Source organism: Opisthocomus hoazin, chromosome 5 (genome assembly GCF_030867145.1).
Source record: "Opisthocomus hoazin isolate bOpiHoa1 chromosome 5, bOpiHoa1.hap1, whole genome shotgun sequence".
Taxonomy (NCBI): Eukaryota; Metazoa; Chordata; class Aves; order Opisthocomiformes; family Opisthocomidae; genus Opisthocomus; species Opisthocomus hoazin.
The window spans coordinates 65,683,215-65,814,508 of record NC_134418.1 but is presented as its reverse complement, the minus strand read 5'-3'; the positions used below and the strand labels follow the sequence as shown (position 1 = coordinate 65,814,508).

Sequence of the window (131,294 nt, the reverse complement as noted above, 5' to 3'; positions counted from 1 at the left end):
ACAGTGCACACCACGAAAATGCAAGTTTCCCAGTTCACAAAAGGTACAGCTCCAACTGCATCAAATCAGGCAAAGCAGAAAGAAATTATGAAACTCCTCTTTACAAATGCGATTTGTGGATTCAATCCCTATCCCTTTCTTGCTGGAAAGATAAGGTGCTTTGGAGGATCACTCTGGAGGCCTGTTTATCCGCCCATTCTCTCTCCTGCTCTGCATCTTTCAGATGACTTTGTACAGTGGCTAAAAGAGAGGATATGAACAGATGGCTGTTTGCTCTGATAACTGTATCTACTCCTAGTCAGATTAATTGGTTACAACCCAGTTAAAGATTACAGTCTGGTAAAATGATACACACAGTCCTTCAGTTACTCTTCACAGTCCACGTGAAGAGACTAAAATACATTCCTAAGAATGAAAATGGAGTTTCAATCCATGCCAGAGATTGTGCAAAACACTTTGCTGTAGAGTACAGCATTTGTCCTTCCAGGCCAGTTAAAGAGTACAAAATTTACAGGAATATGAAGGTCAAATATAGGTTTAGAAACACAAGGCATTCATGAGGATCAACAAACCCTAGGGTATTTGACAGAATAGTATCAGTGTCATGACTACCTTTTGTTTATCCTGGCCTTGGGCATCAAGCTGCTTATGACACTTAGGGGCTGCAGCAGTATCTAATTTCACACCTCTTCTGATTATGCTGAGAAGAGATTCCCCGTCAAAAAACTGGGAACATGCCAGAAGACTGGAGCGTTGTACTGATACTCACTGAAGAGGAGAATGAGTTGACTTCAGTAATTATAACTCTCAGTGCAAGGTAAGATAATGGCAAAAGCCATGCAATGCAATCAATAAAGAATGAAACAATGGGAATAGAAGTAGGGCTGGTCTACCCGATTATATAGAAAATAGACACTGACTCACAAACCTGATTGCATTCTCTGAGACTGCAGGATTGATTGCTAATAATAATCATGAAAGTCTAACAACTTTAGTAGAGTACTTGACATAGTGCTGTAGGGTACTCCGCTTAAAAAGGTGGCTCTTATCCTACACCAATGAAAGCACAATAAATGCAATAAAATCAGCTAACTGGCAAACTCACATAGATAGTGGGGAAACATGATCAGCTGAGGAAGCTTCTGGTGTTCTGCAGGGTTTCATTCTCTTTACATAGCCCATAGAGTTGGGGTTTTTCCTCCCTCTTCCATGAAAAGAGTTATGTACATTACATGTGTATATGTTTGTATGTGTGACACATGCCCATGTATGCTTATCATGCTGAGACTGGCAAAGGGTAAATGGACTTGACCACAAGTAAATTCAGCCCAGTAACACACAGCGCTCAAGCAAACGCAATGCAATATATGTAAGAATAGCAAGCACAGGTCTCACAGAATGAGAATGTATTATAGAAAACAACTTGAAAAGAAGTTGGGTTTACACAAAATTAAGTTATTACAGACACATCTGAGGAAGAAAACTGAGCGAGTACAATCCTTGTGCTTGTACTGTGCTGCGGGGGGGGAGCAGCAGCAATAGAGGAGCTCGTTTCTCAGGTCTTTGATTTACGAACTGGGGAGGAGGCACAAAGAAGTGAGAGCTCAAGAAAATGCTTTGCAGGAAAGGCCTATGGAGCTCTAGCTGTTCAAGATATCAAAAAGAAGACAAAAAGATGACTTGGTTACAGTATATAAATCCTTCACAAGGATAAAATGAGTATTAGAGAGCTCTTTCACATAGCAGATACACACACACAAAACCGCAGTGGTTCAAGCCAAGAAAATTAATTCATGAAATCAAACAAAGTTGTAATCTACAAGGTGATTAACCAAAGGAGCAAAGTACCCGGGGGAAGATTTTTCATCTTTGCTTGATGTTTCCAAACCAAGACTGGATGTCTTCATGGAGAACAGAAGCTCTAGTATGACTCTTCAGATCAAGGGGAAAACAAAACTGAAACTCTGCCAAAAGCACCAGTCTTCACCCTGTAGTGCTTGCCCATAGTTTACTTCAGAGGTTGCATGATCCCTCTCACTACGCTGAGATCCAAGTCTTTTTCTCAGTCCCCTACCCTCAGCTAAGATGCATCTTCTCCCACTACCAAGCCTCAGGTTCCTTTATACATAATCCACATATCTTTAAGCAGGCTCATGAGCAGGCATGACCATTTCTGAAAGAAAAAGTAACATTTTCAAGTAGATATCTAAAAACTCAGGTGAACACACATCACCCACATCCACATAATGAATAGCTATAACACATTCCTAACATGGACTTTGAACTGCTCTGAATCCTGACCTCATCTCTTCCTTTGCTACTAGAAGATGCACGGCTTGTGCCAGGCCAATACACGTGTTCCACACTCCCTGCCTCTCAAATCAAATCAGTGAAACAGATGACTTCATTTTTTCTTTTTTTAATCCGAAAAGAAATCCCAAGATCACACTAAAATGAGGTTTTTTTATTAGATCACATCCTCCTCTGTAACTTGGACTCCACCCCTGCCCCAGAGGGCAAGCAAGCCGTCGGAAACACACCCCGCAAACCCCGCAGCTAGAGACTGCCTTGTCCCTGCTCGGACACCGAAGGTCAGGCCGTGCCTCACGACACACGCCCTCAGCGCGTTGCAGAAACACGCAGCGTCCTCCCGCCGACCTTCACCCTACGCGAAACAGCTGCAGGATTAAACTGCCATTCATGGATACCACCCCCCCCCACACACACACACAACCGGCAGAGTGACACGGCGACTGGGCGTCCCCTCCCGCCTCCGAGGCCGGACACCCGCAGCGCGCCGCACCGCACGGCCGCGGCCAGAAAATGGCGGCCGGCCCCCCAGGGAGCGTTGGCGCGGGGCGCGGCCCGCCCGCCGCCGGGCCTCTGGCGCCACCCAGCGGGCGCCGCAGGCCGCCGGCCCCGGCCGTGAGGGGGGGGCCGCGGGAAGGGCCCTGCGCGGAGAGCATGGAAGGCCCTTGGGGAGGGTCAAACCTGCACCTCCTCCCCGAGACCCTGAGCATAAGAGGAAGCCGGCGTTCCTGTCAGAAGAACCGCTGGCCCCCAATAAACAGCGTTTTCCGCGCAGAGCAGTACCTCCCCAAGGAGCAGAGTGGGTCTCATCTGTGGGATTTATACCACAAGAGCGAAGCCCCGCTCCCTGGGGTGGACCTGAGCTGGAGCCTTGCAGACTGCTGCCGCCCACACCCTTCGTTAATGAAACCTTGGCCAGGCTCTCCTCTCCCATTAATGAGCGGGAGGAGAAAAAGCTCTCAGGTGCTCTCCAAAGAGCTCCATCAATGCCATCTGCTAATGGGAAGCGGTGCAAAATGGCTGCCTCTGGTGGCTTTTCGTGACCTTTCTCATTGCCGGGGCTACAGTCATCGATCACGGGCTCTTCGGGGCATCGGTGCAAGTACAGCAATTAGCACGGCTGCGTCCAGGGCCTCCCCACGCTGCCACAGCCCCAAACACCAGCAATAACAGCACGCATTTCTACTGCTGATTAATGCTCTGGTCCATCGGGACGGAGCTCCTGTGCAGAGCCCACAGCTGCGTCGGGCTGGAGGTCCTTCCTAGCTTCCAGGGACCTGTGCAGAGAAGGAGCAAATAATGACGGATATGCATGGGGCACATTTTTATACAGTTTTGGACTTTACAGGGTTTCTCTTTTTTTCAGAAGCAAAGCTATTTGTGTTTATTCTGGGTTGTATTTGTGAAGGATGCAAGCTTCACAGTTTGCCCCTTGCTAAGCACAGAGCAGCCAAAGTGAGTTTTCCCAGATTTCCCACTTCCATAAAATCAAGGCACAGAGTAAAAATCCATTTAGGGCAAACATTTGTAGTTCTTGCACCCAGCTTTGACAAAAATGTGGAAGGCAGCCCCTCCTCTGCCCCCAGCTCTGAGATCCGGCCCTGTAAATTCACAATGTAATTAAAATAATGCAATTTTATTCTAAGAATTGCTGCCAAAGCTTAGTGGTAGGACCACGCTGCAGTGGGTGCAACAAAGAGATACAATAGTATCTTCAGATGTCCTTGGTGCATTGCCTCCTTCAACCACCTAACTGCTATCATGAGCTAAAGGAAAGCACGTGGGTTTTTATGTCACACAGATGCTGCTTACAGTAGGTGAACTAACTGAATTTTCAGTGTAACGTCTCAACTCCTTATCTTGACTCTCAACATCTGTAGCAACTAAGCTGTAAAATCTAATGACGGCTAACTGGCAGACTTCAAACTTGGTCTGAATCAGCTCCTGTTGTCTGTTTTTTCCACCCAAAGGCACCCCTTCCCCTGCCTCTTCCCGGAGTACCCTCAGTCCTCATCCTGCTTCCCCACCTGCTGCACCAGCAAGCCAAGCCCTTCCTTCCTCCCCTTCTTTCTCCCCACCGCTGTATACTTCTGTCTTCTTATGCTACAGGATCTTTTTGGCGTAGCTTTGTTTATGTCTTGGTTTGATAGCAATGAACTGATCATTATCCACAGGGAAGACAGCGTCTCATTGTTTCCCAGCTGTTTTGTTTCATGCATCCTGTAAATTTTATGATGACAGGGATTTTTTTTCAGTTACCTGCAAAGTGATCTGATAATCTAATTGTATTCTTGGTTTCCCTGGGCCTTCTCAAAGCCTTTTGCTTTTTATAATCCTCTTTCCAAATCCTGAAAATGTCCTTTTTCTTAGCATTGCTGTTTAATACTTCTCTTTTGAAGTCTGCAAGCATCTTCCCTCTGAAGAGGGGAATGCAAATACACATTCCGGAACAGCCTGCCCTTCTCCATCTGCAGGGGCACCACCTGGGGTATCTAAGAAGCACTTTTTAAAAAGCTGTTTTTCTATTGGCTTATAGTGTCAGTAACCCAGCAGCAGCTGGCAAAGGAGCTGTTGCCAGGTCTCTCCCTTGCAAATTGCTGTTAATGGGCGCACATACCTTATACCCACACAGAACCATGCTTGGTGGGCTGTGTGGGTGGACCTAGGCTTGCATTCCTACAAATACTTGTGGGCACAACCTAGTCACATCCTTACACTTAAGAGTTGTCTTAAGGTATGCTTAAGATAAGTATACACTTCAGATAATTTTTTGTCTCAATTTTACACCCCTTAAAGGATATGGACCCTCTTGTCATCTCTGCTTGTTCAGTGCTTGCCATTTTGGTGTCACAGGCTGCTGGAAGGTGTGCCAGATACTCTGCCAATACACTGAGGTGTGGAAACCTCACCGGTGAGGTTTCTCTGGAGGTGGGACACAAAATATTGTATGTCCTACATACATAAGAGAAGGGGGGAAAACAAAGGTGGGTTTAGGTTTTATACATGTCTGATTTTCAGAATTGCTAAGCCCCCCAGTAGCCGGAGGCAGCTGAGACTCCGACAGATCTGCAAACCTGTCTGCAAGAGGAGCAGTAGCGCTGTATTCCAGCACTGAACTTCTTGTTCTTAGCACTGGTTTAGAGATGGAGGTCGGGACCTTGATTTCACTTAATACATGGCTGACAGTGCCATTTTAACAGCAAAATCCTCCATCCACATGCTTTTAAGGAATGAGGAGCCAGAGCCTGTCAGGTGGATTAGCCATATGTCAACTCCCCAGTGCACTACAGCAGATCCATCGTTAATCTGAAAACTTGATCACAAGCCAAAGGGAACAATTATATAACCTAGAAATGTGAAAGGCGAATAGTACAAAAACAAACAAGAAAGAACAATCATCCTTACTTACACATGTGCACATTTTACTACAATAATTAGGCAATCAAGATTGTCATATAATTGGCTTTTTTAAAATTACACAAATGATGGAAGGGTTGCAGTAATTAAAAAGTGCAGGCAAGATGTTGAAAGATGATAAATTACATACAGGAAAAGTGCAAATGAAGCAAAATCGTTACAAGTATTTATTTCCGTCTCCTTAAGTTAGAGAATGTGCAAATTTGCTGTTTGTCTGTTCCTGACTGCCATGGACAAGCCAGTGTCAAACTGGTCAGAGGCACAGATAGCCATCAGAGAGAACTGAGTCAGCAGAGTGGAAGATGACTTTTAAAAAATGGTGTTGAGCCCCAGAAAAGGTACAAGTCGTAGGAGTGGGACTCTTCACCATGACAGATTGCATGGGCAAGTTCTGTGGCACCTGCCTGAATTGCTGTGAGCGTCCAAAGCAAACTCTGGAAAACTGAAAACAGAAGAAAAAGGTCCAATAGCGTTATTCCTCACACATGGTTAAAGGAAGCCATCGCACAATTAACTCAGCTTATTTATTAGGACAGTGCCTAGGGCCCCTCGAGGTGGGGCTTTATTATGTTAGGCACGTAAAAGCAGAACAAGTCTCTGCCCCCAAAAGACTTACATGCTCCTTGTCTGAAGTAGAAGAGGAGAGGATAAGATATAAGCCGAATGAACTAGCTGTGGAAGTGAGGTTAAGATATGACTCTAAAACACACTGGAAATTATTCAAAGAAGAAAGTGTCTACCTGGGTAGTTTGAAAAGCCAGCCTTTCTTTACTGCCCAAGAGCCATCCCCCAGTGATCTGATACAGAACGAGAAGCCAGTGTCAAATACCACAGGAAGGTCACCAGTCGGTGGTAAACTCCTAGCACCTGCCTGATCCTCATGGCTGATGTTCCACAGCACGACTCTCAGGAAGCGAATGGTCCCCCTGCTTCAAGGGTCCTGGTAGCAAGTCTCCAAACCTGGCGTGCAGTTTAATACCCGATATCTAGACATATGCTCTTGTACCTATTGTCTCCTCAGATATTATTTGCAACACATGGGTTGCAACATATTTCATGCTGTTTGCAGTTTCCTTGGGGTTTCTTTCCTTCCCCCCCCCCCCCCCCCCCCCCCCATTTCCCCAAAGATGCCCCAGGTTGCACAGCCCTCTAGCACTTTACAGGCGTATTTTTGAATTTACTGTGGCTACGGGGCACTGGTCTTCACTGGCATGGGCAAATTCTTTATGCTAAGTAGTGCTAGTAATAATAACATTTGTTATTTTTCTGTCTCTTGTCTCTTCAAAGCATTGAACAAATTAACTAAGCTGCTAGAAAAGCTATTCTAGCAGCATTTCAGACTTAACAAAACCATCCATTTGCTCTGTGCCCAAGCTTTCAAGACACTGCAGTGCAGGTACAACGGCAATCCGTAGCAGATACATGTCAGACCTGACATAATCTCTAATTCAGCACTTGTGTATGTATACACAACCCTGTACGTTACATGCGTGGGTCGTCCAGCTGAGGTCACAGATGGTGGGCACTGTAACTGAGGTTTTTTTTTTACTTATGATGTGTAAAGAGTGATTTCAATGAGAATAACCCTTAGTTTAGATTAAGGAACCAGAAGAAAACAACCCAAGCGAAAGACTAGTGAGAGGGTGTCGGGTACAGTTTTGTCTGTATTAGCCTGTTCTGAGCTGGAGACAAAATGGCTGGCAGGCTTTCTTGGCAACTGCGACGGAGGCAGGGAAGCCAAGGGGTTGTGTGCCAGCCCCGCGCTCAGAAAGCCCACGCCCCACAAGCTGCCAGCTGAGTGACACAAGGCGTACACCACCTCTCCATGGCCCTCTCTCCTTTCCCACCCATTGCTACTTTTGTAGATCATGAACTCATCCGGAGAGATGTTTTCTTATTCCATCTATGCATGGCAGAGCCCCGAGCTCCGCTGGGCCTCTGGGCACCAGGTTAATGTATATAATAATAGTGTGGGACAAAAAAACAAAGGCATAACAGTTTCATGACGGAACCCATCTCGGATGAGTTAATGTGTGCAAAACACTTTGAAGTTTGAAAGGTTCTGCAGCATGTAAAAGCTGAGCATTACTGTCATATGGATTTGTTGATCTTGAGGACTCGCGAAGCCACTCAAAACACACCTTTACTCAGCGAAGTGTGGAGTGCAAATCCCTACCATGCACTCCAATCTCCAGATGGAATAGTATCTCCAAGAAATTCCTATTTGAGGATGTCATTAATAAAACTCATGTCATTATAAGCAAATATCCTTACTTTTAGCACCTCTCTATATTAAAAATGAGCATCCCTGGGAAAAAATGCAAATAGGCTTTTCACAATCCTGCTGATTTTGGCATTATCTCTTCTCCATTGCTTTGAGTCACTCTCATTCTCTGGTTCTCCTATGTTAACTTGCCATGGGAAATACAAAAATTCAGAGAAAAAGTGTTACAGCCTGCCAACAGGTTGACATGAATCTTCTCCATTCTGGCTCCTGGAGCTGAACTGACTTTCCAAAGTTCACTGAAGCCCACTGATCCCCAGCCAGGAATAAAGAGCATTTTGTGACTCCATATCCAGGCTTGTTGCCCAGGTCCTTTCCGGGGCCAGAGCTGACACCCAGCCCATATGCTCCCTGGACAGATTCCAGACCCAAACTACTATGTAGGATCAGGCTCGCTTTAGTTGCTCTTGCACCTCACCACCTCTTTTGGCTTATTATTTACTGTATTTCAGGAGCAGGAGGCACCCTAGCTCAGGACTGAGGACCTGTCTCACAAAGTGCCGCCCAGGTACACCCAGTCGTGGTCCTGGAGCTCATCTTCTGGCTGAGACAAGATGCAGCAACTGAGCAAAATATTCCCCCAATTAAAGCACAGGGGCTACAGGAGAGCAAGCGGCTACAGAGAGCAGCTTTGTGCCTAATTTTGGCAGTTCTGCATCATTTTGACACTTCTGTGCCATTTTGTGTCCGTACAGTACACGGAGCTCTGCACCAATACGCACGCTTACGCGGGCATCAGTCCAAAAGGAGCAAAGCTATAATTAAATACGCCGGAGGGACACCCACGGTCCCCACGGGCCGCGTACCCGCCCGCGGGCACACCCGTCCTTCCGAAGCCGGTGCCACAAGGTGGAGCTGAGCAGCAAAATTCCTGCCAGGCCATGGGCACAGCTACAGCATCAGCCTGTAAGTCACAGGCTTAAACATGTTTCTTGCTTACCGGGCACTAATGACGCTTCCCTGGCCAGTTGATACAGCGACAAGCTGTGGCGAATTGTCATTAGGAGATTGCAAAACCCTACTCCCCAACCACGCTGATTCACCCTTAGCGGAGGATGATGTCAGTCCACGTAGATTTGGCAGCCAGAAATGAGTTTGGGAAGCGAAAGGGAAGGGCTTCTGCATGGCTTATGGGGTGGAAAATCCTCCTCTGTAATAGCTTCTTTTGGTTATCTAGGGAACAGGGGGTCTGGCAGCTCTTAGCCCTGAAGTGAAATACTTCTGCTCATCAACAGCCTCCCGAGAGCCAGGGAGAAAGGCAGGAAGCGTCTCTGCTTCCCCGTGTTTGCCTCTCCAGCCTCCTCACTGTGGCTGCCTGAGGAGGACACACCTGGATTTCAAAGGGTCTGGTGCTCCAGACAGAGAAGAAAGTTCAGGGGAGCAATCAAAATGCAGGCACATGTGGTAGCAAAATGACTGTCACTCTCATCTTGCATGGAGAACTGGCGCTGGGGAAGCACGCAGCCCTGGGATGCCCCACCCCAGAGAAGTGACATTGCCAGGTCCTGTTCACCCAGAGCGCTGGCAGGAATCCGTCTCCTTCTCCTGGGAGGCAGGCAGTGTTAAGGGTGCTCAGCTCCCCACAGCGGAAGGGATTATCCCACCGTAAAGGTGGTTAAAACCATCCTGTTTATTTTGTAAACTAGTTTACCTGCAAACGCTTCCCTAGCCAAACAAGTATGGTGGCGGGAAAGCTGCTTATAGCTTCTTAAAGATGGTATAAACAGAAGAGATAAACGAATGTGCAAACGAAAGGGGGAAAAGGTAAAAATAAAAGATGTTAGCAAATCAGGTAATGGCAACATCTAAACATTTTTTAGGATACAGATTGTCAGGCTAAATTGGAATTGTATCTATTGGCAACTGCAGCGAGCTGGGAGCAGAATGCAAACACAACCACAGCTTGTAACATTTAACATTATTTAGGTTACTTGTTGAAATTGGAACAGGGATTAGCTAAATCTGCACTACAGCGGGTCCAGTATAAACTTTGGAGAAACTAGTGTGAAAAAAAATCTTAAACTTTGCAATGCACTTTTACAAATTACATGTTCATGTGAGAAAAAAAAGTTATTTTTAAATCATTGGATGAATCGGCAAATACAGTTTTTCTGTAGAAGCTTCAACGTATTATACAAAATAAGCCCATTTTTGTATTTACCTGATCAAGCAGATGTATCTACAGAGATACAGTATGTCATCTCTCACTGTCTATTCCATGCGTGTGTCGTATTGTGGTAACCTCAGTTTTAGGTTATTACAAAATGAATGCTTTCTGCATCCCAGCTCTTGAAGTGGCAAATGTCTGCGGGCAGACACCGTTAAGATGTTTTAAAGGTGCACTATGCAAGCAGGTCGTACAGTAGTAGGCTTCTATAATGGTAGCCAAGTGGCTGACCTGTCAGAGGACCACTTTCCTCAAGCTGACAACACTCGATGCTTCTCAGTCGAGCTGTGTTAAAGCCTGCAGGAAAGGGTGTGGTATGCTCACAGAAGTGTGTCTGTGGCCAAGGTGTTCCCGTGGGGTGAGCCACCGGTGTCACATTGCTTAGCTGCCTGTGACAGGTGACATTTGGTAGCTGCATTATTACCAGCCAGAAGTATGAGCAAGCCTTGCCACATGCAGGCACTGAAGCGTGACGTGACCATCCCGTGCCTTGCAGAAAGCTCCAAGGAGCACAGCTGAATCGATTTACAGGACTGAAGCTGTAGGATTACAGCCAGAGATAAACTGGGCTGCCTGATGAACAATTTTGAGGAGATCGATAACTTTCAAGGTTCTGGCTGCATACTGCACCACTGTAACAAACAGAAATAGCTTTTTAACAATTTTTGATCCAGTTTGTTCACTGACTCTGTCTCCAGGAAGCAAATCCATACCTACTGTGGCTTAAATTTGATGTTGGAAAGATGGAAAATTTAATTTTTTTTTTTTTTTACCTAATTGGGCTTTAGGAAAAATTAGATAGCACCCTTATCCAAAGGTAATTCAGCCTTTGACTTCAGCCGTGCTACCTGACTCAGGCAGACGGAAGGCCTGATGTGGTGCTGCCACGTTAAAGCCCTCTCGCACGTGCAGAGGTGCTCTGCTCCCCAGGTCCCGCATCGCACCGTGCCCGCGCCACCGAGGAGGCTTGCCTCCAGACCTGCCGAGACTCGCTGGCCACCCAGCGAGCTCGCACACCAGCCACCGGCCAGGACTTCCCGCTCCCCTGGGGCACCCTTTGGAGAGGGACAACCCGGGCATCCTTGTGCAAGCCCAGCCCCTCAGGTCTGCGGCACAGGGGGAGCTGGACACGGGTGGCAGCGAGACCCCGCACCCTGGCCCGGCATCCCAGGTGACTCTGCCAGAGCGTGCAGGTCGCAGGGCTGAGTGCACGGGAGCCTGTCCCGAGCACAGACAGGGCGCAAGGGTGTTCTGCCTTGTAAGAAACACACGCTGGACTCATGCTCCTGGGGGTCATCTCCGGCCCTACGAGCCCAAATTTTACAGGGGCTCAGAGCATTCAGCACATGGAGCCTCGCTGCCCAAAAGCTCGTTTCGACCTCGGTTCATGGTGCATGGGAAGAAGATCCTCCCTCTTCCTCGCCGGCGTGAGGGCATGGTGACAGCATGGTGCTGACCCAGAGGAAGAGCCATGTGAGTGTCCTGCCCAGGGGATCCCCAGCTCCTGGCCCCCCAAGCCTGCCGTTACCTCCTTCACATCCACGCTGCAGCAGTGATGATGACCGCTTTTGGCTGCTGCCGGCCTGCCTGCTTGCCAGCACCACGGACCCCATGCCTTTTGACATAAATCTGAGCTGAATATAGCCTCAGGCTTCAACTCGCGTTAATCTTGCTACAAGTTCATACAGCGTGGTGCAGCCAAGGAGCTCGGTGCAAGAAATGGAAGAACGGGGAGAGAGAAAGAAAGGGAACAGGGAGGCTTTGACACCTGCACTAGGGACACAGCAGGGAGCAATTGCAGGATTTCTGACAGTCAGTTTCAGATCACCTCTCATTTAAAAGGCAAACTTGCGTATGAGCTGCAACACCTTACCGTGACTTTGAATAAAAAAGCAAGCATAAATCAGTTTTGCTGTCCAGGGTTTTGTCTTGCACCCCTGGTGGGGAATGAAAGAGGGGAGCTGGTGAGTGGCAGCATGGTGGGAGAGGTGCAAGGGGAGCCTCTGTCACCACCCGGAGACCCTCACTGACACAGCACAGCTGGGTGCAGGACAGGGCCCCGGCTACACTAAGCAGAATGAAGGCTACTTTTTTCAGTGAAAGGCAGTGGTTTTTACTAGGAGCAGGAGGAGGAGAGGCTCTTTCAGCAGGGGGAGGACTTCTAATCCTGCCAAATCTCCATCATGTAGGCACAGTTCTCAGCACCTGCCAGTTAGCTGGGGAATTGGGCAAACCACTCTTCCTTGCTAAAAGGCATGCTGAATTTGCCCGCTGGCTGATGTGAGGGGAGGAGGGACTAATAAATACCTTGTCCTCTGACAGGTTTACACTGGTCCCAACTGATGCCTGGACTCAGGCAGCGTCTCTCAAGGGTCCACGTGCTGATGGGGATAACTGGGGCACAGTGACCATATAACCACCGCCTACGCGCAGCTCCCTGCCTCCCAGCACAGGCGGATGGATAGGGAGCTGTCAGAGCGGCCTCTGCCCCACGGTAGTCGCTTGCTAGTTTTTCCTCCCTTCCTCCTCTTCTCTGCTTTGTAACCCCCAGGACTGGTTCCTGCACTTACAAAGGCACTGTCTGTCCTCTCAGGACAGATGAGAGATTGTTTTTAAGTCCAGCATCTGTTATTGTTTACAGCAAAAGCTTCAGCTTTGAGCTGAGGTCAACGCAGTTAGTTGCTCTTATGTTTTGGAGAAAGTGTTCAATTATCACAAATCTTTCTGTCATTTGTTCATGTCCGTCTGCCATGCACTCCGGCTACAGGCCACAAGCTCCAGCAAAGCCTCCAGAGCCAGGCTGCACAGGGAGACATGAAAGACTCACACACACACCCTGCCACACACCCAGTTATGCCAAGCTGCTAAAATGAAAGCTGGTCAGAGTGGTGTGAAACACCCCGCAGGCAGCTGGACGGTGCCTTTTTCCTAGGACCTTTTCGCTGGGTAACGGTGAAAGCACACCAACTGCCAGGGAAGCCTCCTGCTGTCCTGCCTTCACATGCAAAAGCCGTATTTGCTTTGCCAAAGCAAAGCTGGTGCCTCCCGACAGCAGAATTGCTCGTGCCTAGAAGCGGCCCGTCTTGCCTCTCCCGAGGTGTCTGTTGTGGCCACATCCCAGGACCCCAGATCGAGATCAGAGCGGGGATGTGGTAAATGCTGCGCAGCGATACGCCGGTGCGGGCAGTCCCACTCCCTGCCACAAACAGTTTCCACCCCGGTGTGGAACAGGCCAGGGGAGCCTACAGCCGGCTGTGGCCAAGGTCATGGCCAATGGGAATCCAATCAGCCTGGAGAGCATGTTCTGGGAACAACCTAGTCCTTCAAAATCACTCGTAAAGGAAACCAAACAAACCCTTCTACAAATACAGGCAGTTAAATGTATCGCAGCCAGCTCTCGGCGATCCCGAGGGGCTGACACAGCCCGCCGTCGCAGCCCAGGGTGGCACAGACCCCTCCGAGCGGCCGGCAGGGCTGAGGAGAGGGGAGCCAGCGGAGCCAGCGGCACTGCGGCACTGCCCTGTCGCCTGCCGCAGAGCCCGGCCGCACCCGCTGCCACTGCCCGGGGGGCTCCGGGTGACAGCCACGGCCCCTGATGCTCTCCGTAATGCCACCCCTGTCAAAACCGGGCGGGGGGTGCCCAGCCCCACGCAGCTGGGAGGCAGCTACAGTGGGAACGCAGATTAAAGGCACCCATTTATGTAAACTACCTCAAAGTGCTGAATACAAAAACAGATGCGCAGAAACAGAATTGCAATACCAGTTTCAGGCAGGATTCACCGGAGCACAAGATGAATTATATACATATAGGATTTCAAAGGGGATCGTTAGGAGAGGCTGAGTTCTACCCACGTCTTAATGACCTGAATAGATTAGCCTCTCCCTCCTCGCTGCCTCGTGCTATCTGGCTGGGAAATGGAAACTGCAGAGCTTTTCTCTTCGCTTTAGGCCCTAAAGAGCCGCTTCAGCTTTAGGGACAGGGGGGTGATGATGTGGTGCTGCATCCCAACGAGCTCCCAACGCCCTGCCGGGTGCCTTGTTTGAGGAGACAAACCCTGGGGCCGCGCCAGAAAAAGTGGAAAACAGGCAAAGGGGAAGGAGAGGGAGCCTGGCTGAGTGCGCTCAGAGTGAGCAAGGAAGGACAACAGGGAAGAGACTGCTGAAATGAGGAAAAAAAGAGAAAAAAGAAAATAAACCGAGGAAAACTTCCAGTACCTGAAGGGGGCCTAGAGGAAGGATGGAGAGGGACTTTTCACAAGGGTGTGTAGCGATAGGACAAGGGGGGATGGCTGTAAACTAAAAGAGGGCAGGTGTGGATTAGGTATTAGGAAGAAATTCTTCACCATGAGGGTGGTGAGACACTGGAACAGGTTGCCCAGAGAAGATGTGGCTGCCCCCTCCCTGGCAGTGTTAAAGGCCAGGTTGGATGGAGCTCTGAGCAACCTGGTCTAGTGGAAGATGTCCCTGCTTATGGCAGGGGGGTTGGAACCAGATGATCTTTAAGGTCCCTTCCAACCCTCACCATTCTATGATTCTATGAAAGAAATAATGCAGTAAGAAGTATGATATTAACTGGATGGAGAGTTTAAACCAAAAAAGCCCAAGAGATGAATGAAGGGCAGAGGAGATGCACCTGCACCTTGCAGATCCTTCCAATCTTTCCTCACAACAGTTTCTTTCAGTTCAGCGAAGTCAGAGCCTGTTGACCGGCGGTGGAGCGGCTGAGCGCGGCCTCCCCGCAGCCTGGCGGGGTGTCCCCGCACGGCACACACTGCCTACCCCTGCGTGGAGCAGCTGTGCCCCGCCGCAGCGCCGGGAGACGATCCCGCGCTTGCACACCTTGGGGCGAGTACATTTTTCCTGGGTGAATACGGATTTTCCAAGCAATCGAGATAGGATAACCAGGAGTAACAGGCCAGATGATAGCGCAGGGCTCATGAATTTCCATGGAGATGCAGGAATGCTGTGTCGCAGGTAAGCACTGCTGTCACCAAGACCAATTTCCAAAGGTAATTTTTGGTTCGCAACAAACAGCTTTGGAGTCATTCTGGAGTTATTCCCTGCAGATCACATCCACTGACTGTCCCCTTATCAGGGCAGCTGGACCCCAAGCCTACAGCCCCTGAGAGATGCCCGCTGCAGCTACAGCGAACACCCCCTCAGGTTTCCCATGCCCTACATGCAGCGCGGTGGGTCTGGATGGCCACATACATAAGCCCACCCCAAAACTGACTCCTTGCAAAGCACCAGGAGACCTTGGGGCAGGGCAGACCTAGGGCCAGCGTTAGCATCGCTTTAACCCCGGGCAGGTGCAGAAGAGGAGACTTCACACAATCCACGTCCTACGTCTCTCTTTGCCAGGTGAAAAATGCTGCTTCTTGTGTTCCCATGCCACTTATTTTATGCCCTTTTATCCTAAAGCTCTGGCCGCGTTCTTTAATATAATAAACAAATCACAGGTCTTGTTTTACATATCTCTGCACATGAAATCTCTTTCCGGCACTTTGTCTTCATGCTTGTGTAAGAAGTGCCTAGCAAACTGCTGCATTAGACAAAAATGAAGTCGAGCTTGGGGCTCCCGTACCCAGAGCCCTGGGGTTTTACAGAGCTTTCTTTGTGCAGCTTCTATTTCTGTCTGATTAAGCTATCTAATTCTCAAAGATTAAGCTATCTAAACTGACTGAGTACTGAAGTATTTAAAATGTAAACGCACTGAGCTTTAATCACAGCCTGCAGACTACCCTTCTCTCTCTCAATCTGCAGATATGTGGGGGCTGTTTCCTCGCAATTTCTTGGTGTTACACCTGCATCTCGCGGCACTTTCACATCCCACAGGTAAACGGAGCGTGCCAGAGTGAAGGACAAGGCGTCCAGGTGTACGGATGGGAGGCTGGGGGTGCAGCCAGAGCAGCTAACATGGTCCTGCCTCCCACCTCTGCCCTGCTGCACCCGCAGCCTTGCACGCCCCGAGGTGGCTCCCGCACCGTCTGCTTTCCCGGGGGCTTGGCTTGCCCTTGGTCAGCCAGTGCTGCTGCCTGCGTGGAGCCAGGGACGGGGAGGAAGGCAAAAACACAGCTCCCCAAACGGGGCCAATTTATACTCCCACCGCGACGGACCTCTGAGTACCTCGGTATGATATTCAGAAGTCATTTAACTTTTTTACACGTGAGAAAAATCCTTAGAGAGGAGCATTTCCAGTGTGGCGTGGCGAGCCCCGGGAGGAGGAGACACGCTACAGCCATCCTGCAGCTCCGGGCCATGAGGGCTGCGGGGCACAGAGCGGGGCGAGCCTGGCGCAACCCTGCAAGCCCCAGTGCTCGGTGGCCCGGGGGATTCCCCAGCCACAGACTGCATCTGCAGCAGCAGCGCTAACAGGCCTCCAGAGACTGCTGTCCCATTAATTTGCCTAATTGCTTTTTGAACTGATGTATAGTTTTGGTACCTGAAGCATCCTGTGGCAATGAGTTCCACCAATTAATTGTGGTTGTGTGAAAAAAGACTTCCTCCTCTATGCCTCAAAAAAAATCTGCCTGATGATTTCATTTAACATCCCCCGGCTCTTGTCTTATGAGCAACTGCTGCCATTCCTCCTCCTATTTGTCACATTGCAGGCCTCTGCCATAGCCCAGAGTCCTCTGCCTTCTAGGCTGAAGTTGATTCAGTCTCATCTCACACAGAATCATACAATAACAGAATCATTAAGGTTGGAAAAGACCTGTCAGATCATCAAGTCCAACCGTCAGCCCAACACCACCAGGCCTGCTAAACCATGTCCTGAAGTGCCATATCCACAAGTTTTTTGAACACCTCCAGGGATGGTGACTCCACCACCTCCCTGGGCAGCCTGTTCCACTGCCTGACCACTCTTTCAGTGAAGAAATTTTTCCTAATACCCAATCTGAACCTCCCCTGACGCAACTCGAGGCCGTTCACATCAGATAGCCTTGCACACCTCTGAGCGTTGCTGTCAGGTGTCTGTCTGCCTTTTCCCACTCGGGTACAGCCTGAGCGTCGGGAGTGCCGCGCACCCACAGCCCTGAGGCTGCTCAGTAGGCACTGCAGGCGCTGGGCATTGTGACCGTCAAAAATTCAGAATTTGCTGCTGTGGGGTGTGCACCAAAACTGACTCCAGCTGTCTCAGCAGACGTCCCGGAGGTGTTCGGTGCTAACCCTGCCTTTGGTGGGGGGTGGTGGCACCCAGGGCCCCCGCAGGCATTGGCTCTGAAGGGCCACCCGTGGCGAGCTCCACTCCGGCACGTGTTTGTTGGCACCTCCGTCGCTAAGCCCACAAACAATAGGTGACTGCCACAACATTTGTATGTGAGATCACGGGGACAATAGAGGTAGTATGTTCATTGAGCAATTGCGTTACCACAATTAAATAATTGTAGGCGCTTGCAATGGAAATATTGCAGATAGGGAAAGAAATGACCTCAGACAGGATCAAATACGCAAAGCTAACTGTGGCTGCGGACTTCTCCCACAAGATAAACAAGCGGCTCAGCCCTCGACAGGAATAGCAGGAAAGGGGAATCCCAGAGAGCCATTCCCGTGCCAGGTTTTTTTGCAGGGCTTTATCAGGAGCGGTGGCGGGAGCCCAGGCATGCCCCGGTCCGTGCTGCCCGCAGCAGCCCAGCCGGCAGGGCCATCCTGCCAGAGCCCCGAGCCCAAACCCCCAGCTCCGCACACTGCGGGGGCAGCAGGCTTCTGCCCACCCCGTGTCAACAGCTGCTTTGAAACAGAGCAGGAGAAAACTGTCAGCACAGATTTTGAAAGGAGGAGAGGAATATTTACAAAGGCTGGGTGCGTAAGGTGACTTTCTCTTGCCCTTGAGATGCAGAGGTGATCCCAGCTTTCCACCCGCTCTGGGACAGCCACAAGGAAGAGAGACGAAATGTGGGGCAGAGACAAGGCTGTGGTTCAAAGCACTCTGTGTCCACCTCCCCATGTCCCTCAGCTGCAGGACAACAACCTGTCAGCCACTTCTCCCCGTGCCACGTAACCCGGGGGGCTGTGGCGTGCCAGCTCAGAGACTATCTTTATCATCTCTGGCGCTTTTCTGGCTCAGCATATAATCCATCTTTCTTCAAGTACTCTGTTTTTCTTAAACAACGTTGCCATTCCCTTCAAAACACGGCTCTGTTTATTGAAAACAAGCAAGGGTTGGCATCGCCCCACGCCAGACGGCAGCGGTGTTGCTGCTGGGTGGCGCGTGACAGCGCTGAGCTGCCGGTGACAGCTCCTCTTCCCAGTAGGTGAAACAGGCAAGTGCCGGCAAGGATATGCCCATAATAAACTACCGCTTATCTGTTGGGGCAGAGACTTTTCCTCTGGTTGCCAACCTGGATTACAGGCCAAATCTTCCCTTTCTTTAGCAAAAAGCGTTTACAGACATTTCCACCATTCCTTCCGTCAGCTCATTCTGCAAAAGAAGAGCAAAGCAATGAAATTATTGGCTTAGCAGGAGTGAGACAGCTCTTCTTTTAAGCAGAGGATTTGGATCGTGCCCTGTTATTTCATCTCTTTAGAATATTCGCTAGACAAAGTAATTTTCCTGTCTCTGAGCAGTGCTAAGCTGTCAGGCTCCTTTTCTCTGAGCAAAAGGTAGTGCTGCATCTTCCCCCCACACAAGTGCTTTTTTTGGAAAATAAAAAAGAAAATGAAATAATAGAAAAAAAAACACCCCCACCACCAATGGTCATTTAGGGGCTTACTGGTTTCCAGAGGGGGCAAGAAGAAGAAAACTGCTTCTGTTTATGTAAAAACCCAGTGCCCAGGAATTGCTCCTGCCAGGATTGCCACCCCGAGAGAGTCGGCCCCACCTGGCAGCGTAACATCAGGAGGCTCATTCAGCAGCTAAAATAACCCACCCTGCAAATATCCTCCCATTGAGTTTTTAAACAGCAGCAGGGCCGAAATTCAGCCTCAGACAGGATGCTGGGGGGGTGAAGGGTGGGGGCAGGGCAAAAGGAGATTACCCAGAGCCCTCCCTTGCAACCAGCGCAGACACTGCCCGTGTTGTTTCTTTAACCGGGGAAACAATGCGCTCTTTCAGGGGCTGCAGGTGGCTCGGGCCATGGCAGAAAAGGGACATTATGGCTTGCCATGATAGCGTGGTTGAAAGGTTTGGAGCCCTACGTACAAAAACGCCTTTGCTGAGGGTACTGCTGCTGCACCAAGTATCAATGAAAGCTGCATATCTGCTGTTCTGAATCCGATCGCCGCAGAAAATGAATGGGAAGCATTAAGAGTAGCAAAACAGTATTTCAAGCTGCAGTGAACAGCACCCAATTCATCAGTGAACAGCAGGCCCGGGTCAGTGAAATAATAGCTCTGTTTGAAAGAAATATGGAAGAGCCTTGAGCAGTCTGCAGGAGCAGATGTGCCAAAGAAGCAGCCACAAGCACAGGCGCTTCTGCAGTCTGACGCGGAGCCAGCTTCGAGCAAGGCAGCCTGGCTGGGCGCAGGGTCTGCAGCTCCCCGCCGGAACCCGTTCATGGGGCCTTTAACAGCACGGCGCTCTCCTGTCTTTGGAAACCAGTTTCTCTGAAGAAGAAAAGCAACCTGTCTGTGCAATGGCTCTGCAGCCCAGCAGTTTGCCTCCAGATGTCACGGTCAACCCTTCAGAAACCAAACTGGCATGATAAACATGAAGGCGTTATCAGCATTTTTACAGGTAGGGAAAGTAAGGGTGTGTAATAAAGCCAGAAGCAGAGCTTGGGTGACCTAACTTCCCATCCCTAACCCTGACCCCACTCCTCCACCAGCCCCTGTTCCTCTGATTTCTGGGATGCTGCAGCGATGAGAGCTGCAAAATCCAAAAGCAAGCCCAGCTCATGGCGCGGCTGCAGCAGCACAGCCCGGACTCGGGTTGCTGCCGGTGGGTGCTGGGGACCACGTGCAGGACCAAACACCTGCCTGCCTGCAGCCTCAGCCCATCTTGCCCCTTGCCCACTGGCCAGGGCTCGGCGGGCTCTGCAAGGGTTTTTTCCTAGGTGTGTGGGATCCACGGGATGTTGGCGAGACCCTGCTGATGGCACCCTGCCCACTCGTACCGCAGACTAAAGGGAGGACAAGGAGGCCCCATGGGGCTGGCCGGGAGTCAGCTGGGGCTCGGGTTCTCAGCCCCACGGCTGCTAGTCCCTGGGCTGCTGTGGGTGCCATGGTCCAGCCGAGGATGTGGCCCTCCCGTTCTGCGCTGCATCAGGCTGCACGCTGGGCGTTCGCCCCGAGAGTTCTCTGCCTGACCTCTCCCTGACAGATGCTGTCTTCAAGGGGCTGTGACGCAGGAATAGCAAGACAGCTGATAAGGTTTGATGGCTCTTTACTTAGGGGAAATCCTCCTGACTATTGCCCTGGGCAAATAAGACTCAGAGGCCTGAATTCCCAGAAGAGGCATCGAAGCACCAGATCAAAGTCTGCTCCCCAGCCATCACCACAGAGGCATTACCTCCAGCCATAACAGGAGGTTATAAAAACAAGGTCTCTTCCTGACACATCCCAGGCTGCACAAAGAAACCGGCTCCCAAGAAGGGGAGGCCAGAGAGACCTGGCTGCAAGTGCGCTGTGGAATGTGGTTCCGAGCGGCAGGCTCCCAGAAACACTGCGGGACGGTGGCCCCAGCCCTGGGGATATGCCGGAGCCATGCGGGAGCTGGGGCTGGGGACCACGAATTGCTTGGCTCTGCCTATTTCTGTCAGCACAGATCCCCCAAGCCGGTGCCAGGAGCAGCCGGCAGCTCCACGTAAAGCTCGCCTGGTGCAGAAGAGGCCAAAGAGTTGATCTGTGTTAGTTGATGTTGCTTTGATAATTTATATCACATTTTATGGCTGTTGATGTTACAACTCCTTCAAGGTACTTCAACATGAAAGACGGCAAGGTCCCTGCCTTGGAGAGCTTACAGTCTAGTACAGACAGGTAAACATAACAAGTAGAAACATTAAACCTTAGGTAGGGAGTGGGGACAGGTTGAGGGAGTATGCAGAGAAATTATCTTTGGCACATCAAAGAGCTGGAAGAAGTCCATCAGAGGAACCTTTAGGCTATTTATGTATTTCAGGTAGCAAGATAAAATCATGAATAATGAGTTCCTGCAACCTCTTTGCAGAACCAGGGCTGAAGCAATGCTTACAGAGGCGCTTCTCTGCTAACATACGTCCTTCAGATGGGGAACGCTGAATCCTCCCCAGATTTAGATCACTTTTAACCAGTAACGAAAAAAGAAATAACAAGCAGCACAAGCACAGCCAGCACCCTTCCAGGTTTTGGTCCCTGTCCGTGGCTACCCGATCACAGCGTCTATCTGCCCAGCACCATCCTCAGCATCTCCTTCTTTGCTTCTTCTTTCTTTTCACCACAGACTGCTTCTTCTGAACTCCCAAGCTACCTCTCCCTCTCAAAACATCTATTTTGAAGCCAAAGTTCCCAAAACTTCACCTTGCTCTCCCTTGCCATACCCAATCCATGCCATCTTCAGTGACTCTCAGCATTGCTGAGCGAGGAAAATCGCACACCAAAGAGAGGAACGACCAGACCCAGCTTCAGAAGAGCTCGCTGTGGCCTCGGCTCCTGCGGCCAGAGAGCCAGTGCGCACTGAGGAGCAGCACAGGGGCCGTCCCACCAGCGCCTGCCTGCACAGCTTCTGAGGACGGGGGGCAAACGACTCGGGCCCATCTCGTAGAGGCTTTCAAACCCTTTTGCTGCAGAACCCGGGATTCGACCAGGGAAACAGAAAGGCAGATAACCCACCGTGCTACGCTGTCGGGCAGTGGGAGGCTGAGGCTCGCAAGCACCGGAGACAGCTCGGGCACAGAGCAGGGCGTGTTTCTGGGTTTATTCTTCTCATTTGTGAGGGCTCCCTCGAGCAGACTGACACGGGACATGAACTCTTTCTGGTACGATGCAAAAACAGATCACCCCCAAAATGTACATGGCGGTACCATTCGCCTTTTCACGGCCAAACAGCAAGGCGAAAACATCAGACGGACCAAATCCCAAAGGGGCCCTGTGCCTCCAGAGGCTGGAGAGCCTTTACGCCAGGCTGGTGCGGTGACTGCCAGCCTCGGCCACGGCAGTGCCGGCGTGGAGTGAAGCAGAACTGCTGCAGAGAAACGGCAGCTCCCGCCCAGCCCTGCTGCCCCCCTCTCCCGCCCCGTCAGCCCCAGCACTGCTGCAAAGACCTGGGTGAAAAAAATGATCCAGCTGAAAAACAACCTGTCGGAAAGCCTTATTTCTTAGCCACATAAATTCCGCAACCCAGTTCATCCTGTAGCAGCACCTGTGGGCTGCATCAAGTTAAAAGCTAGTCAGGTTCCACCCTTAGCAACTGAGTTATGTGGCAAATAACTGCAAGAGGTTGCCATTCTTACGTTGTCATTTTCTTCTGTTGCTGTTTCAGCCCCCGTTTGCTGGTGGCCGTCTCTCTTGCGGTTGCGGGCAGACCAAGGAGCTTGGTGCCATTATGGTATTTGCAACTGGAGAATCACAGAATCATAGGTTGGAAAAAACCTGTAAGATCATCAAGTCCAACCGTCAACCCAACACCACCATGCCTACTAAACCATATCCTGAAGTGCCACATCTACACATTTTTTTGAACACCTCCAGGAATGGGGTCTCATCCACCTCCCTGGACAGCCTGTTCCAATGCCTGACCACTCCTTCAGTAAAGAAATTTTTCCTAATATCCAATCTGAACCTCTCCTGACACAACCTGGGGCCATTGCCTCTCATCCTATCGCTAGTTACCTGGGAGGAGAGACCAACACCTGCCTCACTACAGCCTCCTTTCAGGCAGTTGTAGAGAGCAATAAGGTCCCCCTCAGCCTCCTCTTCTCCAGACTAAACAGCCCCAGCTCCCTCAGCCGCTCCTAGTAAGACTTGTTCTCCAGACCCCTCTCCAGCCTTGTTGCCCTTCTCTGGACACGCTCCAGAGCAGGCTCTCCCCAGACAACTTGCAGTGCGTCCCTGCAGCCTGGCCTCAGGACACGGGGAGAAACCAAGTCAAAACCACGCAACGTGACAGTAGCGGCAGCCAGGGTACGGCTCGGGTGGTGGAGGGGCTGGCAGGCCCTCCCACATCAGCCTGGGGGACCTCCCTGTTCTCGCAGCTCTCCACACGCCTTAGCCACCCACCGGTTGCGCAAGGCGGGATACACCTCCCTCCCCATCCCTTCCCCTCACCTACAGCACACACCCCATGCTTCCCATCTGTTTTGACGACCCTGTGGAACCGCTGTGGAAAAGCGGAGGCAGATCTCCAACTCCTCGTCCTCAGGCTGGTGGGTGAACAGAGGCACAGCGGCAGGGAGGGGGCACAGCCTCCCCCAGCCCCTGCGGGCAACCGCGTATCTCCAGAGGGCACACAGATTTCAAGACCCATAGTACTCCACCATGTATCGCATGAGGAGTCACAAAAGGCTTTTATGTCTCCAAACGTCCCCTTTCCCACTGATTTGGCAGCAGACACTGTCAATCCATGGTAAGCCGTAGGCTGCAGCTCACTGACAATGGGGTCATCTGCTCGCCCTGCTGGGCACCGAGCCCAGCGCCTCGCACACAGCCATGCCCAGCCCTTCCGGGCTCCACCAATATGAAATAAAAATTGAAAAAAAAAAAAGGACCACGTATGTCAGCAGAGTTACCAAACACTTAAAGGCAAAGTAAACAATCAGAGAGGGAAGGAAAAAAAAAGTTTGTAACTGGGTTGGCTTAATCTATGCCAAGAGAAAAGGATGTTTGTTGCACAAATAAAGCCAGCGGGAGCAAGACTTTCCTGCCTGGCTGGTGGAAAGGTCCGTAAATCAAGACTGGAACTCCTTGCCACGTATGAATCAATTAAAGCACTTGATGAATCATTTATTTTCAACATAGGCAATCAGCAACAATGGTTTGATGTTCAATTGATTTCTCATTTGTCCCGCTCCCCTGAGTAATGACAAACAGCTCACCGCTTACACGGTGCGTGCCTCAACCCGACTGCTCCTGGTGCAACTTCTTCTGCAAGGCATCACGCCGGGCACCTGCTGACACTTCACACCTCTTGGTCACTGCCCGCCAATGCCGTCGGCTCTGCTTGTCTCGCCCATCTCACGCCCCGGGCTCTTCCCCCCGAGTTCCTCCTCCTTTCTTTCTTTAAAATAATTAAACAAATACATCGCAAAGCTTCATTTTCAATGTGTGGCAGTAAAGCCAGATTCCTCACTAGAAAGTATCAGCATCCTACTTCTCAAAAGCTCTGAATATCAAACATTGCCAGAGAAGCAGCAGAGCTCTGTGTACAGCAGATGACGTAAAGCACACTAAAGCAAGGAGGGAGCCTTTAGAATATCTTGCCTTCGACACCATGCCCATACCGCACACTTCCTTCATCCAGAGTGCCTTGTGAAGTGCTTTGTGTGGAACTCGCATTCACATCTTGCGTGCCTCATGGTACATTTCCCTAGTTAAACCTGGGCACCTACCAAAAGGAAGCCCTCGGCTCAGACGCTGGGCTACGCTGGAGTCGCAGCAATGAAGGCATCACGCCGACAGCAAGGAGTCCTGCAGTCACACAGTTAACTTGAGGGTGTGCGATTCGCGCAGCCTCAGATATCTGTCCTGAAAGAAGGCTGGGCTGTGGCTGTTGGTTGTTCCCAGCAGATAGAAGGCACCTCTGGGATCGGGCCAAGATGAACGTTAACGTAATCCTATTATGACAAATAAACTGATAAAAGATGAGGGAGGAAAAAAAAATATGTATATTGGGGCACGCTGAGCTTTCCCATTCACGAAAACAAGGTGCCTGCGCCCGGCTCGCAGGGCTGAGCACTGACTGGGGGCACAGGGGATGAGTTTGCTGGGGGTCCGAGGCCCCCCCCACTCACCCGCCCTCTGTGGAGAGCCAAGATGGGAGCTACGGGACCGTGGTCCCACCTTGGTCACCACTGACACACCAGTGTCCGGCAGCACAACAGGCACCACAGAGGCTACGGGTGAAACTCAGGCGTCAGTGAAGGACTAAGAGCAGGCTCCTTTGGCTGTATTATGGTGCATATCAGGGACACATGATCTGTCCTTCACCTCTGGCTGCCTACGGGCCCCCAAGGAGCATCCCCTCCCCAGAGCGTCCCCTCCCCAGCACGAGGTCCCCGGGGCTCCTTTTCCCCTCCAGCGAGCAGGGCAACCAACCAACAGATGTCCTTGCTTCTTTGTCCTTCCCCATCACTATGTAGCTCTTCAAAAATCATCTTTGGCCATATTTGTGCATAAAGTGGGCCTGAGAGAGCTGCAGGATGATAAACAACTTCTTTCCTCTGTGCTCAGATCGTTTCCAAACTCTTCCGCTTTTTTAGCCACTTCACTGGAGAACATCTCAAAACCCCTCTTCCATTTATAGCCATGACTCAAAGATTTTAGCTCCTTCACCCACCTCCTCGTCTCTGCAGCCTTCAGAGAGCAAGGGCCACCTCAGGGAACCAGCTGCAGGTGCCATGCTCCCAGCTCCCGTGGGAGTGAGACGTGGAGAGCAGCGACCGCCCTGCGCCCCTTCCCATGCACACAGGCTCCGACATCTTCAAACCTGTGCCAGAGGAAAGCATCAGTATCTCCAGGATTACCCAACACGGCCGCACTGAAAGCTGCTGAGACACCTCTCTGGGAGAGCAAGCCTGGTGTCGTTTGCTGCATTTGGGCAGCACCGCGCACGCTGCGGTTATGACTCAAAAGCGCGAGCGCAGCGGCTGAGGAAAGTCCTTTCAAAAGGCTCCACGTTCACCTCCGAGGAGCGGGCACGTTTGGAGTTCACCGAGCCCAAACTCGGCGTTAGCTGCCTGATGTCATTGCGATTGCAGCTCACTTCCTTAAAGCCCTGCAAGCCAGAACAGAGCTGGTGTTCACGGAGGCCGTGCAAGAAGCGAGTGCCCTTGGTGCTCTGGCTCTGGCTTGGGCCATGCTCAGATCCACACTCATGCTAAAAAAGTAACTGGAAAAGGCAAAGAGGCTTTTATCTGATGGTTTCCATCTTACCTGCAAAATCGTTAGAGAGCTTCCCAGGTCACACAGCGCATCCCGCAGGTGCAGAGCGATCCTTTGCCCCAGCTCCGCAGCCCGTCCCTTTTACCAGGGCAGTAATTGGGCTGCCCCAAGATGGACAAATGTTAAAACCAGACTGGGAAGCTGAACGGGAGGAGGAAAACATACCGGGCCAATTCTCACAAGTACTTCAGATGTGGGCTTGATACCTTCGGACTGCTGAGAACCCCCACATTCATCCTCAGCTGAGATTTTCATGAGGCTTTTCCATGACGCATGCCAGCGTCGGGCCTGGGGAAGGGAAAATTAACGGACACGAGCAGGGGTGGGCTTGGTGGTACGGTCTGATGGTCTGCGGTGAGGAAGTCCCATCTGCGTTCGGTTTCTTCAGCCCTATCGGCGCTTAGCCCAACAGTTTCATTATCTAACCCATGCTGTTACATGTGGTTAGCCACCAACATACACCTAACAGAGTCAAGGAATGGAAAGCAGCTGACAAAATATTACTTTGGAGATCGTCAACGCTATCCAATTAGTACCGATGCGAGGGGATGCCTTGCTGGGAAGAGGGGCGATGGCCATCACGCTCACGGCTCAGGGAGCTGATCCCCACAGATGGCTCCTCACTGCGGCCCGGGCACATGCCTCGGAGCCAGCAGATGCGGCACCTTGAAACCCTGGGGATCTCTGGGCTGAAGTTTCCTCCTCTTTCTCCTGAGGTCTGAGCTCCAGCTGCCAGCAACAGAGGCAAGGAGCAACTTCGAGCTTCTTCGCTGTCGCAGATACAAATTCCAGCTTCATCAAATCCACTCCACCAGCCCTTCTTGACAAAACATGAGCTGATTTTTCATTTCTGTAAAATTCTCAGTCTTGCACAATTTCAAGTTGATTTAAAAAAACTACCAGTTTTTTTAACTGGTAGTCAAGACTACCAGTCTTGATTTTACAAGACCACACATTTTAAACAAATAACTAGCACTTTCTACAGCATTTCAAGATTTGTCTTAGGAGAAGGAGCACAGGGTTATTATTTTTTATATTTGAAATTATAAAAGAACACTTGATGCTTGCTCAGAAATCAGCAACCTCTTTGAAATAATGACAAATCCAATGGAAATGGAAAACTGCCCTGAAATAATTTTTCTGGAGAGGCAAAAGCGCTTGATTTCAGCTGGAGTTAAATGTGAGTAAATCCTTCAGCTGGGTTTGGCAAATGAGTTTGAACCAGTATCGCAGTAACTCAGCTCCACAGCAGGACGTGGTGCGCAAAGATTACATCATCAGATTTCAAATTGTGATCACCCAGGATAGGCAATGCCACTTGGAGAATCATACAAGTAAAAGAAAACAGATGATGCAAAGAGAAATATGTAAAATTAAGTCCGTTGTGGACCCTGTGCCATATCATTCCTCCTTGCCTTACAGGTTTTGTTATGAAAGCCACCTCAGACTATTTGTAGACATCTTGCAGTTTCTTCCTTCCTTCCCTGCAAGAAGGATCTTTGCCCTATTTGGTCCCATAACACTGAATCACACGTCCGATTACATCACCCGCAAACTCTTTGCTGGGATGCCATTTGCCCCGGCTCCGAGAGCAGAGGTCCACGTGACTGTATCCTTACTCCCCTCAGCAGGCAGTGAGATCATCCTTCTGGTGGCCCCGGGATCGCTGCGAGTCTTCTCAGGCTGCAGTGATTCACAGGGAAGCTGCAGGAGGTGGCTTTGGTGGAGCATGGCACTGTGACTCACCACCGCGCAGGATCAACGCCCGCGGCGCCGGCCGAGCTGCGGCTCCCGGAGCAGGGCTGCTCCCAAACAGCAGCTTCAGAGCCCTTCCTCCCTCCGCCCCGCTCCACCTCCAGAAAGTACAACTCCTTCGGTTGCCATAGCACAGGGCTCCGCAATAACATCAATAAAGAAAAATGACCCAGGATGAGGCCATCTGTTTTATTGTCCCCTCGAGGCGCTGCGGCAAAGGTGTTGCGCTCGGCTGGGAGACGTTTTGCTTCCGTGGCACAGCAAACAGGAGCGGTCGGGGAGCAGCACGGCTCGTGTAGGCTCCAGAAAGGAAAAAGATTGGGAAAAAAGGGAAAATCGATAAAAAAAAGTCCCTTCTTTCTTAAAGGCAGCCTTAAAATAGAGAAAATGGTCAACACAGTTGAAAAACAGCCAATTGAGAAGCAGGCGGCATAGCTGCCATTTTGTCTGCAGAACAGCTCCAGGCTCCTCGTCAGCCTTAGCGTAAGGCAGGCGGGAGAAGAGGGGACAGAGTCAGAGCTCTCTTTTGAAAGGACATCAGTAAATGAATCATTAGATGTTATCACTGTCTGGAGACAGTGAATTACGGACCACTCAACACAGTCCTAAGGGTGGAGGGAGAGAGGTTTACTAAAAAACGCATATTCCTAGCTTAAGGGACAGCAGGAGGCCAAAGAGCTGCAGGCCAGCTGCAGAAGACCACAAAGGGGCGAGTCCACAGAGCTTGTCAGCGTCCACATTGTCCCCATCAGGCAGAAAGGAACAGCGAGTAGAACAGGTCTCACCAAAGACAGCCCTGATGGTTTCCAGCAGCACTCAGGCTCCGTAGTTGGCCAGACAGTGGATGCTGAGTTAAAAATAAGCATTTAAATGCAACCATCCTGTAGTTCTGAAACAAGTCCCTTTTGTTAGCCACGTTTTAAATGTGACAGAGACTAAATGTGGGTTACCAAGAATGGTTTTGGGGAACCACTACAGCAAACACAGGTCCGACCTTCCAGAGCTTCCACCCCGTGTCCAAACGCGTAGCCGTGTGGGGGACCGACCAGAAGCCGGGAGCCAGCGCCTGCGAGCAGCAAAACGGCCCCCGATGCCAAAAGCCACCACGCCGTGCTGCAGACAAGGTCCCTTCCACCTCAGCCCGGCAGCAGGAGCCTGCTGGGACACCCGCTCCCACGCGTCTCCGCACCATCCCTGGAGCACGGGCTGGCCCCCGAGCCGCTGCGGGTCTTCGCCAGGGGAAATCACAGCTCCTTTCCTGCAAAGGCTTAACCCGAGAAGCAGAAATTCGATAATAAGAGCTTGCCAGTGTGGCACACAGCATTGTAACAGATCCAGTTACCAGCAATTAGACACTCCACCCCAATTAATTTGTGCTAGAAATACTATGACAGTTTTAAACAGAGAGCTTGATTATCTGTTCAAACTATTTACCAAGGGTTGGGGTGCCTCCTCTGTCATTTAAAATGCTGTATATTAAGGCTGGACATTTTGTTCAGAGATATTTACTGTAGTTTAAACGAGACTTATTCAGAGAAGTATTCTCACTACAAGAGGTTAGACGTGATCGTACAATGGACCTCTGTGATTAGTCACGGACCCACTTTGCCAGTTTGTGCTGAATTTTCAAGCTACACATTCTTGCAAATCTCTGCCTTACAAGTCTTTTATAATACTGTCGGTCGCTTCTACAATTGCAAAATGTCTCTTGCTGTATTTCCACATGCCTTTCTCCCATGGGTTGCCTGTGCCACATTTCACATGATTTCAGACACCGTCTTTGTGCGGGCTGGGGACCCAGCGGCTGCTGGGACCCCGGGGGCGCGGGGCTGTGCCCGGTGGCCTCGCTCCCCCACCTCGCTGCACAGATGACGAGCAGCCCGTGATTTCAGGGATACTTCTCACAATAGCTTAAAGAGCTCCCCCTGCTAACACCCCACTCCCGGCCACTCATCCCTGCCTCTGTGCTGCGTCTGCAGCTGGAAACACATCTGCAAATTGTCTTGCAAGGGTCTGGTTTTGGCTGGTTGTTTTGCTTAGGTCCAGGTGGTCAGTGAGAACTGGTTATGCTCCTGCTGCAGGGTACACATGGGGAGGGCAGGGGTTAAGACTGGGCTTAAGCATTCGTGTTTTCCCCACAGGCATCTCCTTGCTGTCTGACTCAGTATCAGGTCCTTCAGAGCACGAGCTCTGACCTGGGACCATCTCCACCGGGTTACGAACCGGTCTCACGCATTGCAGAGGCCTGCAAAAGCACCAGCAGGAGCTGCCACGTGATCCAGCCCACGCTCCATCCAGTTGAGTTACAAGTCTCTGGCAACAGATTGCATCGAATCCTTCAGAGCAACGCAGAGAGGGTTCTGCTGCAATCAAAAAAATATTTGCTAGATTTCTAGGCTTACCAGTTAGCTGCTGCTTTACCCACTCAACATGAGCATTTGCACTACTTGAGATGACCACAGTGGCTCCACTGTAAGCGTGGGGGTGAGTAAAGTTAGTAAAGCCACGCTGCAAGAAAGGACACGCCTCAGAAGGATCATGTTTATCAGGAGACTTGTTGCTTAGCTGTATATGCACAAACAGGCATCCCATCCTGCAGGACACAGCTAGTCATGGGGGAGGCTTACTGTAAGTTACTGTTTTATTTGGCCCTTAATTCCCTTCAGAAGAGGGTAAGCAAACATCCGCCAGGAAGGGCTGAGCTGCTGCGCTCGCGAGGGTCATTCCCCGGTTTCCCATGGACCGGCTACGGCGCTGCCAGCAGCTGCCCACCTTCACCTGCCCTCAGGTTAACGGTGCTGGACCGATTCACGGCCTGGCTACTCCACATCTCTCACCTCTCCTCTCACTTCATCCAAACTGCAGATGTCCACCCTTTCTCACAAGCCGATGCAACTTCCAGTGGATTTTTTCCTGTTTTCTCTTAAGCCACAAACTTCTTTCTTCCTTGCACCCAGTGGGTAGCCTTCTGTGTTTGAGGTTTCTCTCAGATTTCTTTCCCAACTCCCACCTTTGCTTGCTTTTCTGACTTCACGTCACCATCAGACACCTAAGGCAGACTAGTGTTAAAAATAGCAATATATTCCTTGGACTAGGTGGCAAACATTTTTCAAGCCATGGCCTACAGAAGACTAGCATTTTCTTTAGTGTTTTCCCATCTTCAGTATCCTTATTTCAGTAGTGAAATCACACGCCTCCCTCTTATAACCATCTTGTGCTAAGAAAAACACCCTGTGGCCCTCAGCACAGCAACCTACTTGTGAAGCGAGCCTTTCCTGGAGCAGGAAGCTGGGCTGGGTGACCTCCAGAGGTGCCTTCTCAGCTTGACTACTCAATGGCTTAACCTATAACCTCCTGGGAGGAAAGACTGTCTTAAACAGGATTCAGTTCTTTTTAGACAGAACACGTGTGAATACCAAGTACTCGCTGCAATAAGCAGTGCATACCCTATATAAACACACTACGCAGGCGTTCCAAGTGCTCTCCATTTTATACAGTCATAAGTCACTTGCAGCAGAAGCAAAATTGAGTCCATACTCCCCAAGAGCCATCTTTGGGCTTCCGAGCGCTATCTCTTGTCGTAAAAAGGTTTTGGTCCTTACCCTATGAGAGAACCCCAAAATCTACTGGAGCTTTAATCCATACCATGGAAAGCTACGTGCTAGTTGAAGAAACAATAACACAATTGTTTGCTCTGATGCACGGGGAAACAGCATTGAACTGACTGCACAAACCTATTCGCTTGTGGTACCAAGATCACGGGCGGGGTTAGGAATCACTTTGCCAAAGAGCTTTCTAAGCTGTCGTCGGCAGTCTTTCATTAGGGCTTTTTAGACTCAAACCGCAAAGCTAAATTACTCACACCTTTATTTGAACAGATTTTCCTCACCCACCTCTGCAAAATCACGCTATGCGCTCAGCTCCGCTGCTCCCCCACCTGCCTCCCCGTAGGCTGCTCGGCGCAGGGGCTGAGCGACGTTCACAGAGAAAAGACGCAAAGATGCCCTTCTGCTCGGCAACAGCCTCCTCCAGCTACTGGCTCGCAGTGACAAGGCAAAGTTGCAAAATACAGACACGTAAACCTTCAAAATTAGGTCCATTTTGTTGCTCTATTCCCACATCTTACTGGAAGCTGGCAGCAAAAAGTCTCAGCTTGCAGATTTCGCAGACAGAGGTTTGGGGAACGACTCATGTTGGCAGTAAGAAGAAAGGAAGCGACAGAGCAAAATGGCCACTGGAGTCGGGAAACTGAGAGAAAGAAGGATGAAGCGAACGGAAGAGCACGGAAAGGCTGCCAGGTGAAAAGAAGATAAAGAAGAGGGATGAGCTATTAGTGGAGGTTGGAAAATTTAATACAGGATGATGCGAAATTGTATGAGAGGAAATAGGAGTGGGAGGAAGCGGTCATGGGACATAAAGGGCCAAATACAGCTGTAAAAGGGTGGGGAAAAATCAAAACCACATTTACACCCATTTTTCATCCTAAAAAAGGAGATTAAAGATTTGCATAGGGAATACGTCTGAATCAGTTTAAAATGCTGCGTGAGAAACACCAGAAACCACAACACGAAGTTAGCAACGTCTCACATTTTCAGGCCCCAAACGCAAGCGACTCCACCAGTTCTCAGCCCAACGCTTTCCGCAGTGATCCAGGGGAGCGAGGCACAGGGGCGTCCCAGTTTCTCCCAGAGACCGTGGTTTAAACCTGAACTTGCCAGAAACAGCAGACACTCAGGGAAGCACGAGGATGCTAATGACAGAGAGAAAAGGACCCATACGGTTCTCGCCTCCAGTGGTGCCCACCTGTTTGTCATCACCACGTTTTCCCCTATGCACGTTTCCCAGATTTCCATAGGCAGCACAGCAGTTACCGGGCTTCAGTAACTCCCAACACCTACTGCGCGCGCATCCGTCTTAGAAACATATCCAGTTCCTTCCCAGACATGTGCTAGCCCATCGGAAAGATGTAAAATCTTCCTGATTTTTAAGAAACTATCAAACATGCACACAGGCAGTCAGTTCATTTGTTTCCCTAACCCTACAGCAAGGGACCGTGAGGAGTAAGCACCAGGGAAGCGGTACAGCTGCGGGTGGTGGGTTTGCACCCGCCAGCCCTGCTGTAGCTGCTCTCTGTGCAAGGTAGCTTTTTTACTTTTAACGACAATGCAACAGAAGAGTAATGGGAAATAAAATTCATTGTAAACATTTATTTAGAAGTGGAATCAAATATTTTCTAGCCAGCTCCTTTCAGGTGCCCAGATGCACATTGCCTGTGTTCAGTTGCTAGGATCTCTGTTTCAGAGTGAAGAGGAAACAGCCACTTAGATCTGCTCTGGAGCTGAACAGAGGTCTTGCTTTTCTGCTTATTTTGCTGCCAAATCACTGAGGCCACTGCAAATATCTGGTGCCCCTGTGCAGCTGAGGGTTATTTGAAGCTACCAGCTCTATTTATCAGTCTAAGTCCTATTGTTTAAAAAAAAAAAAAAGTAGGTAGAGTTCACATCTTTCCGCCACTTGACCCAAGAGGAGGCATCAAAGCTTTTTGCCTTTTTTTCTCCCCCCTCTCCTTTTCCCAGTAAATAAGGATGGAAGAGGATAGAAAAGAAGCTGTTGTTCAGACCTGATCAAAAGCAAAAGAGACAGATCTCTGTTCAAAGGGAGCCTGTCCAGAGTCGCTGCTTCAGATGGGGTGAATGGTCTCAGAAGGGCGTGTAACCCTCTCCCCTCCGTGCAAACAAGGCCACCCTTGGTGAGCATTTGCTGGGCCACTGCAAACCTCACCCCAAACACCACCTCTAAGGTCGGGGTGCTAATGTCCCCTCTGTGCTCCCCCGTGGCTCAGTGCTAAAAGGAGGGGCATCAGCTGCAGCCTCAGCCTTCAGCCTTTTCAGACACAGAAACCAACTCTAGGGCAAGGAACAACCGCTGGCTGAAGCCATTTTCTCCACATGCAAGTAGCTGATGCCAGTGATTGCACTCTGGGAAGAGAAACGTGCTTTCTTGCAACAAGAACCTTCACATGTCCTTCGCCTCAATGTCACTTTCTTTCACAGTTGCAAGGATATTTGCTCAGCCGCCAGCTTTAACAGCGTGTGAGATTTCCAGAATTCATCTTTCAGCCAGGAGAACAAGACAGATTTTTTAATACCGGCTTACGAGTAATGAAAAAGTAATGTATTTCTGGCTATTTAGATAGTGACGTGGCTAAAACAAACGCCTTTGTTTCCAGCAGCTGCTGACAATACCTGTAGGGAGCTGTTCCCAAGGCAGCTATCTCTGGCACCGGCGGCGGGAGGATGTAAACAGAGTGCATCGAGTTAATGGAAAACACCGAGCAGCCAGACCTGAAAGGAGCTGTGCTTAGCCGAGCCTCTCTTGCAGGGATTACGTTCTCACGTGTAGCAGCAGCAGCACCAGCTTTCGGAGGGCAGGTCTTCACAGGGACGGACAGCCGGGGCTCTGCTGCAGCAGCGTCGCCCTGCCGAGGGTACGCGCGAGCTCAGGGGTCAGCGCCGAGCCGACACGCCGTACGCCCGGAGCTGGCTTGGGTCCGGTTAGGTCGGAGCTGACGTGTGGCTGTCTGTGTCCGTCCACACAGACAGACCCTGAGATCAGAAAGATGCTGGTGGGTTATTTTGAATGACATAGTCCTGACTTGCACACTGTGGGAGGCGTGATGGGAACTCTTTCTGTCTTTCTTGATAATTTAATGAGCTGTTGTAATGAGGGATGCACTGAGCCCCTCATTTGTATGCAGTTCCCACATGAGATGTGAATATTAAATTCCTCCAAGTATGAATCAGCACCTCTTACTCCCACAGCTCTTTCTTGTATCTCTCCATCTCCACCAGCTCCACAGCTCCAGGTCCCCCCACAGTCCCCTGGGCTCCCCCACCTCACTGCCACCTTTGCAGCCACCCGTGGAGAGAGACACGGCCCCAGTCACCATCAGAAGCATCGGCCATTCGGCAGAACGAAGCTGGAGAAAAGGTTTCGGCTCTCTTTTGAGAACTGACTGCAACCGGGATAGCCCCGTGGCCCGCTAGCGTTGGGAAAATTGCATGACATGGGAAATTAAACCTACAGGGCATCGCTGTCTCTGACAGCTGGTAGTTTAAATAATGAATTGGTAACCATAAACCCTTTTGAAATAAAAATGAAGTTTAAAAAACCATAAACTTCTGAGACACACCTTTTGACGGTGAAGGGCTTTCCCACGTAGATTCCACCAGCAGCCATCACTCAGCACTGGCAGACAGCAGGTGCCTGCCACTCCACATGGGGAGAGACACACTCACCAAACGAGAAAAGTCAGGGGCTCAACAAGTTTGCAAATAGCAGCAATTCCAGTCCAAAAATCATTTCCATAGCAGAGGGGAGGAAGCGCTCCCTGAGGACAAGGAGGCTGGCTGGCTCTCGCATTTTTTCTGCTGAATAGATGTTTTTTTGTATGCAGTGAAGAAGGAAAAATAAAGGGAGAATGGGACGAAATGTAAAAATTCAGAATTACAGTGTAAAAGTCACCACCTGCTCCTGCAAAACAGGCTAGTCTTTATTTCCAAAGTCCTGGGAGTTGTAAACCAGGATTTCTCAATAAAGTGTGCTAAGCTAAAAGGCATGGAGATAGCGACAGATCCAGACTTGTTAGTGCCACGAACATTTGTCTTGGCCACAACATACACTGCGTACACAAAGTGCTGCGTCTACCGTCTAATGCCTTCCACGTTCTACCCAAACCTGTGCACAAAGTCCCGCCTCAGAAGTGTTCAGAAACTGAAGTCAGATTGCGTGTCTTAGCATAAAAACAAGCCCAGCATTTTCCGCGCCAGGATTTCTGCTGTAAAGTCCTCCCTTTTGGGACCTTCCCACAGTCATCTCACCCGGACTCCAGTTGCTCGAGATCTCCAGGACCAAAGCCAAGAGTACCACAGGAAGGAGAAAGTACAAACCTCACACCCAGTAAACGGGAACTTTATTAAACTACCGAGTTACTCCGAAATGTATAAATGTTCCATTAAATACATTCAGTTTTCTTTTACACAGATTTATAGAAATTTATTTACATATTCCAAACACATTTAAATTATTTTTCAAGCCTGCTACCGATAAAATTTTTTGTTGGTTTTTTTTTTTTAAAAAAAAGGAAAAGAGCCAATCATCTGCTCTTGCAGATGTGCATACATACACACAGATAGAAACAAGAAGGGAGATGCTTTTGTATCTATCCCACAAGGGAGGCAGTACCCAAAAAGCTTACAGGGTTTCAAGCAAAAAATTCACCCTTGCCAAAAAGTGGGCTGTATAAATTCTCCCTGTGGGACAGACTCAAACAAGAGGCCCTATGCAATACTTTATGGTGTTTAGGTATGATGTCTGCATCAAGATTTGCTGGTATGTGGGAAGAGCTAAAGGCCCCTTGCTAAATTCAAAACACAAAGCTGGCTGTCCCTGATACTAGCCCATGAGAAAGAAGCACGTGAGCAATTAAACGGCTCATTCTCATTGAATTACGCTCTCCCGGCACCGAGGGATAGAGCAGACAGTTTTACCGCTAGTAAGTCAATGCTGCTTGTCCAAAGAGGTTTTCCTTTTATTTCTTATTTTATTCTTAAACGAGGCTTTATTCATAAGTGAATAAAAAGGCAACTCTTTAAATAATGTCCCTGGGAGAACAGCGATCAGTTTCCCCACCTACATACGCGTCTCTTGGGAAGACGCAAGGCATGCTGAACAAGTTTTCCCCTACTCTCTGTACCTTAGTCTGACAGGAGTTAAAATTTGTATCTGTAGGAAAAAAGAGGTCTCTATTTTCTAAAAAGCTTATCAAATACTATAATTCATCCTTTAGAGTCTTTAAACATTAAAAACCACATTTGAAGCAACCAAGGAAGTCTGCAAAAACATTGTCATGCGTAAGCTCTGTGTCTCATGCTAAATATTTATGTTGACAAGGAGAGGGAGAGGAGGAGGCAGGGAAACTAATGGCTCAGTCAGAGCCATTGCAACATTAAAGTAATTTGGTAGTAGATAAACCAGTGGAAACATGGAATGGTAAGAAAGTGCTCAGCACTACATCGCAGCCTTCAAGAGCTGAACTGCAAACAACCTTGATATGTATCATAAATATATGGCACTTCCGTATGACCAAAAGCTGGCAAGTTTGCTTGCCACCGAAACAAGTCAGGAGTAGTCATCGTCACCATGGCCACTGACGGCCCTTCCAACAGGCACGGCCTCCAGCCGTGCTACTCGATGCAGCACCAGCCATATCTACTTGCGCATGCAAGACAACGCTGCCGCATTCTTGGCGAAGAAGCCTCCTGCCCAGCAGAAAGCCTCCTCCAGACACACACACACACATTCATAAAACATGCTATAAATTCTTCAGTGAGGTTAAAGACAGCCACAAACGGCAAATGTCTTGGTTTACTGTTTTTTGGCCAGCAGTTCCCAGTCTGTCCAATTGCCAGCAACGGACTTTGCAAGAGGCAAAAAGAGTTCCTGAATCCAAGGCATTGAAAGCAATGGAAAGCACAATCACCTAAGTTCGTTTTCAGTTCCACAGGATTCACTGTGACATCGAATAAGGAACCAACCAGCACAAAGGCTTGAGGCTTAGGAGGAGTACACAAAAACTGGCCTTTATCCATGTTTTCTGTCACAAAGCGTTTCATCTCGTAGTTTAACTTCTTAAAGCTTTTTGGCTTTTGGTGACCTTCTGTATGACAAATACGTAAAGTTTTGCTGTTACGCTTGCATTCCACCACAGTAGCTTCAAATACATTCAAATTCGTAAAAAAGGATTTAGACCAGAACACAACTACTTGCCCTTTTCCAACGGTGTGCCGTAATTTAACGAGCACATGATGTTGCTTATCGGCAGTGTTACTGTTTTAAGGAATTTCACGACACAGACATCCAGTGCTTGAACAAGCATTCATGTTCCAAGATTCTAAAAAATCTCTCTCTTATTTCAGTAACGGCTTCAGTATTTTACCAATTGTGGTCCGGTTTGCATCTTTCAGTTTGAGAGAGGCCTTTTCCACTGTTCCCTGCTCCTTTGGTGCAGGCTCCGCCTTAGTGCTGACAGCTTCTCCCTGCAGGATGCTTCTTCCAACCACTCTGGCACTATTTGCTCTCTTTAAGGTACTCACACTGTTCTCCTTTGGACTCGGATCATCAGAGGTCGCTGCTGGCTTCGCTCTAGGCAGCCTCTGGGACACAGACCTTGTGATGGTTGGAGGTCTGGATGAGCTGGATAGATCCACTTTTGCACGCTTTGAAGAAGAAGCCACTGTATTCCTCGCAAAGTTTGGGACAGTGGATGGTGTTTTGGGAACGCTGACTGTGGCAACCTTGGTGTCATCTGTAGGGGTCTGGGGTTTTACACTGGAGCGACACATCTTCGTTTCGTCTAGCTTTGATTTGACATTACTCCTAACAGGTTTAGAGCTTGGCTTCTTGAGAGAGACTCTGTCCCTCTCGAAGTGAGCGCTGCTCGAGGTGACAGTGCCCCTTTGTAACCTTGGCTCTTCTACCGACATGCTGTGCCTGTAAGGACTTCTCGGCAGCGTGTCTGTCGTGCCTCGGACAGAGCTGCGACGGGACAGCCGACTTTCCACTGTAGTAGGTTCACGAAGTGCCGGCTTGGCTTCCGGCTTTTTCACACTGCTCGGCGCTCTGTTTGACCGAGAAATAGGCACCACTTTCCTCATACTTTCATTCTCAGAGGCATTCAAAGTTCTTACAGGTCTGGAAGACGGTGTGTGGCTAGGGCGAGTGCCACTGGATTTTGAGGAGCTTGGAGATCTATCCTTTAGAGAGTTTCTCTTTGATCCTGCTGGGTCTTTATTTTTTATGGCCTTTTCTTTAGGAAGGGCGTGCTTGCTATTGGCATCATCCTTATCGTTTGTGGAAGTGTGAAGAGACAGATCCTTGGCAGAAGCAGAATTCAGGTTTGAGAAGAATGTTCTAGCCCTGTACGGAGCTTCATTCCCAAAAGAGTGTGCTTTGGCAACCTCACTTCTTACCACATTGCCTGCTGATTTAAAATCATTTCCCTCTTCAGAGTCCAATGTCAAAGAACAATCAGTCGTCGTATCTGACATGTAGAACATTGGCCCATCTTCCCTACTTCCCGAAACACTTGTATCCATAGACACGGGGCTGCTGCTGCTGGGCTCCGAAGCTTCGCTCTTGCAACCCACTGCCTTGGCTTTACGGTCCTGGGGCTCTATGGAACTTCTGCAAGCTGGAGGCAGGTCGTCATCGGCAGTGCTAAGGGAATGAAAGCTCAGATCATCTAGAGTCTCCAGGTCTGCTCCACCAGCATCTTCTAAATATATCAAAGGTGTATCCTCTGCAGGCTTTGCTCCTTGAATATCAAACTTACGCAATCCTTTAACAAGTTCACGCTCCTCAATTGCAAGGGCCAGAGCATTTATGTCTGTAGACTCCTCGCAGGGCACATTGGAAGTGTGCATGTTGTAGTCGGTGCCTCTCTGTGAGTAACGGGCACCAGGACCGGTTGTGCCACTGAAGTGACTGGGCTGAGCTGGAGGCACCTGCAGTAGGCCACCGCTTCTCACTTTGGTTTCAGACTGTTGGTGTAAGTGCAAGGTATTTAAGTTGAGATCTCTTGTTTCTTTGGATTCAGTCCAGGCAACGTTTGGTCTTGCTTGTCGGGTGTTTGCACGGGGAAGGCTGTTAAACTTGTTTGGATCCTCGTCTTTTGAGATTTCCAGGAAACTCTGCAACTCCCTGTCTGCAGTAATCCCCAAAGAAAGCCGAGAGCGTCTGGAATTGGGGTTTCTGTATGAAGGACTTTGAGGTCTCTGCTGCAAGAAGGGAAGAAATTCTTCAAGTCCTTTCTTGGCCAACATCTCCACATCATTTTCACTGCTGCTCCGCCCAAAGCTCCCAAGCTCTCCAGCTGCCCAGGATCGACGCTTCTCCTCCAGCTCCTTTCGCCTTTGCAGACTATGAAGTTCCTGGATCTCTCGTTCCCTGTTTTCCTGATGAGGAAAAGCATAAACACATGGCTCAGAGGACAGTGTCCTATGCATGAGAGCATGAGAACAAGTCACACTCCTTTACCTTCCCCTTCATTTCTTCCCATCGAAGTTTGCTCCTACTGCTATCACCCTCCCCCAGCCCCTAAAACATACACACAGTAAATCACCATGGCAACCACAGCCTGCAACCATTAACCGTATGGAGAGCAGTCCCCTGCATAACCAATGCTGGCGATGCATCAGTCTTGTCCACGTAAGAAAAAAATTCACAAGTCCCTGCAGAGACCAAGAATGTGACCTATCAAACTCAAGTAGATGTCAAGTCCAGCCAAAGAGTTCCTGCTATAAGATGGACAGCTTCAAGTCCCCACCAAGTTTAAAGCTGGCAGTTTTATCAGGTGAATAAACCTCTAGTGATCATCACATTTGTATTTTAAGATGAACTTGTCAGACGAGCACACAGCCAATGTGTTTCTTCTATCCTCCCTTACTACAGTTGTGACTGTTCCTCAGCAAGTGTGCTACCTCTGACTTGAACATTACCGATTGGAAATTTTGTTAAAAGACATTACTTAATTTCATATGAAAGCAAATAGAAAAGTTTACACAATGCTTCACGATCATTATTCAGACATCAGCTGACACCACTCAAGGACCATTAATCAATGTTGCATTCCAGTTTTGGATCTTGTATTCACTGTTGGCTTAAAAAACTGGCAACTATTGTACAGAACTTGCCCAGGGCAGGCTGGAGATTTTGAGAGCTAGGCTGAGGGGTTTTGGTTCAGAAAGCCATAGAAAGAGGTAGGTTTTTTACTAAAATCGTTAGCAGTGGATTACTGCAAATATCAATGTTTTAACTGTACCTCTAGGCTTCAGATTTAATCTAGCTGAAACTTCGGCTGAACTTTCCAGGTTATTTTCTGAAATGCAGAACCTGGTTTTCTACAGCCAGCACAGCTATAGCAAAAGACAGAAGGGGGAGGCGAGTCTTTACAGAGGATTTACAATTACACAGTTTTCCAGCACGTTGTTAAATCTGTTCTGAGCAGTGACACACTGTTTTAAAAAAAACACACCTATATTTGTCTGAGGCACTGTCTAGTTTGATCTTCCCATTGTTGTGACAACAGAAGAGCTGCACAACTAGAAAAAGTCACCTAAAAGCTTTCAGTAAACAAAAGCCTAATGCTGAGGCTCTTTTTGATGAATGGGTTGATCTACACCTCTTAAAGTGGATTTGAGACTACACTGGGCTCTGAAAGATAAGATGCATTAGAGACCTAAGAAACCTGAACAGCTAAGAAAGGAAAAAGAAAAAAACTTGCATGTCAGGAAAAAGGTCTGTGGCAGGGAGCTTTCTTTCACAGGTATGGAATTACAGAATGCATTCTTGCCAAATGCTAAAGCTCAACTTTAAATATCCCATTGTAAAGACAAATGGTTAAAAATAGTTGTAGATATTATTATTATATTCTATATGAGACAAAGAACATTTTAACCTCACCCAAAACATGTTTCAGGAGATTTTATTCAAGTGAAAAATCTATTTTAAGCACATGTAGATATGTTAAAGAATTGCAAAAAAATGTTTACACATTTGAAATATGTGCACGTGGCCATTATGGCATAAGCCATCTTTTTTAGACTGCTGGCTGTGCTGTCCACACATCACACTCATTTGTCAGAACTGCAATCTTTATTCTGAATGGTTCTGTTAATTTTGTAGGGACAGAGGTTAGTCCCCACAAAATACCTAGTTAGCAAATCTCCTCAATGTTTGCGAATCAGAGACTAATTTGTTGGTTTTAGAGTGTAACTACAGAGAGAGGAAGGAAGATCGCCATTGGACCCTGAAGTAACTGCTATCCAACAACCACTTGCAATGTTCGACTATGAATTAAATGCCCCATCCCAAATAATTGAATGTGTATGCATGAAGTCACCTCTCATTAAAATGTCTGCAACAGTTACCACCATTTGGTTTTACATATTTGTATAATGTTCACACATGTGCATAACTACATGCTATCTTGGGTGGTAAAGGGTAGGCAAACTAATGGTACAACAGGCATGTCAGCTGAACATCCTGTCGGCTTGCTATAAATCAAGATTGTTCTCTCTCTGAACTAACACCCTTATACAAAGTGCTGTCCAATGCAGATTGCATAAGGCAGAAAAAGAAAGAAATGTGTGGATCCGTCTCATTCATGCTATTTATAAAGGCATAAAAACCATCTGTAACAACAGGCAGACTTTGCTGAACCAAAACTGTAACCTGTGCTGATACCACTCCTTCATCTTGGTATACTTCTTGAATTATTTGGGACCAATTTAGGGTACTCAGCAAATGAATGGTCAACACTGGGGATGAGGTATCTTTGTACCATAGGCCTGTTTAATTTCTTGAGTTTTCACCCACAAAAAGCATTTGAAAGAACAAAGTAGAAGACACAGTCCTTACTTTACTTGGTGAAGTGTGTCTAGTCATGTAAAGGAGGGCAGTGGAGAGCCTGAGCTAGTGCTGATTCAGGTGAGTACGTCCATGCAACAGGGTGCCACATCTCAAGGCCTTTCCAGTGATCTAACATTACCAGTCCAGGGCCTGAATAGTGAGCACCAGTCAGGAAGTCTGTGCAATCTGTTTCACCGCTCAGCTTAGCAATCACCAACCTCCTCACGAAAAGAGAAGGAAGGAGTCCCCTTACAAGTAGCCCTGTAGGCTACCCTGAGGTATATCATCTCAATGGTCGAGTCAGCCTGAAGCAGAAGTAACGGTTTTAAACTAAGGGAGGGTAGATTTAGACTGGATATAAGGAAAAAATTTTTAACAAGGGTGGTGAAACACTGGAACAGGTTGCCCAGAGACGTGGTCGATGCCCCATCCCTGGGAACATTCAAGGTCAGGTTGGATGGGGCTCTGAGCAACCTGATCTAGTGGTAGATGTCCCTGCTCACTGTGGGGGGTTGGGCTGGATGACCTCTAAAGGTCCTTTCCAACCCAAAGCATTCTATGATTCTATGCAGAGCAACGCGACTGCACACGGGGCTGGGCAGAATGATCATTTCCCACCTGCCTTCTGGCAAGGAATGCCTACAAGAGGGCAGTCTGTTGTAGCCATTCAAGCAAATATATCAAATACCACAAGGTATAAAATGTCCCCTGTGCAGAAAAAAAAACTTAATTCATGAGAGCCAACATCTATTTCAAATGCATGAGAATCTCATTCATTGCTCTTACCTTAACAGCCTTGTTGAATCTTACACAGAATTCCTTAAATATCTGGAAACATTCATCCAACTTCATAGTTTCTTTATCTTCACAGAAAAAGTCAATGAGAGCATTTCCCTCCTTTTGTAATTCTTTTTTCTGGTGTTCAAGCTCCTTTAGATGTCTTACAGCAAACTGTAGCAAAAAACATACATGGCATGAACCAGACAGAAAAATCAAAGTCACAACAGGTCATGTATATGTTAGGAACTTTTGAAATTTATGTTCCAACCTCGGAGCTGTTATATAGCCCAGGACAGTGACCACTTCGGAGCCCCTTGAAAGCATCACAAGTGTGATTTTCCCATTTTCCCTGCCACTTTCAACTAAACATAAATGGATTAATACTTGCTCCCTACTTTTCCCCCAAAAACGTGGATAAAATCATGGATATACATCACAGAATCAACTCCTTCCTAAGATGTCCCTAAACCACAATAAAAAAGGTTGACATGCCAGAAAGGTAAGGAACCGCTGGAAATATGTGTATTTTAAGACATCCACAAAACATCCCCCTAAAGTACCACTTTGAATCATAAGTGTAGAGCTATACAGACAGGGTTGGAGTGGATTAGTGGACTTCTCATGAGGAAGAGAATAAGGCTATGGTTAGACTTCGAGCAGCAGAACTCCTTGAAACACTTTCAGCAGCTGCCTCTCTGTCTCCCATCTGCCATTCACTTCCACCCTTGCACAATCCCAAATCTGAGGTCACATGTGACTCAAAGTAACCTGGGGAGAAAAGTTAATTTTCAGACAAATCTGTCCTCTGACACTGTCCAACTCATGATGACCTAAATACTTTTGATACTGCAGCAGTAGTGTGGGAATAGGCAGCTGGAGGCACTGGTAACCGTTTAAGCCAGCCCTGCTGCACAAAGTTACTTGGCAAATGATGCCAGTAGGGTAGGAATAAATCTTACTTGTTAGTCTTTTAAAAAAACAAAAGCACCCAATAAAAAGCTGGACTGAAGATAAACTGGACAATTGATAAAAGCATACGCAGAAAATTAGTTCCTCCCACATATTTCAGTAATTTATTCATGAGGATTAGATAATGAAAGCTGACTTTTAAATCAGCTTGGTTATCACCTGTAATTTAGAAACAAATACCGGAAGTATTTATGTAAGGCATGCATTTGTAAAATGATTTTTTCCCCAACATTTCTTTTGGAATGTGGCCTACACAAGGTTGTAGTGTTACATAAAATCAGCTATTAAATTAAGAAAAATCCCAAACATGTTAGAACATAACATTAAAGAGTCTGGGTGCAATGGATAAAAGCCAATAATGCAGAGTGAATGAGGACAGGTATTTCAATCTTAACCCGCCCCTTTCTTCATCAACTTCTCATCTGCCGAAAAACTTCAGGGACTATTAACTACATTTGCAAGTTGAAAATCAGGGCGGGTTAAGTTCTAGATCAACACCTGCTTTCTTAATTTTAATAATTATCTACAGCGTGAAACAGAAAAATCATTTTATTGAACTATAATACATATTTCTCCAGGCATCACCACATACTCGGAAAATACCAAGAACTCTGCTTCAAAGGTAAGTGCTTTGCACATTCATGTCGTTAAAGTCACAGCAGTACTAAAAAAGAAAAGGAGAATCCACCCAGAAGTAATGGTACAGCTCAGAATTATACATTCTGTGCTAAGGGTAAACTAGTACAGAGAACAGTCTCTTAACCTTCCAGTTTCTAACAAGATCTCTTCAGTCACCCAGCAATCAGGATTCATACACATAGCATGCCTCAGCTAAAACTGACATGCTCCAGTATAACATAACATGCAGATACTATATTTTGGGCAGCTGTGAAGTACTAAACCAGAGACCAATCCAAATTGTCTTATATTTTAACTAGTGATCTTCATCAGTCATTTCACAGGCATTAAACACGCTTGCCTAACAAGCCTCAGGCAATGTACACTCAATATCCCTCCCTGTAAAAACACAGTCCTTCCAACACTCTCGCCTGACAAACAGCATGTAGCTGGAGCACCTCTGTACCACTGATAGGGTAGACATATAAAAACAACGCTTCTGTTTATTAACGTGTCCACACAAATTACACTTAGCTAAGGAATGGTGCTGTATTCAGGCGACAACAACACATTAACATGGATATCCTACAAACCTGGAGAAAGTTTTCCATCTGCTGAAAGAGTTTTGGGTCTCGTCGAATGCTGTCTTTAACAGATCTTGCCTTGAAAGACAGTGAGTGGAGCTCTGCTTCTACATTTTCAATGGATAACCTAAAAACAGCATATACAGAGTATGTTTATTAAGGGGGAAAGGAGTTGCGCGCAGGTTAGCCACAATACGCTTCAAAAATAGATGTTTAACATGAGGTGCAACCTGGCTATCAAACAAGACCTGCCTGTTCAGGAGATTTTTCAGAGCAGACACTGAAAGTTAGGAGAGCAATAAGCACACTTCTTCTTATTTGCAACCTGAAAAGATTCCCATGGGGTATGGTTTCACGAGTAACTCCAGCCAGTCCTACCCAACCTTACCATGAGAAAGGGTAGTGCTGCCCTGCCTCTGACCAGGTGTTCCTTTTCTTTCTCCGGTGCCTGTGCTAGCACTCATTTTCTAGATGGCCAGCCATATCTGCGTGCTGAAAACTAACCTAGGAAAAGGACAAACCAATTTGCTTCCTGATGGATCATTTGCTTGGTACAGCTGATTACATGACTGGGTCACAAGGGATTATCAGCCAGGACTACCCATTTTGACAGTAGTATTTGGCATCACGAAACTGCACGTTACGTTCTTCTAAGCAGTCACAGCAATGCAGCCTACACAGTCTCAACTCAGCAGTTACAACATGTCATCCTTCTACCACGTACCAGCAGCAGAGCTACTCCTGTGGAGAAGTAACTCAGAAATCAAAGACCACAGGAAAGAGCTCTGATCTGACGTAATCTAAGCGTTATCCTGGGAGATCCACGTTCCATACAATGGGAGCTCCCACCTAAATCTCTGTCACTTTGAGGGTAAACGCTTCTAAATATATGGCATTTCCTTCACAAGAGAACTGAGCTTTGCCTAGGAACTGAAGCACTACAGTTTCCAAAATGATAAAAATTAACAACTGTACACATGCTCCTAACTAAGGTCATTTCACCAGCAGCATGACTTTAAAACAACAAAGCTGACAAATTTGTGGCAGACTGACTGAAGTGCACATGGCAGTGGATGGTGACAGCATGCATAAGTTTTCCAGTGCACGCACAAATTAATGTAATGCATGCTGTTTTTTCTCTGCTTATTACTTCATCTGCAAAGGTTAGTTCCCTGTTCTGGGCAGATCATGGGAGGTTTTGCAAATAAGAAAAGTAGTAGAAGATACAGGCTTTATTTTTCTGCCTGTGAAGGAGGAAGAGGATGGCCGACATGTGAAGAAGGCAAGACAATAAAAAAATAAAGAACACAACGGTAGTTGTTTTAACATGCTCTAATTGGGAGGATTTATGAGCAACCTGTACATGACAGTTGTCTCTAATAAAGATCTTCCTCGTGCCCAATGGTGAGACAGGTATTTCGTTCTGTTTCATTTTCCTGTACAGAGTGCATTCCCTGAACAGATTCCAGCATGAGTTGCAACAGAAGATTTTCAGCAGCAATGAATGTGATCAAAGAACAAAACAGTCAGAAAAAACATCACCAGATTCGGGATTCTGCCTGTTCCCCTGCTGTTTGCCAGGGGGCTTGGATGCTGAGGGAAGCTACATTCCCCAGCAGGCCACGTGGCAGACTGCCAAAGCGGTGTGTGGGTTGGATGGCAGAAAGCCACACAGGTGGTCCCTCAAAAATTTTCTGATTAACTCCATGGCCACTCCTTTCCTCAGAAGATTTCAGAGTCCTCTGCAGACATTACTTAACCCTGCATCAGATCTAAGAGATTGGATCCATTTTACAGCTGGGAAAAAAATGTAAATAGATTGCCCAAAGCTCAAGAGTAAGGAAGTAGCAAAATTGGGAGCAGAACTCCAGCACTGCTAGCTTCCAGTTTGGGGCTTTAGAACACACTGTCTCACAAAAGCAAGGACAGTTATCGAGGTACAAATCAGGTTCAATTTAAAATTATGCAGATAGAGACTTTAAGATGAAAGTAATACAAAGCCCCAAACCCTTCAGATATTCCATTCACGACAGAAATGGAGAAGCAAACAAAACATCAAAAAGCATCTAACAGCAGCGAGGGCCAGTACCTGTACCTGGTACCAGATTGGAAAAAGTATTGTAGCTCAGAGAAAGATGAAAACCGGTTTACGGAAAAACAGTAACATGCTTTAGTTCAATCTCCTAAAAATAATATACACGCACATGTGTTTGACAGACACAAATCTACCAAAAACCTGTGGAGATCATGTCATAAAAAGCCGCGTACCTGAAGGCACATTGCAGGCATACTTCTGCTAGCAAATGGAAATGAAGCCCTCAAAGCTATAGCGAACATTTGTAAAGATCTCAGTTTTTGTGCCAAGACATCTCTGAATAAGCCTCATTGCTTCACAAATAAGAAAATTCCAAGCCACAGTCTAAGCGTAAGTTCTCTGTTTTCTTTTGACTTACCTGGCGGCATCATGAACAGCCCTAATTTTTTCTGAGAAGTTGAGAAGAGCAGCATCTTTCTTTTGGGCTTCCTGAAACAAACAGAACAAAACCAAAACACACACAATCCATTAACATTCCACCATCACGCCAAAATCCCTAAGTCCAGCAGTTCTAAAGCCTCTGGGAGGGCACTTCAAGGTTTCTCTCCCACACTGTTTTCCTTCCCGTTCAATCCTAACACAATTGAGCACTGGACATCCCTTAACCAAACACAGGGATCAGAACTAGAAACTTTAAACAACAGCTTCGGTTTTGCAGTGCACAATAATAGCTGCTTCTGCCAGTGAACACAAGCCACATGTATTAATAGGGAATGTCAGGGAAAGAACAATTTACTGATGCCCATTGTTTAAGCAGATACACTGTTTCCTGCACAAACATCAATTAATACTCCATTGTTAGCTGACTAGAAATCTGTTAAGCCGGTTTGTACACAGATAACCAAATCCACATATGGAAGCACTGAAATTCTCTCCCTTCTAAAATCAATAAGTTTGAAAGGAAGGAAAAATAACTTGAAAAAAGTCTGCAGCAGCTTTAAAAATACACGTCAGTCACTGAGGGAGGAAAAAAACCCCACCCTACCAAAAACTCTACTCAAAAGATTCAAGGGAATGAGTTTTTATCAAAATAAGCCACCACCCCAGTGTAAGAATTCAGGACCATAAGATAAAAGCTACAATGGGGAAGTCAGATGAAGACAAGCTTTTACATGATATAAAAAAACTCAAGTTTTCCATGGGTTTCTGGATAGATGACCAGACATAAGTAAACTGGTGACTTCTGTGGCAGCAGAAGAAAGGTGAGGATTAGCTGTAGAAAAGCTACTTTTTCTGACGCACATGGCCCCTTCTACATCTACGGCTCTACATCTGTAGCAGTTGCTTACACCAGCAAAATAGTTTTTCTGTACCAGAGCAACAAAATGCAGCAGACTCATCCCAGGTTTGTTTGCCTTTGTGTCCGCCAGCTTGAGCAGTGATGACAGTTTAAATCCAACAGCATTGCCAGCATAACCTCCCTAAAAAGAAATGAGCAAACAGCTGAGGCATGACATCAATGGACTGCAATACTAACAAGGAAGTTTGGTCAATCAGCCATCTCCATTTTGGTTGTCGCTTACCGCATTCATAATATTCCCAGCCTGAAGGACCAAGTGCAATATGGAATGCAGCTCCTCACAAGTCATTAATTCTGTAAGGAACAAGAAAATTGCTGTCTAACAACTCTTTGTTTAGAAATATACATGGTCAGTTACCAAACTCCTCTTCACCTCAAGCTTTTAAAGGTGAAAAATTTTATTTTAACAGGAAACTACAACAAACTGAAAAGGTTGTGGGGAAAAAAACTGGTACCACATAATTCAAAGTCACAAGCACAACTGACAAACCTCAAGTATATGTTCAGACCTCAGCTTTGCAAGTGTAGTATTTCCAAGGCAACTCCCAGTAGCTCACAAAAATATTTGAGGTCTAATCCTGCAGTGTGCAAGGTGTTTCATGCAAGTGGTTAAGTATCCTCACCACCTACTAATTTCAGTGTGAGGCAAGTGTTCTGCACCTTGCAGGATCCATCTGCCAGGATTGGGCTTTTGAACAATTATTCTTTTTCTGGGAGACTTAGCCACCATGCCTGAAAAGATAACAGGCAATGTTTAAATTTTCCTTGCTTTTCCCACCCCCACTATGAATCATTCTTTTACTTCTGTATGATCACCAACTCAGAGTAGCATTTATTTTACTTCAGTCACATCAAAGATGATTTACAACAGTTATATTCAGTGTGATGCAAAGAGTCAAATGGAGTAAAACCGCCTTTTAAAGCTTTTCAATCACAGAAACCCATTTTGTATCTATTTCATTTTTTTGCAAAATGCACAGTAGCGCTCTGTCTGAATTCATACACCTTTTCATCCAGTCACATATAAACACAAAACAATACACACGCTTAAAAGTCACCAGGAGGGAGTGCCTTAGAAATAAGGTACAGAAATTCAGAACTGTGAAGACTTAATATATTAGCATTACACAAGTGGCACCACAAACCAAGTAACTCCAAATTTGCAAGTTCCCATATGGCAAGAAAAATAACATGAACTGGTTTTAATGTAAGGTACTGTATCTTACACCGATTAACATAATAGTAAAAGGTGGAGCATAAATAATTTAGAAAACTATTTTGCTTCGAAGTTCACATTCTATAATCTACTCTGCATTTAACTGCTCAACACAATACACTAATCTATCATTCTGGAAGCAGAGAGCCCTTGTATCTTTGGATTTCACTCTTGGCAGCCTAAAGACATAGAACTAATTAAATAACCTTTGATCTAACAAACTATAGGTAAGGAAGAAAGAGGAGAGAACAAAAAAGGAGAATACCAAATTTAATAAGGCCAAGAGGAGAAGTCAACATCTAAAGACTTTGCATAGTAAGAGCCTGCTCAGCATCACTATGAGATACATCCATTTGCAGGCTAGATAAGAACCCATCAGGCTATTTAGACCATCCTAACCCTTAGTAATTATCAGCATTAGAATTAAGCAAATATTCTCTCAGCTTAATTACAAGGAAAGAAACATAGGAGATGGGAACAGAAAAGTAGACATAATGCCCAAACAACTTCGGGCTATCAACAAACCCTGAAGTGAAAAGACCAAATGGTGGAGAGCACGTGACACAAGTGGACTGCAAGGAGGGAAGCTCCGTCAGTCTGATCTGCATGACTAGCTTGATGCAGGAGCCAGGGACCAAAGCGTCTCCTCTGGAGGGAATGAATTCAGCAGTTCACAGATGTCCTGGGTGAAGGACATGAGGGACAACAGGGCGTGGCTGCTTTTATGTATAACATATTCCCTCACACGTCTGTTGCTCAAAACACAAAGAACAATCATTTGAAAGAGTTCCCAACACAAGGCCAAACTCAAACCTCAGCCTAAGCTAAGGCACATTTTTCTGAGTCAAGAAGGACCAGTTCAGTCCCCGCTAGTGTGAAAAACACACCAAGCTTTTCTCCTTTTACTTTCACTAAAAACGACTCTCCTAAGCACTCGGTGCTCATAGTTGAATATTTTTACTACTGTGCCTTTTTATACCACTAGCAGCTGTCTGAACAGTGCTCTAGTAGCCTGTCAAAAGAACTGCCAGCATGAAATGGGAATTTCATATTGAGGAACAGAACAAATAGGCAATCAAGGCATTTGAAAGGTCAGCATTAACGTTTAAATGAAACCAGGAAATGAACTATTATCCTGCAGAGTAGAAGACACCAGATTACCTTACAAATAACCAGATGCAGCATTTCAAAACTTGTGAAATGTAGAAAACATGCAGAGTACAAAAGAGAAATACACAGAACAAAAGCAGAAAACAAAGGAATAGCAATAGTATAAAGTCTCCACAATAAAAGATTTTAGCCCACCAATACTGCCACCTCAAAAAGGCAACAGTATACAGGGAAAATTGGAAACCATACAGTGATTTTCCCTATGGATCTCTGAAAGAGTGAGCAGAAAGGTGTAACAGCCACATTCAATCAGAGAGACAGCGACACATGAATGAGCAAACTGCACTCCAAAGACAGTTTATCCTAATTTGGCCACAGACACCTTTGCTTCTCTCTGTTTTGGATAAACAGCTTGTAGGCTTTGGTCACGAACTCATTGCTAGTGCGCCCAAAGTCTCCAGATTTTTGATTCTGGAAGCAAAGATTCGCCAGGCACACCCTGACGGCATTTGTCAGAGGGGAGTTAGCTTCCATTTAATAGCTAAGGTACCTGAAATTCAAGCTCTAGTCTTCATAATGCAGACTAATTAACATGCTGACAAAAACAAGAGTATTATGCATGTCCCAACATGCTTAATTACCTTTTGTGGCCCGTCTTATAATTTTCATGTCATCCTGCAGAGAAGCACAGGAGGGTGAGAATTCCCTCTCTAACACCATGGCTTCAATCCTAAGAGCATAGCTGGAGCACACAAACAAACAGGTTTAGAGCTGACAGCCAAAAAAGAACATTTATCATGTACAGAATAAACCTAGTATCTCCTTACTTTGGCACCTGGATTAGTAAATACATGAAGGAATCAGCTTGAGACAGTTTTGATACATCTCCATCAAAGGCTTTTAATTTCTTTACCTAGAAAAGAGAAAAAAACACTAGCAAAGAATTTTATCAAAGATCAAGATTAACTTGACTTTGGAAGGAGACACCTTGAAAAGCAGTAAGTTTAACAGGAGTCATTACAGAGTCCACTCAGTGACTGACTGAATGGCTTCAGTGTCCAAGCTCCTGTAATTTGCACACACCCCAACCATAAAAAAATAAAACCAGTAACATCACTCTTGTCCCAAAAACCTAGCTACAGAGTCCAGCAGAAAAAGTATGATGCCATTGTTCTGACTGACGATTATGATTTCTGATCAATGATTTCTGATTTCTGATTCATCGTTCTGATTTCTGATCAACGATGGCTTTCATCACTATGTTTAGGACATTGCTGTTCCAGTTTCCCCAGCAGAAGTGGCTCTTTTCTTTCTGACTGGTCCATTTGCTGTTGTCTAGCTGTTCACCCAGGAAATAGCTGCTTAAGTGATGAGCTGAAAAATGATCCTCAACTCTTCAACAACTGTGATAGACACTTGGGCATAGCTTAAAGTTAACTCTGTTCAGCATTTCCAGCATAAGACTGCCTAGATCTCTTTGGCACAATGCAGCTAAGGTCTAAATTATGGGTTTTTTCCAAGATACTTGCTTCAACCATTTCCTCCAAAACTCTCTTTATGGGGTAAACTTCACACTCTTAAGTTTGTACTTTTTCTTCTTTTATACAAAATATTTTAAAGATAAATGCAATCTTGCATTTTAAGTTACTTAGTGTCAGTACTTTGAGAACACTATTTACATGCAAAGGAAATATCACTGCATTAATTTTGTTGGTCTTCCCTCCCAGCTCCACCAAAATCCCTATATTTGCATGATCTGGAAGCCACTGATCTGCCCACATACTTACTATGTGTTTATATAGAAGAATTGGAAAACATATGCACATATGCTTAAGTGTAACTGGAATTTCTTCCACATCTCCCAACACAGCAACTGTGTCCAAAAGCAGAGCTCACTCTCAATTACACTATTTCTTCATCCAACCAACAAGTTCACACCCAGTATCAGTTGTATGTTTCCACTGATTTACACACCAGCCCATCATCCTTCCTTTTTATAACATTACACTTATAGCCCATTCACAATCACACTTAGACAGATGGTCTTCAGTTTTAGAAAGCATATTAAACTATCCCGGAGAGAGGCACACTACATCAGGGCATCAACAGTTATCAGGTTGCCATGATTTAGCAAGATATCCACAGGTTTTTTTTTAAGGCATCAGGCTCCAAATTCATCACTTCAGCTATTTTTCTGCTTTCACAGTAAAAAAGTGACTGATTTGTAGTGGAAGACAACAATCAGGGATTTAAAATAAATTCTGCACTAGGAGAAGAAAAGGATTTTTTGAACAGCTTTGTTCTGCTTTATTCCCATTCTTTTTCCACATCATAAAAAATGAAAATATCGAGAGCACATTAAGAAAGAGAAAACAAAAATTACAAATTAAACCCAGAAAATGCTTCCTTTTCAAGCAAAAAAAACCCCACAAACCACCAACCAACCAATAAAAATTTAAGACTGAGAAAGAACTAACCAAAGAGTAATTTTTATTCAGGCTAACTCCATTTCCTAACACCCCCCCCCCCCGCCTCATTTAACTCAAGACACTCAGACAAAAGCTCCTTCTAAAGATAAACCGCATACTCATTTTTCTGAGGGCTGAGAAAACTCCTAATTTACAGAGTCATTCAAGAAGTCTGCCAACAAAAAACAGGAAAGACCAGACTTGACATTCCTGATATTTCTAAGGTGTTAAACGAGCAAGAAACAAAATGAAAATAAACACTTTTTCCTGCATCATGAAGTGGGGAGTGGGAGCCATCTACTATCTCAGTCTTTGCAGGTGTTCTTTAACATAGCTTCCAAAAAATAGGGGTCTGCAACCTGAACAACAAAAATTGCAAATTTATTATGTTGCAGATATCAAACTTTACCTTAAAGGATACAGGCATTCAGATTTGGGGTTGGAGGCGGGGGAGAAAAAAAGAAAAGCAGCCCACTAAAAAACCCACCCCAAATCACCAAAATCAAGATCATATAAACCACAAGCAATTACAGGAAGATGCAATTCTAGGATTCAAATGCACAAAAAGTGAACAACAAGAGATCCTGAGATACTCACAGGAATATTAACTTCTTCATGCTACCTGTGCTATATTTAAATATACTTTGGACAGTAAGTAGCAATCGATGTTATCTATGTGGAACGTTGGTTCTACAGGCACGGGATGAAATCCTCTTTTTTCTACCCTATTGTATTAGAAAAAATGACTGGAATGGTACAAGGGAGTACTAACTCCTCATATTCATCCAGAGGAGGAACTTTCCTATACAGGCACACCAGAAGACATCGACGAGACTGCCTTCTGATGGGTAAGACGGGGGTGTGAATGTCACAATGCAAAAAGCTTTGGGAAGTAGTCAACCCAAAAAATAGTCTTCAGCCTTAAAAAAAAGATGCGCTCACGGCTTGGTTAAACTTTTTCCAGCCCACATCAGCCATCTTAACCCCCACTGTCTTTGCCTTAGATGTCAAAAACTACCTTTATAAAAAGCAGAGAAGCTCCTTGCCCGACAAGCCCAAAAACCCAAGCAAGGTGGAGGATAGTGACCCATTCCACAGACAGACAAAACAGAAACATGAAAGAGTTACATCCTGGAATTCAGCACAGCATAGCCTGGTTATCCATACCTGTTTAAGTTTTTGACACAGAAGACTAAATCCTCTGTTAACTTGGCCTTAAAACAGTAAATAGTCTGGAGTATAGCTAAGGTACAGTTAGGACAACAATGTATTTTGTATTCCCTTTTTATTACAAATTTTGTAACTGACAAAGACCAGTTATCTCACCACGAAGCAGGAAAAAAAATGTTATTTGACTTAATTGACACTACCTATAAACTAAAAGAATAGATTCTGAACCCCAAAGCTAAAAACTACTGAAACACATTTTGGATGGCTGCCCCTACATGTTCCAAAGGAGGCTTCTCAAAAACCCATGGGATTGGCCTCTTCTCTCTGCAGCCAAGCTGTCCACATCTTCCCAAAGAGAACTGAGATTCTCTGATGGCTCCTAGAAGTTGGGGGTCAAATTCAAATACCAAATGCAGCCAGGAACTGCAAAGAAACTACGAGGACTGACAATGTTCGCTATTAATCATGTTAACAGACACAGCAAATAGGTTTATAATTAGTCTGAGAACCCAAGATTACTAAAAAACTTGGTTTATTTTAAAATCACAATGAATAACTCCATCAGTTCTGGCCTTGTCCTCCACTCTTCAACCACAACAAAATGTTTTCCACAACACTGTGCAGCCATGTACCACGATACAGCAGTGTAACGTATAGATGCAAGTGAGCATAATTACACTGTGTGCTCAGTTCTGTATTACTTAAATTGGGTGCAGAGCTACTAATTTAATTTTTCATTATATTTGTATATGGAATACGCATTTGCACTGTCCATGCACGCCCATGCACACTAAATCAGATTTTAGATACAGAAGGTTCTCACATGGGTAATTTGCCTCATTTTAAAAACAGTTATGAAACAGAGAAAGCCTGATTTTCGATCTGATTTGTGAACAATTGGAGTAGGTATGCCTATTGCAAGTATCTCATTATTCCTCATAGACAGGAAAGCTACTGCATTCCTCCCACTCAAGTTTTCAGTTGTTTTTGAGCTACCGGTAGTACTTATTTACAACTAGTGGGATTTTACTTTATGGCATAAAACAGGTATGTGGCACTCCTAAGAAGGATCTTTGAAGACGAGTATAAATCAGTACACTACTCATTCTCATATATGCTTGTAACTGAGTAGTTCCCTGCATTATGGTCAAATAAGGCAAATATTCTTTACATTACAAATAAATAAGTAAAGCCAAGTGCAATAGTCCAGAGGAGTAAACATTTTCTCTGTTTTTTTTTGTAACATTTCCGTAACATTGCAAACATTCGGGACACTAAAGGAAAATAAGAGTTAAAAAATACCAAAACCCCAAAAGGCATCACACTGCAATCCAACTGCAAGGGCACGTGGGAAAAGTCTAACGTGTTAGGTGGAGAGGTACCATGGGGCACGTGTCCAAGCAGTGGCAAGCCTCTATCAGCAAACGATAAAAAAAGGAGAAAAACCTACAGCTATCATAAGGGGTGAAAAAGGAAGCAGGAGATGAAAGCAATGAAGGACGGGCAGCCATACACAGCACAGGCTCAGGAAAGGAGGGGGCAGTTAACTACTCAAACATGGTTTGAAAAGGGTAGAGCTGACAGACAGAAACAATTCCAGTGAAGCAGGTGACAGATGACTAGTGTTTTAAAATGGGGTATACGAGCAAAGGACAGGCTTGAGACATTATAAAGGAAGTTAAGACACTGTGCTGATAACCTGGGCGTGCATGTGTGTGGGTGAGCTGATTAGCAGTACGATATGCTCTCTTTTGTATATATTTAAAGTACAAATTCTGACTATTCTAGCTCGTTAAATACTGGACTCTCTCAACTCTTACCAGTCTGGGCCTGCTGAAGAGTGCAATGATACACACATAAAACCAGCTAAAAGCTTCTCCTCTGCTTTGGTCAGGATGCCTGCAAATGACAGCTGCCAGCCATTTTAACAGGGTCTCGCTAAGAAACAGCTAGGAATCTGTTTAGAAGTGATATGGCAGAGAAGGCCATTGCTTCAGTCAAGACAAAGGCTCCCTGCAAAAAGACATGAGCTGCAAAAGGGATGAAGCAGAGGAGATTCCAAACAGGCATTTCTTCCTCTTACAAAACTGCTAACCAAGTAGGGTACAAACAGCAGGACTTCTAACAAGGCTTACACAGAATCAGTGATCTTATGTTACTTGCTAATGTATTGAGAATTTTTTTGTCTTTTCTTGATCCTCTTTTTTTAACCACTGTATGATGGCTAGGCTGGTGCCACACCCATAGCCCTGAACAAAACATTGAGTAGAACCTTGCACCAAGCTCCAGGCTTGCCAGCTTCAAGTTTTTCAAATTAAGCATTTGAAAATACCCAAATGTTTTCATTTTGATAAGAGACTTCACAGCAGTGCCAATACTTCAATAATGGTCTTATTCAGTTTGACAAAAACATCTAGCATAGTCAGTATTTGCCATTTATACGCAAAAATCCCAACAGCTATAGAAGATGTTGGGATTTTTCATAGAAATCAGCTAGAGAATTATTAGTACTGGCACCTACTTCTGGATGTAAACAGATGCCACATTACAACACTGCAAAAAGAAAGAATAATTTTAAAGACAACAGATGTTAAATGTATTTGTTAGCCCGAGTACTCAGCCTCCACTGTCAAAAAGCTGTTTCATCTCAAAAACACTAGAACATCCATCAGGTGCCTGAGATAATATGGACTGAAATGATGTAAAGTATGTCACATATGTCAAACTGGTGACCAGGGGAACATTCAGGTCATGTGACTATACATCACAACACTTCTAGATAAGGTAAGATAAGGTATAAAGCCAGTGTTTATTCACACCAGATAAACTGTAAAGGTTGTTAGTAAAAAACAAGAAATGTGACCGTCCAGAGCTGCCCTTTCTATAGCTATGACCAGGAATGGTGTTCCCCTCTCCCTCTTTTCACTTCTACAGACTAAGAATTTATGGTACTGTATAAAATAAAAAGTAGAAGACATCTCCAAACACAGTTACTGGGGTGGAGCACATGCCTGGCAGGGGGTACTCGGCTCTCATTCCAGCCTGCAAGACAACTATGCTACTGGGAAACGTGACCATAAATACCTGAGCTGCTGAAAAGAAGGGTATACAAAGCAGAACTGCAGAAGCCCACCCATGGTTACATCGAGACAGTTAGCACTGGTAACTGAGTAACAACTAACCTTTTAGGATATGACTGCTTAAGTCTTTGCTGAGAGTAATTATCAACGCCTACAACAACAAAGCAGGTCTTGAGGAGAACGGGAAGTATCTAAGAGTCCCTTGCTGAGGACGGGTGCAGCACTCTGCAGGGACAAGCCAATGTGATGACACCTTGCCAAAGCTATCTCATGTGACAACCAGATCGAAAAGAAATTAGGGACTATTAAACAGAATAGGGAACAGCAGAACAAATAACACCATGTGATATCTCTATTTATGCTGGATTATTTGTATGTGGACAGTGACTATACAGTTCTGATGGCTTCCCCTTAGCAAACGGTGAATCACTACTCCAGGAGACAGGTATTCAGACTAGGAGGCAGATAACAAACTAACAAAAAAGAAGGGGACATACAAGGAGAACAATGAACATACATTTACGGAAAAAAATGCTGAGAAAGATGAACAACAAAAGTTCTGAGGCTCCTAAAGAGAAGGCATTTTTTAACTGACTACACTAAAAATTTTGAAGCCACAGCAGTAAACGAGTTATTGGACCAACTTCTTTGAACACTTGAAGCATGAGGACATGAATGCACTGAAACATCTTTCCATACCAGCAGAATCATCAGTCCCTCACACTCAGGATCTTATCCCTGTTCTGCTCCCCCACCCCAGCTCTCCCAGGGAAAACTTCCAAGAAGTTAAACAATTATGGGGAGAATAACAATGGGAAAGGGAGTCTTTCCTTTTACTGATGGTGAGCAATGAGATCTCTGAAGCATGGAACTAATTAAATACATAAAAATACCTGCGCACCAGGAACAAGCCTCTTTCCAGCCTTTCCTTGGGAACAGCAACAAATCTAACATCTAATGCCCCTTAATTTCTAATACTCCTCTGCACCATAAAATCTCTTCTATTATTTTTTCAAGCACCTCCTTAAAAGCACTCTTCAAGTGCTCTGATCTCACTATCTTGAGGGGCAGGCCTGTTGTCAAATCATCTACAAGGAAATAAATATACCTTTTCACTCTTAGCAGCACCTACTGGATATCTAAGCAGTCTAGCTGAGTATTGCAGACAAAATACTGACAAAATTTGACAACTTACATTACAATTCTAGCTGAATTACAACATTTATATCACATAGGAATACGTTATTTGAAAGATTTTCCACTTGTCAAATAACAACAGAGATCTAAGCAAGAAATAGGAATTTCTTTCAGTTTAATTTGCTGAATATACACAAAGTTAACTAGGAGTCACTGTCTTTTAAGTTAGTACTCCACTGTTCTCCTCTGTCTGACTCTTTCAGAGGAAGGTTGATAAATTCTGTTTAAACACAGGAACACGTACTGAAATTCAAACAAAGAGGGAATAGTTTTGAGCTCCCAGAACTACTGTCACCTCTTTATTCCAGATTAATTACATTTCAACTTGTTGATATCCCCTAACTCTAAAAAAAGATATTCATCAAATACAATAACATAACACAGTGTTCACAAGAGTCCCTGCAAAAGCAGCCCAATTTAGGGTTATATATTTGACAGCGAAACAGTGCAACATGTTTTGCTGTTGACTGGATCTGTGATTTGCTGCTGCACAGAGGAAACAGAGTGCTTTGACAGTATGACTTTGAAGTGGCAAAGCATGCGAGTTGAAGCTGATCTGTATGTGGACCTTAACTAGCAATTTTCCAGGCTTCAGCCATCGCTTTGATGTGAAGCACTCAAGCAATTCTAATGCTAATTTTGTCGAGTTTGTGCTATACATTTCTCTCAAGTACATACAAATGGGTCAGTGCAAATACACGAGCAGACAAGGAACTGTGCCTCATTAAGCAGGCCTCCCAGGTCAGTCGATGAAGCTTCACCTCTTTAATAGTGTGAATGGACTTGAAGGTTGGGAATGGAGGGGAGAAAGCAGCCCTTGCATGTTGGTCATATGGTGAGCATGGGGACCCTGCAGAAGGTGCTGCTGGTAATTCTGTGCCGTCTAACATGTCTCCTTGGAGCACTAAGCCATGTTAGCAAATTGTATGGGTACTGCACAGCAGAGCAGCCTTTCTAGTAGGCACAACGGTGATGGGTTGATGGTTAGACTTGATCTTAGAGGTCTTTTCCAACCTTAATGATTCTATTATTCTGCCCCGTGGGAACCCAATGACCCAGGACCAGGAGCAGGCAGATCCCAGATGCACTGAGCAGGGAGCAAACCAGAAGGGAGAAAGCACACTAACATTGGGCTATCGATATTCAACTCACAGGCACTGCAATGGGAAAGCACGAGGTAGGTGGCAAAGAAGTGAAACGTCATTTGTTTGCATTAGGATATACTTTGATTATGAGTTTTCTGAGTGCCCCAGAGCAGAGTTATCCGCACACAAGAGAGTTCTAGGTCTTGCTAAAATGTTTATGGGACAAAAGGGACATCATAAGGGACATTCAAAAATACCTTATCACTACTTTCATTAAGAAGCACCTTAAAAGTAGGTGAAATGAACTTGATGCGAAGGGAATGACTACACTGCAACCTCAATACCACATGTCAAATGAAGGTTAAACCTTCGCACTCAGTGGTTTCCTAACCCCTGGCCTCAGGAAAGCTTTGGGATTCCTCTTTTACAGACCTTTATGTTGGAATCCCAGGCAGTAGAACTCTACAAAAAAATAAGTTCCATGTAAAGCCATTATTTACCTCCTCTGCTTCTGGTAATAATTTAAGAAATTCATGCAGCAGTTCAGAATCATAGGGCTCACTTCTTCCATGATAAATATCTTCAATGATGGATTCAGCAGACCTTGAAAAAACAATTGAGCATACACATTTCTAACACTTCCAGGGTGAATAATATCACAAATTGAAAAAAAGCATGCCTGGGCTACTCAGAGGAATTATAATGAGGTTAGGTATCAGTGTCCACAGCAGCACTGTTCTAACACCACTTTCAGTGATGCCTGTACTAAAGGGCAACATTATCAGTGAATACAGATAGCACTGAGACAGCATGCTCTTCAAAAAAAAGTTCTCACCTCACCCATTTCTATTAATTCTTTATAAAGAAAGTAAGCCAATGAAAAGCAGCTCTCATGCAGTATCACATGAGATATAAAGGCTTTCCTTAACTGTATCTGAAAACTCAATTCACCTGGTTAACAGTAGCGAACTCTAAACGTTTGGTGCTAACTCATAATGGCACTCAAAACTAAACATATTAGAAAACAAATTATGAAATGTAGTTACTTATGACAAACCTGTATAGAACTGTACATTCCACAAGGAACAGAGCACAATATACAGTACATCTGATAAGAACTACAAAGAATTTCACACATCTGTAGCTTGCACTAGCTGCACGGAAAAATCAAATCTTACTTTTTGAATTGTTTGAGAAATATCCCAACGTTCATACTTCTTTTTGCATCCAGAATGGAAACCTGAGAGAGAAAACAAGAGCGATTAATCCATCAATACCTAAGAAAATACCATATAATGTAGACAAAATGTCTTAAATTGCTACAGATAATTGTTTGCAGTTGCTACCAAATCACAGGCCAAATGAATAGAGTCACTTCTTATCAACAAAGATCATATATTACAGAACTAGTTCTTACCAGAGACATACGCAGCACACCCACAACATCTTTTTCCAAGTGAAGCAAAAAAACCATAGCAACACTTATAGAAGGAAGAAATCAAGATAAGTTCTGCTTCATTACAAAGTAAAAACATTCTTCTTACTTGTTTCATAGCGCTGCAAAGTGTTGCTTAGCAAGTAGTATGTCGTATTGCACTCAAAGGCCCCACAGTTAGTGAGCACTACATTTCAAAACCCACGTATTTCAGAAGTTTTGTAATAAGTGTGGGGATGGGCTTCCTAAGCAGAGGTCAGTATGCACTAGTGATTTCATTCACGCAAACTACCAGCCATGCTGATCCACAGCAAGATAAGTAAGTTGATCTTGAATCAAAACCTGAGACCGAAAATGCTCAAATCTGTTCGCTTTATCTAGAACCAAACAGAAACCCATAATAAAATAACAGTCTCTCACCACTTTAGATTTTAAAGTTGGTTTGCTATATCATCTTCTGTGTACAATTCTGGAGATTAAGCAGAGACAAAAAAAATTACTTTTTCCCTAATTAATTTTTTAAAATTTTTAAAAGTGTTAATTTTTTTATAGTAGTTTTTCACAGCATACAAGTTCAAACCTAAGATGTTTGCCCTGTTTTAGCAAATCATGTCCTTAACATCAAAATTTCACCACAGCTATTCTGACGGTAACAGCTACAAAAGCCGTGAGATTTACAAGGACAAGAGAATTGTTTCATTTTAACAGTGCCACTCGACTGCTACAATAAAAAAATCATAGTACATACAGATGTTTAAGACTGCTGTTGGACTCATAGGATGTTTGAGGTTTTGACAACTGGAAAGGTGTCTTGACCTCTGTGTCAGTGCATGAATTCGAAATACATATATAAATGAAATGTTGGCATCATCATGAAATTGAATTAGCCTGCAGTCAGCTGGTGACAGTGAAAACACAGGTATGATTACCGTGCTATCCTTAACATACACCCAGGAGACAGCCTCCTCATCTGCTGAAAAGAATCGAATTTAAAAGTTCTCTGAGATTTTGGAATTTCCTCTCTTCTGAAACTAGCAAAGACTTAAAAACACAGGAAATATCAGCGTATTTGTTTTAATTAATGATTGCTAGCCTGAAGCACTTCAGTTTTAGCATAAACAAAGATAAGAGGACAGATTGTGGTTTATTCTCCTGTTATCTTAGAAGTTGAGAGATCCCCAACAGATCATTAAGGGACAGCCCCTTAACACAGGACAGGTTCAGCTATCTCTCCCCTTGCTGTATCTAATCTTTTTCAAATGTTTTACTGCAGGGACCTCTCACTGACCTCTGAAACTGCAGCTCCAGTCTCCAATTGCTCTGGTCACTCCTAATTCTCCCATTTCTCTGTACGAGTTAAAGCCTATAAGCTTTGCCGTCATGATTTGGTTTTTGGTTTGTTGGGGTTTTTTAAAGCATATTCACAGTTAACCTTCTGTACGTGTCATTTTCAGTCACAATCGGTAACTGTTACAATAAGACTGACCAGCCTTCCAGTACATGAAGGAGACCTACACGAAAGCTGTAGAAGGACTTCTGACAAGGGCATGTACTGATGGGACAAGGGGTAATGGCTTTAAACTAAACGAGGGCAGATTTAGATCAGATATAAGAAAGAAATTCTTTACTCTGAGGGTGGTGAGGCACTGGCACAGGTTGCCCAGAGAGCTGCGGACGCCGCCTCCCTGGAAGTGTTCAAGGCCAGGTTGGATGGGACTTTGAGCAACCTGGTCTAGTGGAAGATGTCCCCGCCCACGGCAGGGGGGTTGGAACCAGATGATCTTTAAGGTCCGTTCCAACCCAAACCATTCTATGATTCTACAACCATCAGATGGGTAAACCTTTGGCACAACTCGGATTACAATGCAACCTCAAACAAAACTAGAGAATTGAACATCTTCCCTTGAAGAGAAACAACATATACAGGTGCATTTGTCTTCTCAGCACAATGTAAAAATGTCATAGTTGTTCTTAAGTACAAGGATCTTCTACAAGTTTCTTGCTCTGTATATGACTGTACTCCATTTTTTTTCTCTGATTTCTTGTTCAAGCACACAATTAAAACACACGGCTCAGTTTTGGGTCACTCTTGCTTGTTGTCCACTTCCAGATTATCAAAAGTGTTTGAAAAAGCTGTCATTACTTAACTACCTTCGAGTTTCCAGATGGGAGTGTGAGGAGGAGAAAAGGGAGACCTGGCAGATACTCCATAAATAGAAGTTTCTACTCCTTGTGCACAAATATGGTATCTTCCATCTCACATTCAGCTGCATATTAGATTCATAATCTTAGCTTTAACAACTGCTCATAATGTCTACTCTTCTTCCCCTACGAGCTTTCATTAGATTTTGTCCTTGCAGAAAGCTGTCTGCATATGATTTCCTACCAAGCTGTTGCTTTTTAACCTTTAAACATTACCCCAGCTTTTTATAAATTCTGCTCAGTCTGCTCCTACCTTCTGTTCATGCACACCTTCAGCACTGGCACCAGCACAGCATGTTCCAAATCTCTGTTCACCACCTAAAGAGATTTTGAAGTGCTGTGCATCGGTAACACTCCTGGGCTTCTTGAGTCAAAAAGTTACACTGGACTGTAATTCAGAATTGAGAACAGACTTTCCTAGAATTCTCTACACCAAAAGAAAATTCTCAGACGGTTTCTTATTATCTACTTCAGATAAATCCAAGAGACCTTTCTCCATTCTTGATGTCTTCAACCCTCCTGCCAGAGAAAACTATTAAATTTTTGTGTATCCTACTCTAGAAATACTACAGTTTTCTCAGGTACTTCAACACCTGCACTTTGCCAGCCAATGCAAGTGTCACTGCCTCACACGCTTGCCACCTCTCCTTCGTAAACAGTGCAATCTTCAAAGCAAGGACGGCTGATTCACTCATGAATCTGTTTCTCATCACCATAGCATTCAACTCAGCGTATTTCTGAAATCTGCAGCAGGCACAGATCATGTGGGGTAGTAACAGCATCAGTTTGTCAAATGTTAATCCACCACTGAAATATTCACTGTTTTAGATGTATTAAGGGAAGGTGAAAATTAGCTTGAGTTCCATGGTGAAGTTATGATGATGGTAAGAGGGAATCTGCTTCTGAACTCTGACACAAATTTGCAATCAAGAGACACAAAAACCCCCACATCAATACTAATTTGTAGTGACAGCAGAAATGCAATAGGAGTTTCTTGCCATGAGATCAATGTCAATTAGGAACAGGAACATGGTGAAGTGGATTTATGACAGATTAGCGAAAGCAAGACATTATATATATTCTTTGGATAAGAACATTGGGGTTTCACATGGTGGGGTAGAGTTTACAAATTACAGCAAGCATGGAACAGCCTGGTGGCGCAGGCTTGGTGCTGGAGGTTAGGAAGGATATAAACAAATTCCTGCCTCAGCTTCCACTTCACCTTACAACACACTAACCATCACTGTGGAGTTTAATATTTCGGCCTCTATTCCCTGAGCCACACGCACTGCCTGGAGTGGTAGAAAGGTGCACTTCCGCGGCGCCGCAGCGTGAACCTAGCAGCTTACTACAGCGCTGTCCGGCTCCATGTCACCCTCCCTTGTCATGTTCCTAGCCTGCTCTTTCCCTTAGGCAGGCACTGGCACCCATCTCTTTGGGTTTTGGCTGCGTTAGTCCTCCGCTGGGTTAACAGGTTGAATCAGCTCTGAAAAAAAGTGGAATGAGCATCAGAGCCAGCACAGGGAAAACAGAGAGAGGGCATGGCTAGGAGAGGGGAGAAGTGACCTCCTGTTCATCCCTTCCATCTTCCCCCTCCTCTCTCTAGCCCCTTGCACAGGCTTTGGAATTCACTGCACCCTTTTGCAAGCCATCAAAACTCACTAAAATATCAGAGAACTACCCCAGTAGAAAACAAACAAAAAACCCCAACAGCGTTCTGCTGAGCTACTGACTTAAATCTGTTTACAGCGGGTCCAACACGTGGCGGAGACAGCGCACAGATGCAGGGAGCTGAGGAACAGGAGCAGAGAGAGAGTTTGAGGGAGAAAGCAAGGCCAGCTCCCTTGGCTGGCAACAAGCTGTTCCACCCGCTCCGCTGCCAGGCTAGCTATAGCCCGGGTGAGCACATGCTGTGCCACACTGTGACACCTCTAAACAATGGGGAAAGTAAATTGGTGTATAAACTTAACTCTACACCCCCTATTTTTCAGAGGCTCAAATTACATGAAACCATAGGGCAAATTAAGCCTTTAGTCAAGAAACATGTTAATTAATCTCCTAAGGGTTTGGCGAGGGATTGTTTACAAAAAGGAAAGCATTTGCTGTAGGAGTTTGACTCAAATCTCAAAAGGGACTTCTGTTATAATGATGTTTACTGCTAAACCTCCAGAATTGGGATTCAACAACCTGAGCTGGGCATCCAAACTCCCTGCATAAACCACTGGTGAGTGAGAAATTAAAAAGACACGAAGTACGGTAAGCTCCTACATGAAGAGAGAGCTTTTTCCAAAACTGCTCATGATTTCATAACCGACAGTTATCTCTGGAGAAGGTATGAAACCCCTATCTCCACCGCGGTCTCTGGGGGAGTGCCCTCAACACGGGCTGAAGAGTCACTCTCCACCACTTCCACTGAAGCTACGCCACTGCACTGGGACGAACCCCAACGAGCGAAAAGAACAGACTCTCGGGCTACGTGCTTTTGTACAGCACTTTGGACGCATGCTGGTTTTTTTGGATTTGGATCTGAGCGATACTTGAATTTACGCTCCTGCAGTTATCTTGAAAACTCGTTGTTGACATACTATGCCAACTAGACTAATTCCACTGTTTAAACTCCAAGAACTTTTTTCACTGCTAGACCATAAAGCACTTTCTAAACTCAATTGTGTTTCACAGAAAAGGAACAGAGCTACCAAAACACAAAATGCCTTGTCCACCTTCCTCTGCCAGGCTAGTGTCACAGGCCAGGAACAGAACTACAGCTTCGTCAGCCCCACGTCGCTAACGAGCTCTCTGCAAGGTCACACGGATGCCGTGTACCTCAGCCTGCCCCCAACTGCTTTCAACCTCCGTAGGCTGTACTACAGTGAACTGAGGATAACCATCACATGTTAAAGTAGGTGAGCAGCAGCTGACAGCACCGATGATGGAAATCACAAGCATTGCCTGTGCCTCAAACCTCCATACGCTCGCTGAATGATGCCTGTAGTAACGTCGAGCATGTGAGCTGTTGTGTGTCTGTGCTTCCGCACTTCCAATAACACGTAGCTCTTCAGGATTATCTCCTTCCCTCCTTGCTAAGCAGCTAGTACTGCAAAGTCCATTAACACCCAAGAAATTGCTCATCGCTGTCTGACAAACTGCTGTGGCATGCTTGGCAAAGCGTAGCAACGGAGTTGAACGTTTTGTCACTTAAGTAGCATAACTCAGAGGCAAGTCCTGTTGCCTCATTGCCTGCCATGTGCAAAGGCACCGTGGGAGCTCTGAACCAGCGTGGACAGGCAGCAAGCAGTAGAGATGTACTGGACCACCATATCAGCTCCAGACGGATCCACAAAACCAGTAACTTGTAGCAAGGCAGGTTTATGTTTCCAAGGCACTGCATCCTGGAGAAACCCTTGTTTTGCAGGCCTGTAATTTTAATCTCTAACACTGCTCTTAACCTCCCCAGGATGCCCTGAGTTTCACACTGTACCTGGAAACGTGCGAGTTCTGGAGCACGCTGGGGTTTTCTCTGCCGCAGCTACTGTGCGGTAGGGGCCACATTCAGTTTATGAAACTTATCATCATTTTTACTATAACTAGATCTTTCACCACACGGCAGTCCTGAAAGGGGAGCTTCTGAGGAAAGACACGGGGCCGGAGCTGTGAATACCACATATGAATGCGGTACAGGAAGCCTACTCACTCCAACCATGATTCGAAGATGGACATAGCCCGAGAACAGCGCAGAGGCTAATGACTACCTCTGACGATGGCCCCAATTACTCCTTCCCGGTGTCAGGGTTTCAGAGTCTGCAATACACACGCCCGTATTAAACCCTGTATTTTAGTCTTACGTACAACACGCACACTATCAGCACATTGGTTTCTCACCTTGTCCCTGCTGATCTTATTTTGACACCTCTTGAATCCTGCAAGACAGTATCAAGTCCCTATCTTCTCACTCAAAACTGATACATTGTCACATCTCTTAACTGCGTGTTCTCTGTATTTGGTTTACAAGCCGACATGTATGTACACACACACACCAGTAATTACATCTGTATTTCAACCCTCCAACTACTTCACAGAAAGATCGCTTGAGACAATTCAATTCAGGCTTCAAGCAGAGGCTGTCTATAATCCGGGATTTAAGAACTAAGAAAGCTACTTATCAGTTCATCGGAGAGTGTCTGAACCTGAAAGTGCTTGGTATAAACATCCTCACCACCAGAACAGAAACCAGTAGCAATCTTCACACCTTCTGCAAAGGTTATTTCAGTGTCCAGAAAAAGCAAGGCAGATGAAATAAAGTTTTCACTAGCAGGAAAGCAATGTTTATGAAAGTTGAAACTTTAAAATGATCTCAAGTAAATAACAAGTTCCCTTAATCATTATACTATATTTCCTCACTGACAAACTGGTACTTCCCGATGTCTTTCGGACATCAAGGGTATGTACAGCATGAACCCTTGCAATAGGATTCTCTTCCCTCCTGCCTGATGCACGTTCGCATGTAGAACATGTGGTTTGCACAACAGACATAGTGGAAGAGCTGAAAAGTTAAAATACACCTACGTTTCATACTGACAACTCAAGGGCTATCCAACATGAGTAAACACAAGATGTCTTCAGCTCCCTCCACCTATTTATATTTATTTTAACAGTTGATCAAATCACAGCACTTACCAAGCCAAAATAACAAAACACTGTTAGGTCTTTGAAAAACAAATGCACGCCACTAAGAACAAAGAGTTTACCCTCCCCATCGTTCCCCTCTCCTTCAAACCAAGATAAATTTGCTGTAAGGATGAAACATGACAGAGAAAGAGACAAAGGTGAGTCAGAATTCACACCAGTTCCTACAGCATGAAGTAAAAGAGAGGCGTTACTTCAATTCTTACCTCCTCTTTAGTCTCTTTAAATGAAGACTTTAAAGACCGGTTTCGGGCGTCCTGGGGCTTGGTTTCTTCCTGCTGCCCAAAAAGTTCCTCGATTGTCTTTGTATCAATCTGATACTGTGGTCTTGCAGCAATCGTCCAGATATTGTTTTTACCGCGGACTTGTTCTTCAGGAATAGTTTTCCAGAAAAAGCTCCGCATTCGTTTTTTTTTGCCATGGTTGTCATGCCCATTTGTCAGCTGTGGAGGCAGAGGTACGCTTGGCCCAGGCAGCGGAGGAGGAGGGGGTGGTGGGGGCGGCACCCCCGGGGGGAGCGGAGGGGCTGGGGGTGCCCCGGTGAGGGGACATGGCGGCGGGGGCGGCAGTGCTGCAGGCTGAGAAAGTTGAGATGCTGTCGTCGTATCCTCCTCGCTCATTAATCCCGTTGCAACTGGAACAGCCCCATTTTCTTTCTCATTGACCAAGGAGAGACAATTCATAACATGCATTTTATGGCCTCTCCGACGAGGAGAGCATTACTTCCCTGGACCGGTTTGGAGCATTGAACAGCGAGTGCAGCAGCAACTGGTGTCACGCGCTCTCAAACTCTAGTCTGCCAGCGGCAGCAGCGCAAGAGGGGACTGTACCATCTTCGCAACCTGTGACAAAGGACAACAGGGAGACTCAGATCAGAGGTGGGATATTGTCCCTCGCACTGAAAAGACACTAAAATTAAGGTGTAACAGCTACCCAGTTTTTAATCCAGAAGGGAAACGCAGTGAATCGAAAGTCCTTCCCAGGGCTTGGGAATTGTATAAAATTTATCCACACCAAGATTTCAAGTAGTTCTGGGCACCTAGATTTCAACATGTATAAAAATAAGAATATCTCTTAACTCAACCACAATAGATAACAAATCCATCTATTAATCTCAGTTCAGTGCAATTTCATAAGAGAATATATTTAGCCCAAATTATTAAGACAAAACAAATATTCTTCCACTTCTCATTTTACCTTTTTTTTTAAAACAATGATTATACAGTTAGAAAATATAAGTATTAACCACAATACTAGATTAACTGAATCAAATAGACCCCATTCGAATCCTTTCATTCAGTCTAAATCCAAGCTGCATTAAAAGAATGAACAATATAAGAGATGATTTAACCATCTAGCCTAATCTACCGCTTTTTTGCCTTTGTATTTCTCAAGCAATTGTCAATAAGGAGAAAACAGCATGCAGCCCATAAACTCTCTACGTTCACTGAGCATCAAGTATTTGCATTTTGCCATTACTGGTCTGGCTACACCACCTACCAAAACACACTAAGAGAAGGCAGACCGCAGTTTAAGCTGCCCCTTACAATTTACTTCAGTATCGAGGTTAACATAGCCAGTTCAGTTAGCAGGGAGGGAGAGAAAAAGGACAGAGGAGCAGACAGGAACACTAACCTACACATCCTAAGCCCTGTACATATGCAAACCTTTAAATATTAAGGAAAGCTTTTACATCTAGGTGACCTCACGAAGCAATTTAACAGGAATCACAATAATTTTGAGCAATTTTTCTTACACTGTCACCTACTAAATGAAGGCGCTGTTATTGACAATAAACCTTTAAGTAACAGTTTGTCTTCTGCAAAAAGCACAATTTTGACAAGCCAAATCTATTAAAACAGATCCACTTCATAAGCCTCAGAGAAAACAAATTAAAGTGTTTCAAATACAGACCAATGAAGAATTCCATGGTTTTATGGAAATTTGTAAGTTATCTCAAAAAAAAAAAAAATTGGGGAATTAACAACAATAAAAAAAAAAAAACCAAAGATACCACACAGAACAAATTTAGAAAGAAGAAACATAGCCCCTGAGCAAAAAAATCAGTTGCAGGAAAGCTCAATAGAAAAATCTGAAGTAATGCACTGGCACAAGAACAATATCAAATCAGAAATTTGGCACTGATTTAGTTGTATGCCTCTTCAGCAGGGTTCACATGGAGCTAGCAGCAATCCAGATCAATTTGACATTGTATAATAATGACGAAAAACCTTTACTCTTTTTGCCAGAGATCCATCATTAGAGTACACACGAACAAACAGACCCAAGTCACAGAAACAAGCCTTAGGGCAAATTCTCCCTTGGTCTGCCACTCACAGCTTTACTGAAGTCAACGGAAACCGACACAAAACGACCCACTGTACCTTTCCTTCTCAAAGGCTTGTGCAGGTAGCAATGAACTCCTCTTTCCTGCTTCAGTTTTTCTAACCTTATACCTTACATTATCAAGGTATTCATATGAATAGAAAACATACATAAAAATCTGTGTGAGGTTTAAGTCATAGGAATGATGGAAAATATTTTAATGGCAGGGTAGAAAGGGGAAGAGCTACAAAGAAAGTGGATCAGGATAGAAGGTTTCAAATTTAAATCAGCATTAATACCCAGTTGCTATTACAGAGCTCTGTATGCTCACGCCTCTCCTCCTAAGTTCATGATCACAGAAGCAGAGAGGCATAAAAAAGCAGGTGCAAGGTGGTGGAAAGAGATTAACCACTCAAAGCAATTAAGTGTTGCATTAATTTAAAGAAATACTCAACTAGGAAAAAATCTTTTCCTCCCTACCACTTATTTAAAAATGAAAAATGTATTAGCTACTCTTCCACCATCACAAAGCAGTATTCAACAGTTCTTATTTTCTAACTTGGGTTCCCACAGATACAAAAAAAAGGACAGACAGACCGACCGACCGTGCCCCTGGGCAATGTGCAAGAACCTCGTTTTGAAACTTCCAATAAATCCAGATGCTTTAAGGAAAATGGGATCAAATCCTAATGAAACAAAGTTGTAGGCAATGAATCATCAGAGTCTCCGTGCTAACACACAAGAGCAGAAAACGACTGATCTCAGACCTGAGTGCTTCTGAGGTAGACAAGAGGCGCTCCTAGTGAAAGGAGTGGAGGAAAACATCCCAACCTAGATGTAAAGATAGATCGATAGAACAGGAAAAACTGTTCTCCCGCCAGCGAGCCCTGTACTGCTTCAGCTGAGGCAACCGTCACCCAGAACCAGGAAAGGGAAGAACCAGCATTGGGAAGGAAGGCGTGAAAGGAAACGCACAGCACAAAGGCTGGCATTCAGCTTTGTCTTCTGACAGATAAGCACGATGCAGGTGACAGAGGTCACCTGCTTGTGAGCGGACAGCGGTCTCGAGTTACCAGATACCAAGAGGCCGGCCAAAATTCCCTTCTCCCGCTGCCTCTCGGAAGAGCGGCTCAAAGACGTTCCCAGCACCCTCACCATGACGGTGGGTGGGTGAGCAGAGCAGTGGACGGCCAGGACAGGCTCTGGGCCGCTTGTCGGTATCAGCAGGTGCCTCCGCGCAGGAAGTGCATCCAGAGGAGCTGGGGAACAACGCGGCGGCCGTTCCGCTTGCGAGCCGCAGATTGCCGGGACCGGGATGCGCAATAAAACCCAAGGAAAACTTCAACTCCTAAGGAGCCTCTCCGCCCCTCTGCTGTGGGCGATTTAAGAGGCATTCCTTCTCAAAGGATTAAAGGGAGGAAGAAAAAGAAAGGGACCCAAGAACAAACGTTGAAGATGTCTCAATTACACTTCATTATTGCATGTTTGTTATCCAAAACAGCCCAAGAAGTGCAAGAGCTCTACAGTAACATCTTTACCACATGGTTTAATTGTGCCCATATTTGGCATAAAAGAAATATTGTACTTCTTTGTCTCATTCATTGTTGTAGCCAACCTAATCTAACTTGGAAATGTATTTCAGAGTTAGAGGGCGGGGACAACTTTCTCCTGAGGTAAAAAGACAAACGCTCTGAAGTAATTTGTTTCTTGCAAAAAAAAGGCAGCTGCCCCCGAGACGGATCTACGTTATATTTGCGTACACAAATTAACAGGTGAAATGCACCATGCGCCAAAGGGCATCTCATAATTCACGCCGCAAGACATCGCTCCCTTTAACTGACGCCTTATGCTCTCTGCTGCCCACGGTTCCGTCTCGGGCGTCCTCCAAATTCTCACGAGAACGAAGCCGATTTTGACCCCAAAGCCCGACCACGCTGTTTGGACGTCTGGGTCTCAACAACCGCCCTACAACAAGGCAAACGGAGCCACCGGTTGCAAGCTGCAGGTAAAGAAACGGCGAACACTGCCCGGTGTAACTGGCCGCCGGCCTCGCCAGAAAGCCGGGCTCACAGGGAAGGCGCAGCTCGCGTTATCGCCGGCGACTCGGCACTTAACCACGTCGTGCAGCCAGTGTCCCTCGTATGGCACGGCCGCCCTGCCAGCCGGGGCGGGAAGGGACACGACGCGACACCCAGGCTGGGTCATCGGGCAGCGGAGACGGGTCCCCGCGCCCCGCAGCACCTCCCGGGTTCTGTCACGGGGGTCCATTCCGGCCGCTTTTCGTCCGGGCTCCCAGCCGCCGCGGGGAAGGGCCCTCAGCCTTACCGTTCGATGCCCCGTCGAGGCGCGCACGGCCGGCGGGCAGCGTGCCTGACGGGCCCGCCCGAGGGGAGCGCTCCTCACTCCGCGGCTCCCTCCAGCCGACGGGGGAGCGCCGGGCGCGGTACGCGGGGCGATGCCGCCCTGGCAGCGGGGTACGGCCGCGGCCCCGCTCGCCTCAGCCTCCCGACGGAGCCCGGCCGCCCGGAGGAGCCCCGCCCCCGCGGTCGGGCCCCGCCCCTCCCGCAGGGGGCGCCCTCACGCCCGCCGACCGCCGAAGACAGCGGGCCGGGGGGGGGGGGGCCACGCTCGCCCAACAGAGAGAGCCGGGGTGGGGGTAGGGGGGGCGTCCGCGGCAGCCACCGCTCCCCGCACACGCCGTGAGGGGGGAGCGACGGCGACGGCTGCCCCCCGTTGACAGAGGGCAAGGATGCGGGGGGACGGGGGACGGACGCCGGGGTCCCGCGGGCAGCGGAGCCCGTTGCGCCGGGAGCGCCCTCCCTCCCCTCCGCCGTCTCGGTGAGGCGCAGCAGGACCCACGCAGGCGGCCGCGCCCCCCGGCAGCGCGGAGCCCCCCCGCCGCCCCCCACCCAGCCGGGGAGAGCCCCCCCCGCCCCCGATCCCGCTCCGTGCGCCTCCCGCCGCCGCCGCTCACCTCCGCGCCCGCGGGAGCACGCGGCGCCGCGCGCAGCCGGGCCCGGTGCCGCCGCCGCCGCCTCCTCCCATCGCGCCGCGGCCGCGCCGCCGGAGCGGGGCGGGGCAGGGCGCAGGCGCGGCGCGGGCGGGGCCGCGGCAGGTGACAGCGGCGGCGGCCCCCGGGAGGGACACGGCCTCCGCCCGCCCTCACCCTGGCCGCGGGCGGGAGGGGGCCGAGCCGCGCCCCGGCCCCCGCTCCATCGCCGGCCCGCCTCGGCCGGGCTCGGCCCGGGAGCAGCGCCGGGCCGGGCCGAGCCTCCAGCCCCGAAGGCGGGGCTTGGGACGCACCGAGGGTGCGATCGCAGCCTGTATGGGAAGTTAAACTCTTACCTTTTCCTCACCCTGGGGTTTTTTTTCCCCCCAGAACTCTTCCACAACACAATGTTAGCCAATTAATTATTTTAAGTTTTTAGCTGATTCCCCCCCGCAAAAAGATGTGAACGCTCAGGGGGCAAAGATTTTGCCCAGATGGCTAAAAGGAATCTGAGTTGCAAACAACTGAAAGCAGGTCCTCAGGTAGGAAGCGTTAGGCAACTTTAATAATGGGCAGATGGAGCAGCCCCACCTATAATCAGCAGCAAATGCACCTCCCTGGAACAGATAGCACTGAGATGGGTTGGTGTACTACAATACAATTCCCACTGTTCATATTTTAAGATTTCTCGTTAACAAAATACTCAAGACAGTTTTCAAGATGACTACTTCTTTTAAGGTATTCCCTTTTTTTTTTTCTTATGAGAGAAAAAAAAAATCTTTCATAACCTTTGCTTTTCTTTACAGCACAAAGAGCTTCTGATGCTTTAGGCTGAACACAAATGTAACAACCAAACCCATCTACTGGGAACAAAGCAGTTCTACACCACCTGAACAAAAGGTGTCATCATCTGCATTGCAAGCCCTCATTTCTACCGTGCTTGGACAAAGGTAGGAGAGAAAGTTAATTGCAACACTCCAGTCACGTTAAAACCAAGTTCTATTTGGTTTCAAAATTAAGCACTGTGGTAGTTAACCTCTTGAAACAAAACCCTGCAATTAATTACCTCTATCACATAAAACTAGCATGATGGATACACATATGTAAGGAAGGCAAAGCAAGGCTGAACAGGCAACACTAGTTTTTAGCATTATTTAACTCCAGTGCTTGAATTTACAGCCTTCAGTACTCTTTACAACGCAGCAAGGTGTATAATTATTTTTTTAATTAGCACAGTAGGACATACCACATTGCTGATAGCTGAACTGTTCCTGACTGAACCAATGGATTTATGCTAGCATAAACAGTAATAACAGGGCAAACCCAAACTAAAAATTTGTTTTGGGTTTACTCTGTTCTATATCTGATCTCTGCACTTAATTAAGAAATGTTATCATACAGCCACACTGGTACCCATTTAAGTTCTACCAACCAATGATGCAAGGGAACTCTCGAAAGATACTCTTGACCTTTTTCTGCTTCTGCTGGAATACCAAATATCTCCATTCTCCCAATAGCTATTATCTTTAAAATGGGTTCTCGTAAAGAGACCAGACAGACTGTATTTGCTCAGAAAACACAGGGTTTTTTCACCTACAGTGATTATAAAAAGTCGAACGTACATTTTGCTGACCGTAAGTACTTAACCGAAACACTCCACCAACAGCGCACAGCACAGAACTGTTGCTGCTCCTGCCCCCTTCTTAAAAATTTTTTTTTTTTAAAGGCAGCTTTTGTGCCAGCATCTCAGCCATAGGAAACAAAAGATTTGCAAACCGTAGATGGAGCTTTTATGTCCAAGGCCATCTGCAAGGCTCACACACCGCTTCTCTGCATTTCAGCATAGGGACTCTGATGAAACAGCAACACGTTGCTTTCCACTGCCGCTCTGCCAACCTAAGCCGTCCTCCTCCAAGGCAGGCACCTGCCACCCTGCTTGCTTCTGTCACGCTACAGGGCAAGGCACTTCCTTAATTCCCTTCAAACCACCGCCATGCTGACACACCTCATCTGCCCGGCCACTTGGTTCCCGTGTGAGACTGACGGAAGTGAAGAGGAAGCACCTTGGTGAAAATAGGTGCAGTGAGGTGAACGAGACTCTCACAGACGCAGAAATGCGCTTTCTGTGCACCCCTGGCTTTAACACCACAACACCTGAAAGAACACAAAGATGTCAGAGCTACCAACGACGAGAACAAAAGAAATATAAACCGAGCAACAGTCAACTCCTCTGCGGATCTTCTCATCAAAAAAAATGAGCTTTTGAAACAAAAGCTTGGAGCTGCCAGAAGCTGGATAAGTTTGGGGTGGGGGCAATAACAAAATATGAAAAGATCGATTAAAAAAATCTGTGACTAGTACAACCTCTACATCAAGCATGCAGCACGGAAAAGATAACCAGAATAACAAAAACCCTAAAGATAATTGCAGATGAGGAATGCTAAACAATTATAATACCTTATTAGTCCTGTAACACCACAATAAGGGACAAGAGCAGATAAGCAGAGAATACAAACTGAACATGCTCCCAGTTCAGTTCCAAACAGAGTTGAGGGGAACTTTTAGCTTTCCTTTTATATTACTTAGATCATTTTGTGAAGCAGAGAGAACAGAGATAAGTTTCTGGGAAAACCAGCTGACAGAAGATTGAAATCAAGCTGCCACTTTAATAATACTGGTGTGTTACTGTACTGTACTTGCACAGACCTCTCTTCAAATATAGATATATTTTATAACCAGAAAGGTTCTTTGTAAGAGCATGAAGTATGCCATAGAGCATTTTTAGAGCAGAAGAGCCATTTGCAGAATTCACACAAAATAACAGGAGCTGTAAGTTCCAAACAAGCCGGGAGTGCAGATAACTTACAGTATGGTCACTAAGAAATGGCTCCTTGGGTCTCTGTTTGGTAGAGCAGCTACAGCAGCATCTCTGAAATGCTATCAACCACTTTAAATTGTTCCTCCTGAGAAACCTTACACAACACTAGAAGCACTAATGGGACAGCTTGTAACAGGGATTAAATCTTTCACAGACAAGACTCTACTAGGTGGGTATGGTCCCCTTGTCAAACAAACAAAAAAATCCACCCTGAAAACTGTCTACCCAGATAAATGCCAGCATTACAACCTTAAGATTTTCATACAGCTTTTTCATTAGTATCAGAAAAGCTGACAACTGTAATTACTTCCCATTAGAAACTTCTGCAGTGTCTTCCTCAGATGAGCTCCAGAAGCAAAAGTTTCTGCGTTTGGTTAGATCTGAAGAGCTAACTTTGAATACAAGACATGAGCATGACTTATTTCATAAGCACATATATTTAAAAGGGGGCAAAGAAAGTTCAAGCACTACAAAAGGCAATCAGTTTAATATCCTCTCAATCAGCTGAACACAGAATCCTCCTCATTGAGGCTATCCATTAGAACAACTGCTTCGGTGAGCAGAATGGAAATCATTCTTCCTTCTCCCCGGTATTAAACAATACACAGATTTTAGTGAGTAGTCTCTTTTGCCCAACCTTTTTTTCTAGGTGAAGATATTCTAGCACTTTTAAGCCATTGCAAAAGTTTGAGGGTTACACAATGCCACACGGGTCATTCCTGCATGAGGCAATTTCAGATTCAGGTTCACTCTTACCGTTTCCAACAGGTCAGTTCCTTCTGGGCAGGGTCTATCCTCAGCAGGAGATGTGTGAATCCGAGACAGAAACCAATGACACATGTTCCATACATATCCTTTTCCTATAGAGGTCTGAAAGCCGATGTTTCAGTTTTAGTCTGCACTTCCTAGCTCAACTGTACAGTCACACAGCTACCTTCATTCTTGCACCATCATACCATACGCATGCCAGGATTCAGAGATGGCGGAACTCAACAGCTTCATAAAAGCTGTAAACGTAGTGAAATTTTCTTTAAAAGTTTAAGTCAAGAATTACATGTACTGAAAGATTTGTTTCACTGTGAGTTTACATTCAAGTTGAACTTGCACAGTATTAAACCATCCTGAAATAAAACAGCATCAGTGTTACCACCTAGTACTGATTTACCAGGAATTCTTGGGCAGGGGCAGCAACTCAGAAAACAGGACTAAGCTTTGACTGCAGAAGCCGGGTTCTACTCTTAACCATCACAATCGAGGAAGTTTGACTGCGAACACCTTTAATATGAATACAAAATTCACATAGGATATACATTCTGGGGAACATAAACGAACTATTACAAGAGATTCTGACAGAACAAAAACATAAAGAAGGCTCTGTCAGGCCAAGAATTTAATGAGGAATGATTAAAAAGTTTGATTTACAGTTACATTACGGTTGTGTTAAGCACTGAAAACTTTAAGAATGTCAGCTGAAAGGCATTTGAACGTACAGTACATAAATCATACAATCCACACTGTTGTAAATAACATATTTGAAGTATTTAATTTTACTTAATAGAACATAAAGCAACATAACATGTGCAAATGAGGACTCCGATATATTGAATTTAAAACGTCTGTGATAAATCTGACACAGAATTTTACATTTAAGGACTACATGACTGATGGAGAAATTAAAAAAGTATCCTCCATGTCACTCCCATTACCAAAGTATGTTTTTTCAATTACGTAGAAAAACCATACTGGCCTGATTTCCTTTCTCAAAATCCTACCTGTCCACAAAGGTTAACTAAAGCTTTAACTTGCTCTAAGTGCACAACGAAACAGCATTTACACAGTCTCCTTTCCCTTCTTGGGAACTGACAAACCATTACATGAAAGGGTTCTTGAATTATGTACACTGGTTGAAAATATTATCTTATAAAAAGGCACATACCTGTGATTTAAGGCTAGTACGGTATTTGTTTCAGAGAAAGTAAAATTGTAAATGAAATTAGTACATTGCGTGGTTGGCCTCACCCAGCAAACCACTTGGTGCAAAGCAAAAACGTGTGCTTAGAAGCCTCAGACTGACAGTGATTCTTGCTTTAGTGTTTTGGGTTTTTTTTGAACCTACGATGGAAAGGTACATCTTTTTAAAAGGCATTTTCTGCAATTCCACTAGTCAATGAGCCATCTACTACTGTTGCCTTCTGTGCAGATATTGCATATAGGCCTTATATTATTTATCTGCAAAATATTCTTTTAACTTTCTCCTTTTTAAAAGTCATATGAAAATTACTAAAGATGTTTTCTATATTCATCTATAAAATACCAGATGTTGGTACAAATCATGTAAACCTCCACTTGGAAATATTTTGACTAGCCACCAAAATGACCAGAAATCACAAACATTTGTCAGTGCAAATCTATAATAGTTTTCTTTCCCCTTCCCTCCCTTCCTCCCCCATCCCAGTTACAGAAATAACCGCCAACCTTTACATACAAAAGGAGTGCTCCACGTTTGAAATGACAGAAATCATGTTTGGTTACCTTAAAGTCACCCATTTTCCCACCAAATTCAGTTTTACAGTATTATAAAAAGGGGGAAAAAAATTAAAGCTGTCTGTGCAAGAATCACTACAACAGTCCTTCAACCCCAACCCTTAATTTTATCAGATTTAAGATTTTAGGTTAACATTTGGTCCTATTCTCTGATTTGATCACTGTTCTTCAAGCCAGGATGGGGCATCTGCTCCAGGAGTTTTCAATTTGATGTGGAACTGTTTAAGTGTCTGTTCAAGCTGCTTTTGATTCCCAGCAAAGTATGCTGCAATGGCATTGTGGAACAGAACAAGCTGATTGTGCAATACCTTAACCTGCAGACAAGCATAGAGATCGGTTAAGAGGAGGCTGTTAACAACATCACAGGTCAGTTATAAAAAAAAATATAAACAGGTGTATTTGAGATGCTCTGACTTCATACAGGTTTATTTAATAAAAGTTTAACAATACAAAATGCAAATATGAAATTCTTTAACATTGAAGTGATTTAGAGTTTTCATTAAGTATGCTTAACAGTCAATACTCACCCAGTATGCATGGACCAAAAGCAATCCACTAAACAGCCTAATGTTATGAAACACTTAATTACAAGTACTCTATTCCTTGAAATTAGATGCAAAACTTCTGTTTAAGATACCCTACCTGCATGCCAAGTGGACTTCCCTGAGACAGTACACGACAAATGCATTATCTAAGTATACAGTTCATTTATTTGTCCCCCTTGCAAAGAGTTGCTCTTTTCCAGCTTACGTATACCTAAGCCAAATTACACTGATGCTTTTTTCCCCAGAAATATTTCTTGCCCATCTCCTGCAACACAGGACTATTTACTACACTTGGCCAATATCTTGACTATAACATTTGTGCAAAGTAGTTATGAAACACACAGGTCACGGCAGTAATCAAAACTTGGGAGAAGAGCACAGGAGGAGCAGCCGGAGGGCATCACTGTTTTTCTCTTCCAGTCTAGTCTATGATGACAAGCTACAGCACTGATGAAGTCAAAGTTAAACAAATGTTACATTTTCATCCTAGCACACAGTAAACTCGAAGTTGTGAACGATGAACAACAGTATGCTGAAAAGGCATCTGTCCAGTTTCTTCTGCAGCCAAAATGTGTTCCTTTTGTTCTTGAGCGTACACTCAGCGCGGCACAACCTTACTCCTTACTCTGGTGTCAGAGCCCGAATCCCCAAGGTGGTGGCCCTGTGCCCATTCTTAGCCTACAAGCAGCTAGCCAACACAGCAGAAAATAGAGCAAAAGTGTGGCTGACTGAGCCCGAAGGGAGGATGTGGTAGGTGGCAGATTAAGTTTTCTCTACTCACATTTTTACCACTGCCTGATCTCTCAGCACAGTCCACAAGGCACAGTCTACTCCTGTCATGCTGGGAAGCAAAACGTCCTTGGGCCAGGTTGGCCTATGCCTACCAGTTGGCCGTGCTGGTTTTAACAGGTTATTTGGCTAATGTGTTTTTCTGCAATGCATGCAACTCAATACAGAAATACTTCATTGCCTTAATGTAAGACAAGATCTCAAATTAAAAACCAGCAAATATTAGACATGCTATTACACTAGAAGAGTGTAACATTTACACTACTATACAGAAATGTAATAATACACTTTTAAAATAAAGTACTTTGAGAAAAAAGGACTGAGCATGTGTGTGCACACGCATGGATGCATGCAGATGTACATAGAATTCTCAGCACTAAAAGTTGACATTTGTTTTATGAGTATACAACATTTTCTTTTTCACTGAATAGTTTAATTTCATGAAGTAAGTTTTGCCCATAAACTGACAACTGTACAGACCTCAGTACTCAAGTGATAACCTCTCTTTGGTGACCCAAACATTACTCTAAGTTGCTCTGACAATTTGAAAACTGGTATCCCTATGTTTTCTCCCCTGATAATTCAGTCTAATTCAACTAAATACATGTCAAACAATAGGCTTTTTTGCCTCATTAATGGTGTAAAGTGGTAGGTTATTCCATCAAAAGATTCTCCAAGAAAAAACATGAGGTGTATGTATGGTTCAAAAGGAGTTCACTGTGCACGTCGAATCCTGAGACAATGTTTTGTTCATTTACAATAGAATTCACAAAATTCATCACATACAGATGTTTTAACATTTGGACGTAGAATTTAGCTAACTACATTTGTTCAAGAAACAGTTCAGCTTTTCTGAGTCATAAAAGATGGCCTCTTTTTCAGTTTGTGTGGGAATATATGTATGTAAAGATATTTTTTTAATCTATAAAATTTTTCATCCCCAAAATATTACACCATACAAATGGAAAATGTCACAACAACATAAAGGGTTTGCTTTTAAAGTTCAGAGAACAAAAAAATTAGTAGGTACAGTCTTTCTTGAGCAGATTCTTTCATCATTAACACGCAAGACTTCACACAATCCAAGCCAGGAATTCTACACAGAAGTACACTCACTGTTCTAGCATATCATTAAAATGTTACAAGAGTTTTATTCATAATATTTATAAGAACTCCAGTAAACCAGGGGTATTTTACCCACCCTCCAAACCCAACTTCATCAATTTGAGACCAAATGTGGTACTTTGTTAGGGTAGTTTCTAACACAAAGCTTCTGTGAACTCCCCTGAAGTCTTCTGGTAATTTTATAAATTCCGTCAGGCCTAGGCTCCAGTGTGCATGCACACACAGAGAGCCAGGAACTAACAGCATAGAGGCAGATGATTCAGACTGAAAAAAGATGTTTTGTTTTGGTGGGGTTTTTTGAACTACCAGAGTTACCTCATTGTATGAGGTTCTACCCGCAAGCCAGATCACTGTGGTGTAAATTTTGTGATCGTTATCAAACTGGTTACAGAGGTTCAAGGTGTTACAGCTTCTGCTCTCCTCGTTCCGAAGCTGATTGCTAAGTGAATCCCAAAAGGGATGGTGGGATCTTCTTATCCATAGCTTCATTCAGGTAACTTTAGGATTAAATTTCTAGAAAAAGACCATTTAAGCTGTCTGACACCGTACAAAGCTCTACTCTGAGCCAGCAGCCAGCTAAGACAAAAGAGAAACAGCTTTAACATCTGTCCACTGCAAAACCTGCAATCACAGCTAAGAACTGGACGAGTATTCAGTTAAAGCCAAGTTCAAACCTAACCAGTTTTCCCATGAAAGAATCTCAGCCTTACCCACTCCCGTCTCCAGCCACTGATTCCTCCTTCCACACCACGTTTCACCTTAGCCCTCCGTTGGCAAAACATCCATGCAGTTATGTAGTCAGCTGGATCAGGGAACAGATCTAGATTACAACTAACCAGACAACAACATATTTGCTTTAACCTGGATCAGTTCCCCAATCTGATTCGCTGCACAGCTGCAAAAACACTTTTGTAAACACAACAGAGAAGGCAGTGTGGGGGAATGGGGACAGAGGATGAAGGGACCGCTTTTTTTTTCCCCACAGCAAAGCCTTGAAGTGACTGTCAGACTACAGCACTGAAGGCCAACTCTTGAGTACTAAACTGTAGTGCCTATTCCAGTGAACGAGCATTTGAAGATTTGCCTTTCTATAAAAGAATGTTAATGGTATGCTGCTAAAATACAGGTTCCAGTGTATGACTAGCATGCCTGTCAAAAAGCCATCACATTTTACAGTTAAACATCATTTAAAATCATTGTTCCTTGTTAATTAACTACATACAGCTATTTATTCCTAATTACGAGCAAAGTAAGCACTCCATAATAGACTTGGCAAAATTAAGTCTCAGAACAAAACTGAACTTTGTGAATAAGCATAAAAAATGGACACGCCCTAAACAGAAGACTTAAGTTTTGTACACAGAAGATACTGTTGGTTGGATTTGAGTTTTCAGATTTCCTCTGGATGCTCTTAACATTTCATTTCTTTTTAAATATCGTCCTCTTCCTCCCACCTCCCTCTGAACATCGTATTTTCTGTGGCACAGTAAGTACAGATTTTTTTACATCCTCCTCAGACTGTTTCAGCCATCTCAACGACCAAAAAGACTACCGCCATTCTCGTCTTTCTGTCAGTTTGTACCTCCTCACAGCTATCATCATCCTTTCCTCTAGCTATCTTCATTTGAAGTTATTTGGTCTAAACAGTTACATCATCTGGGTTTCCGTGAGGTTGCATATTGCTTTCGTTTGTAGGAACAAGTGTTTAAACATCAGACTCTTGAAGTACAACTCGCAAAAGTGCATTCAGTTTCTTTCTTTACACAGAAAGATTTGACATTTCTCAAGTACATACACAAATAACAGTTCTTCCTTTCTCAAAAAGACAACGCCTGTTCAAAAACTTTTCAGCGGCAGAAATCTTTGAGCTAAGAACAGGCCATCATCCTTTAAAAAAAATCACCAAAAAATATTAACTATTTGTAAGCTACAGATTTTGATTGCAGCTATTCTTATACTCCTTATCCAATGCCACAAACTTCTACAGAACTCTGCCAGCTGGGGATAGCACCAATATAACTTTGCAGCATCATAAAAAAAAAATCAGTTCTAACTTCAAGATCATATGCTATAATGAAAGAGAATGGAAATCTTGTATACCTTGGTTTTACAGACAGAAGCTTGCAATACCAGCTTTACTGTAATTCAGTTCTCTGAACTTCTGGGGGCTTTTAATTGAAATATTAATATATGAACCTAGGAGAACAGGCATAAAGAGACTGCAACCACGTGGTGCCTTTTTTCTCCATAAACAGAGGGGCCAGCTAGATTATGGCTGTTAGGTGCAATTGCAACAACACAGACCAACTGGAGCCCACCAGCCAGCTGAAGTGGCTTTACAGTTCCTTTGCAGTGACAGCTTGAATCACCTCCCAGTCTTCCCTGCTCTGCTCATATGTCATGCTTAACCAAATATGGAACAAAACTTTTGAGTAGGAACACAGCTGAGTGCATCTAATGGAGCTACGTTTACAAAGGAACATCTAGGACTCTGTTTTGACATTAATTTGTCAGGCAGAAAATATACAATTTATCTTTTATAAATGTTTAATATTGGTCAGACTGTAAAAACATATTTATTGGGACATAATCATGAACTGATGTATCTAATCTAGACTTAAACTCTAAATTTCTTAATTGCTTTGCTATGGCAGGGTTTCATTACACAATTCTGTTTTCAACACAGAAGTGATAATAACCACCAAGCTTGAGACTACACTGTACTACATCCTGTATCAACATATAAAAAACTCGAAGCCCAAAGGCTTACAATCTACAAGAGAAAAACTATATGGCTACCATGCCATTTTCTTACCTCAAAAGGCTTCTCTAATTAGACTGTGAACAAATATTAATTCACATCCGGACTCAGTACCATGACAACACGTATTAATAAAGTTGATGATTAGAGATTTGCATGTTCTAGTGTATTGTAACATGAGGCTGCCAAGGCCATGCCTTGATATTGCTGCTCAAATACTAGCCCTTATTTGCCTTGTATGCAGTAAGCCTGCAACAACACAGGCTTTCTAAAACAGGCTACAAAAAGGCCCTTTGTGAGAGACTGAGTAAAACCAGTATTTTGTCCGTCTGATTGCCATTTATTTTGATCTCTCATTCTATTAAATGGGCACCAACATGGTCCTGGGGATAGACACACAAAATGGTAAGTTCCTGCTATTAAGGATAGGGTATCAGTATAACCAGTATAATTCCCTCCCCAGGACTACTGTAACAGCTTAACAATACCAAAATCGCCCTTCCTCTTGGGAGTTCATCATCATATATGGTCTTCAGTTTAAGCCATCTCCTAAACAGTGCACTACCTCCACAGCTGAAGCAGCTGAGTTAGACACACTCATACAGCTGTACCCATTTTGCTCTTCCTCCTTTCTTTCTTCTCCACTACGTTAGGAACATGCTGTATTTACAGATGTGTAAATTATGATGGATCATAGCCATTGTTACCATGTACCTTTGGAAAAAGCAGAACATCTGAGATTATGAAATCTAAGTGAAATTAAAATCTAGTTCCTATACTTATTGATCCTATACTTATTGAGTTAATAATCCTTTAAAATATACAAAGTAATTGACTTAAGAGCAGTCATATACACTTTGTATGTGGCTAAAAATCAAAAGTAATGTTTATAATGATCATATAGTTGTCTGGCAAACCAACTGTGCATTCTAATTTCTTAATACTACTTGCAGGACAAGTATGAGGTCTAGCAGGATCTCCCCTCTGCTGACATTAGCAAAAAAACAGTTGACACCAGAAAAAGGAATAAAGACGTCACATCGGTAAGAAAATCATCTCTCAGATAACCACTGCCTCTCACTACAACCCAGGAAGCATTCTGGGCAACAGAACAAAAAATATCAGACAGATGTAAACTGGGAAAAAAGTGCTCCTGAAATGAAAATTTAGTATTAGTATTAAGATTACATAATGTTTTCTATGGAGAATCTTATACAATAAATAGAAACCACTGAAGTAAACCTTACCCGAGTAAAACTCACAGCAGATAACTAACTGTATTTAAACCAATATTTGACTGTAAAGGAAGTCCGTTCTATGGCTTATTTGGGAACAAAATTACATACACCCTTTAGGAGATATTTTGACATCTCTAGCGTCAAAACTAAGAAATGCCAACCAGTGATAAAAAGGCTTAAGCATGTGAAAGTCCCCTCTGTGTTAATCGAAAAGTCAGGAAGGAAAAAACAATCTCTTTCAGAAACAAAATTTGTAGGCTGTGACTGCTAACAGGATGCTTGATCTAATTCAAGACTGTTACTAGGGAGACAACTTCATTAGTGTTCCCTAAATGATCTGATTTAGTTTTTTTAAAAAATATGGAAACTTTTTTGTACAAGATGGAAATAAAATGCTTTCACTCTGAAGCCTTCCTATCTGTACAAACATAAATTGATCAGTCTGCTACATAGCTAATGCAAACCAAGAGGAAGCAGCGTCAGTGCTATTTTCAACCAATTTGAACTTAAGCATCAGAATTCTTGCGAACCTTCAGTATGTCCATTTTCAACCTAGCATAGTTTTAAAACTGAGTTCTTCTGAGCACTTTCCAATTTAACCGTAAGTATCAGCATTTAGATTAGACTTCAGTTCATTCAAGAAAATTAATTTCAATATGCATTTTTTTCCATTTGAAAGTTAATGGGCTACAAGTTCAGCAAGAACAACAACTGAAAGTCAGGGCAATACCAGTTTTTAATCATGTGATGATGTGGTTCATCAACTCTTAATGGCTATTTGATTCCAGATCACCAGTCCTAATGCAAATGCCAATATGAAGTAACAGTGCTCAGGAGCTACGTTTTTAGCATTTATTGTTTGGAAGCCAAAAAGTTTGTCAATTTTCTCTCCACTTTTTCATTCTTCTCATCTGTTGATGATTCATATTTCTTCCCTATCTTCCATCTTTATTGTAAGTAGCTGATACAACTGCGTATGTGGTAATATATTGAAGAATTCAGAATAATAATCAGTTTTAATTGGTTTAGCTTATCCCCACGATTTTCCCTTAAAGTTTCCTGCTTCCATGCAAGGAGCATAGTTTGCTACTGTTGTCATTTGGGGACACTCCTATATTCTCTGACAGGCACTTGTTAACCTACTTTCAGATCTTTAAAATATATGAACCCATACTGAAAATTATAATCCACTGCTAGACATGGACAAACTACTCCCTTTTATGTAAATTCTGATCATATTTTCCTCCCTCTGAAGACATAGGAAATATAGTCATAGATTATTATAACCATTTCATCTACTATGGGTATGAACAAAAATCAGATCTTGAAAGACCGTAATTTTTACGTCTAATGAGAAAGAATTTAGAAGGACTTGTTTATCAAAGAAAGCACAATTTAAGTGTGTTCTGTATGGCAATTCTATTTTTGCCTGTTAGACAAAATAAGAGGAGTAAGAATTCCATCATTAAGAGGGTATAGATGAAATGGTATGGTTGGAATAAACACATATGGGGGAAAAACCTTCAAACCAACAGTTCAAGAGCTCTGTTTAGAATTAAGACACTATAAGGGCATTAACTATAGAAAGTAATATTTCTCAGTTATTAAAGAAAGCTTAATTTTGAAGAAGCCTCTTCACAGTTCTCTCACTTTCTTTGTGCATATCCTCCATGACAGCGTTGTCAAACATAACTATTACATTGAATCTTAAATCAGTAGTTATATGACTCGTTTAAACATTAAATGTGGTAAACTGGAAAAGCAACACTTTTCCAAACTTGAAACCTCCTGTATCAACAAGAAACTTACTGCCACAGAGTTTGCCATGTGTAGATGGAGCAGCTTCATTAGGGACTTTTAAGGTTGCCTGCTCCAAAAGGCTGTTCTCTAGTGATACAGCAAGAACTCAGAAAATTCAGCTTATTTTCTTTGCTCGCTCTGCTTTCAAATTAAGATATATTTTAAGATCTAACAACTAAGGTATTTCTAGCAAAGCAGAAACTTACAGGACAAATTTCCTAAAAATAACATCAGAAGTTGTAGCTTACCTTGTTTTCTTCCAAAAATTTCAATTTGATAGATACATCATTACGCATTTTTTCATATTTCTCTTTATGTACTTGAAACAGTTGTTGTGATTGCTCAATCTTTGGCAGAGTGTTTGCATCACGAGGGCCAAGATTCAGCTCTTCTAGGTCTGTTCGATAGGCATCATACTCAATCCTGAGAAGAAACGGGAGGAGGAAAAAAAATCTGAAGGCAAAGCATCTCAAAACAGACCTCACATACAGGGTCAAGCACAACAGAAACAGTCAAGTATGGAAAAAATAATAAAAAAAAAAAAAAAGGCAAGTTTTTTCCCCCCCTCTCCTCCTATTTATGGAGCAAAACCACCCTTACATACGTTGTACACAGCTGCCTCAAGTACCCTCCCTTCTGTTCCTGTCTCAGCCACACGCTCCCAACCCTCTGTTTTCTGCAGGCTTCTGTAGTCAGAGCCTTTCTGGGACATTTCAACTTATTAACCCAGCTAAAGCTAGTAAATTTTTTCTCAGGTTATTCTTCTGCTGTTGAATCAGTTCAGTGAACAGTTTGTGTCAAGAGCAAGAGAAGCACCAAGAGCAGGACATTCCCTTTAAGCAGACACTTGAGCAACAGCTCACTTCTACCAAACTCTGCCCCAAGGCTTTTTCAGCATGCTCTAGGCTTCTCTGTACGCATTAACTGGAACAGTTCTACAGTTCTTACACAAACAGTTTTGCAAGAACTTGTCTGGCCTAAGGATAAAGAGACTGCAAAAAGATGCATTATTTATGCTCTACTGAGGGTCAATCTTATTTTCCTAGGGAAGTCAGACACTCTGGATCAATCCCACCACCGAAGGAGGTAAGGGGAGAGAAAGACTGAAGGTTAAGACTAACAGCCAGGTAAGTATTTAAGCTAACTCTACACCAAAGGTATATATCCCACTTTTAGATAAGACATATGAAAAGTATTTTCTAGTTTACTTCTGTTCTCTCCAAATTAGCTGTCCTGGGTACAGCTAGCAGAAACAGAACGGATGTTACGGTGTAGGCTCTCACCTGCAGATACCTGACAACGTTTTAACTGAACCAGCTAGTCTTCGTATACCACTATGTATTCAAAAAGTTGTAAACCTCCTTGACATCCTTTCATATTAGGCTGTACCATTTTATTACATGAACAGAGATGAACCAGTCATACCTCCTTTCTCATTTTAATGGAAAAATCAAAATGTCTTAAAAGCATGTTTTAATACAGAATTTTGAATATTCAGTTTTGTCTTCAAAAACATTAAGTATTTTTTTATTTTTCAAGAACGTTTAAGTTAAGCTTTCTATTCATCAACGTATAGCATTTATAAGTGGGAAAAGTACCTATGGAATGTTAGCAGTTTCAAGATTGTATCACTAAATTAATCTTTGGCTTTCCAGCTTTACACACAAGTCTACCAAACACTGGATCCTTGCCAGATAAACTACTTCCATATTTTAAAACACTACTGCAATTGGATGAGACAAATGTAGTAACAGGCTTTTACTTTCTTCCTCCTCTTCTTATGCAACATATGCTCCTTTGTTCACAGCCATCTAGCACTGGACCAGGTAAAGCAACAGACAATAGCCAGAAATCACTGCAGGGTCATGGGCAGCCCTGCCCAAAGCCTCACTCTTCCTTCCATATCTCTTTGTAGCTTTCAAACAATGGAACCTAGCATACCAGCATGTGACAGATGCCAATTTTAATGGAATAAACCAACCTGTTTCTGGCTTTTCAAATATACTTCCTCCTTTTACTGGAAACAAATCCGGATTAAAATCTGGTTATAAAAACCAACTTTTCAGTTGGTGTAACTGCTCCAAAATAAAATACAACATTTTCAGAGCTACAAGGAGTGATAGTCACAGGGCTCTTCCTGATTCTCATTGTCTGTCTGATTTAGTCTTTATTTAAAGAGTTTCATTCCAAAAAGGAAACAAACCAATAGTGAGTTGATAGAAGAGGGGAACAGATGAATGCTGTAGTGCAACTGGGGACAGGGAAGAAGAGGCACAGAAATAAATGTGACCTATTTTCACACTGCAAAATGATGGACAGGCTATGCAAGTGAAGAACCTTTGCAATTTATCTGCCTTACTGAAATGGCAAAATACTTGATTTCTTTAATGAACAGAAAAGGAAAGTAATGAAGGTATTTCAAGAGGGAAGAACCATATATTGAAAATGGCTGGCAAGAACAATCGTAGCAGATGTATTTTGTATAAATTTTCAAGGGGATACCTGGAAAATGTGTGAAACAATTTTTTTTTTTAAGTACTTTAATGTCAAAAATACAGAGGTATGTTATATTCATATTAACTCTGCCTTTCATGCCTTTTTAAAGTTTACTTAAATATCAAAAACTATTTTGCTTATAAATAAACATTAGAACAGCACAATTAAAAAAGGAGGGGGCACACACACTTAAAAATTAAGCAGTTGGCAATTTTTGACCTAAAAAAAAAAAAATCACAAAAAATTATATGCATAGTCTACATCCTTTGGCAAATTAAAAGAAACTCACTTTATCCTATTAAGTGAAAGAAAGTCAGAATGGAACCAAGCATCAGAAAGGACCACAAGTCCAAACCCTGCCCGGAGAACGCAACCTGGCCTTAGAATACTATGCCATATCTCAAAGTAACCATCCTTCTCCAGGGCAGGAAGTTGTTATTCGCTCACTAAGAAATTTCTTTTTTATTTTTCCCTTGCTGATCAAGCCTAACTTCTCTATAAAAAATGAACATTGAATTGCATGTATTGTGCATCAACAGAAGCACAAGATTAAATGTTTTCCAGTCAAAGAGATTATTTTACCTACTACAATGCAGCTGAACAGAAGGGTTAATCTTGCACTGTCACACTGCTTAGAAAGCCACATTAATGTAGCACACAGGAAAAAAAATAGCTACAATTACTCTTAGAGCTAACAAGTAAAATTAAGTCTACAACAGAACATTTACAAAACATTTGAAGATATGTGCAATGAGACAGTTAACTGTAAATCCTAATTATATGAGTTGTGTTACAAGGTTTTCATCTGACAGGTTTGTCACCCAAATACAAGGACTAAGCTGATCCACAGTTTGTTCCCTGAAGATTAGTCTGTAATGAAAACAGCTAGACGTGGAATAACTACCTGGCACTTTCATACTGTTTCACAGTCAATAATGTATCCTCAATTGTTTTATTCACCAATGTAGTCACACTGGCAATAAAAAAGTTAATAGCCCCGAGAAGAGTTTCTCCATTTTTAGCTAGAAGTTTCTGTGTATCTGCATTGTAGCCAAACTCCTCCTATAAACAAAAAGCAGAGAAAACAAAACTGTAGATCATTTAAAATCATAACATCCATCAGCAACTATATAAAAAAATACAAACACATAGATGTGCGAAGTTCTGTCAGCTCTGTCTGGGTATGGTTATAATTAAATACATATGATTTCAATAAAATATTCAGTTCGCAGGTTATATGAAATCTCTCCAACATCAGTAAGCCATGGTTTACAATTATGTTACCACGTATTATGTTAAATCCTATGATGTGATTTTTCTGCACTTAGAAGTCTTGAACGTTACCTAAGTGCTAATGTAATCTTTACATTGTGATTCAGCAGGGTTTTAATCCAGCATCTCTCATGTGGTCGTCTAGGTAATGTTTTAATACCAACAGAGACACCACTACATTAAATACAATAATATAACTAAATTCACAAAGGCACAAAGTATTAATTGGCTATTAAGTTTTATTCTTACATTCTGGAGAAGAGCACTGCAAAAACCCCCAACATCTATCACAGTTTAATAGGCTGTAAATAATTGAAGAGCAGAGCACTATAATGGATAGCAAATAAAAATGATAATGTAGCTGAGCCATAAATTTTAAAGTGACAAGAGTGAAATTATTTCCAATGCATTTCAGTCACATTTGGATATATGTTTGTTCATGTCTTTGTTAACAGCAGTGTAAGCCCTGACCAAGGCTGCAAAGATTTTCCTAATGCATGGATGCCAAACAAGTCCAATTATTACATTTATGTCATCCATATGGCATCTTCATATTCTGCAGATGGGAGTTCTCACAAAAGAGTACAATCCTGGGTTCTAATGGCTGTAAAACATACTAGGCTCATATTTGGAAATTCATCTTTTTAGGCTTGCACACTGCCAACAACTGACTCACAAGTGCTGTATTCTCCCAGTTTCCTTTCATCTGTCTACAACACAAACACCAAAGCCAAATGATATTTCATGTTAACATTAATGACTTCATGAAGATAAGGGTGATGGGCAATAGTAAGGAAAGAAGCCAAGAAGCCTCTAGAAAGGAGGTACAGTGGAAGTGAGCAATTTGCAGGAGAGGAAAAAAGGAAGAGAACTTAGGGCAAGTCTCCATGAGCTAAGCCCTCTAAACACCACTAAAGGTCTGTTGCCTTTGCTTTGCACAGCTGCTTGTGTGGCAAAAGCAGCCAGCCAAATCACTACAGATGTTGCTGAAATTGAAAGTCTTTTTCAGCTGGGTTTGCTCTAACATTGCCAGCTACACAGTAACACAAGCACTAGCACAGGGAAGAAGTAGGAGCATACAGGCAGAAACAGCAGCAGTCAGTCGGGCTGCCCCTGTCAGCAGCATTTAGGTCCATCTCTGCCCTCCTGCAGGCAAGACTGCAATTCATTTTCCAGCAGGTCCTCTGACCCAGATCATCACAGACCCAAACAAGCAACACTGCCAATTCAAAGGAGGGGGGTAAGAAGGATGGGACTGCAGTGGCCTGCAGCACGAAGAAACATGCTAGCCACTAGAACTGTCCTTCTACAGGTGCATACAGTTCCATACGAAAACTTCTGAGTTTGTCCATGACCTCTGCGGGTACCTCTTATGAAACAGACCGGAAATCCTTTCTGTATCAAGAGTTTATACTCAGCTGATACTCTATGCACAGGTCAATTAAAATCAGAATTCAGCTGTCTATATAATTAGAGGCACATGAGCCTGGAACCAGGAGTCATCTTTGCATCCAAAAGAGAAACAGCAAAACATTCACATTAAGTAACACCTCTGCAAATAGGACATTATGATCTCATTTTGTTAGCATGTATAAAATAAGAAATATTACCTTAAGAAGTCATGTTTGGTGTTTTTTTTTTTAAACTTATATACTGTTCTAGTTTTAAACATTAATGACTAACTGTTTGGAAATTTTACTTTTAGCCTTGTGCAAGTTTTAGAGGCAACAATGCTATCCAAACACTCCAGAAGAATAGGCCATGCTACAGATGGTAATACAGTACAGATTAAACAAAGGGGAAACACAAAGAGGAAAGAGACAAACATCAGGCAAGTCTCCAAGAGGCAAAGGTTAGATAACTTTTATTACAGCAGCAGCAACCTTTATTTGATTTTCATCAACAGCCCCATTCAATAAGCTACACAAGACATGAATGACTGAAACAAATTCCAAGACCAGTATAAGATGCTGAAAAAACCTGGAGGAACAGTATTCCCATTAGAAGTTACAAGCTCTTCACGGAAAATAACATTCATTAAACAAGAGCATGATGCCAGATTTAATCCGAGTTTCAGAAGAAACACCCAGCTTCAGAACATACTTCATAATAATCACAAAGTTCTGCCACAAACCACATGCCCATATCTGTGTCAAGAGTAAAATGATTATTAAAAACTTCTTTTAGCAGATTATTTAATCTCTTAGCTGCCAGGAGTGCTCTGTTTTCACAGATTTTCATCTGTCAGACTAATGTACTCCAGTGCAGGAGTCTCAAGTTTTCTCAGCTAGCTATCAGTTACAGTTCCTCCGTGCAAGCATGAACTCCGCCTCCTCCCTTAAAACTTCATGGGAATAGAGAATCATGAAAAAGGAAGAATAAACAGACAGAGGTTTTATGTTTAAACACCAAAGGTAATTTGGGCTGTTTCAGCAGCTATGTTTTAGGGAATCAATAAGTTCCTTAATACTGGTTTTCCAAAGGATCAGCAGCAGTATCACATTGCTTTAATTTTGGAAATACAGAACAATCAATGTAGAAGCAAGCCAGCTACTATGTTTTGTACACAATGTCTACCTTCGCTCTCTTCACAACAGACAGTTTTATTATCAGTGACCAAAAGTGCCAGTGTTAAAGAAACTTCTAAACCAAGGAAATATTACAGCCCAAAAGCAGATATCTTAAGATTGCCCCTCTCACTCAGAAACTCCAAACAACGTAAGCAGCAGCAAAATTCTGATTAAAAAAGTACTTTGAGATGAAATCTCAATGCTTGAATATACTACAAAAAAAAAAAAAAAAGACCCAAATTCAATGTGCATAAGTGCCATGCCCTGTTCTACTTACTCCCAGGCATATTCCCCAAAGACATCCTGTAATTGACATGATGTAACACTCTGGAGCAGTTCGATGACATTTCATTAGAAGGAAAAGGAATAGTAAAATGCATTTTCTATATAAAGTCAGTTCTTGAGTCCAATCATCAACTAAAGGTAAATATTTAAGAAGCAATAAAGAACTATGGTAATTTCAGTATTTTCCTATAGTTTTAAGTGAATTACATAAGCTTTTAACACAAAGAGCGTGTAATCTATTGTTAACTACAATGTTCAGAAAAATAGCTGCTAACTATTCTATATCCTGCACGAGTCAATTAGGCTTATCTTCATCTCTGACATTTTATTTTTTAACACTATAAAAGTCTTACATGAAGTTCCAATGATTTCAAACTCAGGTCAGCAAATGCATCTCCAAGTTGCCTTTGGGTATGTACCATCTGGAAGAGTTGTGTGGACAGTGTCTGTGCCAGTCTCAAGATATTTTCATATTTTTTTTTGTTATCTCTCAATATATCTATTTGAGCTTCTAGTTCCAGATCTACTGTTCTTGAGCCACGACCCAATTTTTCAGAGATGATCTGACGTGTACACTGTGGAAAAAAAAAATTAAATTAGGAAGAATCAAGTATATTCAAGGCAACACAGCATACACCCATTTTCAGCTTCAAGGGACGTATAATTACACACAATTCTTTCACAATCACCCCTCCTAATATAAGTTTGCACAACAAACTGAAAAAACAGCACACTCTTTAGAAGTTTATCAGGACTCAGCAAGAACAGTTGGACAAGTCTCAACTCCTACTAAGATGAATATTCAAGTTAGCAAACCAAGAGCATAACTAATTGTTTCTCAGGTAAAAGAACACTTACCTCTTTTTAGGTTTGGTGAATCTCATTGAGTTAAAAGAAGCAATTTAGCCCACTGTCTTGAAGTCAGTTAGTATGAACATCACCAGTTCTGCATAAATATATCTGTCAGTGATCTTTTGGGCTTTGACTGCCAACCACCCAATTCCAGTTCATCCATGTTGTGTTTTCCAAAAAAGTTATTTTGGGGGATTTTTCTGGGGGGAGGTAAGGAGGTGGTGATATTCAGTATGTTTTTTAAAGCTGACTGTGAAACTGCGAACTCTACTGAGAAATATGTCAAACTCTTAAAATGTATTTCTCTTTATTGACACATCTATAAAAGGGAGCTGATTGGCTCAGAAAGACTTACTATTGCTTCTCTGTCACAAGTCAACTCTTAACAGATTTGCAGTTCATTCGCCCAGTGAGCAGACAACGTGCTCCTACAAGGCCGCAGATGCTTTCACCCAGCCAATGGCTGTGACAGCTCAGGCTGCTACCACATTCTGCTTGTCTGCGACACGTTCTCTGCCAGAGATCTGAATCCAACTTGGCAGTGAGCCTCCCAAGATGCACATTGGGGTTTCCCTTACTCAGACAGAGGAGAAGCCTTTTGTAAAGCAGATGTGCAGCAAAGCCATACAATCTCTCTATGGAAAGCGGGTATTATTTACTGTTATAATAAGTTACTTGAAGTTAATCTGCGGTCCCAAGAAGTGAAGAGATAACCAAGTTACACTTATGAAGAATTACTGCTCGTCAAGGCCACGACTACTCTGAAGGGATGGTCTTAATCTACATGTAAAGCTGTTATTTTGTTAGGTGAAATAACGCCCAAGCCTATCCTGTATCACATTCCCAAATACATTACAGCACTGGATTTCCCACGGTTTCCAAATTCAAGGACTTCATTTTAACCTAGCCTTCACTTACGTCCAAAGGAGATACACATTTAACCTGCTAGAACTTGTATGCGCTTTCTAAATTTAATAGACAAGAACAACTCAAGAATGATCAAGCAGAAAGAGTTGGTCATAACTGATAAGCTTTAGACTGGAAGGTACGGGCTATTTGGACTACTTCATTAGATTCAACCAATTAACAAAAAAGAGCACAGCTAATCCAGGAGATGTTTGTCCGCCAAGAATCAGAAATTTGGGAGAGCATAACAAATCATACAAACATGGAATACAACTTTACTATCAAAGTCTGTAACAGAAACTGCAAAATACAGCTTAGCAATGAGTGTAGTCAGAGGATAAATAAGCACTTCACTAGGAACTATGGCATTGATGGACAAATTTTGGCTATTTTCCAAAAAACCTGAGACACACACATCCCTATGGAAATACAAGAGAAATCTGAATCATGGAAGGCAAAATTTTTGGAAGCAAGAATAAATTACAATGGAAGGAGCTATTTTCCACCAAGGAGTATTTGCTTTAGAAGTTACAGCAAAACACCTAAAAAATCTCAGTAGTGACAAGTGAGGACAAACTAATAATTGGAAAGACTTACACTGCATACTTTGTTAAACTGAGATGCAGCTAAACACTGGGACTGAACAAGAATAACTGACAAAGAAGACGCACCTATCTATTTTGATTTACTCTGGTTCTAAGCAGACTAGTACAGACACAAAAGTTGCTGTATATTCTCACTAGCAAATGGACAAAATTCCACACATTAATTCTATTTTGCTTTGTTCTAAAAGAGTATCACTGTCCTGAACAAGACCATGCTCCTCAAAAAGAAGTCACATCTGGAAAACCTTAAGACAGACAACTCTGTCAAGGAAAAAACCCACCAAAATACATTTAAGAGAAATATATTTTAAATTGCATTTGTTAAAAGATGAATAGGGATGTTACTGGACATGTCTTGGCAATAAATGTTCCACTAGTAGCTCAGTATTAAAGAGAGGCTTGTAAAACAGGTATATTGGGTATTTTCCCCTCAAAGTTTAAGAAGGTGTATGAAAAACAAAAAGATAAGCTTTTTATTTAGAATTGCTGAAAGTCAAGGAGTCACAACTTTCTTGTGCCTATGTCTTTTTGTTAAACTGAAAAGCCCTTTCCCAAAGACGGGCAATTTCTTTTGATGCTAACTCACGATTACTAGGGAGCCTAAGACTGGAAAGAGTGAAGAGGGACAGCAGTCGCAAAGGCAACAGAATCATCGTATCAAGTTCCCAGTTACAGCAAAGTCCAATACAGTCTACGAAAATCCATGGTTAGCCTAGACAGAAGAGTCTATCTCCTGTGATTTTCAGTTGGAAGCAGTTTCTTGAAACAGAAGTGGCAGGTAACAAAAGCAATTCTCTCATTCACAGAAATGCATATGGGACAAAAAGTCAGGTACTCAAAATATATGAAAGCATACTTCATCATCTCTTCACAGGTGGGTATGACTTCTGAATGTATCCAATATTTTGGATACAGACATGGCGACAGAGGAATTACTTCTGTCAGATTCCTAAAGAACTTCCTAACAGCAAGTTTCACCACTAACTCCACTTGCGATTAATGTCTGGTATATTGAACAGCACGGCTTTCAGCTCAGAGAGGTTTAACTGCTGACTTCCCTCCACTAACCATTTACTCCAGCCCTTTATTTCCACATCTTCTAACCTACGATAAGGAGGATACTTCTTCCCACAACCTTCCTAATGGCATCCAAAGCAAGCCAGTATGTTGAAGAACTGAAACACTGTCCTTAATCAAATTATATATGCTTTTTGTATGTAGCCTACACATAAAGTGTTTTCAAATGTATGGCATCTCCAAAGACATTTGCATAATACACCGTCAACTCAGAATGAATTCATGAGCTCTCTGTGAACAATCCTATTCTTCCAAAAAAGCCAAATAAGAAGTCAGTATGGGACTCTAGAAAGATCATAACTGACCTATCTCCTTAGGCATATTTGGGAAACAACTTCAAGATTATAGATTTCAAAAAAACCCGATTCACTTAGTTTCCTGAAGGTGGTAGTCTTTGTTTGCTACACCATTAACTGGTGGGGTTCTGGGTTTCAGGGAGGGGGAGGTTTCAGCCCAGAACAAAACCTGAAAACCCAAACTTTGCACAGACTACTGCCAAAACAAGGATCTGAAACTACTTTTCCCAGCACTCTTCACCACTCCTCTGGCTATTGCCTCACGTAAGTGGGTTTGCAACCATTCTGTGATTGAGACATTGGGATTTTTTTGGTTTTGGTTTCTCAGTCAAGGCACTATAAAGAGAAAAAGGTTAAGTCCTCTCCTATTTAGTTGTGGTATAGCAGATTCAAATCTCAAGAGTCAATGTTTCTTGAACAGACAGTGAATTTTAAAGAGTGGCTTCAGCCAAACAGCACGTATTCTGATGGGACCACAGCACGCTCCAGGGAGTAGCGGACAGACTGCAGCTACAGTTGCTACAAAATTTAGATTACGAGCAAAGCAGAAATTCTAAAAGCCATTTAACTACATATAAAAAAGATGCATACTTCTAACACAAAGAGCAGCATCAGCATTTACTAGTGGCTAGATCGCCTCCACCCCTGCTTCCCACCCTCACTGCCGACTAAGTCCTCATGTGGACTTAAGAACACTGGAGGGTTTCAGACCTGTGTTTTACAACGGAAGTTTTTCCCACAGATTCTTCATTTCTTCACAGTTTGATGTAGGTCCCACTGATGCATAACCCACCTGTCCATATCTCTGTCATTTAAGTTACAGGCATTACATAAAGCTGTTTTTCAAAATTGGTCTTTGTTTAAAACTCCTGATAGTAATGTATTCCCTGACAGTTGTTCCTTACCTTATGGCAAACCGGTGTGCTTTTAGCACCTTTTCTTTATTCTTTTGTTATTATTTTAATTTCATCAAATCCCATCTGATCACAAAGAAACACCATGTAAAAGTAAAACACGTATGAATCAAAGCAACAATTTCAACACTAAGAAAAAAAACAATCAGCCAACACAAAACAAAAGCATCAGAATGGCTATTAACAAGCATGGAATTTGTAGATGGGCCTGACTTTTCCCCATCAGCTAAAATTTTATTGTATCAGCAATCAACTCAAAGATAGCAAACAGGTTTAATTATAAGCATTAGTGCTGAAATCTGTACATTCTGTACGCTGAAGTGGACATTAGAAATGGAACATTCTTCACCTTGTTAAATCAATAATACCTGTGAAAGATTTTCCACTTAAAACCAGGGATTTAAAGAGACTTACACAGAATGCTGCACTTGGAAGAAAACTAAGCTTTCCCTATGCATTCTTGCTTATGCTCACTGCAACACAGTAGTGCAATACTTCGGAAGCTTTAGTCCAATCTAGTAGCAAACTCATTTCTAGAACACATACATACAAACACATGCGCAAATATATGTCTGCATACCTTGTAAGTGTTTAGGCTCCACTTTCTCACCAATTCCAACTTCTCCATTGCTGGATTCTTTACTTCATCTGCTAACACAACAGGTCCACTCTTCTGCTGAGCTCTGCCCCCTGTGTCAAACACCAAGAAAATCTTCAAGGCCTTGCGGTTTTTTCTTTTAAGGTATTAATAGTAGGTATGAAGACTTGTGCAAAAGCAAAGCAAGGTGACAGTAAGAACTTGAGATGAATATGCAGATTTTCAAAATCAATTCCAAGAAGAAAGAATTAATTTAGAACTGGTATGAAGCGTGTATATATCTCAGTATCTCCTAGAGTAACAGGCAGAATAAAGCTAACCCGAATACACAAGAGTTTTACTAACCAACCTTAAAACAGCTTTTGAGACACGTTTATTACTTAATCTGTTTTAAAATTCCAACAGTTGAACACCCTCTTGCACTGAGCCAATCTAAGAGTCTGTTTATAATCTGCTTACCATTCAATGAAAATTATTGGTATATAAAATCTGTTGTCAAAGAGTATAACTAATAAATTTCAAAACAGATTTTTTTTGTCTTTTCCAATGAACACCATCCTTTCCAGAAAATGTGTTCAGCCAATATTTAGCTTATTTATTTCAGCTTTATTAGCTCATTGTTTTAGGAATAATTAATTCTACAAACCACCAGCATAAAAACAGCAACAAAGGAAAGATTTAAAGCAACAAATTAAAATACCTAGGGCAAATCACCACACTTTAATTGCCAATACTTAGTATTTTCAAGCTAGTATTGGATATCACATGGCTTCCAAATTTTAATTTTGCAAAAATATTTCCTAGTGTCCTAAATAGTAAGAACTGCAAAGCACTACCACTTTTTAAGCAACATTTTTATTTATTCACGTACAATTTTGACTACTCCTGCCTCTAATCCCTACTGCTACTTAAGAGTCACCTTAGCCTTGCCAGGTTATTTATGTAAATAAGAGTTTTGAAGAAAGTCTATACAGATGCCTCAAGACACTCCTTTAGCACCAAGCTCTACTATGTCGTTTACGTCTTCAAAATGCTGTGCAAACATTAAGTAATTAATCCTCTCAACACCCTTATGAGGTAACCGAATATGTTTTCTCCTTTTATATAGGAGGAAACAGACAAAGTTGTTAAGTAATTTGCCCATAGGCACAAAATGAGTCAAGTGTCAAAGCCTAGTTTGAGTGTTGTGAATTCCTAATAGCCACCTCATACTCTATTCTACTGGAATATGTGATCATTTAGGAAAAAAATCCACCAAGTTTCAGCTCTAGCCTAAATAAAAGATTTTGGTTACTCCCATTTTAGCTACTGTTTATGATTATCAATATTTGGTAATTATTTTTGAAATTTCATATAGCAAAAGGGAGCATACAGAAAGGAAAAAGCAGATGTTACTTTGTGAACTGTTAAAAGCCAGCAATGAGAGCCACCAAAAAAACCCAGAAGTTATATTTTCAACTAAGAGTAAACGAAATTATTATAGACATGGACGAGTTAGTACAGTGTCAGCAGAGGAAAGGGCGTTATCCATTCAGTGCTGATACCTGTGGGAATAATTAAATCACAACCTTGTCCAGCAAGTCTGCTAGCTGCTGCACTGCTGGGAGATATAACAGATGATTTGGGTGATGTTGAGGAACCTGAAAAGCGGACACATTAAACCATGAAAATCCACCATCTTCCCTTAGAAGGTAATGTGTACTTTTACACAAATACATTTTTTTTTTTTCCTCAAAACAAAGAAACATTTGCTTCAGCAACACACTAAATAGAAGTATTCACAGGAAAATTGCTGGAATTTCTGATGGAAATGCTTTTTAAGAGGTGCAGCTGTTCATGTGAACTACTCCAAGTTTTCATGATTTAATCTTTTTCTCTAGCTCATGATGCCAAACTTTTTTGGTTTTTTTGTAATCAAAATACAACCGACAGCTTCATCAGTAAAGTATATTCAATCAACAGAAAATTCCATGAAAGATTGTTACATACAGCTTCCACAAGTGAAATCTCCTTTTTTAGTTCTAGGTAGTAGATTTCACTCTGCACTGTCACCGAATGGTACTTGCAGCGATAAGGGGTAAAGTAAGCTCTGAATCTGTGCCAATTTCAGATATACTTCATTAACATCTGCTCCTAAGTCTGTGTAAACACACAGCAATAAGCTATCCTGAAGATCATACGAGCCATTAGCTGTTAAGATGTGTAATCTCCTTCCCAAAAGAAAGATTCTGCAGCACGTGCTTGTTCTCTTTAAAAAAACCCCACTATTTTAAATGACCTGCACCATGTGTGTTCTCTAAGCTGGTTTAGGATTGTTCTTTTCAGAGCTTCACAACTCTTCCATATCACACAAATGTGAAGTGGCATTCTCATGAAGTTTTCAGGATTTAAAATCCAAACAAACAAATGAGCTTTTTCTCTGTAGTGATGAGTAATCATCATATTGGGGGGAGCTTTTATTGCTTTTGCTGAGAAATTCTGAGATACTTCAGGGCTGACAGTGTGCTGGAGGAAAAGACAATCAAACCTAAACAGCTTCAACAAAATTTAGTTATCAGTAACACCAAAAATATCAAAGTAACTGAATCAACAATCAGCTTTTGCCTTTTAAACGTACAATAGAGCACTACTAATCTGGGGTACAATTAATCCAATTATTTGGATTCAATTCCACAGAAAAGATCGGACTGAAAGACAGCTCACTTCTTGTGTGCTTCTGTAGTGACACATTGCATAAGAGCTGCAACTGGATTCATCCAGGCATAAAAGTCTGACTGCACGATCCTGCTGAAGGCGTAAAGACTGAATCACTTCAGCCAGCGAGCCAAGACAAGCAGTTTAAAAAATCCTTATCATTTGACAGAGTATTAAGGCATCCTTATGCATGCTTCATCATTTAACATCCCCAAATAAATCCTGGAAGCCCTTCCCCTCCAGTATTGTCTACTTTTGAGTGTCCTTATAAGGTCTTCATTTCGGAATGCAAACAGAAAATAGAATTTTAAGAAATGGGGAAATCTTTCTACTTCTGTCCATAGTTTTGTAAGAAGCCTTAGTTTCTAGCACTTCTCTCTCTCTCTCCCATTTGGTTAGAGCATCAGGAAAAATCTGAAGAAAATATCCTTGGAGGAAAACGGTGATATCTAAAGTGTTTAAAATTACAAGTTGAAGCCTCGTCGTTTGTGTACATAATTTACTACAGAACATTTTGTATTTCAAACATGCTAGTGTAGCTTGAAATACATCTTAAGACACTTTTTCCCTTACAGGATAATGCACTTAACAGCTCCAACAGTTATTCTGCTAACAATACAAAAAGGCAAGACTGGCAAGCAGTTTGTCATCTGCCCAGTTTTTAGCTAGATATTTCACTAATTTCAAAGACTTAAAGAAACCAAAGCATTCACTTTGTAGCATATGTAAAGTACAGCATGTAAATCACTGTTTTCATAAGCACAACATTTTACCAAACAGGAAATGAAACAACACGTAAATTACATCTATGACTACAAAGAGACTTATTTTCACAGCTGCTCCTCTGAGATCATTTGAAACCTTTCAAATTCAGAAATTGTCAAAGCTACATAATTCATTAAAATATCACTTTCACATACTATATCCTGGCACTCTTGTTTTTAGACAGACGGGAAACACTGACATTACTGGCTTGTTTGTCACTTTGTAGTTCTCATTGTTTAATACTAGCTTAGATTCTCTAAAACATACATTAATACTTGCACAGTGAATTAAGTATTAATTCACTAAAATGCTTCTGCTACAAACAACTGCAACTCCATGCTGAGAAAATACAAGAACACACACTTTTTCATTAGGTAGTATCTGCAAAAAGAGACCCAAAACATTATCACTCCTAACAGCAATACACTGCAGTAACATATGCACTGTAACAAAAAAAGGAGACAAGTCTCAGGGGCAACAAAGAAGAATTCCACTCACTAAACTGCTCCAGGTAAGCGAGCTGTGTATCAAAAAATAATGTTACATTTCAAATCAGAACAATACCTGCAACATTTAAAGAAAACTTCAATGCAATGTAATAGTAAAATTCTTCAGTGTGACACCATTTCACAGTCCTCAAGGATTTCCCTTCCTGTAAATGTGGGCCAGTTTAACAACTAAGTAGTTTCCACTAGTCCCTTGACAGATACTACAAGTGTAGCATATATTCTCTATTTTAACAACCCAGCTACCAGAGAAGATAAACAGGTTGTCACTAATGCACATCTCAATGTGTACATTTAAACAAAATGCTCAAAGCAGCTACAGAACATTGTCTCCTGACCATATGAAAATATGCCAAGAGATTTTAGATTGAGAAATAAATACAAAAAAGCAGTTACTTTTACCTGCAAATGGTCCTGCCTCAACGACTCCCTCTTTGGTGTTGTCAAAACCATGAGATGTTATTTTGGTTTCAGAAAGTCCAAGTCCAACTGGTAACGAACGTTTCAAGTCCTTGGAAATGTTCGAATAAAAATGGAACGTTAATGTTTAAAAAAAAATATAAAAGTGACTCAGAAGTATTACAATGCAATTTCAGCAGCTCTCAAACAAGCAATTTTGCCTTTAGCCTGGAATATCTTCACTGGTGTCAAAGCATTCTACTAGGATGCACAAATAAAACAAACAAATGAGAAGCATTTAAGAATAGCCTACATATTTATTCTATATTTTTTTTTTATACTGATGAAGAACTAGAATGCCATCTCTTAGAGCAGTGGTTATCAAAAATGTGGCCCACATCATCATGTTACATGGTCTGAAGCTGGACCAAACAACTATACTAGCTTAATAATGTTTCCAGTTAAAAACTGGCAGGCATACAGAATGATCTAAGACTAAGAGCAGACATTTTACAAACCAAAAAATGTGGATGCAACTATCATAATGTTAAAATTAAAAAAAAAAAATTCACTCTAGGCAAAAAATAGCTTTAGAATTCACAGTATTCTTAATTTCTACAAATAGCACATGAAATCTCTTTAGTATTTGACATGGGAGAAACATCCAGAAAAACATCAACAGCTGCCCTCTGAGCACCTACTCTACATCACAAGTGCTCACACCAAAAAATTGCCATTTACTTCTGTTTACTTTTGAAACTCATTGACTTAAAATTGCCTGAGATCACCCCGTCTAACTTTTGAGAGCTAGGTTAACAACTACAACCACCTTTCAGGCAACTGAAGTCTTCACAGAAACCCAGTGCAGGCCTGTTACTGAACTATGAATTCAGGCCCTATAATTCACATACCATCCTCCCACCCATTTTTACTATCTTGCCCCCTTCTACAAATAACTCCCAAAGGTTTCCTGGACTATATTTCCAGTCATCTGACTGAAGTTTAAGACTCTGGTGTTATAGAATATACTTAGTGCTTTAAAAAAATTTCAGATCACAGAATCACAGCATCACAGAATGTTCGGGGTTGGAAGGGACCTCTGTGGGTCATCTAGTCTAACCCCCCTGCTGAAGCAGGGTCACCTACACAAAGCAATTTAAAACTACTAATTCATAAAAGTAAAAAGTGAGTGAAAAGCTACTCAGGAAGTAAAAGCAAAAAGGTAAAATACACTTACAAAAACTTAAGCATCAAGAAATTGGGAAACTGGCAGTTTCTGGAGTCAGGTACTCTTTCGCATCCCCTATGCTTCCATACAGAGGTAAAAAAGGTGAAAAAGTATAGAGGAGCAATAGTGAAATTCGCAGAGAAAAACTATACATAGCTTTAAAATGTCAGTGCCTGGACACGTGCAGTAACTCGTTATGATATATGCAATGCTTCTAATTACAAAGGAAACACAACCTTTAAAACCCAATCCATGTTTGACATATTACTGTAGTCACTCAATCCACAAACCAGAAGGAAGCTAGTGCGTAAGAATGATACTGTCTAGAGGCTCAGACTGTCAAGAAGTGGCTTTGAATCATGTTCCCACAGATTTAGTTAGCTGTCTTTAGTTTAAGACAGATCCTGGAAGGAGGAAAAAAAAAAAAAAAAAAAGAGAGCTACAAACATGTGAATTCCAGCAGAACAGAAAACCTGCTGACATCAAAACCCCAGGATGTTACTGCAGTAAGAGTAACCAATTCCTACAGCCACACTTTCACTCACATGAACTGGCTAGTGAATAATAGATTCTGCTTTATTTGTGTATCCTCTGAAGCATTGTGCCAAAAAAAAAAACCCCAAAGGAAAAATAAACAGCATGAATAACAAATAGTAGTCACACGCAGAACCTGATCTTACAAATTAAGCATATCATAACCTTGGATACATACTGTTTTCAGTCTTCACAACTGACTTAATACTGGTGCTTCCATTTAAATACTTGCAGTTGGTGGCAAGATGGAAAGCCTTTGCTACAACTCAGTTTACCTAACAGACAGAGTCTATTTAACTCAAAATGTAGCAAGTCACTAGGAGCTGAAAAAGCAGAGACTTGAAAAAGGATAACCAGACTGCAGAGGAGAAGATGCACTGATTTAACAGAAAGAACATGGCATAAATTTCTTTTTTTCTGAAGACACCTTGGCACCTTGTACAGTTTTCAGAAACATGTCAATCTGTAGCCAAAGAAATGTAGACAGGTAACCTGCTTAAGCATGTTCACAACAGCAATCTAGGCAACCATCTGTAGTATTTAAGGTTAAAATGCAGAACATCTGCTTTGTAAAGACAAAAGTTTAGATACAAACTTTAGCAACTGTACTACTTCTGTACATTCAACTTAATTCTAATCTGAAGCTAAACACAGCTGAACAAACTACAGAGTTAAATAAATGAGAACATTACAACACATCCTTCTCTTAAATAAAAACCTGATATTTGGATCATGAAAATTATTAAAATCTACAGTTGTGTATATATACACATCAGGGTTTTTTTACATAAATATATACACATGTGTGTATATGTACATAAACATGCTTGTTTGAGATCTACACTTTTGTTGGCAAAAAGGCAAAGTTCACTGTAAAGAACTGCATTCAAAGCTGTTTTTAAACACCTATATTAACTAGTTGAAATATATGCTGCTGAAGAAAGATATCCTTGTATATGACTTCAAAAGAAAGATTTGCCATTTGTTGATTTATACATGACCAGAATTGTCACCAAAGAGTCAGTGATCATCAATACACTACCTTTTTATTGTTTATAAACATGCAAGTTACTGTTCAGTGAAGACATGCTTCTGCAAGTAAACTCAATTTTTAACATGTCATTCCTGCAACTGACTGCGCTTGCCCTTTTTTTTCCCCACAAGTGTAGATAAACAAAAAAGCTACCCGAAAAATCTGTAATCATTCTGACAAAGCAATTCATCCCTTCAATAATTTACAAAGAAGGATAATTTAGAAACAGCCTTAGAGTAAGGAAAGACGTGCATAAAATTTCACATTTAAAAGAAGGTATGACAGTCCTTAAGGAGATTTTAAGAGTGGTAAGACGGCAATGTAAATAACTTTCTGTTTTGTTCCCACAAAATGCAATTTTTCTGCTGCAACATGGGAAGTGAAGACAGATTCCCTTACTACAATATGGTGATTATATTTTGACTACATATTGCTCTTCCAGCCAAGAGGAAGATTTTGATGATCAGAAGATCTGCTTTCAAACTGAGAAGTGATTTCCCCCCTTCTTTGTAAAAGTGAAGGGAAAGGGAAATCAAATCGTTAGAATTCATCAAAATTTGTCGATAACATTTCAAAACCACAAATCTGCTGAGGAGTCACCATCACAAAACAAAAAAAAGATGCTCCATTCATAATTTTCAATTGTGTGAGGCTGAAAATCATCATATGTTTATGCAATTATCATCTAGCAGAAGTATTTTAATATTGCAATTCTGAGACCCAGCACTAGAGGTATAAAGCCCCTACAACTCAGAAGATTCCCCAGAAGTCAAAAGGCTGGATTACTTCTCCCGTTCTCAGCCACTTAGCATGCTAAAGGCTCAAAGAAGCGAAAGCATGAAATCTAGGTGCACAGAACAGCTGCACTAGCTTAATTTGGTCTAGTCAAGACCATGCAAATCTATACTGCATGAAGCATTTAAACCACTTTAATCCTTTGTTAAAATCCCATTTTAATTAGTTCAAATCACCATATTAAACTAAACATATTTTAGTAAGGTTAGCTTTATTTACATGACTGACAGGGATATTCATCAGTTTATTATACACATCGTCTAGATGAACCAGTGTGAATTTTTGTCATATCAATCCTGTTGAAACAGTAGACACAGCAAAGAAGTCGCTCAGAATGCATGTTCATGAAGGAATGTTGGCTGATTTACAAGACTATTTCCAAATACTTCCCATTGATGCTCTCAATAATCTAAAATGAAGAGGGGAAAGATACCAGAACTGTATTGTTTCTCCACCAGAGGAAACTAGTTTAATACATGTGGACTTAGCCAAAGCTTGCTTGCTTAGTCACAGCTTAGTAGAAACTAACAAGCAAGCAAACAACATTGTATTAATTTCTCAGTTATGTCAGTCCATTATTAATACATGTCTAAGCATTATCTTTTGCTTAGTACCAACAGTAAGCTTAAAAGATATGGGTTTATTTGCCTTTACTACTTTGAATAATTTCAAAAACCTGACATCACTAGCTAGTTCAAGGAGTCCATTAAAAGTGGAGCAACTAAACTGGGTACAATCATACGCTCATTTATTTTTTAATGATGGATGACATTTTAAATAAAATTACTCAAGTTACCTCTAGGAAAAATGTGCAACACATCTTACTGTAAAGTTCACAGTTTAAAGTTTTAAAGACTACAAGTCCCATGAAACAAAATGTTGTGTATATAGATATAACATCTATACAGCAAGATAACTGTCTCTGAACATTAACTTCTTACCCTAATTTGCATGCAAGCAGAGCTTGTTGTATGTATCCAGCATTTTCTTCTTCTCTTCGCCCTGTTACATCACTCAGCTCCTGTTGGCCACGAATTAAACCACTAGACCTTCACATCAATATAAATTCAAGCATAAAAATATACGGGAAGAGAACTGAAGGCTTTAATCTATGCTGAAGTAGCAAATAACACAGACTAATACATTTCTTCTATTCTCCAATACATTACTCTTCACTCAGAAGACCCTTTCTTCTACTACATCACTTTTGGCTTACCTAATGTTGTACCGCAATCCAGTTTCAAATTAGTTTCCCTTCTACTCTGATCATTAACACTCATATTTTGGGTTTTTAAGACTGTATGAAGCAGACCACTTGGCAACAAAAAGAAAGACTGGTCTTCTTTGTTTCATCTCCTAAAAACACTTTTTTAGAACTGACACAGAAAAACGTATTTTAAGTCAGTCTACATTAATTAAACTATAATTGCCCAGAGTAAAATGTAACTATGCCAGTCAACATTGGAAAAACTAAGAGATTAACTCAGATGTTTCAGGCAGAATGCGAGTGACAAGGCTGGTGGTTTTTTTCCAAAAGGTAAAAGACAAAAAAAGAATTGGGCTTATCTATTTGTGCAGTCTGGCAATAACACTACAGAATAAGACACTGAACACATGCACTCAGATTCATCAGATCCCAGAACTTTTTTCATTATTCTAAGAAGATAAATTGAAGACTCAGAACAAAGTTAATTTATCTTTTGCAGTCTAAAGTTTACTACTGGTATTATTTGCATGTTTAGTAATAGTCTTGCCCCCATAAGAGTACAAAAAGCGCCAGAGTCTATATCGAAAACGAAAGGAAACAATCGGAAGAAGAGTTTCATAGACTCAGACTGACAAGAACTTCATATAGACTTTTTACAATAGTTTAAACATAATAAATAGCTTACAGTTGTGTGAATATCTTTACAGGCAGGCCAAACTGTTTTTTGATTAATTTAATTTACTCCTATGCAGCTTTCACACTATAGAGCATGTTATTGAATCAGGAACAATATACTTCCTCGCTCCTTCCCAAAGTCCTCAGCTCCCAATCCCCTCATTGACATTAAAACACCACTATGCTAATCACATAATTATAATAGCATGGGAAGAAAACTGTGTTCTAGAAGGCAGGGGTAAGTGAAATAAACCAGTGAAGAATATAAACCAGCAAGACTTCTTTTTTGCTGAGTTTTCTTGTGCAAAGTAGTAAGAAAAACATGTCTGATTAAGAAATGCTGAAGTCCTCTGTTACCAAGACAGACTAACAGACATCCAAACATTGGCAAACAGTTCTATACATCAAGTTTTTAAAGTTTAAGTGAGTTCCAACAGAGCTTGCAGAGCTGAAAAGCACTGGGTCAAGCTTTTTCACAATGAAAGGACATTAGAGATTTCATCCAGTAACAACAGAAGCTATAGGCTTTTTTAGTTAAAAAAGTTCCCATCCATCATACGGGCAGGACAAAACTTGTCAGAATTCCACAGGCATCTCTTATTATTACAAACAAGACCAAATTAGAATGCAGCAGCATATTTCTGCATGCGACTTTACAGTTAGGCAAATACTTATTTAAATCACCTTATAAATATTCTTTTGATTCTTTTTCTTAAACATACAGAACCAAGAAGATGCATCAAATACCACTGTATCACATTCCCACAAGACTGGAACAAATATGCTTCCTTCTGAAATGACATTATGACAATCTATGCTGTCTGATGTTCTACACAACTAATGGCATTTTTCTTCAAAGAAGGAGCAACCCTATCTGCCATTTCCAGGTAAATACATTTGCACTGCATTGCCTTGCAAAATCAAATACTTCTCGTGTTTGAGCACATACAAATACTGCATTTGGTGGAAAATGTGCATTTTCATGCCCGAGCAGCTTACGGATGAGGTCTGATGGAAGTGCTAAATAGAACACAAGTCTAGAGCAAAGTTTAGTTTTGTAACTAAAGAGCCCTGAAGAAAACGTTGTACAACTACCTCTTTACTCAGTCTATCAAAAACATACAATCAAAGCTGCTCAAGTGTTTGTTGCAAAATAGCCATAGAAGACCAAATAAAAATACAGGATGAATGATGTTTTATTGTTTACATCTGAACTGTACAACTTCTAGATGAATGGCTCACTGATCATAACAAGAAAACAAGAAAGTAAAATAACCTTGTTCCCCAGCTTCCCAAGGTGGTGTAGTGAAATCAGTATATTGCAGTTTGAGTGCTCTAAGCACTACTGTGGTCACATACTCATACCAACCACTGTGATAACAGTTCAGCTCGAAGTGGTAATGGTTTCTTGCCCCTTTCTTAAGCAACCTCCTAAAAAAAAAAAAAATCCGTACTTGGCTTGTCATTTCCATAAGTTGATAGGAAAAACGACCCCTGAAATCTTGGCATAGAAATTTTGTGTGCAATGCATATTGCTTTAGGTTAAAACAAAAAACTCCCTGGCAAGGAAAAAAAGAGAAAGCCTAGCATTACATATTAGAAATAACAAACACAAAGCAAGATGAATAGAAGCTAAATATTAGAAATTGAGCCTAACAGATTAGTAAACAGACCTAGATGTTATTTCCAAGAAGTTTGTTTTCTTGGTTTTGTTTATAAGAAGCCCTGATTATCACATATTCTGAGTTTAGGTCACACATGCAGGTGTAAACTTGTACAACACAGTTCAAAAAGATATCTGAAATGCACTTCATCTTCACTGATCTCGGAATAAGCATTTTGAAAATAATTACAGCAGCAAACACAACTATGCTTGCATAGCATAAATTCTCTGAAACTCAACCAAATATTTGACCCATGTTTGTGGAAGTTTGAGACTATAGTTAACTCCAAGCCAGTAAAATAATTATCATGCCCGCAAAAACGTACTTCAGCTTTTACAAATGGCCATGGACAAAAACCACCTTAAAATTTCAACTTCCCACAGATCATATTCTGATTGAACAAGGGCTCTGACCCAGTCAACAAGAGTGCAAGTTCCACCTACTGTAACTAATAAATAAATATTGGATGCACTACCCTGAAAAAGCAATTATTACGTAAAGAAAAAATAACTCAGCAGTCAAGTCACAGCACCATCAAGGTCATCAGGCTTAAAAACAGTAAAGCTGTTTCTCTACTTCCAGATGAAGCCAAATTCATTACCACTTCAAGATGTATTTTTGTTGCCCCCTCCTAAACATAGGTACATCTTTCTCAAAATTTAGTTTTAACTTTACTTCATCAAACATTGTCCTAATTTCTACGTTATGTTACTGTAGGTCTTAGCTGAACAACAAATCCTAAGAAACACAAGCATAAAAACATCATGATCCATTCAGCAGAATTAGAAAAAATGCCCAGTAGTAAGTGTAGTATTTTTTGTTAGGAGCTCTAATACGTATGCATTGCCATGTCACGAAGTTTTATATTTTTTTTTACAGCCATGCTCACTATACAGCTACCCTGCAACCAGAGTCAAATGGTCTCAGATGTTGTTTTCAGCATGTATTTTATTTTTCAATATTTTAAAATACATATTTTTACATATTTAAATAACATCTTTATTTATAATTATAATAAATACATGCTTAAAACTATATTTAATATATATTTAAATGCTTGATTTCCTGTCTTATGAATAAAATTGCTGGATTAAAAAAATCAGTATCCTCAAGGCTTACAGTCAATAATGAGAAATCTAGAGCTACTGGAGAGAGTCCAGCGGAGGGCTACAAGGATGATGAGGGGACTGGAACATCTCCCCTACGAGGAGAGGCTGAGGGAGCTGGGCTTGTTCAGCCTGAAGAAGAGAAGGCTGAGAGGGGACCTAATAAATGCTTATAAATATCTGAAGGGTGGGTGTCAGGAGGATGGGGCCAAGCTCTTTTCAGTGGTGCCCAGTGACAGGACAAGGGGCAATGGGCACAAACTGCAGCACAGGAAGTTCCGTCTGAACATGAGGAAGAACTTCTTCCCTCTGAGGGTGACAGAGCACTGGAACAGGCTGCCCAGGGAGGTTGTGGAGTCTCCTTCTATGGAGATATTCAAGACCCACCTGGACAAGGTCCTGTGCAGCCTACTGTAGGTGACCCTGCTTCAGCAGGAGGGTTGGACTAGATGACCCACAGAGGTCCCTTCCAACCCCTACTATTCTGTGATTCTGTGATTGTGTGTTACAGAGCACCCAATACTTCACACTATTTAACATTCAGAAAAAAATTGCTATTACTAATATACTTTTCATACAAAAAAAGTTATTGCAATGTGTAGTATCTGCTTCAGGTTTTTTGTCAACTTTAACAATCATTTATCAGCCTGGAAAGAGTTTTTCCATAAAAGCTAAAACTAGAACAAAAAAAACCAGGCAGATGCTTCTTTAATCAATATTCAGGGTGTATATGTAACTTCGTTTTAAACTTATGCAGGTTGCCTCCTCTAATCAGCATTTTAATAGGATAGAATAAAATGTTGAAGTTCTGCTCAGTACTTCTTTTAGAAATAATCCTGCACTGCAAGTCAGCATGGGACTGTTAAAGCTTAAGAGATTTCCTTAAAATCTAAATCTCAGCAGATGTCAAGTAAATGTAGATAATTAACTCGTCTTCCTTTTCCAACTGAAAAGCAAAATAAAAAAAGTGAAGAAAGCCAACCCCAACTTGCATGAACTACACCACGGCACCCTCTGCTGGGCAAACACAAGAAGAACCCATAGTAAAATGCATCAAGGTTAAGGGAAAGGTCACAAAATTGCATACAGATGATTATGGAAGTACAACTTTTTTTCAACATGCAACAAATAAGATAGATTCTGATACATCTCATCTATATATCATACAACAATACAGTATTAATTTTTCAGTTTCAACACAAAAAGTTACTTCTCTCCTGCTTACAACTTCAAATCAGAACGTGACTATCTTCATTTTCAGGCGTGTTGCCTCCAAACTTACTACCCCTGAGAAATAGCTTGCCTTGAACAACTTGACACTGCTTCACAAAAAATACAGGATTTGGTAGCCTGAATTCACAGGGCCTGCTAAGTCTCATATTTTAAAAATGCTTGTTGTCCTGTTTTATGAATAAAACTGTCAGATTAAAAATCAGTATCCTCAACAATCAGAGACAAGCATATACACTTGGTTGTGCATTACAGACCATTTCATCTTCAGAAATACTTGCCACTACTAACATGTCTCTTACACAAAAAAAGGTTATTGCAATGTGCAATCACATTACGTAACATCAACTTTAACAATAATTTCTGAGCTTCAAAGAAGTTTTTCCATTAAAGCTCCAGAAAACTACGTCAAGTGAAGTCCGCTATGCACTGCGTTGTAACATCTGGATTTCTGATAACGGTACCTTGCCAGACAGCAAAGAAAATCCTTACCCTGTTAAAGCTGTGCTCGTGAGAATCTTCCAGCTGTCCATTGCTAGTCACAGGAATTTCTGCCGCTGAATTTTTGGGAGACCCTTGAGCCATTGCACCTTCCTATAGCATAAGGAAAAGTAGGTTAGTATTTATCTTAGTTTTCCAGCCAGTGACCTGTATGAAAATATTTGATGTATAGGTTTCATAACAGTTGGTTTTATTTCAAACTCCTATTGGTAATATTCTGATACACTAGGTCTGTATACATTCATTTAATCACATACCCAAATCACATAACTACACTAGCACAGCTCAGACAGAAGTAATTTAAAGCCTGAAGTTCTAACAGAAAAGAAACACTAAAATGTAACCCACTGATATAGAGGGTTGGGCGGGTGTCAGACACAAATGAGACATGTGGGGCCAGAGAAGTATTTTCTATGCGCTCTTGACTCTTAAGAGTAGTTCATGTATCTCAAGCTATAAAAAGGTGAGCTTGGCTAATACCAAAACTGTACTAGCTAATGATAAGCAATAAATATTAGAGAAGTGCAATGAGTTTGATCATGTGTTACAGAAAGAAAAGTAATGATTCCAAACTTTAAAAGAGTTTAACTTGCTTTGTATTTTATCATAATACAGTGCCACTTTCTGACTAAATCGTTGGTATTCAGTCAGCAGTAAATCTAGAGTGAAATGCAAAAACAAGAACTTAAAAGCACCAATGCAATTCAAGAATCAACGTTAGTTTCAAAATGCAATTGCATTATGAACAGTATCAGCAGCTGTGAAATCACTGTTTTCAAGCATGACCTAAGGTATAACCTAGCACAGACATTTCCAGAAGAAATGCACACCATGTACAAGCACCTGAAGAAGGAATGGCACCATAACACTCTGCAAAACTAAGAGAAACTGAAAATTTCAGCCTTCTCAAAAAGCTACCCCTAACTCTGCAAGAGCTTCATCAGTCACCTGAAGTGTAAACAGTAGAAAAGTCATCTAATAACCGAAGCAGTGTTTGTTCAATTACTCACATAAAAGTTGTCTGAAGACTTCAAACCAGCCCGTGCACCTGTGCAAGACTGGCAAGACATGGTACACCATCAACACGTACCTGAGAACAGATGCTTTATTCCCTTAAAGCTCTTAAAACATCAAACTGAACCAGTTCTTTTCAGTCAAAGGGTCAGGAGGAGGCCCAGCCTGAGATCAGGCTGAAGTACCAGCAGCTTCTCCAACCACATGTGAAGCTTCCACAGGATATCCATATAACAAAGATTTTACTGGTACCTACTCAGGATCACCTGCATCATTCTTAATTGGCAACAAACATCTCCTGTCATACCTCATTGCTAATATTTCCCCCACTTTCACCTATCACCACTTCATTTACATTAGTAAGCTTAACTTTCTTAGTAAGCTTTGAAGCCTCCCAAGCTTTTTTTTTTTCCCTAACTAGTCACTGTCTGTGGGCTCCAACAGACACACTCCTCTAACTCCAAATCGCTTTCAAAGCTATGTTACCATAACTTCTTCCAAACACTGTAAATTACTGAGACTTCACCTCTGTTGGTCTTTTGAAGCAGAGCTCACTACTCAAACTCTACTTGGTATCTAGAAAATCTGATTCACATTTCTGAAAGTGTAATAAGCTTATTCAATTGCAGCATAAACCACCACCATCACATACAACAAGAAAAAAAAGCAAGGAGACTGAAGTCTGTCAAGTTCTGAGTAAATGCTGCTTTTTACCCATGCAGAGAATAGAAAGGCGGCGGCCAAGGACAAGCCACTCTAAGAACCACACATATGAACCACAAACCATGGATGTATATCTATAAAATACCATCTGAGGTGGTACATTTTCCCCTTTTGCGGATCAAGACTTTCTCTACTACTAACTTAGCAAAACTGAATTGAAAGCTACTCTTTCAAAGATAGCTTTATGAAACACTTCCTTGAAGTGAGAAGCTGAACATTTAGGCACAGCTTTTGAAAATATTCTAAGTACACAGAGAGCAGATTTCAAACCCTTTAAGACAAAGTCAGCGTGCTATAAAATCAAGAAAAAGTGACTTTATAGCACACTAACTTACCCCATCAGTCTCTCTCATTTAGGATCCAGTAAGTGCATTCTTTCAGCACTGGGAAGGAACAGCTCGCATGCCATAGATTCACACTGACCTAGAGTACCAAGGCCTCCATCAAGTCCAGCCTTCACCCACAACTAGAACACAGAACAGTTGGGTTTTAGGCCATTCTTCATACAACAGAACAAACTCAGAACTCATAGCCTTTAAGTAAACGAAAATATTGAAGCACACCAAAAGGTCTATGTTTATTTTATGAGTTCTTTTAGAACAGTGATTAGTTTCATTTCGTAGAATAGGGCATCTCTTGAGCTGGACGGGACCCATAAGCATCATTAAGTCCAACTCCCTGCTCCTTGCAGGGAGCTGCTATGCAACACCATTAGATCAAATGTTCTAATTACCGGCCATATTAGATTTTGATCTAGGAAATCTGTCCAATAGCTCAAGCTTCTTTATCTTGCTCTCCATCTCTCATCTACTTAAACTCCAAGACTGCCAGGAACCATACTTCCACTTGACACAGTAAAGTGAGGTATTTTTCAAAATGCCTGGCCTGTCACAGCTACCTGTTCAACACTGAAACACTAGCATAGGCTAACACAGCTATTTCTGTTCTTTCTGCGAGTTGTCAGAAAACACAGTGCCAAGGGGAAGTCCTGTACCGTCAGGGGATACACTTTGTTTGGCAGGGATCACAAACAAAATTGCATCTCCAAATTAAAGGCAAAACAAATACTTGGCTTGGGTGCTTTTCATCAAAAATCTCAAATCATTTTGGTAATATTGTACATTGATGTAAGTGTATGTATTTATTGAGAGATATACACGCTCATGCATATGCATACATGTCTCTAATAAACATATATATTCATTAGAAAACAAAAAACCATCAGCTTCTCTGGACACCTTATGAACTCTAAATAAAGAACTAGAAGCAATTCACAGGGGTTTTTTTAGGTGGTTTTACCCGAGGCAAACCTACACATCAACTCCAGAGAAGCAAAAAATTACCTGCTAACTTCAGTTTTATGTTATGCCCGAACTAAGCCACCATCTTCCCTTGCTGAAAGGAGGATGTTTCATTACTCCCCTTTCCCAGTCCCTGCTCCGAGCCACAGTGTCCCATCCTCCAACCACAACACACGCCTGCCGCTCGCCTGACTGCACAATAAACAGACTCAACTCACTAGACTTTTTCACTGGGTTAATTTTCTGCAGTTTCAGTGAGTCGAATCAGTTTGCAATGAGGTCAGACAAGCACCAAAGATATGAAGTGAGCAGCTGAAAAAGGGAAGTGGGATAAACTGCTAATTTGGCTCAGCCGTAACAAGAAATCACCACCTGCATTTTAGTCAACAGTCTAAGGTAGCACTGTTGCCAAGAACAAGTAGTCCTTTCGCTTTCCCACTCGCCCCTTTTACCTTTACCTCTTCCCCCCATCAGCTTCCCCCATTCCACCACCTCTTCCCTGGGCCAGAACAATGTATTTGTAGACCAAACAAGGCTGTGGAAACACCGCAGGTTAAAAGAAGGTGACCTACGCCCAGACAGGGGATGGGTAATTTTTCCACTCAAATGGGTTCGCCAAAACAGTTCATCACACAGCTCCAACAACCTACAAAACAGAGCGGGTAGTAATAACACAATAAAACACTACTAAGAATGAAGCACTGCTCTCGGCCACAGCACCAGCTTACTTCAGCAGTGCAGTATTTCAAAATACTTTAACTGTGACTACCGCCAAAACCAGTGGCCATTTCTCTTTACCTCTGGATGCATGTTCCTGCAACCTCCCACAATCTTGGTAAGCGTACTGATCTGAGACATAACTGAACCACCAAGTCACAACAGTATTTCTGTTCAAACAGGGAGTATGATTGCTGAACAAAGTGTCCCTTTGGAAAGTGCAGCGCACAGCTGATTTAAACTAAGTACATAAAGAAACTGCATCGTCAGAAGAAAATCTATCGTATGTAGGAAGAGTCTAAATTAAATATCAAGAAGTTCCTAAATTTGCATTGCTGTATTACGCATGAATGAAATAAGTGCTACGGAAAATCATGACTTTTGGGCTGCATATTATATATAGAAAAACATATTAATCCTTCATTAACTTTTTTTCTTAGCACACCTCTGTTTCCAAATATCAGATTTGGAAATACACTAAATATCTATGGAATCACTATTCTGTTTTTATAAAAAGTTTAAAAACAATTCACTGGTACTGAAATCCTAATAGTGATAAAGTCAGTATCACCTTTTTTCATTCTCACTCTAGAGCAGCCAGGGAAATGTTTACTCTCTGCTTTCCTGAAACAGCCTCCCAATCACATCTGATCAGCTAAGTATTATCAAGAACCTTAAGAATTTGTTCATTATTTACAAGAAAAAAAAAAAATCACAGACTTCTCCACAATGAAGGTGCAAGCTATATCTGTTCCCACTAAAAAAAGATTCACCACTCCAGTGGCAGATAGAACTGTCTTGTTACAGTGAGGTTACACAAAGACTGCTGCCTTTTCAGTACCAACCCTTTCTTCCCGCAGCACCTACAAATTTCAGGCTCTAGCCTGCATGAATCTAGTAAACTCACAAAACAAATACTGGAGCACAGCAAAAGACTACTGGTTGAAGTAATACTTTGTTACAAATTAATTGGATTGTTCTCAAAACCAAACCCACCCACTGAAGATAATGCGCATGAACTCACATCCCCATACTAACTTCACTGTGCTACGGGTATCAGAGTTTTTGGCCGTCTGAAACTGTTGCTGGGATTGGTTGATTTTACGCTAATATAACTGTCACCCAGTCACCTCAGAGTCAGACTGGACCTCTTCTGCAGCTGGATGAGATTCATCAAGTGTTGTGGATTCATTGCTGTGTTCTGACATACCTGAAAATAAAATAGGTTTAGCATGCATTAATTGACTTGAAAGGAGCCGGATGCTGCACCTTACAGAAACCAAAGCAGGCTTTCAGAAAACATTTATTTTACAAGCTCTGCTAAGCAGAAAGAAACCTCCCTCTTTCGATGATGACCAGGTCTTTAGCTCTCCAAAATCTAAGCAAGACAGGGCACAGAGTTTAGCATAAGCTCCCACTGCCAAAGCAACCTTCCCTGTACAGACGGCTAAGCTTGCAAGATACAACCTGGGAAGTCAAACAAGGTTCTTCATCTGATGTTTACTGTCACATGCAACAATATGCTGACTGTATCCTGCCACTGCAAAGATCACGCTTTTGTTAAGACACATGATTTATCCAAATATTGCAAGTTTCTATTGATGCTAAGCCACTGGAACCAATAAGCTGTTCAGTCTGTTATGCCCGACAAGAAACAGAATCCCTTTCATTTTATTCTCAAAGAAGTCTCACCTCTAGAGGCAAAGAAAGTCCATAACACTGAGCACATGTGCAAAGAAATCAACTCTGTGAGTAGAGGGATCATTAAAGGTAAGTTATGTACCTAACATAGCTTAAATAAAAAAAGTACCTAAATTTGATTTCAAATAGCTGGTGACTACAGGTGACACTGCAATTCACTCAGCTGTTTGAGAGAAGGAGACAACCAGTCATTAAAAATTAAACAAAGCCTGTCAGTATTGAGTATAATCACACAAGATCAGTTCACTAAGTCTTGCACCATGTTACACATGTTCAGCCACATACCAGATTAAGAAAAATTACACAGAAATCACTATTTATATTGTACTTCAATTTCCCAAGCTATAAACATTTTAATTAAAGCAAATAATTACTAAGGTAAGCCACTCACATGACAAGGGAAATAAGAACACAAAGGCTGACAAACTGAACCATCTGGATCATATTACACTGGATAATCTACTACTATACTTTGGAAAACCAAACACATAAAGTAAGACATTTTCTCTAGCAAAACAATTCATTCAAAGCTATCACTGAACGAAGTTGGATTTTCTTCTCCAATCAATACAAAATTCCTTTCAAAGTAATTAAGTACAACTTTTTTATATATCTTTCTTAATTTTCTATAATTCTTTTGAATATGAAGGACCATACAGCAGAGGTGCTGCTTTCCCATACAGTCCTGTCCAAACTCTTCTTGGGTGGAAAATAAACTCCGTGCTTAACAGCTTATTTCTCAGTAGATAAAAAAATTGCACTATGGACCTGAAGAGTAAGTGCGATTTCTTTGCTCTGCTGGTTAAACAAAAAGCTAAATTCATCCTGTAGTGCAGTCCTGGTTAAGACAATCTGTACCTCAGTTTTACTGCATTAGTTATCCTGGAGTTATATTTGTACCCCACATACAAACTTACACACCCTGGTAACGCTGTTTAAAAATACTACACGCTATAAGCAGCAAAAGTACTTTCTTGATAGCCCTAAGAACTCTTAATAACCTAATCTAGAGGTGTGAACCATCTCACAAACCCATGTAGAAGCATAAAGACAAATAAGTAATTTTTTAAAATGCAAATTAAGTTTTGTTATAAACATTTGTTATAAACTTCCCCTCTGCCCCCAATTTTTTTTTGCATAGTATTCATTTCCTGCAAGCAGTATCAACATTTTCAACATAGCTCTGCAGGATCACACTGACCAACTTTAAAACACGAGAAGGGGAAAACTGTAGATTAAAGCTGGCTTTTGTAAAAAGTTTAACTGTACCTTCTAGTTTAACTGCAGAATTCCCTGATACTTGCTTCAATAACATCGGAAAGAGAACTTTCTACATGTTTACAAAGATTCTGAAGTTAAGACATCCATGTGAAATAGTGGCAAACGTAGCACCTAGCTACATATATTACGTATATTTAAGGTTCCACTCCAGAAATGCATAGAGACTTTTGTACCTCAGCAGTTCCTGGTTTTCTCTTGCAGGTGTCAGAGGAAGAGCCATTCTGTATAAGAGCTTGCTAATCTTCTGTACAGTACAACTTCTGCATTATTGACTATTTTTTCACTAGAACAGTCCTGACTTCAGAACATGCTACGTGACTGTTCAGTGCACCAGGACATTCACTACCATCAGCTGCAATCACAACTCAGAGACGTTCTACTTCGAAAAAACATGCCTGATCTGTATTCTGACATGAATTCAAGCCCGAAATCCTGACCTCATCATGCCTGCCCCTCTGGATTTTAATTTTTTCCCACTAGACCAAATTCTGCAAACCCAAATACTGTACCAGAGTAGAGCAGATGAGACAGAATAGACTGAGTATCGTCCCCCTGATAGCAAAGCCACCTTCAATGCACATGAAATTACAAATAGTCATTTTAGGTTCTGCTCAAATAAATAAAACTGCACAGATTTTAGGTCCTAGGGATTTATATATCATTTCTTCAGCTGGGAAAGTAAAAAGCAAAGGAGAGTAGAAACTTCTAAACAACACACTAAGATTCCTCTAGGATGAAGACTTCAGAGACATTTAACTGATTATAATTAGTGGTCATAAGAGCACGGTTATGGACTCTTCACACGAAAGACATTCATATTTGCTTATTCATGCAAATATGAACTAAACATCATCAACAATAAATTCATTTTGAATAAGGGGTTTGCTCTTAACATAGTTACATTACATAAGTAAATGACTTATGGTCTCAGAAATGAGAACTGGGATTCTCAGCAATGACATATGCTTTTCTCAGCAGGATGCATTGGCTCCTTCACTGAAGTTTTCCCTCTTCAACTAATTGCCAAGACAGTAAAAGCAAGATATTTTCTGCCCAAATAAAGTTTACTATACACTTTTGCTGTTGTCTTATTACTTCACTGGACAGATAAGCAATAAAAGTTTTTGTAACACTGCAGAAAATGCAAGTGCTGGTGGAAAATAATGATTTAACACATATTTTCTTGATTCCAGTTTCTAACTAAGAACATTACCACTAATTCTTGTCCAGATCGAGATCAACTGCTTTTTCAAAAGAGTTTAAAGAACGGCATTAAACACTTTCTGCAGCAATCACACAAAAGTTTCCTCTTTATGCTTTTGAATTCCCTGGCTGCTCCACTTGCAAGATCTAATTACACTTGAAAGTTACAAGACATGATGGAGATAAGGACTGGAGAACTGAGCTGCCACTAACTTCCACACTCCTCACTCTAGGTCAACCTGCCCCCAAGTGCTTTAACGCTCTGCTCGCCTCCAGACTAGCTAAGGCATGGGCTCCCATTTTGTTTTCAGCTTCTACCAAAATAGAAAGAAGCAGCTGATCAAGATATTGCCTGAGCTTCCACTCTTTCCAATCTAATGTTCTTCTGTACTGCTTACTCCTTACAGTTTAATTCTGTGTGTGTACATACACATATATAAACCTATACATGATTCAGGCAGCTGTTCGGTTTCGTAGTTGCACTGATCAAATGACATTCACCTCCAGCCCTGCAAAAGAACCCTTCTGTTATCTCTTCCAGAGAATCAACACTTAGATAACAAAGACACCGACTGCAAGGGCTAACTCCTTGCCACCAGTTCCACCAAGCATATGTCGAAAGGCTACGGAGGTGGATTCAGTCAAAAACGATAGATCAGAGATGTACTATAAGCAAAGTGAGAAGAATTGCTAATAGTTTGTAAACAACACCAGATGCAACACCTGCTTGCCACACACCACCACAGTGTTTCCATGTTTTAAGCAGAGTAAGCCAGCTGCAAAAGATAAACTGGAACATTTAAAACAGTAATTGTCAGGGTGTGGAGTAAGTCCCAGGGGCATGAAATTCACACAGCATCTGGAGTTTTCTTTCTCCGTCAGCAAACAGGCTCCCCTTCTCCCGCGTGAAACCCAACTTCCACCAAGGTGCCCACCACCCCGGCACGGGGACCCCGCCGTGCACCCCGCAGAGAGGCGAGCAGATGAGCAACCCCCAGCCCGCACCCCACCCCCGAGCCCCCCGGCTGGGCCCCGCTCGGGGCCGCGGCCTCGCCCGCCGCCTGCCGGGGAGGCGGGGGCCGCTCCCTCGCCGCGCCGCGTACGACGGGACCGAGCGGGAGGGGAGATGCGGCCCGGCCCGGCCCGGCCTGGCCCGACGCGACCCCGGGGCCCAACGGGCCGGCCCTCACCTGCCGGCGGCGCTGCTGCCGCCCCGGGGGCGCCGCGCTGAGGGGGAGGGAGGATGGGACGGAGAGAGGAAGGGGGGGAAGGAGGAAGCCCCCTCTCCAGCTTTATTTTCTTCCTTCTCCGGTGCCAGCGGGAGCCGGAAGCGCTTGGCCGGAAAGGCGGCTGACGGCGGCCTGGCCGGGGAGGCGCGGCGGGCGGCGGCCTCTCTAGGCTGCGGCGCGCGTGTCTATGGTCGCTGCCCCCGCCGAGCCGTCGCCATAGCAACCGGGGCCGCCGCCGCCGCCGGTGTTGTGCCGCCGCCCGGCGGAGGCCTCCGGGAGGGCGGCCCGGCGCCGGGGCGGGGGGCAGGCCGAGGGGCCGCCCCGAGGCGGCGAAGGGCCGGGGGGGACGCGAGTGGGAGCGGCGGTGGCGGCCGTTGTCCTGCCCGCAGGCCCCGGCCCCGGGCCCGCCTCTGCCGAGCGCCGCGCCCCTGAGGTCAGAGCGCGGGCTTGAAAAGCGGCCGGCGGCGCGAGCGGGAGCCAGCCCGGCCCGGGCCTGGGCGCCATGGCCGGGGCTGCGGGGAGCCCGCTGCCCGCGGTGAGGAGGAAGAAGAGCATCTCTATTGAGGAAAAAATTGACATCATAAGCGCTGTGGAGAGCGGCGGGAAGAAGGCGGACATCGCGGCCAAGTATGGCATCAAGAAGAATTCCCTGTCCTCAATCATGAAGAATAAGGAGAAAGTTTTGGAGGCTTTCGAGTCGTTGCGGTTCGATCCCAAGAGGAAAAGGCTGAGGACTGCTTTTTACGCCGACCTGGAAGAGGCGTTGGTGAAGTGGTGCCGCATTGCGCAGTGCCTGAACGCGCCGGTGAACGGCCCCGCGCTGCGCCTCAGGGCCAACGATTTTGCCCAGAAGCTGGGACACACTGGTTTCAAATGCAGCAACGGCTGGCTCGATCGTTTCAAGGCGAGGTACGGCTTAGTTTTCAGAGCTCAGCCTGTAGAAGCGGCGGCTGGTGCTGCTGCAGTGGGTGCTCCGACTCTCTGGTACCAAAACATTCTTCCTTCTTACTTAAATGATTATCAGCCAAAAAACGTGTTTTATATACAGGAGACTGGATTGCTGTATCAGATGTTGCCGCACAGCACATTTGCTTTTAAAGGGGAAACTTGTTCTGTAGGTAAACTAAGCAAAGAGAGAATAACCGTGGTGCTGGGTACAAATGTGGATGGCTCCGAGAAACTTCCTTTGCTTGTTATAGGAAAAAACAAAAGTCCACACTCCTTCAAAGCTGTGAAGTCGCTGCCTGTGGATTACGAAGCAAATGATAGGGCGTGGATGACTCCAGAAGTGTTTGAACGGTGGATGCATAAACTTGACGACAGATTTCAAGCACAGCAGCGACAGGTAGTTACTCTCGTCGAGTCTCTCCCAGCTCACACAGAAGTAAAGAACCTGAAGTCTGTCAAATTAGTGTTCTCTCCTCCAGGCTCTTCTTCATGGATAGCTACAAAACAAGGGGCTGTCAGAAGTCTGAAGGTTCAATACAGGTGCTGTCTTGTCAAGAGATTTGTTGACTGCGTAGAAAGTAATAAAGAGTTTATGCTGACTCTTCTTGATGCAATTGAGATGTTGCACCTGTGCTGGAGGAAAGTGACACCAGAGACTATTGTAAAAAGTTATAATGAGGCAGAATTCGAATTAGAAACCAAGGCAAATGGTAGCGACACAGAGGTTGAAGGTGATTTTGATTTGATTGCACATGCACAAGCGGCTGGAGTGGAGTTTCCAGAAGGTTTATCTCTGGAGGAATATGCAGCTCTAGATGATGGCTTGGTAACTTGCGAAATGCCCACAAATAATGAAAGGATGCGTGCCAAAGAAAGCGCATCTGATAAAGCTGGGACATTTGTTGGCGATGAAGATGAGGGTGAAGGTGATGAATTTCAGGGAGCTGAACACCCTCTACCATCAAAAAATGAGGCTTTGAGCGCTTTAGAGACCCTTCGAAAGTTTATCAGAAGTCAAGACACGGATGAGTCCTTTCACGATTCCTTAGCTGACCTGGAGAAATTTATTCAACATGTAGCGTGTGAATAAATGTTTTAGAAAAGTATGTAATTGAAAAAAGGGAATTAAGTAAGTAAGCAAAAATAGGCAGTTTAATAACAAGTGTTGCTGTAATGTTCTCTAGTGTGTCTTGCTCAGATGCCTAGATCTACATAATGAAAGAAGTTTGAAATTATGGAAAAGGGCTGTGAACTGGAGTTTTCCACAAAATCGGGAGGAAAGAACAGAAAATTTGGGGTGGAGAGAGGAAATAAGTTGAGCCTTTAAAATGATAACTGTAGTAAATACAGTGGAGGCAAAAGCAATTCTTTGAGCAAGTCGGTGCATTTAGGATGAACAGATGCCCGCTTGGAATTCTTTCTTCGGGAAGAGACTAGTGCTTCTTTGCATCAATGATTTCACTGGTGCCTTTGGTGGTGGTGACAGTGGAACGGTAAATATTTATCAGCTTAGTGCTTTTCATACTTCAACAAAAAATTGAGTAACATTTTTCTGTCCTTGTTCAAGAATTCTGTCTGTATTTTATTCTTGCAGCAGATGATGAACAGCAGAAAGTTAGCAGCTTTGGATGTGTTTTGTCTTCTGAAAGCTGGACGTGTGGATACACATGAATGGCATAATCATTTATCTGAGAGTCAAAAGGAAAACAAACTTTTACTTGGTCTTTGAAGAGGTCAAAAAGGAAGGTCACTCTTTCCCTTTCAGCCTTTTTGGTATTTGGACTTGATGTAGGTCCTTCTGTGCAACTCCATGTATTTCTACAGTAAATGCAGAAAAAAAAATAATTATGCGGTATCTGCACTCAAAACCTTACTGAACTCATTTTATTTACTGTACTTGAAGGCCTTGCTGTAGGATTCAGTGCACCAATGTGGTTCACTGTTATAGGTGCCATTAACGAGGGTGCTGTTTGCATGAGTGCGGTGTGAAGTTGGGTAAATCACAGTACATTTACACATCTTCAGTATGGGGTTCGAGCAGTGTAATCATAGCAGAGCCAAAAGTCTCCATTTGTTTAAGACACACTGTTTGTGACTGTTTTCAAAACCTGTTTTAAATATTTTCCATATCTACCAATTTTTTTTTTTTTCAAAAGTTAGAGATAAAGATTATTCTATTTTAAAGGAAGAATAAAATACTTTATGGAAGCCCTTTAGGCAATGTCTAATAAATAATCTGTTATGGTGCCTATAAAACCCTGAGAAACAATCTCTTGCTTACTTGAATCCTCAGTTTTCAATAAACAGTTTGGCTAAAGCATTGTTTACTGTTCTTTCTGGTGGAGGACAGTTTATCCATTTCTAAAAGCATTTCAGAAAATGTATCAAATTGTTGGAAGACAGTGAAAATACGGGGGGGGGGGGGGCAGAGTGAGAAAGTGCCTATGGCTAAACTGTGTGGATGTTTCACTAGAACTCTGACAAAAAAACCACCACGAACTTCTGGTTTCTTATTATGCACTAAGTGATGTGAATTCCATCCAAAGGATGTTCTGATGAAGTAAGAAATTTCTGCTGAAATTCCAGTAAATGAAGTCCCACACAGAGGTTTACGGATTCTGTGGAAGAGGTACCCCTCTGTATTATCTCTGTTAACTATTTATTTTGTTGAAATACAGATGCAAAGTCTTTTAAATTCAGAAGCTGTGTCAAATAAATCAACATGTTTTGCTTGCTTAAATACTTCAGAACAAGCTCATGAAAAGTACTTTTTATTTTGACTAGGCTTATTTGGAGTTCATATAAATCCCACAGAGCCCTATGGATAATTTTCCTACAGTATTCTCTTGATTTAAAACCCGTGGTTTTCGTTGCAACAGCTTCTCCTGCTAAAGGCAAGGTTAGGAAAACTTTTATATTATCCATATAGTATATTTGTATATTCTTGAAGATTTGACTCCATGTGGACCTCATCGGCCCGGGATCCAGATAAGGAGACTGTTTCCTTCTAAGAGAATTCTGAGTGTGAAAGTGTCGATCTGAGTGAGAAAGACTCGTGTAAGTAAGCCGCAAACCTTGGTGAAACAAGGGTTCGCTCTACAAGAAGCGTACTCTTTGCAAGATGAGGCTTAGAAAATCAGGAGCTGTGAAATAACATCATTAGCTGATGATGAAGAAAGTAAATTAGAGTGCTGTCGTACTTCCTCATGAAAACAACAGGAAGGATTTACTAATTTAACCTGGACTTTGAAGGTGAATTGTGGAACTTGCTTTAAAAAACATACAACCCATCTAAATCCCATATCTTTAGAGAATATATTACTTTTTCCTAGCTTTCTAGTTCATTCTGAGAAGCCAAGCTAAAATGCACTCACTGAAACTATTTTTTTAGGTCAGACACTTTATATTTGAACGCTATAGCTTTCAAAATTATTTAGGGGCCCAAATATTTCTTTTCACTTGGATTTTGATCACATTTATAGTCAAAAAGAGAAGGTGAAATCTCTGTAGAAGCTTGCTGCTGTTCCAGGTGTTTGTTCACGGGGAAATGCAGGCTCCTCGGACCCGAAATGGTAGCAGTCAATAAGGAAGCGGTACGCTATGTGAATGTTAGGCATTTCAGCCTCTGTACACAGTTTGAGCTTGAGAGTTTTTTTACATTGTCCAGGTAAACCTTCAGGACGCTGGATTTTTATCTCTGGGGTGGTATCTATTGGAGGAAGAGGAAAAATATTGCTTTAGCCTGCACCATATTTAAAAGCAGGAACCTTTTCTACAAAAGGCACATTACTAAGGCTGTCATTGGCTTTAATACTTCAGATACTAGTTCGGACAACTATGTGCTTTTTCCTGCAAGCTTTTCTACTTTAGCCTACAGTTAGATAGTAATTATGTGCTTTGGAATGAAGTCAGTGAGGTCACTTTAAGTAACTTAAAGTTGCTTCTAGAAGTGTGAACTGAAAATATGAGGTTTGAAGTGTGTAAATAACTGCCAAACAAGGCCAAAAGAGAAAAAAAAATTGGAACATATATTTGATGCAATCGAAAGCATCCTCAGAGTCATTCTTAAGACAAGTAATATGTAGAATTAAGTATGCTTTTCAAAATACATCTGCATTTGAAAATTTTAATAAATACTACACTATTTCTGATTTTTCTGTGTGTTACTGTTCTGTGTGGTTCTGGATACTTTTCAGATCTATAAAACTACATCTCCTTTTAAAATTGTTACTCAAAGGAACGTTACTCACCTCTAAAGGTAAAAGGAAATTAACAGGTTTTTGCAACTTTTGGCAAAAACAGAAGAGAGGGGGTGGTCAGGGATTTATAGGACAGCACTCCATACGTGCCTCTGTACCCAAGATCCATGACATTTTGATAGCCAAGCAATCTGGAGGGAATAAATAAGTAGATGGTGTCTTATTACTTATTATGTAAAGCTTGAGAATTATAGTCTCAAACATGTGAATCCTCAGTGATTCTGAATTTTAGAAATGCCGTACTACTTTGTTAGCTAGTGTTCTTACAGTAGAAAACAGCAACCATATGCAAGTATTAATTTCAGTTAATTTCAGAGCATTTTTCTTTGTTTTCTCTACCACCCTGGAAAGTATGTTGGCTCAGGTAGGCAACCAGTTTTTCATGAACAGTAGGAACTGATTTAGTCAAATTTAACTGCAGCAATGTCATATATGTCAATTAAATTATAACAGTAAAATACCTTCAAGATTTTTTGGTGATTGTGTTGACTGAAATGGTAGAGTGAATATTGGCCTACTCAGCAGTAAACTAAAACATGCGGTGACCAGGCAACCATGGCATGTGATGACAGCATTTCACATTATTTTCTTCCCTTAATGTCAATAAAAGTTGGCGCTTCCTATTGTTGGGAGGCAATAGACAAAGGAGGACTTTGCAACATTCCTATTGGGACTATCACCGGAGAAGAGATTTTATATTTAAGCAAGGAAGTCAGTATTTGTATGTAGATGTTTTAATACGGCTATTTTGGTGTTTCCTTTCTTGAAAACCAGAACCAAAATCAGTCAACTCATAAGCACACAACTCTCTTCCAGCTGAAATTTTTGTGATGTGATGAGTGACTGTACTTCTTATCGATACATTCATTAACAGCAGAAAAATCTTTGCAGCAGATGAAAAGATGACAGTTTTATGTCTGACAGCCTGTTTCTACACACGGCTTTTGTATTGCTAGAGCAGCGATGTATAGAGATGTGACTCTGTTTTACTGGTACAACTAGCTGTGGTAGAAGCACACAAGTGTTACCTGAGATTACCAATTCAAGCATAGCTCATTGCCCTGCTTGCCAGTCGAGTTACTCCATTTCAGATGTATTTTCTCTCTTACAACTGCAGCTGTTTACCTGTGTCAGTCTAGTTAAACCATACAACGTCTGGGTGAATGCAGAATGGGAAATCAGTCATGTCTTGCTAACTTTCCCGTAGCTGTGTCACCTCTGCTCCTTGAGCGGAATGGATGAGTGTAAATTACAAGTCACCGTGATCAGTAAAGTGAATGAATACCACATGGAATTACCAGATCTGCTGAATGAGAAGATGCCATATTTACAACAATTTTTAAAATGCCTTACAGTGTTTTGCAATGTTTCAGCTGAGATCCATGTTCTTCCTAAGCTTTCATGCCATGCTACCTCTGGCACAGTTTTCCAGCCTTGAGTGTGAAGAGCACCAAGGGGAGCAGGTCAATCCCCTCACGGCACACGTAGCTACAATCCATGCGAGCTGTCAGCCTGCACGCAGGTCGTCGGCCACATCACTGGGAAGGTGAGCTTCAGAGCTGGTTTTTGTCCTCCACTTCTACATCTGTGTCATTTCATGTGCCTGTGCGAGCGCTTGGTTATGATCACTGGGGTAGTGACTCTGTCTGAGAAAGCTGTGGTCCGATAGGATGGTGCAACCTCACCCCAAACGCCAAATGAAACATCGTTCGTCATGTATGTTTGAAAACTCTGCGGGACCTGGGACTGCCGATAGAGACATCCCAGGAGGGTGGTGAGAGGTCCCAGCTCTCCTGGCCCCTGCTCAGTGGCAAAGCTGAAGAGCTCTGCTGTCTGGAGCAGTTCTGGCAAACCACCCACTGTTCGAGAAGGATCACTTTGACGTGTGATAACTAGTTGCTGGATTTCTCATCTGAAGTCAGCCACTTCTCTTGAGGCATGTGCTGTGGGGCTGCCACCATACCATGAATCCAAGGAGACAACTTACTGAAGCCACTGTTTTTCTTCTTGCAGTGTTGGTGCCTCATACTTCTAAGCTGTATAAATGATGCAATATGATATTTTGCTATTCAAAGTTGTATTTCTTTCTTCTTCCATCTTTTTCATCCATTGCCTTCTATCGTTTTATATTCATTGATATCCTGGTAATTCTAGTGTTAAAATTTGGATAGTTGGCACAATTTGCTGGCAAGCTGCGTTTCTCCTTACTCTACCAATTTCTAATATTGTCTTTTGCAGGTGGTATTTCTGGATCATCTCATGTATCAGCTAGTGTCATCCTCTTGGTACACATGCTCATGATCTCAGACCCTAATTTCTCCATTGCTGTATTTAGTGGCCCTCCCAAGTCCTTGCTTCATTTAGCTGAGAACATTTAGCATGTCTATCTTTCTTTTTGTCTTGTCTTTTTGTAGAGAGTGAGCAGTGCTTTTTCCAGCAGTCATTTGGGATATCTGAGAGAATTGGTAATAAAACACATAATCTTTCTCTACTTTCAAGTGTCTCCATTTGTTCCTTCTGTTAGTGGTCCCTTCTGATCTGTGCTTTTTAGATTCTCGATCTGACATTTTAGTATTTTCATCTAAACTACTCCCTTTTCTCTTTCATCCCTTACCCTTATCTGCCTGTATAGCATCCTTGCCACAGTTCACTTTTACATTTCCATTTCTAAATATCATACCCCTAACCTCAGGTCTTTGGATCTTTCTTCCCTCACCCCATCTAATGTTTAAACTACATTTTAAACTCCCTTTTCCTCCTTTCCATGATTTGATGTCTATTTCTCTTCTCCAAAACTAAATATTTAACTCTTTCTGCAGACAACCAGTCTTTTACTTTCTATTTTAATTGCTGTGTCTCCATGATACCCTTAGATCAAAGATTATGTATTGGTTAAAAGTATGTTATTTTCCCTGAATTTACCTTTTTGCAATCTGTTTTCTCCCAGTCTTGATTCCTAGCACTTTGAAGTCTTTCCTTTGCTTGAGCCTTTCTTCTGCACTCCTAATCACCAGCATGAATTTGATTCATTTTTTGGGTGTGTAAAAAAAATAAACCCACAAATAAAACCTGCACAAAGAAGGAGTTTGAGGCTGTTTGTTTACATAGCTAACCATGTTACAATGCTGCATAAAATAAATCAGATTGAAAGGCAGCTCAGACATTAGCTAGTTTCTATCAAGGTCTTTATTTGAATTTACATTTTTTTGTTGTTTATTTTCACTCTGATTTTTCCTATTTCAGTAGTTGTTCGTGAGTTTTCAGATATTTATGCCCTGTTTGGCTTTGTAGCCAGCCCAAATGGCCTG

General features: G+C 43.0%; 3 protein-coding genes across 8 annotated transcripts; 1 reads left to right on the top strand and 2 right to left on the bottom strand.

The window, feature by feature from the left end:
• Nucleotides 1-35,851: 35,851 nt before the first annotated feature.
• Nucleotides 35,852-73,782, bottom strand: FHDC1 (FH2 domain containing 1). Of its 2 annotated transcripts, none has more exons than XM_075421572.1 (12): nt 73,708-73,782; nt 68,615-69,250; nt 61,267-61,328; nt 60,589-60,691; nt 51,916-52,001; nt 51,730-51,830; nt 48,986-49,056; nt 48,776-48,883; nt 47,821-47,891; nt 45,377-45,494; nt 43,203-43,367; nt 35,852-39,961 (listed from the first exon to the last, which is right to left on the bottom strand). In XM_075421572.1, exons 2-12 carry the CDS (start codon nt 69,098-69,100, stop codon nt 37,916-37,918), a joined length of 3,417 nt encoding a protein of 1,138 aa, XP_075277687.1. In that variant the 5' UTR covers nt 69,101-69,250; nt 73,708-73,782; the 3' UTR covers nt 35,852-37,915. The 2 variants fall into 2 exon arrangements, with proteins under 2 accessions (XP_075277687.1, XP_075277688.1); XM_075421573.1 differs by lacking the exon at nt 73,708-73,782 and adding an exon at nt 69,342-69,359.
• A 4,074-nt stretch (nt 73,783-77,856) lies between these two features.
• ARFIP1 (ARF interacting protein 1) lies at nt 77,857-122,918 on the bottom strand. 5 transcript variants are annotated; one of them, XM_075421568.1, is made up of 10 exons: nt 122,741-122,918; nt 118,496-118,575; nt 113,602-113,703; nt 103,641-103,749; nt 100,818-100,913; nt 99,256-99,365; nt 94,379-94,600; nt 90,803-90,960; nt 87,651-87,825; nt 77,857-79,458 (listed from the first exon to the last, which is right to left on the bottom strand). In XM_075421568.1, exons 2-10 carry the CDS (start codon nt 118,571-118,573, stop codon nt 79,303-79,305), a joined length of 1,206 nt encoding a protein of 401 aa, XP_075277683.1. In that variant the 5' UTR covers nt 118,574-118,575; nt 122,741-122,918; the 3' UTR covers nt 77,857-79,302. The 5 variants fall into 5 exon arrangements, with proteins under 5 accessions (XP_075277683.1, XP_075277685.1, XP_075277681.1 ...); XM_075421570.1 differs by lacking the exon at nt 118,496-118,575 and having other exon boundaries at nt 122,741-122,917; XM_075421566.1 differs by lacking the exon at nt 122,741-122,918 and having other exon boundaries at nt 118,496-118,603.
• Nucleotides 122,919-123,203: 285 nt separating this feature from the next.
• Nucleotides 123,204-126,168, top strand: TIGD4 (tigger transposable element derived 4). The gene is made up of 2 exons (XM_075420129.1): nt 123,204-124,856; nt 125,322-126,168. The coding sequence occupies exon 1, from the start codon at nt 123,282-123,284 to the stop codon at nt 124,815-124,817; it is 1,536 nt and encodes a 511-aa protein (XP_075276244.1). The 5' UTR covers nt 123,204-123,281; the 3' UTR covers nt 124,818-124,856; nt 125,322-126,168.
• Nucleotides 126,169-131,294: the final 5,126 nt, after the last annotated feature.

Bases quoted from the DNA above. Each gene is read 5' to 3' on its own strand.
- TIGD4 (XM_075420129.1), top strand. From the start codon at position 123,282: ATGGCCGGGGCTGCGGGGAGCCCGCTGCCCGCGGTGAGGAGGAAGAAG.
- ARFIP1 (XM_075421566.1), bottom strand. From the start codon at position 118,603: ATGCATGCTAAACCTATTTTATTTTCAGGTATGTCAGAACACAGCAAT. The intron at 99,366-100,817 runs GTATCAGCACTG...TGTTTGACACAG, and splicing joins TGATTTAATTATTCCCACAG to GGGGCAGAGCTCAGCAGAAG. The intron at 87,826-90,802 runs GTAGTTATTCCA...GTTTCTTCTCAG, and splicing joins AAACAGTATGAAAGTGCCAG to GATTGAGTATGATGCCTATC.
- FHDC1 (XM_075421572.1), bottom strand. From the start codon at position 69,100: ATGCATGTTATGAATTGTCTCTCCTTGGTCAATGAGAAAGAAAATGGG. The intron at 51,831-51,915 runs GTAAGGAGATAC...TGTGTGCTCCAG, and splicing joins TTACTAATCCAGGTGCCAAA to CTATGCTCTTAGGATTGAAG. The intron at 47,892-48,775 runs GTACAGAAAAAC...TGTTTGTTTCAG, and splicing joins TGCTGCATTTTGTTGCTCTG to GAAGCCCAAAAGAAAGATGC.